This window comes from Lactuca saligna, chromosome 7 (assembly GCF_052625555.1).
Source record: "Lactuca saligna cultivar CGN05327 chromosome 7, ASM5262555v1, whole genome shotgun sequence".
Classification (NCBI taxonomy): Eukaryota; Viridiplantae; Streptophyta; class Magnoliopsida; order Asterales; family Asteraceae; genus Lactuca; species Lactuca saligna.
In genome coordinates this window covers 125,345,136-125,489,314 of record NC_136423.1, presented here as the reverse complement: position 1 = coordinate 125,489,314, position 144,179 = coordinate 125,345,136, and the positions used below count along the sequence as shown (strand labels likewise).

The window sequence follows — 144,179 nt, the reverse complement described above, 5'->3', positions numbered from 1 at the left end:
CTTGAAGGGCAATGGGGATTTCAAGCTTGATGGATATGGAGGTGATTCATGGAGTGGGCTTCTTAATTGCATGAAGGATTGGAAGATTTGAACTTTAAATTACAAGGCGCGTGAGAATTTTCAAGTGTGCGGAGATCGATGATCGGGAGTTTACGGAAGCTTTGAGTGATTTGGAGAGGCAATTTGTGCTCAAATTGATGAAATCTTGAAGAAAATTTGGCTAGAAGTTGATTAGACTCGAACTTAGCCAATGGAATAGCTATGGGGGCCCAAGACTTGAAGAAGCCCAAAACTCCGTCATACTCACGCGTCCCGCGTGGATTCCTGAATGGGCAATTTCGGGATTTTGTTGAGAGCTCTATATTGGGAAGGTTGGTGTGCCTCTTTAGCCTTATTTTGAATATCCGATTTTGACACATTCTCTCTGGAGTTTGGAAGCACTTTGAAGGCCAAGAACCCTCAAGAACTTCATCATTTTCACTTATTGATTCTTGTTAAATGTTGGGTACAATCTTCACTAATTTTGTTTTCTTAAGTTTATTCATGCTTGGCTAGACAATTTGTGGTTGAATTTGTTAGAATCCTTTGACTAATTTTTGAATGTTGAAGACTCCATGAACTTGTGTTTGAATCTTTATGAAATTGTTTTGTGTTTTAACGTCTTACCATTACTTATATGTTTTTATTCGTGAGTTTAAATGTGTTTGTGGTGATTAGTTGGCCAATTTATTGATTAAGTAAAGGATCTTCAAATTAGCATGGAACAAGTGATTTTTGTGTTAGTTTTACTTCACACAATCATAAAAACATTTTCTCCAACATGGTAGTGGAAGCTTTTGACTCCTCTTGGATTTGGTGACTTTTAAATTCTTAATGCTAGTTGACTTTCACTAATTACATGTTTAATGGAATTGATGACTTTGAATAAAGAAATTGTTATGAGCTTCTGTAACCATTTCAACAACTAAGAAAAGTCTAGGTAATATCAAGTTCCTTGGATTACTATAGCCAAATTAAGGATTACAACAAGTATTGCACCATAGGATTCTAATGATATGTTCATCAAAAAAAAAAAGTCAAAGTAAGGAAACCTCAAGTCAACCATCTTTCTCTTATTGATTATACATCAAATTCTTATTTTGTTGAAACTGTTCATTTAAATCTAGTTTTATTACAAGTATTTTGAAAGACCAAAACCCCCCATTTTTATTTTATTGTTATTTTTACAAGTATTTTTACATAGAGTTATAAAATTGAACCAATCTCCGTGGATTCGACCCCTTTACCACTATACACTATTTTCGACTTATAAACTTATTGTAGGAATCCATTCATACTAGAGGTCTATAGATAATAAAATATAGACTTTATGAATGCTGATAGGTTTGATTTACATGAAATGTCTGTGAAAGAATCCATACCGGGCCCATCTATAAATCGTTTGATGTATAATATTTACATATAATTAAGATTAAATAAACTTTCGAATCTAATGGGTCTGCCCTGGTTCCACAACCAAACAAGGAACAGGATCCAAGGCGGAACCACCATTTTTAGGTCGACATGGTCTTAATTATATATATTTGACTTATAAATCAAACAATCATAAATCGGACACCAGTAAATTTAGTCTGAAAACAATCCTTATTACGAACTTTGATGTGATAAAGCAAATAGCGTGTCTATTTCATTGATATAACTTAGTATACAATATTGGGAAAATTTGACCTTATAAGGGTCTATGTTACATCAATGTACATAAATTTTTTTGACCTCCTAACAGATCCCAGAAGTGTAAACACTTAAATCACGGGATTAGACATAACGTACTAGAAAATAGTAGTAATATTTATCCGCAAAACTAGATTAAGCTGAAGCGAGTAGTGCAAGTACTACTTGTGGTGGTTGAAGCTTTGTTGATCACGAAATGAAGACACGAGGTTCCTCATTTCGGCTCTGGATTCAGCCGCCTGGCGTTCGGCGTCTGTCAGACGTCCTTCTAGAGTAACTCAGTGTTCTCGGAGTTCTTGTACTTCAGCTCGTGTCGCGGCCATCTCCCATCGAAGAAGCTCGGTGCGGTATCGAGTTCGATCGTGGTCATCATCCAACCGGCGAATACGAATGGAGTTGAATTGGTTGGTGGCACCAACTTCCATCAGATGTTGGGTGTGTACCCTAGTTTGCTCCTTGTGGCGTACGACACGCTGAACCATGATAGGAAGGCCTCTGTCCGCTGACCCTCCTTGGTTGAGGTCATAAAAACCTCGTTCCATACCATAGGGAGGTCGTTGACCTTGCTATCTGCTCCATCGATGTATAGTTTCGGCCCATTGGGGTGTTGGGTCTTGGAAGTGTTGCGGAGGGATAGGGGCAGGGTGTGGGTTGTAAATCTCGGGTTCTGAGTCGGTTCCATCTGAGTCTTCTTCCTCTTCACCGTTTACAGATTCTTCCTCTTCCATGGGTTCCTCATCCTCCATGGGCTCCTCTTCAGAATCTTCCTCTGGGTCTTCCACAATCCAACCAACATTCCCTTGGTTGGGGAAATAGGGATCACCCGACAAATGAAATCCTGCCATCACGCCTGTACGAGAATATGGATAAGAGGGATATTGCATGGAATTTTGGTATAAGGGATTAGTTATCGTAAATATAATGTGATTATTTGTGATAAAATACTCCTATAGTATATTTATGTGTGATTCTAGTATTTTCTTTGGTAAGTTTTCGACTTGCTGCCCACTACGACCATTCCTCGACATACGTTGCTCACATCCAAGATAAATATAGTTGATCAGGCTATATTTATTCTCGATTTGATTACATACCTTGAGGCCTAGTCGTAGTGCCGCAACTTGCCTTAATACTTTTTATAAAAAATTTCTATGATACGAGACTGATGCATACGTGTACTTATAAAATAAATATATCATTTTAATTTATTAAGAGTATCGTTTATGAAAACGTTTTGTCAGAGAATTTTTGGTTCCTTTGCATTTATAGTTTGTATATCTTATGTGGTTCGATATACTTAGTTCACTATAAACAATGCTCTGATACCAATCTATCACACCCCTAAATCGGAACGACGGAAATGCTCAGGGGCAGAGGACATCATGTTCAGTATCATACCATAGTGAAGAAAGTAAACACCACCATCATAAATATAATTTAAAAGGTTACATCGTTGCAAAATACATGTTTCCAAATAAATTACATATGATGTCAAAATAGTTCAAAAGAAATCTACGCCTTAGCGTCTTGCCTTCAAAAAGTGTTGTGGTTACCTGTATTACTGATTACCTGAGAATACAAGTTGTTTTTGAAAGAGTATCAGCATTAAAGCTGGTGAGTTCATAAGCAATTTATGAATGAAAAATGCATGTTGTTCCTTAAAGTTTGTTACAAGTTCGTTTCTTAGAAAATCCCATATTTTCTAAAAAGTTTATTGTAGTCTTAATTGAACCAAGACTTAGTATATGTAAGTAAATCATCATACTTATATGTGGTTTTGTATTAAAATAAAACTCCTTTTTGTGAAATCCTTAAATTCCCGTGAACGGTGTGTTTGTTAATTTCCCATGTGAGTTGTTATAACCATACTACGACTCGAAGACCTCGTACTTGATGTTCTTCAAGCGTCGGAATGTTATGACACTTGTCACCCCAGACCTAGCTGTTGCAAGCAGCTCAGATGCGGGTTGTCAAACCCAATATAGATCTATATACAACTATCATGCTCTCCCTACAAGAGATTCTGGCTATAACTACACGACTTTTCTGTAGTACTAAAGAGTACTCCGAAGATGAATGTCTCACAAATTTATTCATTAACATGGTCACGTAGTTTGTAATAAAATACTCGCTTTGTAAATCGATAGTATTACCATTTGAGGTGTCCAAACTATACCTATTATAGTTTTATCAAAAAAATTTATGTCGTAAATGAAACCTTGTTATGCATGACCTTGTGTTTCAATAAAATGACATTGAAAATGCTAAATATAAAATCTTACACACCTTGCTCAGCATGTTAGAAGGTGTGAATAACTCTTAAACTTGTTTTAACAATTTAACTCTTAACTGTCATTGTTTTAGATTATTTATAGAAAAATCATCTTAAGTCAAAAACTAAATCCATTAAATCGGAGAGTTTGGAAAAAGAGTCTACTATGTTCACAAATTTTCATATAATTTTTGGTGGTTTCAAACCAGTGTGGAAATGTTCATTTTCACAACCTGGTCCAATTTCGTTGCTGCAGTGATAGGCAGTTTTGTAAAAATCACCAAAAATTGTAGAAAAATCGTATGAAGATGCGCAAGTAGTCATTTTAAAGGTATAAACCTGAAATATTTGCATATTGAACAGTTTTGAAAAATATTAAGTTTAAGTTGGGTAAAACAGTTCGTGAATAGGTCACAACTTTTCAGTTGTAAGCTGTGAAGTTAAGTTTCACATATGTTTTGGTGTTTTAACTTGTATTCCCCCCCCCTATGAAAACTAAAGAAAAATAGAAAATGTAGGGGTATGAACTCACCTTTAGTGATTCTTGGAAGAGTGGAAGGTCAAAGACGAGGAGTATCAAGTCAAGAACACTTGATGAACACGTAAAAGCTTGGATGATCCTAAGAACGATTCTTTGGTCTTAGAATGTGTGTAGATGATTCAAGGATGTTATGAAAACATGGAATAACACTTGATTTTAGAGGAAATACTTACCAAAAAGTGAAATAATAGCTTAAGAACACTTCCAAAAGTGGCTGGAAGTAAGGAGAAAATAAGCTTCCTTGTGTGGTAAGAAAGGTGTAAAAGTGTGGAAATGATCAAAGTGAATCAAGAAATCATCCAGGGATTTCTTTATATAGAGGAGTTGCTGGAGCAAGTTGCAAGATTGATAGGATGTTTGCCTTGGTTTGTGTGATGTGGATAGGGTTGGGTTAATGGGGAAGTGACACAATGAGGCAAGTGGGCACACTTGACCTACTTGTGGGGTAAAATATCCTTCGATAGTTCTATTAATGAAATAATGATTTTAAATTAATAAATCCTTGATAAATAAATAAAATTTGAGTTTTGGGAGTTTAAAATGGTAAAAGTATGAATTTGGTGAAAAAATCCCGTCAAAAACGGGCTTAGGAGGCGAAAGTGGTCGAAAACCGGAAGAAGGAAGCGAACCTGCGAGGGGTTCGGTGCTTCAGGCTAAGGACCGAGAGTGGCACTAGGAGGGACCGAAGGTGGAGGTTCGGTTCGCAGGTTCGGTCCGAGGGGTGGCTTTGCTTCTGATAACTTCACCTCTGACAGCTTCGGTCCTTAAGAGAGATTCGGCCTGAGAGGTTCCCTCTAAGAGGGTTTGGTTCCTAAGAGGGTTTCGGCCCTAATTAGCCGTTTTTCAATATAACTTCTCATTTTGAGTGATTTTTGGCCAAGTTAAGGGTCGGGATGACCCGGTTGACTATAAAAAGTTGAGAGAGATTTTGAGAGAGATTTGGGAGATATTAGGAGAGATTAGAGAGAGATTTACTTTTAGTCATTTCATCGAATAATCTTGTAATGCAAGGTCCGTCGACCCCGTTATCCTTTGTTTATGATTATTTTAAGTCCCCGAAAGGGTCCTTAGTCGTGTTTTGATGCGTGTAACTACCTTCTTAGGATTTCACATTGATAAACACATAGATTTACCTAGACACTCGAATTTTTGACATATAAATGTACGTTTTCATATAATAACTTTTATTCATACAAGTATTATACAAGATTGACCGGTTTGACTTGTTGACTTGACTTTGACTTGAATTTGACGGTTGTTACATTATCCCCCCGATAGAAGGAATTTCGTCCTGAGATTTGCATTTTTTAGAAGGACTTCAAGGGATGGGGAATAGATGTGGGTACTTTTGCTTCATTTGATCCTCACGTTCACATGTAAATTCGGGTCTTCGCTTGGCGTTCCAGCGGACCTTTACGATGGGGATGCGGCTTTGTTTCGTCGATTTGACCTCTCGATCCATGATTTCAACAGGTTCCTCTATGAAGTGGAGGTTCTCATTGATCTCAATTTCTTCCAAAGGAATGACAAGGGTCTCATTAGACAAACATTTCTTTAAGTTTGACACATGGAAGGTAGGGTGCACGTTGTTGAGTTCCAGTGGTAATCGAAGCTTGTATGCCACCGGGCCAATCCTGGCAAGGATTTCGAATGGCCCGATATACCTTGGATTTAACTTCCCACATTTTCCAAAACGTATTAATCCCTTCCAAGGTGATACTTTCAGTAGTACTCGATCTCCAACTTGGAACTCCAAAGGCTTCCATCTTTTATCGGCGTAACTCTTTTGTCGGTCTTGTGAAGCCTTCATCCGTTCTCGAATTTGGAAGATCTTCTCAGTTGTTTCTTTTATGATCTTCGGGCCAGTGAGTGTGCTGTTAGGGATTTGCCCTTTTGCTAGTTGCGTATCGCCTACCTCGGTCCAGCACAGGGGTGATCTGCACTTACGGCCATAGAGGGCTTCGAACGGAGCAACCTTGATGCTAGTGTGATAACTATTATTGTATGAGAATTCGATAAGGGGTAGGTGAGCATCCTACGCTTTACCAAAGTCCATCACACAAGCTATTAGCATGTCATCTAATGTTTGAATGGTCCTTTCACTCCGCCTGTCGGTTTGTGGGTGGTAGGTTGTACTCATGTCTAACCTAGTTCCCATAGCTTTCTGCAGTGACTGCCAGAATTGTGATGTGAACCGACTATCTCTATCGGAGATAATGGATGTTGGTACCCCGTGAAGTCGCACAACTTCTTTAATGTAGATCCTTGTCAGTTTCTCCATTTTGTCGGTTTCCTTTATTGGCAGGAAGTGAGCGGATTTGGTTAATCTGTCGATGATTACCCAGATGGTGTCAAGTCCACCCGTTGTCTTAGGTAACTTGGTAATGAAGTCCATTGTAATTTTCTCCCACTTCCACTCGGGTATTACTGGCTGTTGAAGTAGTCTCGAGGGATTCTGATACTCTACCTTAACCTTTGCGCAAGTCAAACACTTGCCCACAAAGGTAGCTATTTCGGCTTTCATGTTCGGCCACCAATACAACTTCTTGAGGTCTAAATACATCTTGTCTGAGCCGGGATGCACTAAGTAACGAGTTTTGTGAGCTTCATTCATGACAACGTCCCTAAATCCACCAAATTTTGGTGTCCAGATCCGGTTCATGAGACAACGAACTCCGTCATCCCTGACTTCAAGATTTTTGTCCATTCCTCTCAACACTTCACCTGCCACGTTCTCTGGTTTTAAGGCTTCTTCTTGTGCCTCCTTGATTTGTATGGACAGGTGTGAATGGATGGTCATGGTTAGTGCCTTTACTCGGCAGCCAGAGTATTCCTTTCTGCTTAAAGCGTCTGCCACCACGATGGCTTTTCCTAGGTGATAACAAATCTCGCATTCATAATCGTTTAGCAATTCTACCCATCGTCTTTGCCTCATGTTGAGTTCTTTTTGGTTGAGGATATGCTGAAGGCTTTTATGATCAGTGAAGATAGTGCACTTGGTGCCGTAGAGGTAATGCCTCCAGATTTTTAGGGCGAAAAATACCGCTCCTAGTTCAAGATCGTGTGTCGTATAGTTTACCTCGTGTGTCTTCAGCTATCTTGAGGCTTATGCAATGACCTTTCCTCGTTGCATTAACACACATCCCAAACCTTGGTTTGATGCATCACAATAAACCACAAAGTCCTTTGTTCCCTTTGGTAGGGACAAGATCATAGCACTACACACGGCTCGTTTCAACGTTTGGAACGCAACCTCTTGCTTATCCCCTCAGGCGAAGGTCACTCCTTTTTTAGTCAAGGTGGTGAGTGGTTTTGCGATTTTGGAGAAGTTTTGGATGAATCTTCGATAGTAATCGGCGAGTCCTAAAAATTGACGGATTTCTGTGGGTGTTCTTGGCACTACCCAACTTTCGATTGCCTTGATCTTTAAAGGGTCCACATGTATTCCTTCCTTGCTGACTACATGTCCGAGGAAATCCACTTCTCGAATACAGAACTCGCACTTTGAGAATTTTGCGTACAATTTCTCTGCCTTCAATGTCTCCAGGAGTTGACGTAAATGCTGGTTATCCTCACTTCAGGAGTAGACTAGTATATCGTTGATGAAGAAAATCATAAAATTGTCTAAGTAAGGTCGACACACCCTATTCATCAGGTCCATAAACGCCGCGGGTGCATTTGTTAAGACGAAGGGCATCACTACAAACTCGTAGTGACCATAGCGCGTTCTAAAGGCTATCTTTGGAATATCCTCCTCTTGAACTCGTAGTTGATGGTACCCTGATCTAAGATCAATCTTTGAGAATAAACTTGCTCCTTGTAGCTGGTCGAAGAGGTCATCGATTCGAGGAAAAGGGTACCGGTTTTGGGAGAGATTAGAGAGATATTTACTTTTAGCCATTTTCATCGAATAATCTTACAATGCAAGGTCCGTGGACCCTGTTATACTTCGTTTATGATTATTTTAAGTCCCCGAAAGGGTCCTTAGTCATATTTTGATGCGTGTAACTACCTTCTTAGGGTTTCACATTGATAAACACATAGATTTACCTAGACACTCAAATTTTTGACATACAAATGTACCTTTTCATAGAATAACTTTTAATCATACAAGTATCATACAAGATTGACCGGTTTGACTTGTTGACTTGATTTTGACTTTTTGACTTTGACTTTGACTTGAATTTGACAGTTGTTACATTAGAGAATGAAAACCCTCATAAGCACTTGAAGATGTTTCACATTATTTGCACTAGGATGAAAGGGTCAACCGATGGCCAAATCAAGCTTAGGGCATTCCCCTTTTCATTAGCCGATAGAGCAAAAGATTGGCTATTCTATCTTCCCTTGGGGTCAATCAACTCATAAACCGACATGGCAACAACTTTTCTTGACAAGTTTTATCCCGCTTCAAGAGTCTCATGTCTTAGAAATGAGATTTGTGGAATCCGCCAAGGTCAAAATAAGACTTTTCATGATTATTGGGAGAGGTTCAACAACTTGTGCTATAATTGTCCACAACATCAAATTCCGGAATAACTCCTCATCCAACACTTCTATGAATGATTGTTGCCAATGGAGAGAAGATTAGTTGATGCCTCAAGTGGTGGTGATGTTTTTAGTAAAACTCCACACTTTGAGCCCATGCCAAGGCATGAAAAAAGAACACAACACCAATTCAATGAAGTGGGAACTTCAAATCTCAAGTCTCAAATTAAAGATTTAACCTCCGTTGTCCAAAAGTTAGCCATAGGAAAAACTCCACAAGTGATGGTTTGTGGAATATGTGCAACAATGGTTATGGATACATCCCCATTCTTCAAGAAAATGCGGAACATGCAAAATTTCCACAACAAAACCATCCGCTTACCAAAATGCATATAATTCAAGTTGGAAGCCAAATCCCAATATGAGCTACAACCCAAGACCATTTCCTCAAAATGCACTAGTTATACCTTCCTACCCACCACAACAACCTCACTACCAACATCCACAACCACACTATCAACCCAAACCGCACCCTCCACATCATCACCAACAACCTCCTCAATCCCAACCGAGTAGCTTTGAAATGTCCCTTGAAGACATTGTAAAATCCTTAGCCATTACCCAACAATTCCAAAAAGAGACAAGAACTAGTATCTCCAACCTTGAAGCACAAATAGGAGATATAGTTACATCCATACGCAAGTTGGGGTCTCATGGAAAATTGCCTTCTCAAACCGAAAAGAACCCAAATGTCAATGTGGTGACCTTGATAAGTGGCAAACAAACTAGAGAGTAGTTTAAAGAAGAAGTCAAGGGAAGAAGAGGAAGAAATAGAAGTCATTCCCATTGAAGAACCTATAGTCAAGAACAATGCACAAGCTGGAGTTCCAAAGAAGACTATTGATGGTTGTCGAGGCCAACAAAGTTAATAACCCTAAATCTTTCACACTATTTATAGTGTTAAAGGGGTCGAATCCACCGAGATTGGTTCAATTTTATAACTCTATGAAAAATAAAAGGGGGGGTTTTGGTGTTTTGAAATACTTGAAACAAACTAGAATTAAACTAAGATTTAAATAAACAATTTCAGCAAAAGCAAGAGTTTGATATAAAATCAATAAGAGAAAGATGGTGACTTGAGGTTTCCTCACTTTGACTTTTTGATGAACATTAGAATCCAATGGTGCAATAATTGTTTTAAGCTCTTAATTTGGCTATAGTAATCCAAGGAGCTTGAGATTACCTAGACTTTTCTTAGTTGTTGAAATGGTTAGAGAAGCTCATAACAATTTCCTTAGTCAAAGTCACTTATTCCGATAAGCATGAAATTAGTGAAAGTCAACTAGCATTAAGAATTAAAAAGTCATCAAATCCAAAAGGAGTCAAAAGCTTCTACTGCCATGTTGGAGAAAATGTTTTTATGATTGTGTGAAGTAAAACTAACACAAGAATCACTTGTTGCTTGCTAATTCGAAGATCCTTTACTTAATCAAGAAATTAGTCAACTAATCACCACCAACACATTTAAACTCGTGAATAAAAACATACAGGCAATGATAAGATGTTAAACCACAAAACATTTTCATAAAGATTCAAACATAAATTCATGGATTCTTCAATATTTAACAAAAGTTCAAAGGATTCAACAAAAGTCAACCAATATTTGTTTAGCCAATCATGGCTAAACTCAAAGAAACAAAGTTAGTGAAGATTGTACCCAACATTTAACAAGAATCAAGAGGAGAAAATGATGAAGTTCTTGAGGTTTCTTGGCCTTCAAAGTGCACCCAAAACTCCGGAGAGAATGAGTCAAAATCGGATGTCAAAGATAAGGATAAAAAGGCACACCAACCTTCCCAATATAGAGCACCGTCCTCTTACGCGAGCTCCGTTTGAATTTCCAAAAATGCCCCCTGCAGGGATCCACGCGGGCTGTGTGGATATCTTATGCGAGCCGCGTAAAAGGACGGTGTTATGGCATTGTTCAAATCTTAGGCTTTCACAGCTTAGTCCATTTGCCCAGCTTTGGCCCAATCAACATGTTTGTCATTTTTCTTCAAGATTTCTTTATTTTGAGCCCAATTAGCCTCTCCAAATCACTCAAAGCTTCCGCAAACTCCCGATCATCGATCTCTACACGCTTGAAAATTCTCACGCACCTTGTAATTTAAAGTGCAAATCTTCCAAGCCTTCAAGCAATTGACAAACCCACTGCATAAATAATCTCCATAGTCATCAAGCTCGAAATCCTCATTGCCCTTCAAGTCCAATCGCCTCCCAAAAATCCCGCTCCGCTAGTCTCCAAAAAATCTGCAATAATGCTCAAGAAACTAGAAAGTACCCGAAATGGTCATAAAATGACAAAAAGGGAAAAATGCATGGAAATTAACTAAGATGCGAATAAAATGTACTAAAATAAACTATAAAAAGAAGTAAATAAAATGAAGCTATCAAATCACCCCAAACTTAAACTATAAAAAGAAATAAGACAAGACTAAAATAAACTCGGGATGAACTATCCTAAGAAAATAAAAAGAATGGATAGAACCGTAGAACCTGATCACCGTTAGTCAACATGGTCATAACTGATTTTGCTACTATCTCACAAATTTTTTATCTGATGACAATGGAACCATAAACTATAGCCATAACAACTCCTCTAGGTGAGTAAGGAGGGATGGTCAGCCGTAGCCCCAATGGAACATGCATACAATGGAGAACATCTGTAGTAGGGAGAAAGCAAATGGACGGGCTCATATGGAGCTCTTCTTTTTAAGTGTACACTCTAATCATGGAAGTTGCGTGATCTCACGGTTGTTGGCCACTCTCAAGTGTGGTTTGGTTTTATCGCTCGGGCACCGTTGTAGAAATCAGTTCACTTAGTGTTGACCCAAACCTCCCGTAGTATCCGACTCAACAGTCTCTCTGACATCACCAATTTACGCAACTCGATCTATACACAATAAGACAAACCTATATAAATGAATATCAATAACTGAACCGGTCACCTATCTAAGTTTATTTTAGCCATTTTTTTCAATGCACTAACATATTGAATTTTCGCTTTTATCAAGAAAACTATTGACTCAAAATTTGGTTCCCAAAATTATCTAAGTGCAACCGAGGGGGTAAAAATAATAATCCGAATGGTCTAAGTGTGAAAATGACCATGTATGGAGCGTAAATATGCAAACTCCCTTTCAAACTTTTGATTTTTCATAAATAAAGAAAATGGTGGGCTAAAAGACTCAAAAAAATCTAAGTAAATCGCAAAAAGAATATGGTGATGTAAAGAGACCGGATATGAATTCTACTCGGGGACAAGTACCAGTGTTTCATCCTAACGGTTCAAACATGATCAAGTGTGATCCTCTCGATGGTAAGGACCACAAGGCTAAGAACACTCATTTCTATATTATATCCTACAATTGTTAGTATTGCATGCATAATTCTTCATGAAACTACCTGGCCATGATCACTTACCAGCATCAGATAGTATGAAATCCCAAACTGCAGCCAATGGTCCTGGTTCGATGGGTGAGATAGTAACAAGATCCTGGACCAATAATGATACCATAACTGTGAACCTGTTCCATGAGAATAAACACATAACAAAAATGCATGAATGCTAATGCCCTAATGCTTGTCCTCAATGCTTAAGGAAAGGGCGGAAATGACCTAAATCGGAGGGTCGGGCGGCGGAAAGTGTTTGTGGCGATAGTCGTAATCCAACATATCCTAGACCTGGCGGGGGAGTGGGTGCAATGGACTGCTCTAGCTGATCAACACAGGTCACCACATCCTGGATGGCCCGAATGTTCTCCTGTGTCTGAGTATCGATTCGCTGGATAGTGGAGAACATTGTGGCGAATTGGTCGAAGAAGTTAAGAGGGAAGTAAGGAGGGATCTCGTGTCCCCCTACTGTTGTGGCTGATATTGAGGCTGGGCAAAATGTTGTGGAGGCTGAAATTGGTCATTTTCATCATGAGGAGGGTAGTCGGATGGAATGACACATTGTTCGGGGTCGGTTTGATTCGAAACACCCTATATGACTGTCAGGAAGAATGAGGTATGGTTGATTATCAAGGTTCCAAATGTGACCACGGATTGATTCGCGGATGATTTGCATCCGCCAGAGTGCAAGGATGTCAAGGCGAGAGGGTCCGGTCGCCTTTTCAAATGGGAGGGTGGAGAAAAGGAGCTGAAGTGGGGGTCTAGATGTAATGAGTGCGATCAAGCCACCGATAAAAATATCCCCGGTGTCCATAGTGGTGAGATTGTTGCATTTGGTGAAGAAGAAGGTGGCAAAATCTGGGTTGGGTCCGTTTTCGCGAGTCATGCACCATAGAAAGAATAATTTAGCTTTGGAAATTTTACCCACTTCAGAGCGGGAAAAAATGGTGCATGTAAGGACTCGGTGGGCCAGGCATAAACATGGATGAATGATTGAGGAGGCCTTGGAGGAAGATGATAAGTATTGTAGCTCATGAGTGATTTGCTACAAAAAATGGTGTTTGTTAAAGTTGACGGGATAAGGATCCGGTTGGGAATAAGTATCGTCCACTGGGGAACCCATTAAAGCATTGACGACCCGAAATGACAATGACCTACTCTCGCCTACCATTTGTGTAACATCCCCAAAATCACGGCCAGAAAAGACCGGTTTTGTTTATACTTTATTTCAAAATCAGAGTTATCTTTTAATAAAAGGGTTGCGGAATTTGTCCCAAAACAATAATATGATAAAGATTTATCAAAAGCATTTCCATAGAAATGTATTTCATTAAAAGACTTGGGATGTCATGTTCGTACAGATCAAAAGTATAAACAGTACAATATAAGCCTTACTACATTATTTCATATCTACAGGCCTATATCCGTAATCCCTCGTCCAAAACATCACACCTATGCTCATGCGCCACTACCTGTAATGCATAAAACTGAGTGGGTCAGGCTTGGGAGCCTGGTGAGCACATAGGGTTTTCAACCCACAATAAATAAGTTTATTAATTCCATCAATCAATAATAACCCGATTACCCATTCCCGTTATCCTCACATTACGTCCCTAAACACCTATTATAAGGGACCTAGCCTAAGGATCATCATCGGGACGGACACTACTGCTAAGGGGATTCCTCAGCAATAAATGTCCTAATAGGCAACCATGTGGGGGATGGAGTACACCGGTGAACACATTGTTCACAACACCTACAGGTTTTGAGCCTGCTAGTGTTCCACTGGACTGTCTAGAAGAGTCCGTGGTCGTCATCTATACTCCGCTAGATGACTGGATCAACAACAACAACATCGAGGCCTCTCATCATTTTATCACACATCATCTTATTACATCTACCCATGTTTTACCCCAACATTTTTGTAGATATAAATTACATATACAGTTTAAATCATTTAAAACTTGTATAAAAACATTCATCCAGCATAGATAACAAGTATACAGATAATATGCACATATAGCACGTAATATATAAAATACTTCATATCTATGTGTAAGATGAAAGTAACTATGCACTCACTTGAAAAGGTGGTGATTCCGAACTCAGACAGTGCTTCGCTTCTTAAATAGAATTTTCTTCGACGAAACCTAGTATTATTACCACTAGAGTTTAGTCTATTATTCGCCGAGACTAATTAATAGTCTAGCTATTATTATTATTATATAAGCGTTAAAAAAATACTTATATAACCCATAATAATAGCCCAAGTATTTATTATAAGTTCATAATAACAATACTAATTTTAAATATAAGCTATATTAAAATAAGGTAAGCATAACTTACTTACAAGGGGGTTTTAGCTAGGAGTCGGGCTCTGCAGGGGCAGAACTTCGTCGCTGAATCTTTCTAAGAAAGATTCGTGCAGCGCTTCAGCGCTCACCTTACTATACTAAACTACAGAAAGAGAAGTTGAATCACGAGGGACCGAAATGCTCGGGGGATAAGGAGAGAAAGACTCTTGAATCAAGAGAATGGTGCAAGAAATATGAGAGCCCAAGGCTCTTATTTATACTAATTGAATTTTCAATAACTACCCTCCATAATTACTTAATGACCTTTTAGTTATATAAACAACTAAACACCCCTCTATAATACTATTTTAAATGGATTTAATGATATTTGTACTAAACTAATGTCGAAAGAACTCAACATTAGTCTTATAATGACCGCATCGTCGATACCTTTCTAATGATATATACATATGTATATATATGTGTACGTATACATGATTTATACTTTATTTTAATACGTAAATATGCTATTATAATTTGTAACTCATTCATACGAACTCCGTTTTTGACGTTCTTTATATCCACGCGTAGGTGGAGACGTACTCTACAACTTTCGTTTAGACTCCGTCGGCTAATTTTGACTTTATTTTTAAAGTTATATTTTTAACAGGCCGGGACAGGATTGGTCTGTTTAAAATCTCATAACTTCTTCATACGAAGTCAGATTTGGACGTTCTTTTTATCGATGTTCTTAGTTTAACATATTCTACGACTTTTGTTTAGATCGCTAAGGCTAAATCTCGTTCTATCGTAAATTCACTATTCACGTTTCCTGGTATCGTGCCGGTTCTGTCGTGAAACTTCGACGGGTCATAACTTCTTCGTTATAACTTGGATTTCGGCGTTCCTTATATGCACGGAAACCTTGAGACATATTCTAAAACTTTATGTAGAGATATCGGGATTATCTCACACTTTAATTTTGACGCTCATTTTTATTCTTTATTAATTATACATTTATAATTAAATAATAAACACATAAACACACATAATTCACATAATACTAAAATATTTCACCTTTATTACTTCAAAAAGAGTTACAAGAGTTGACCTAGACTATTACATTGACAAAAAGGCTTAGCCCTGAAACCCGGACGTTACAATTCTCTCCCCCTTAGGATGATTCCGTCCCGGAATCATTCATCAACAAACAGATGTGGATAGCAACTCATCATGTCATCCTCTGTTTCCCATGTGAGATTCGGCCCATTCGAATGTTTCCATCGGACTAGCACCAAGTCGACCATCTTGCGTCGTAACTTCTTAGTCTTACGGTCAACAATTGCCTCAGGCTCTTTGATCAGCCTTTTATTTTCATCCATCCTTAACTTTGACATTGGAATTATGTCGGGAACATCTCCCGTGAATTTCCTCAAATAACACACATGGAAGGTGTTTTGAATACCATTGAGTTCTTCGGGCAATTCCAGCTTGTAAGCTTGGTTCCCAATCTTCTGAAGAACTTTGAACGGTCCAATAAACCTTGGACTCAACTTTCCTCGTTTCCCAAATCGTATAAGTCCCTTCCACGGTGAGACTTTAAGCAAAACGGAATCCCCAACTTCGAAAGTTATCGGTCGTCTTTTCTTGTCAGCATAGCTCTTCTGACGATCCTGTGATGCTAACATCCTTTCCCTAATCACCTTCAACTTCTCAGTAGTCTCATGGACTATCTCGGGGCCCATAAACTGCTTCTCTCCGGCTTCAAGCCAACAAGACGGCGTACGACACTTCTACCCATACAAGGCTTGATAAGGAGCCATCTTGATGCTCGAGTGAAAACTATTGTTGTAGGAAAATTCTACCAGAGGTAAGTGTTCGTCCCAATTCCCTTGGAATTCGAGGGTACATGCTCTCAGCATATCTTCCAACATCTGAATCGTTCTTTCGCTCTGACCATCAGTTTGCGGATGGTAAGCAGTACTTAAACACAACTTTGTACCCAACTCCTCTTGTAGACTCCTCCAAAACCGTGATCTGAAATGACTATCACGATCTGATACAATCGTAAGAGGGACACCGTGAAGTCTTACAATTTCCTTCACGTAAGCATTTGCGAGCTTTTTCATAGACCACTTCTCGTTGGCTGCTATGAAGTGTGCACCTTTGGTGAAACGATCCACCACTACCCAAATCATGTCGTGTCCGCTCTTCGTCCTGGGTAGTTTAGTCACAAAATCCATGGTGATGTCTTCCCATTTACCCATGGGTACAGGTAAAGGTTCTAAACTCCCATACGGTTTTTGATGTTGTGCCTTGACTCTCGCACATGTCACACACTCGGCCACATACTTCGCAACATCGAGCTTCATCATTGGCCACCAGTAGTAGGGTTTTAAGTCCTTATACATTTTAGTGCTACCGGGATGAATTGAGTACATGGTCTTATGTGCTTCTTCCATCAGAAGATCTCTTATTCCTCCCGTCGTAGGTACCCAAATTCGATCTTGGAATACCTTCAGTCCTCGACTGTTTGTACAGAACACTAACGTTCTTCCCAAACGTTCTTCCTTTCGGTCATTATTCTCTAAAGCTACTTCTTGAGCTTTCCTGATACTTTCCACAATCGTCGAGACGACTTCAATTCTTAACGCTCTTGGCCTTTTCCTTTCATGATTTACTTTCCGACTGAGAGCATCAGCAACAATATTTGCTTTACCCGGGTGGTAAAGTATCTCACAGTCGTAGTCCTTGAGAAGTTCTAGCCAACGTCGTTGCCTCATGTTCAACTCCTTCAGATTAAAGAGATACTGGAGACTCTTATGATCAGTGAAGAGCTTGCACTTCGTGCCATAGAGGTAATGCCTCCATATCTTTAAGGCGAATACTACCGCTGCCAACTCCAGATCATGAGTGAGGTAGTTCTTTTCGTGCTCTTTCAATTGTCGAGATGCGTATGCTATCACCTTTTCTCTTTGGGTCAGAGCACAACCCAACCCGACTCCAGATGCATCACTATAAACCGCAAAGTCTTCAACTCCATCGGGTAGAGAAAGTATCGGTGCTTCACACAACTTCTTCTTGAGCTTCTCGAATGCCTCATCGTGCTTCTCACTCCACGTATACATAGCTCCTTTATGGGTTAACGCTGTTAATGGAGCAGCTATCGAAGAAAAACCTTGGATAAATCGTCGATAATATCCAGCTAATCCTAGAAAGCTTCGAATCTCCGTGGGACTTTTCGGACGTTCCCACTTCATCATAGCCTCGATCTTTGCGGGGTCAACCATTATTCCTTCTTGGTTAACAACATGACCCAAGAATTGGACTTCCCGTATCCAGAAGTTGCATTTGGAGAACTTTGCAAAAATCTTCTCCTTCTTTAACACCTCCAACACTTCTCGTAGATGCTTGCCATGCTCTTCCTGGCTTTTCGAGTAGATGAGAATGTCGTCGATGAACACTATCACAGATTTATCGAGGAATGGTTTACAAACCCTATTCATCAAATCCATGAATGCTGCGGGAGCATTGGTTAGTCCGAATGACATAACCAAGAACTCGTAGTGTCCATATCTTGTTCTGAATGCAGTCTTCTCAATATCCTGCTCTCTCACCTTCAGCTGATGATATCCTGACCTAAGATCGATCTTTGAGAAGTAGCTCGAACCTTGCAGCTGATCGAATTGATCATCAATCCTCGGCAATGGATATTTGTTCTTCACCGTTGCCTTATTCAGCTCTCGGTAGTCTATGCACATCCTCATGCTTCCATCCTTCTTCTTTACGAATAACACCAGAGCTCCCCAGGGTGATGAACTAGGTCGAATGAAACCGTTGTCCAACAGCTCCTGAAGCTGCGTCATGAGCTCCTTCATCTCCGTCGGTGCTAATCGGTAAGGTGCCTTTGCTATCGGTGTTGTTCCTGGTAACAAGTCTATACGAAACTCTACTTGCCTATCAGGTGGTAATCCGGGAAGATCTTCAGGAAAGACTTCCGGATAATCACACACAACCGGTATATTCTGCACCTCTTTCTTTTCCTTCTTAGCATCGATTACGAATGCCAAGTATGATGCACATCCTTTGGACAAACATTTCCTGGCTTTCATCAGGGAGATGATTCCAGAATTCACACTGCGTTTGTCCCCGTACACCATAAATGATTCCTTTCCGGGTGGGTTTATCCTAACTATCTTCTTTCGGCATAATATCTCGGCATCGTTGGCGCTAAGCCAATCCATACCCAAAACGATGTCGAAACCGTTTAACTCTATGGGTAATAGTTCCTCATGGAATTCGTTTCCGTTTAGGTCAATGACGATGTTCCTAATACGATTACTAACAGGTACGAATTTGCCACTGGCAACTTCTACAATTAGGGCGTTATCAAGTTTTTCTACAGGTAATGCTAATTTCGCACTAAATTTATGCGACACAAAGGAGTAGTTGGCTCCGGAATCAAACAGTATATTTGCAGGCAAACCATTTACAAGAAAGGTACCTGAAGCGACGTCTGCTGCCTCCTTTGCAGCCTCGAGCGTCATCTGGAAGGCTCTCGCCTTCGGCTTCGGTGGTATGTTGGGTCTTCCTGCCTCCTTCTTCTTCGGGCAGTCCTTCAAAATGTGCCCTTCTTCATTACACCCATAACAGGCCTTCTGGTTGAGGGTGCATTCATTGGCATAGTGCCCAGGTTTTCCGCATTTGTAACAAGTGACTCCTCCATTACACTTCCCAAAGTGCTTCTTCTTGCACTTGTCACACCACTTTGCTTCTGATCCTCCTCCTCTCGAACCAGATTTTGAGAATCTACTCTTCTTGTTGGACTTTGAGGATCCATCGAACTTCCGTTTCTCACTGACCTCAGCCCTTTCCAGACCTCTTTCCTTTTGTTGGGTCTCCACGTTCTTAGCCGCTCGAATAGCTGATTTCAAAGTGGTTGCCATCTTGACTGTTGGGCCAAAGTTAGCCGACAGTCCGTTTGCGAATTTCTCAATTTTAGAAAGTTCGGTTGGCACTAGGTATGGAAACAACTTCATCTTTTCCGTAAATGCAGCAGCATAGTCATCGATGCTCATTCTCCCATTCTTCAAATTTTGGAACTCATTGTTTAGATCAATCAGGTCTATCTCTGAACAGTACTGTGCCTTCAGTTGTTCCAAGAACTTATCCCATGACATTTTCAGGGCTTCTCCTCGTGGCATCGTATCTGCCAATAGCTTCCACCAATTCAAGACTCCAGTTTTCAATTGTCTCACAGCGAAGACAGTCTTCTGCTTCTCGTTGCAGTCGCAGCTCTCAAACACCATCTCCATCTCGGAGATCCAGTCCATAATCTCAACAGGCTTTGGGCTTCCTGAGAGACTTGGTGGTTTTGCACCCAAGAAATTTTTGTACATCCGCCCATCCTTGTTGTTTCTCCCTTCTGGGCCATCCCTTTGCTCACCTCGAGTCCCTATTTGACTCACTTGACGGCTATAGTTCCCTTCCTCAGATGGCTCGGGAACTGGTTCCGTCGGTTCAACATGTATGGTAGGTTCGTCCCTATTCTCGCGGAGCATCCGTCTCATTTCTTCTCTTTGTTCATCTAGCATAGCCTGAATCATGGCTTGAACTCCAGCCATGGTAACTGGCTCAGGTGCAACTTCTTCAACAATAGGTATTTGCTGAACCACTGGGGGTTGGTTCCTACCTCCATTCGCGTTCACGTTTCCGCTACGGGTCCTTGCCATCTTGATCTATACACCGAATAAGGTGAATTCAGATCTTTATTTAGGAGAGACGTTTTAAATCGTCCTTATCACTCCGAAACGTTTACACGCTAGTTCTAATATCGTAGTCGTACGTTTAGAATCCTAAACACATAAGGTTTCCAGATCCGGTCGGCAACAGACCATAGATCCGAACAAAATAACAGCATATCATGCATAAAGCATTTAGCACATAAAAGCATTTTAGGCACAATTCCTAAAATAAGCTAGTGCTCACACCTCACAATCATCGCTTAGCATTCTAAGTTTAAGCCTAGAAATCCTACAAATTCCTAGTTCGCTTAAACTAATGCTCTGATACCAACTGTAACATCCCCAAAATCACGGCCAGAAAAGACCGGTTTTGTTTATACTTTATTTCAAAATCAGAGTTATCTTTTAATAAAAGGGTTGCGGAATTTGTCCCAAAAAAATAATATGATAAAGATTTATCAAAAGCATTTCCATAGAAATGTATTTCATTAAAAGACTCGGGATGTCATGTTCGTACAGATCAAAAGTATAAACAGTACAATATAAGTCTTACTACATTATTTCATATCTACATGCCTATATCCATAATCCCTCGTCCAAAACATCACACCTATGCTCATGCGCCACTACCTGTAATGCATAAAACTGAGTGGGTCAGGCTTGGGAGCCTGGTGAGCACATAGGGTTTTCAACCCACAATAAATAAGTTTATTAATTCCATCAATCAATAATAACCCGATTACCCATTCCCGTTATCCTCACATTACGTCCCTAAACACCTATTATAAGGGACCTAGCCTAAGGATCATCATCGGGACGGACACTACTGCTAAGGGGATTCCTCAGCAATAAATGTCCTAATAGGCAACCATGTGGGGGATGGAGTACACCGGTGAACACATTGTTCACAACACCTACAGGTTGCGAGCCTGCTAGTGTTCCACTGGACTGTCTAGAAGAGTCCGTGGTCTTCATCTATACTCCGCTAGATGACTGGATCAACAACAACAACATCGAGGCCTCTCATCATTTTATCACACATCGTCTTATTACATCTACCCATGTTTTACCCCAACATTTTTGTAGATATAAATTACATATACAGTTTAAATCATTTAAAACTTGTATAAAAACATTCATCCAGCATAGATAACAAGTATACAGATAATATGCACATATAGCACGTAATATATAAAATACTTCATATCTATGTGTAAGATGAAAGTAACTATGCACTCACTTGAAAAGGTGGTGATTCCGAACTCAGACAGTGCTTCGCTTCTTAAATAGAATTTTCTTCGACGAAACCTAGTATTATTACCACTAGAGTTTAGTCTATTATTCGCCGAGACTAATTAATAGTCTAGCTATTATTATTATTATATAAGCATTAAAAAAATACTTATATAACCCATAATAATAGCCCAAGTATTTATTATAAGTTCATAATAACAATACTAATTTTAAATATAAGCTATATTAAAATAAGGTAAGCATAACTTACTTACAAGGGGGTTTTAGCTAGGAGTCGGGCTCTGCAGGGGCAGAACTTCGTCGCTGAATCTTTCTAAGAAAGATTCGTGCAGCGCTTCAGCGCTCACCTTACTATACTAAACTACAGAAAGAGAAGTTGAATCACGAGGGACCGAAATGCTCGGGGGATAAGGAGAGAAAGACTCTTGAATCAAGAGAATGGTGCAAGAAATATGAGAGCCCAAGGCTCTTATTTATACTAATTGAATTTTCAATAACTACCCTCCATAATTACTTAATGACCTTTTAGTTATATAAACAACTAAACACCCCTCTATAATACTATTTTAAATGGATTTAATGATATTTGTAGTAAACTAATGTCGAAAGAACTCAACATTAGTCTTATAATGACCGCATCGTCGATACCTTTCTAATGATATATACATATGTATATATATGTGTACGTATACATGATTTATACTTTATTTTAATACGTAATATGCTATTATAATTTGTAACTCATTCATACGAACTCCGTTTTTGACGTTTTTTATATCCACGCGTAGGTGGAGACGTACTCTACAACTTTCGTTTAGACTCCGTCGGCTAATTTTGACTTTATTTTTAAAGTTATATTTTTAACAGGCCGGGACAGGATTGGTTTGTTTAAAATCTCATAACTTCTTCATACGAAGTCAGATTTGGACGTTCTTTTTATCGATGTTCTTAGTTTAACATATTCTACGACTTTTGTTTAGATCGCTAAGGCTAAATATCGCTCTATCGTAAATTCACTATTCACGTTTCCTGGTATCGTGCCGGTTTTGTCGTGAAACTTCGACGGATCATAACTTCTTCGTTATAACTCGGATTTCGGCGTTCCTTATATGCACGGAAACCTTGAGACATATTCTAAAACTTTATGTAGAGATATTGGGATTATCTCACACTTTAATTTTGACGCTCATTTTTATTCTTTATTAATTATACATTTATAATTAAATAATAAACACATAAACACACATAATTCACATAATACTCAAATATTTCACCTTTATTACTTCAAAAAGAGTTACAAGAGTTGACCTAGACTATTACATTGACAAAAATGCTTAGCCCTGAAACCCGGGCGTTACAATTTGGAAGGTGACGGTGTTCGTATCGTCATCAATATGGAATGTGGAGAGGAATTCCAAAGTCGGCTCAATGTAGGTAGCTGCACGATTATGAAGAAACTGACCCCAACCAATGTTGTCAAAAAAGTGCTTGAACTCACTCAAGCACTCCGAGAGTTTCAAAAGACTCTCGATGGAGGAACTTGGTTGATTTGACCTTGTGCTTTTTGGAAACAAGAAAGTCATATGTTTTGCGGTCGTCACGATTCAACAAACCAAATGGGGTCATTGGGTTTGCCTTTCGACCCACACTTAGATGAACTAGGCCCGGTTTTGGCTCGCTTAGACATTGACTCGTGACAAAATTTTGACAACAATAATAATATTCAAATCACACCAAATACCACACGGGTGATGACACAATTCCACCAACAAACAGGTATTTAACAAACAAATAATCATGTTAAAGGAACAAGGATACCCAATTAGCTTAAACTCGGGACGAATGGTGGAAGCGGAATGAGAGCCACCAAAGAGATTCTCCAAAACACACCCCAAACTTATGAGATTGCTCCGTATTTGACGCTTGAATTGCTAAAACAACACCACAAACTAGCTTCAAGATGATTTTCCAGCGCCTAGAGTGGCAACACTTGGAATTGGGCGAAAATTTTTGGTGAGTTTTGGGGGAAAATTGGTATGGTTAGAAATGCCTTGATGAGAGAAGTGCTCGGAATCTTCAATGGTGGCCGGAGTTGGCCGTAAAATGCGGAAAATACGAAAGAAGGTGGTGGTGGGTGGTGGTGGCGCCCGGAATTCTGGCCAGATCGGACTGGATTTTGGGTGGGGTTTGTAGAGTTTGGAAAACGGGAGAGAATGTCGGTGGTTTCACGAGATTCCGACCGGTAGAACTCCGGCAAATTGAATTTTTGTGAGAAGTGGGTTATGTGTTCTTGAGCTTCTAGAGAGAAAATGGTGGAGTGTGGTAGGGTTAGAATGAAGAAGAAGAGTGGCTGCAGTGTTTAATCCTTGGTCAAGAGAGGTCAACACCCGGTCAGTGTTGGTCAAATCATTAAACTCCTGGTCAACAAATGTCGAAACGAGTCAACAAGAAGGGACCCGGTCAACAGCCAACACACGGGTTAGGCGCGGGCACTGCTTGGGTCGTGTGGAGGCCGCGGGATTTGATGCGATTTAGAAAAAAACGCAAGTGTTCGAACCCCCCACGCAGGCTGCGCGGAGGTCACGTCTAGTTACTTTGAAATGCACTGATCCTTCACGCGGGCACTGCTCGGCCCGCGAGCTGGCTGCGCTTGCTGATCGAGAATTGCACCTTTGATCTACGTGAGCAACGGGCTTTTCTTCATATTTCTCGTGCGGGCTGCAGGCCTTTCCTGCGCTTCAAAAATTAGGATTTTCCACAAAACTTGATTTTTAGTTCAAAATGATCCCCGTAAGGCCCGGTTTCAAAATTTTCGACAAAAGTTGGAATAAAACGGGGAATGTAGGGTGAAACCTTTCAAAATTTTATTTTCAAAATCCCGAAAATGATTTTTAAAAGAGTAAATTACTGAAATCGTCCCTGTGGTTTGGTCAAAATTGCACGTTTTGTCCTTAACATTTTTTTTGCACTCGGATCGTCCCTGTGGTTTGATTTTGTTGCGTTTTTCGTCCCTGTGGTTTGATTTTGTTGCATTTTTCGTCCCTTACATACATAAAGTTAGGGACCAAACATGCTTTTTTACCAAACCATAGGGACGAAAAACGCAACAAAATCAAACCACAGGGACGATCCGAGTGCAAAAAAAAATGTTAGGGACCAAACATGCAATTTTGATCAAACCATAGGGACGATTTCAGTAATTTACTCTTTTTAAAATGATTTATTTGGATTTGGAAAAGGTGAAAGCAGAATGCTTTCCAAAAATGTCCTTCTTTAATGTCTTTGGCGAGACGTCTTCCATGCTTACTTCAACACCTCGGGACAACCAAATGGATGATTTCAAGAGCATTAGCATTGAAACCTTCATAGAATGGCTTCAAACGATGCCGATTGACTTTGAAAATCCATACCCTCGCCAAGAAATTCCCGAAAGAACTTTGGTCCTAAATTTTGAGAAATTGGGGTAGATAAGGCCAAAATTGATGTTATTTCAAAGCTTACCTTTCCCGACTTGTGTTTGGGAAGTTTGTTCTTTTTTGGGCCATGCAGGAATCTACCGGCGATTCATCAAAGACTTTTCAAATATAACAAGACCAATGTGCCAACTCTTGCAAAAAGAGGTTTAGTTCGAGTTCAATGAGGCGTGCAAAGAAGCTTTCAACAAGTTGAAGGAATTGCTTACATCCGCCCCATCATACAAACACCAAATTGGGATCTCCTCTTCGAGATCGTGTGTGATGCAAGCAATTATGCTATTGGCGCCGTTTTGGGTCAAAAGAATGGAAGAGCCTCCCATGTGATCTATATTATGCATCGAGAACACTAGACAGTGCTCAAAGCAACTACTCTACCACGGAGAATGAGCTATTGGCCATAGTGTTCACTTTGGAGAAGTTTTGACAATATCTACTTGGCATCAAAGTTATAGTGTATTCGGATTATGCGGCTCTCAAGTACTTGATGATGAAGAAAGATGCAAAGCCAAGACTCATCCGATGGATCTTATTGTTACAAGAATTTAATTTGGAAATCCGGGACAAGAATGGGTGCGAGAACCTTGTTGCCGACCACCTAAGTCTGATCACTTCAAAGGAAACTCCTCTCCCGTTGTGGGATGAGTTTCCAGATGAGCATCTCTTTTCCCTTACTCAATCTATTCCTTGGTATGCCGATATCGTTAACTTTTTAGTCACAAAAAGGTATCCCGACACATTCTAACGTGCTCTAAAAGACAAATTAAAAAGTGATGCAAAATACTATGTATGGAAACATTGTCCCGATCAAATCATTAGGCGATGTGTGCCCCAACAAGAGCTGATACATTTTACAATTTTGTCATGAATTTGCTTGTGGGGGACACTTCGGGCCTAGCCGAACTTTGAAAAAAGTTCTTGAGTGTGGACTATTTTGGCCAACCATGTCCGCGATTGTTATATGTTTTGTAAAAGCTGTGAGTGGTTCCAAAGAACGGGAAACATTTCACAAAAGAACCCAATGCCACAAAATCTCATCCTTGTTTGTGAAGTTTTTGACGTATGGAGTATTGATTTCATGGGCCCATTTCCCGTCTCATTTGGCAATGTTTACATCTTGCTCGTGGTTGACTATGTTTCTAAGTGGGTTGAAGCCAAGGCTACATGATCGGATGATGCCAAAACGGTTATCGAGTTTTTAAAGTCTAATGTTTTTGTGAGATTTGGTATGCGGCGCTGATTAGTGATCGAGGGACGCATTTTTGCAACAAGATGATGGAGATTATTAAAGAAGTACAACGTGACCCATTGTGTTTCAAATGCCTACCACCCTTAAACAAACGTTCAAGCGGAAGTTTCAAATCGTGAGGTGAAGAGTATTCTTGAGAAAACTGTGAATCCGACTACGAAGGATTGGAGTTTGAGGCTTGATGATGCCTTATAGGCCTATCGGGCCGCTTACAAGACATACACTTCTTCAAAAGCTTCATAACCTCCATTGTTTCAGGGTATTTTTTTCTATTTGGACATTCATTGGCATAGTGTCCTTCTTCATTGCAGATCCAACACCTACATTTTTTCTTTCCTTGCGGACAAGAAGTAGTCTTCTTAGGTGTTTCTTTTGAAGGTTTTTTGAAGTATTTTCCTGGTGAATATTTTCTTCTTTTCTTTTTCCAAAAAGATTTGTATTTCTTTTTGTTTTTATACTTTTTATTAGTATTATTTTTCCTTCCAATATCAAAGTTTTTGAAATCAGATAGAATGCTAAAACAATCTTTGCTTTTTGTTTTAAGCTTTTGTTGTTTATATATGTCTTGACAGATTCTATGGTTATTCTTTTGCAATTTTTGTTACATAAGAAAGACTAGTTTGCTGGATTTCTCCAGTAGCTTCTTTTTTCCATCTATCGGTACAGGTTTCTCCAATAATTGGAATTTTCATGAGATAAGCAGATATCCATGGCGCATATTCACTTCTCTGTGGAATATCATACATATATGATTCATATACATATGTGTATTTGTCGAGAAGACTAATAACATGTAATTGGAGTTTTGTCATTGAAACTCTTGCTATGTCAACTTTCTTATTAACGGTGAAGTCTTTATTAGCAATATAATCAAGACCTACGAAAGTAGTGTATATGACATTTATGAGATTATCAAAAAGATCTGAACCATGCAAATCTTCATTCCAATTATTGTTTCTTAAGAATTTTTTGCACAATTCCATCAGTTTTGTGTTCTAAAAATAGTAGAACGTTTTTTGCGTTTTTCAAATTCATCTGGGTTTGTATGTAAGATTAGTGAAATCTCAGTAACCCATTTTCTACAACTCTTTCTCTGAGTTTTAGATCTTGGATACAATCAATATTGAGTACATTGATCGTATTGGGTCCTTGACCACTATTTGGAATACCATCGTGGACATGCATTTTGAACTCATATTTCTTTTTATTGCCTCTTCTTGTGGCTGTATAAGAAGATTCTGCTTCATCATCTTCCATATCCGAATATTTGAACTTAACAGTCTTTGTATTTGTTTTAAAATTATCTTCTTGTTAAGATTCAGTATCAGTTTCATTTATTTTAGTCATTCTAAAATATTGATCAAAAAGTTTGGGTTCTTTTTGATACAATTCTTCACATTCTTCAGTTTCTAAAGATAAAAATGGCTAGAAGAGTCTTTTCAGCATAAATATAAAAAAGAAGAGTCACAAGTGGGGTCTGTAAAAAATAAAGTGTAATTTATCAATCTTCTGGAGGTTTGCGCAAAAATGGTTAATCTCCTCCTCCCTGAAAAGTGGGGTCTGTATGGGACTAGTCTGAGTCATCCGTTGTTGATTCGTATTCATCAGTGTCTGATGAAGATTCCGTCTCAACATGATATATAAAAACATGTTGTGTACCATCATACTCTTCTTCAAGAGCTTCATAGCCCCCATTGTTAGCGGTTTGTAAAACTTTGACTTTGTCAGGGTATATTTTTCTATTTGGACATTCATTGGCGTAGTGTCCTTCTTCATTGCAGATCCAACACCTACATTTTTTCTTTCCTTGCGGACAGGAAGTAGTCTTCTTAGGTGTTTCTTTTGAAGGTTTTTTGAAGTATTTTCCTGGTGAAAATTTTCTTCTTTTCTTTTTCCAAAAAGATTAAAATAATAAACCCAAGGCTCTGATACCAGTTTGGGTGTGTGGATCTTTTGTTTAACAAAGAAGGGAATAAATATAAAAATTGTGAAAGAAGACTCTTATATCAATAAATGTATGATTGTAATGTAGTGAGTGATATACTTACATAGATAGAAACTATTCAAGCCAGCCTGTATCGTTCTTTGGTCTGTGTGGTTGCTTTCCCTTTTGGCATCGTGCCTGTGGTATTGTTAATCATCATCGACCTGACACTCTGTCACTTACAAGTTTCATGACTCTAATTTGTATGAACACTCAAAAATAACAAAACAAAGATTTATTGATAAAAGAGTTCCCAAAAAGGGAAAACTCTTACAATATTTTACATTTTCTCCCTTCTAAGGGAGGAATTACTCACTAGACATTGAACTGAAAATTTAATAGATAGAGAGTGTTTTTTCTTGCACTCGTTATTGCGATGATCTTAAAACCAAAACATAACTCTCAATATATAGATACATTGAGAGGGTCTGATATTTGCCTATTATGTCAGGCATGACGTTTTTTATCCACTAAAGATTACATTATTGTGGACAACTGGAAAGCTTCAAATAATGGAGAAAAGGCATTATTATTTTGAGTGGCGGGGCCATTTGACACGTGAAGCATCTTTCTTTAACATGATGAGGATTTGTCATCTTCAGAGGGGGGTCCCTCCTTTGTCTCTGAATCTTTGCTTTCGCAAAAGTGACAAATATGTTCTTCGAAAAGTTGTTCTGCATGTCGGCAGAAGTGCTGGCGTGTAGCATTGGATACTTCCATGCTATTGTTCATGAATTTTTCTCCAAACTTGGAGGCTTGACGAAGATCTTCTTGGCTGGTGTTGTTGTAACTCTAGCTTGTAATTATACAATGTGAATCGGTATAATTAATCTTCTTTTTTGAACCAGAGATAATTTCAATGATTTTTTCTGATATTCTTCTTAAACCATTGATGCGATTGGGATGAAGAATTTCTGTGAAAGGTAAATCTTTATCTTCCATTGGTTGAGATTGTTCAATCTCTCTATTGGCTTTAGAAAGACCAATTTCCAGAAAATGGTATGGAGAAAGAGTTGATTCTTGAATCCATTCTGGGAGTGAAGAGATGCATCTGATGTAGATCGGATTATCTTTTGCTTTAAGTACTTTCTTTCGAAAGTTCTTAATGGATTCTACCATGCTGCTTGGGAAGAATTTGAGTTCTTGAAGGTTGCAACTTGGGTAGATATTGTCGATTAGTCCAGCTTGAAAGGCTTGGTAGACTAATTTTGCATCTGCTCCTTCGAGAAAGTTGAACAGACTTTTTGTTTTCTTGTCCGTAGTGAAAAACTTTTCATGAAAAAGGTCTTCTGGGCATGCAGCTCTTGCTTTCTTCCAGATTGTTCTGAAATCTTCAAAAGAGATTTCAGGATAGTTAACCATTTGTTGAACGTCGATTGGAACGTCAAACCTTTGTTCTCTGTGGGCTTCTTTGACTTTTTGAATTTTTGGTCGAAGAAGTGGTTGGTTAGTCTTGCTTGTATCGTCTTGATAAGTGGCAAGGCTTAATCTTGCAGATGTTTCATTTCTGAATTTTTTGCAAGTAACTTTATCAACTTTACAGAAGGTTTCTGTAATTCCCCAGTCAGTATGAACACCGGCATGGGGTCCTTTATAGATTACATAAAATCTTTCAGCTTCTTTGTTAAGAGCTTTTTTGTAATCTGGTGTAAACTCCTGCACAGATTTGTTAGTGGGTGACAAAGTTGTCATTTTACTGATTCCTTCAGTACAAGGATTGGGATCAACCAATAAGCTAGTTTTTCCATTAGGAAGAGGAGTAGCTGTCTCCTTTATTATGCTTTTTAGCAAAGCATCAGCTTTCAACGGATTTGTTGATTCTTTACCAAGTGCCGTTTGCATTGGAATAGCCTTTGTTTTTGAGCTTTCGCTTTCCAGTACATTGGTGACCGTTGTTACTTGTTCATACACGTTGATTTTCTGCTCAATTGCAGATAGCTCTATGAGGAGCATTTGTTTCTTCATCCTCAAAATGTTGAGGTCTTCCATTTTTGTAAACTCAATTTTTGTTTACTTTTCTCTCTAATCTCCCCCTCTCTTTTTTGTAGGTGAAGTTTTTGTGAGGAAATATGTCATGAGGATCATATCCTTTTATAGGGCTCGAGAGGAGCGAGTGAGATCATGGATGATGTAAGGCATACCTGAAGTCACGAGTGAGACAGTCTGCCAGTACGTTTTTGTTTCCTGCGAGATGTTCAACAGTGAATGTATATCGTGAGAACCACTCTTGCCATCGTATTAGCCGGCCTAATTTGTTATCTCCTGCAATCTTCGTTCGGAGGAAATAAGTAAACTTTTTATTATCTGTACGAACCAGGAAATTTACTGGTGTTAAATATACAGAGAATTTTGTAATAACTCTTTTTACAGCGAGTAATTCTTTTTCATTGCTATGGTAGTTTTTGTCAGCTGCTTTGAAACTGCCAGAGGTGTACCTGCAAATTTGTTCTTCGTTTTTGGGGTTTTTAGCTTTTAAAACACCTCCCCAAAATTCATCAGAAGCATCAGTTTCAATAATTAAACTGTCTTCAATGTTTGGAAGATAAAGTTTTGGAAAATTGATTAAAACTTTCTTTATCTTTTTGATGTAGTCTGTATCAGCACTTGACCAATTCCAAATGACATCTTTTTTTAATTTTGCCTGTAAAGGTTTTCTCATGGCTGCAAGTTTTTCAATATATGTTTCAGCATAAGTCAAAACACCAAGAAATCTTTGTAGTTGCTTTTTGTCTTCTAAAACATTTGGAAAGTCATGTAAATGTTCAAGAATATGCTTTTGAGGACAATGAGTACCCTCATTTATTTCTAAACCCAAAAAATTGATTTTTGTTTTGAAAAGATGAGCTTTCTTTTTTGAAAGTATTATTCCATATTTTAAAATAGTTCTGAGAACCTGTGTGACATGAACATAGTGTTCTTGTTCATTTTTGCTGAAGATCATGATGTCATCAACGTATACAGTGCAGAAACCTTCAAGGCCTCGAAGAGCGTTCTGCATGTGTCTTTGAAAAATACTAGGAGCTTGTTTAAGCCCAAAGGGTAGTACTTTCCATTGAAAGAGTCCATCAGGACATGTGAAGGCAGTGAGAAGCTGCGATTCTTCATCAAGTAGAACTTGCCAGAAACCTGACTTGCAGTCGAAACTTGAATAAATGTTTTTTCCTCGTAGAAGAGTCAAGAGTTCGTGCATATTGGGAAGATTATGCGAGTCTCCAATAGTTGCATCATTGATTGCTTTGTAGTTGACAACCATGCGCTTCTTTCCTCTTCTTTTCTCTGCTTCTTTATTGACAAGAAAGGCAGGAGACATATGAGGGGATTTTGATTCTATAATTAGTCTCATATCAAGTAATTCCTTGATTTGTTTGGAAAATTCTTCTCTATCTTGTAAAGAGTAAACCATAGGTTTTTCTCTAATAACCGTCTTGGGATTAATAAGCTTAATTGAAGCTTTCATCCATCCTTTGGTTTTATTTGGATCAATAGGATTTTCAGAACAAACTTTTTCAAGAAGATCCTCAATTTGCTTGAACCTGGTAGTTTGAATAGAAATAATCTTTTCTTTATTAATCCCTTCATGGGTTATATTAGTACCTGGAATTTGTTTTTCTTTAGAACCTTTTTCTTGAGTTTCAAGAAAACCTGGTTTTCCTTTGCTATAGGCCTCTGTAACATTTTTTATAATTACCATATCATTATTAAGATGAAAGGCGATTCTATCTATCCATTGTATGAATGGTCCATAAACTTGACAGAAGTTGTTACCAATTATGATATCAATTCCTGAATTTTGTTGGTAAATAGTGGGAACGTTGAAATGTTCTCCTGAGAGTTCGAGATTAATGTTTCTACAAACTTTATTAATTTTTATGGTTTCACCATTTGCAATAGTGGCACTAATTTCTTTGGGAGCGTTTTCCCAAAGTTCATCCGGAATGATGAATTTGCTTGCAAGACATAAAGATGCACCTGTGTCTACAAAACAATGTACTCTAAATTTTTTATATCCCTTAAAGTTAAGGAAGGCAGAAACATAAATAGAGTTTGGATTAGTAAGATTCATGATAAGGGAATCATCAATCTTGTGGAGGTTTGCGCAAAAATGGTTAATCTCCTCCTCCCTGAAAAGTGGGGTCTGTATGGGACTAGTCTGAGTCATCCGTTGTTGATTCGTATTCATCAGTGTCTGATGAAGATTCCGTCTCAACATGATATATAAAAACATGTTGTGTACCATCATACTCTTCTTCAAGAGCTTCATAGCCCCCATTGTTAGCGGTTTGTAAAACTTTGACTTTGTCAGGGTATATTTTTCTATTTGGACATTCATTGGCGTAGTGTCCTTCTTCATTGCAGATCCAACACCTACATTTTTTCTTTCCTTGCGGACAGGAAGTAGTCTTCTTAGGTGTTTCTTTTGAAGGTTTTTTGAAGTATTTTCCTGGTGAAAATTTTCTTCTTTTCTTTTTCCAAAAAGATTTGAATTTCTTTTTGTTTTTATACTTTTTCTTATTATAATTTTTCTTTCCAATATCAAAGTTTTTGAAATCAGAGAGAATGCTACAACAATCTTTGCTTATTGTTTTAAGTTTTTGTTGTTTATATCTGTCTTGACAGATTCTATCAATTTCTTCTTTTGCAATTTTTGTTGCATAAGAAAGACTGGTTTGCTGGATTTCTCCAGTAACTTCTTTTTTCCATCTGTCTGTACAGGTTTCTCCAATAATTGGAATCTTCATGAGGTAAGCAGATATCCATTGCGCATATTCACTTCTTTGTGGAATATCATATAGATATGATTCATACATACATGTGTATTTGTCGAGAAGACTAATATCATGTAATTGGAGTTTTGTCATTGAAACTCTTGCTATGTCAACTTTCTTATTAATGGTGAAGTCTTTATTAGAAATATAATCAAGACCTAAGAAAGTAGTGTATATGACATTTATGATATTATCAAAAAGATCTGAACCATGCATTTCTTCATTCCAATTATTGTTTCTTAGGAATTTTTGCACAATTCCATCAGTTTTGTGTTCTAAAAGTAGTAGAACATTTTTTGCTTTTTCAAATTCATCTGGGTTTGTCTGTAAGATTAGTGAAATCTCAGTAACCCATTTTTCTACAACTCTTTCTCTGAGTTTTAGATCTTGGATACAATCAATATTGAGTACATTGATCGTATTGGATCCTTGACCACTATTTGGAATACCATTGTGGACAGGCATTTTGAACTCATATTTCTTTTTATTGCCTCTTCTTGTAGCTGTATAAGAAGATTCTGCTTCATCATCTTCCATATCTGAATACTCGAACTTAACAGTCTTTGTATTTGTTTTAAAGTTATCTTCTTCTTCTGATTCAGTGTCAGGTTCATTTATTTTAGTCATTCTAAAATATTGATCAAAAAGTTTGGGTTCTTTTTGATACAATTCTTCACATTCTTCAGTTTCTAATGATAAAAGTCGAATAAGTTTTTGGTCAGCTTTATCATAATCTTCAAATTGAAGGTTAAAGAAATATTTCTCGAGTTTCTCAGAGATTGTTTCTTTCATTTTTACTCTTTCCTGAAAATGTCAATTTTCTGGGAATTTTTTGAGCTTCCTAAGTCAGGGTTTCCAACACTAGGATTGGGAGGTGAGTATTTCTTAAGACCTGAATATTTTCCTGGCTTGGATTTTTGTTCTATGATGGAGATATTTTTGATGTGCTCAAGAATGTCTTTATTACAAGGGCAAGAGTCAATCTTTTCAGATAACTCCTTAATAATGTCTGCAATAATTTTTGCAGATGCTACTTCCAACTGGGCAATGGTTTCGTATTTATTGACTATTAAGTCCAAGTTTATAATCAGACCATCTATTTTTTCATTAAGGAGGTTGATTGATCTATTGAGCTCGGGTATCGAGGTGGTTGATCTATTCAGCTCGGGTATCGAGGTCATCGTATTAGTTGTTTTAACTGATCATGTATATTAGTGATCTTAAGGTTGATTTCCTTAAGAGTGCCCTCAATATTTGCCTTTTTGGCGACTTCTTCAACAAATTGGTTGTTTTTTAAAGAGTTTTCTAAAAGAATAGAATGTTTGTCAATAGACTGGGTTAACTTGATAGTTAATTTATTTTGTCTTTCAATAACTTCCAAGAATTTTTCCAAATCTTTTTTATCAAGATTGTTTTTAACCATAAAGGCTAAATCGTTTTTAAATTGGTTAAAAGGTATTTTATTTTTTGAAATATCTTCAGAAATATCTTTTGAAATACCAAGATAATGGCTTATTTTTGAAGTTTTTAAGAGGCATCTTGCAATGATCTGGTTGAGATTATTGCAATGATTTACAATTGTTTGAATACCGGCTTTTCCTGAAGTAGAGAAAACGTATTCTTTCTTTTCAGTATTATCGTCAAGAGTTTTAATTTTGACTGTTTTACCTTTTTTATAGAAATGGGGAAAATCAATTTTATTATTCATTTATAATGTCAGTGATTTGTTTGATATTCTGGCGTAGACTATCAATTTTTAAAGACATGTTTCTTATTAAATTATTATCTTTTCTTTCCGAGCTTTCTCCTATGTGGAGTGAATCCATAGAAATTCTTGGTCTAAGAGTTTCTCCTAGAGCTTTTTTATTTCTAGCTATATTTAAAACCCAAGAGTTTTCTTGAGGATTTATGTCGCAGAATTGTTTATCTTTGACATGGCCTATTTCTGAAAAGACATCATCAAGTTCGATGTACTCGTCTTTCTTATAGTCTATGCTATGGTGACTGTTGGTCAGGGCATATCCTATAAGATATGTTATGGTGAATGGTTTATCACCTGGACTCATAAGGTCACTTCTTTCAAAGTGATGTATAAAAGATAAGGTTTTATCTATATTTGCAGATTTTAAATCCAGAGCAAACTTTGGATAGACTGAAAACATAAACTTTTGGTAAGCAAGGTTTCCCTTTGCAGCACCTAAGATGCAGTCCTGTCTGTCAGTAATTCTGTTGTCAATTAAGGCCATTTTTATGGGAGAATTTATTCCTGCTTGGAATTGGGATTTTAGCAAAATTTTTACAGCTCCGATATGGACCATTCTAATTTTTGATCTAATCTCAACTGGAATACTTTTTAAGTTATTGTTTATTTGTTCCTTAGTTAAAAGGGGTAGAAAGACAGCTCCTATTGTATCTTTTATGTCTACTGACATTTCTTTAGTACTAACAAACTAGAAGATTTCATTTTTCCTTTTAAGAGTGTTGGATATTATTCCTTTTATATATCAGCTCAGATACCAATGGTTGGAAATATAAAAATCTGACCACTACAACAAAAGGCTCGGTTACCAGTTACTGTGTGATAGATATATAAGTTTAAGATATAAGATGTAAATATATATAAAGAATAATAATTGCGGAATAAGTATAAATATAAAAGCTATAAGTGACTGAAAGCTATAATAATATAAATGACTGTATTTAAATGACGTAAAGCTATAAATAATATAAAGGACTGTATTTAAATGACATAAAGCTATAATAAAGTATATAAGTATATAAATATATATCAAGTAGGTTCGTCAATAAATTGACTGAACTGGACTGATGGAACGACTGGTCGATATTTGTTATTTGAATGGACTGGTCGATATTGGGACTCTTGGAGCGACTGGTCGATATTTGTTCAATGATCAATCCGGCATTTGATAAGTAATAAAAAGTTCATTTTCATGTAAATGGGTTGTTTACAAAACAGTGCAAAGTACACGAGTCATGTATTTGTATACGGGTATTGGGTGTTTTGAGGAGATTTGATGAGGTTGGAGTGGTTATTTGGAGGGTGGTAGGAAGTGTAATAATGTTGTAGTTTTGTTGGTGTAAGGTAGCAAAGATGGTGATATTGAAAGAGCTTTGGGTGGTGATGAATGTATATTTTCGTAGTAAATCTCTCTGGATAGCCAATTCTCTCTCGCGTCTCTTTGGGGTTTCCCGTGGTCAAAATCGTCCACGAAAATTTCTAGATGTAGGTAAGGTGCTGAAGAATTGATGGTGAAAATCTCCCTAGTAGTATTTTGGCTGTGTTGTGCTCGGTTTTTTGTTTTCTAACATGAAGATTCTGAAAACAGAAATCTCTCTGGATAGCCAATTCTCTCTCGCGTCTCTTTGGGGTTTCCCGTGGTCAAAATTGTCCACGAAAATTTCTAGATGTAGGTAAGGTCCTGAAGAATTGATGGTGAAAATCTCCCTAGTATTTTTGTGCTTGTACCGAGCCCATCGTTTCTGACTTGAAGATTTTGCTGTCGAAAAACAACAAGTGGTGATGGTTGTGGTTATTTGAAAGGGTTTTTTTGGAGGAGGTTTAAGGATGGTATTTGGAGGGTGTTAGGAGAGTATTTTGAGGTTGTTTGGAGTTTCATATAAGGTGGTGAAGTTTTGGAGGTGTTCTTGGTTGGAAGAGTTTTTTTTTGTATGGTGATGTATGGTCTATGGAGATGTAAGGTATATGGAGAGATATTACAAAATAATCAAATGAAGTATTTTTCTCTCTTAAACATTAGCTCTCACCTAGCTATACATACACACGATCATATGCTCATATACACAAACATTAAATATCTAAAATACACTTGAGTTTAATTATGAAGGAAAATGGGTTATAGGTTTCAGGCTATGTTTGCAAGTGGTATGCTTCCTTTTTTGACTTTTCAACATGGATCGTGTGTTTGTGTTTGTGTTTCTCATTTCCACAGCACTATATGAGAAATCTCATAAATTCATTTAAAATAAATGAATTTCCATAATAGTCCCTTGAGGTTTTCAAAGTCTTGGCAATTTTTAGCGTTAATTTGTTTTGTCTTCAAACGACCAAATAAGCGGCTATTTTCCGTCTTCGTGTATTCCGCCTTTCACGTATTTTTTTATTTTCCATTCGATCATGAATCCACGCAACCTGAAATAACTGATAATAGTTGTCAGATAAAATAAGAATAGTTCGTCTTATTTCAACGATGGTCACATACAAAAACATTTTTCAACAATTTTCCCCTATGTGATCATTGTTGAAATAAGGACAATTATCACTTAATCATGTTGATAGTTTTAATTTTGAAGATTCGGGATAAAATTTTTGTCAATGATAAGATATATATATATATATATATATATATATATATATATATATATATATATATATATATATATATATATATATATATAAAACCATAGTAATTGATTTGAAAGTTTGTGACTTGGTTTATCATATCTTATGTAAAAGATTTTCAGAAATTTGTTTCCGAATCAAAGTCTCGGGTTCGGTTATCAAAGGGTAGCCATATATGTATCTAAAGAAATTTCTTAAGATTTTATAGCATTATTAATGACGACAAGTGGTTTAACAGATCGATTCAGATGAACGCTCATAGGTATAGCTCACACTTCACTTGGGTGTTTGGTTGTTCTGGCAGCAGAACAAGTTAATGATCACTAAAAACGAGTGATATCTCTCTCTGACGACTCACACTCATATTGGAGGTGTTCAACTATGCTTTTCCCGAAAGGTCACTTAGTCTCATTATTTAGATAATCAATCACATAAGACTGGTTTCGGCATTACTCAGCGGGTTTCTTCATTCATGCCATTTAAGTTCGCTCTCTCTCCGTCGGGAAATACATGTAGAGGGGTTTAGCAATTTTCATAGTGCAGTTTGCAACTAAGAATCTTCAGTGATGAAGGCTACAGTATCCCGGGAAATCCATTGTTGTTGCAGCTTTTTCTTTGATGGTATCCTTTTTGTTGATCAATATCCTTTTGTTGTAAAAGGATATTTTGTTTTAGCATCGAGAATTTGCTACATTTGAGAAAATTTGGATTTTTGAGAGTATCTATCTTGCGGGATTTAGATATCCCTTTTTGTGAAAAATGGTTAAAAACAGATCACGAGATCTTTTGATGTTTGCTTTGAAATAACCATTTGGTTGAACTTTGTTTGAAAATACCAAATGTAGAGTTTTTTTTTTTTTGTTTGGTATTTCTTCGGTGAATGATTTGGCTTTCTTGTTGATTCTTCTTTATCTTGTTTCATCTTTTCTTGTTGATGGATCACGGGATCTCAAGACATCATTTTTGGTTGGCTTATATCTAGGTAGGGATTAGTGGCATAAAAGACAGTTTGTCTAGTATGTAAGAAATGAATGTATCGTCCCTGGTCATTTTGATATCTTAGCAAAAATGAGACCGTGACAAGGTATAATCGGATATACCTTATAAGCAATAGTGACACACCTAAGCTCACAAGAAATGAATTCCACAATGATTCAGATTGATGAGGCACAAATTCTCACATGGGTTTTTGTTTTCATCTGAACCTCCTAACCTTATGTCCCTTTTTAAAATCATCAATAATGAAATAAAATTGAAGGAAATAAAGTTATGTACATTATGAAAAGTAGGAGATTTGAACCTTCACTCCAATTGAGAATCAATATGACTTAAAATCTTCATCGAGCATAAGCATCTGAAAATTAAGTCAAAAGACGATTAATCACAAGGTTCTATAAAAGCTTATTACGGCAAGTCTTTTATTATATTTTTAAAGATTTGTTTTTCTGAATGTTTTTGGAAATATTGGTTATTTCAATGTTTTTGGTTTTTTTTTTTTTTTGAAAAGAAAGCAGTTTTCAAATGTTTTTGAATTTTCTTTTTGAGTGAAAGTAAACACACTTTTGTACAAACAAAAAGTAAAAGTTTAAGGATGGATGTTATCTGGATTTAACATTCCTAGACGGCCTAGGAAGTATTGAAACTTCGTTTCATCGAGAGCCTTTGTGAAGACATCGGCAATTTGATCTTCGGAGTTGATGAAGTGTAGTTCGATATGACCCTTTTGAATGTTGTCTTTGATAAAGTGATATCGAATATCGATGTGCTTTGTCATGGAATGGTGAACGAGATTATGAGAAATGGCAATTGCACTGGTTGAGTCACAAAATATGGGAATTTGTGAGATTTTAAAGCCATAGTCACGTAATTGAGTTTGCATCCATATGACTTGTGAACAACAGCTGGCGGCAGCAACGTATTCAGCTTCTGCTGTTGATGTGGATACACAAGTCTGTTTCTTTGAAGTCCAACTCACTAGTCTACCTCCTAGGAATTGACAGCTACCAGATGTACTCTTTCTATCTAGTTTGCATCCTCCGTAGTCTGAGTCGGTGAAAGCGTTCAACTGAAAATCGGATTTAGCTGGATACCAAAGGCCAAGTTTGGGAGTGCCTTTAAGGTATTTGAAGATGCGTTTCACAGCAACTACATGGGATTCCATAGGATTTGCTTGGTATCTGGCACAGACACATGTAGAAAACATGATGTCAGGTCTGCTGGCAATGAGGTACAAGAGTGATCCGATCATTCCACGATATCTTTTCTGGTCAACGGGTTTGCCATTTAAGTCTGCATCGATTTTGTATCCAAAGGCCATTGGGGTTTTTGCGGTATTGGATTTGTCCATTGAAAAGCGAGTGAGTAGGTTTTTGACATAATTCTCTTGGTTGATGAAAATGCCATCAGTTGACTGTTTGATTTGAAGTCCGAGAAAAGTAGTCATCTCCCCAATCATGCTCATTTCAAATTTGCTCTTCATTAGATCTGCAAACTTAACACTTAAAGATTCATCAGTAGAACCGAAAATAATGTCATCAACATATATTTGTACGATTAACAGATGTTTATTAAATATTTTACGAAAGAGGGTTTGATCGATTGAACCTCTTTTAAAACCTGATTCTTCGAGAAAGGTTGACAATGTGGCATACCAAGCTCGAGGTGCTTGTTTCAAGCCGTAGACAGCTTTCTGCAATTTAAAGCTGTGATCTGGAAATTTGGGATCTTCGAAACCTGGTGGTTGTTGGATGTATACTTCACGATCTATCTCTCCATGTAGGAATGCACATTTAACATCCATTTGGAATACTTTGAAATTCTTATGTGCAGCATATGCAAGAAAGATGCGAATTGCTTCAATTCGGGCAACTGGAGCATATGTTTCATCGTAGTCGATTCCCTCTTGTTGTGAATATCCTTTGACTACAAGACGTGCCTTGTTTCGACAAATGATTCCTTGATCGTCAGTCTTGTTTCTGTATACCCATCTTGAACCTATAACAGTAACATCGGGTGGAGTAGGAACAAGATTCCATACGTCGTTTCTTTCAAATTCTGCTAGCTCTTCTTGCATAGCTTTTACCCAATCTGGATCTTTTATAGCAGAATGTATGGTTTTGGGTTCAGTTGTAGATAAGAAGGCTCCAAATAAACATTCATTTGTGGATGCGCCTCTAGTCTGAATGCCTATGTTGGGATCTCCGATGATTTGGTCTGTTGGATGATTTCTGGTCCACTTTATTAAGCGATTCTCTTCCGCTATAATAATTGGAGTTTCAGTATCCCATTGTTCTTCTCCGGGTGTTTCATCTTGGAATAGGTTTGAAGGTTCCCCCATAAATGATGCATCGGGATTGTTTTGGCTATTTGGAGATGGGGTGTTTAAAGGAGGATTTGGTGTTTGTTCCAAAGAGGAAGTATGTGTTGGTGGTTCCCCCTCGAATTGATTTGCATCATTTTGGTTTGTTTGTGGAATTACTTGACTGGGTGTTCCTATAGGGTCAATTAAAGTAGTTAGAAGTTCATAATTGTAAGCGGTTTTTGGTTGTTCAAAAAGCAAATCAAGATCGATTTCAATGTCTATGTCAGGAGAAGGTGTTTGTTGAATTGGATTTTGAAAAATATTTTCAATCATTTTTGAACCAAAATGTTCACGATCCAATTTCCTAACATAAAATTCATCGAAATGAACATCGGTACTTTCTTCAATTACTCTAGTACGTTTATTCAGTACTCGATAAGCAGCTGAAGAAAAAGAGTAACCAAGGAAAATTCCTTCGTCCGACCTTGATTCAAATTTTGAAAGGTGATCTTTATTATTCTTTACGAAGCATCGACAACCGAAAATATGGAAAAATTTGATGTTTGGTTTTCGGTTGTTAATGACTTCATATGGTGTTTTATGAAGATGTTTATGGATTAAGGAACGATTTTGAGTATAGCAAGCTGTGGCTATTGCTTCTGCCCAGAAGTATTGTGGCAGATCAGCGAAGATAAGCATTGATCTTGCAGCTTCACATAGAGTTCGGTTCCTTCTTTCGACAACACCGTTCTGTTGTGGAGTGTATGGGGCTGAGAAGTTGTGTTCAATTCCTTTGTCTTTGAGAAATGAATCTAGAGTATTGTTTTTGAACTCTAAACCATTATCACTTCGGATTCTTCGAACAGGTCGTTTCAGCTTCAGCTCGATTTGTTTGATGAAGTTGATCATCTCTTCAGGTGCTTCTGATTTTAGTCTTAAGAAAAAGACCCAAGTAAAGCGCGAGAAACCATCAACGACAACAAGAATGTACTTCTTCCCTTGTATGGTTTGGGTTTTGGCAGGGCCACAAAGGTCTATGTGCAACAACTCTAGTGGTTCGGATACACTAGATTCTGAGATGCTTTTGTGAGTAGATTTGGAAAGTTTTCCTTTTTCACATGCAGCACAAAGAGTTTCGTTATCAAGCTTCAGAAGTGGTTGCCCTCGAACAAGATCATCGCCGATTAATTTGTTGATGTACCCAAAGTTTAGATGGGAAAGGCGGCGGTGCCATAACCAACTAATATCTGTTGGGGCTTTAGATAGCAGACATATATCGGGTTTACCATAGATAAGATCCATGTCAAGTGGATACATATTTCCGGCATGGTCAGAATCAACTATAACATCTTTGGTTTTGGCGTCCATGATCAAGCTTCGTTGTTTGGTGAAAAGAACTTCAAGATTGTTATCACACAGTTGAGAAACACTGATGAGGTTGTGTTTCAGGTCATCGACGAAGGAAACTTTCTTTATGGTAAAATTACCATTTGTTATGTTTCCATAACCTTTGATTTTTGCTTTCATGTTGTTGCTGAAGGTAACATCTTGATTGGTTTGTATAGGTTTGAAGTCACGTAAGTAGTTCCGGTTTCCTGTCATATGCTTGGAGCAGCCACTATCAATATACCATCTATCATCATTGGGTTCTCCAGCATTAAGTACCTACAATCAGACAGAAACTTTAGGTACCCAAATCTGAATGGGTCCTGGTTTGTCAGTTGTTATTTTGGGTGCTTTTCTTGATGAATTTCTTTTATCATTTGACCTCACATTATTGTAATGGTTTGGTTTGTGACGATGGAATGGTTGAGGTTTGATTTGATCTATCAATTTTACCCAAAATGCGATTTGTTTTTGAAAACCTGTGGGTTGATAAGATCTGTGATTTGGTGAAAGATATCCTAGATGTGAAGGTTTTTTTGAAAAGTTTTCTTCATATCTGGGATGTGATGGGCGATTTTGAAAAGCTTTTTGATGATGATGGTTTGAAACTTTCGGATGTGATGGTTTTTGAAAGTTCCTTGAATGATTAAAAGTAATATCTTGAAAGCGGTTTTCAAAAGGTTTTTGAAAAGATTTTGGTTTTTGTTTGGAAACCTGTTTATGAGGTATGACGTAGGGTTTAACCGGTTTCTTTGGTTGTTTTTCAAAAATGTTTGGCTTGATTAGTGGGGTTTTGTTGAATTGAATGGATTTTTTGCTTGTTTGTTGTTTCCTGGAGTATTTTTGTCCCAGACTAGTTTTTCCAACAATTGATGAAGTCATTGTAGGAAAAGCAGTTGGTATAGAAGTACTACCATCCTCATAAGAGGAATTTTCTCCATTCAAAAAGTTTTTGAGTTTAGTGGTTCCATTGGTATGTTTGATTTGGTGAGTTAAAGAACTTGCAGAGTCTGTTTCAGAATTTACAACTCTTTTGAAAGACTTTTTGGAAACACTGAAAGCAGTATCATCTGGACTACAGTTGATAACTGTTTCGTCATCTGAATCTTCCTCATTAATAGATGTGAAAAGATTAGGTAGAGTAGATTCAGAGTTTTCACAATTCGTCATGTTTTCTTGTTTTTCTTGTTCAATTTCAAAGGATTCTCTTCCAATTCCTGGTCTATAATTCGTATCAATTTTGCCAGTTCCCAAGGTGTTTGCCTTGGTGAAAATATCATCACTTAGCTTTCTGGCAACTTTGATAGAATCCATATTCCATTTCAGTCTTTTATTCTCGGTTTCAAGAGAATTGATTTGTTTTAAAGAATCAGTCAGCTTTTCATTTAAAACATTGTATTTGTCAGTTGATTCTTGAAAGTCTTGTTTCAACTGAAGGATTTCCATTTCTAAAACATCTTTTATTTCAGAAGAAATGACTGACTGATTTTTTAGTTCCAAATCCCTTTTCTGAATTAGGGTCTGATTTAATTGTTCCAAGACGTGATTATAATCTTCTGATATTCTTTCAACGTCTCTTTCCAATTTGCTTTTCGTTCTTGTTGATTCTCCAAATTTGAGTTGCAAGGTTTGTAACTCAGATTTGCAAATATCATAATTGACCATTGTGTCATGATATGTTTTGAGATCAACTTCCAGACTAGTCTCAATTTTGGTTATGTGGGACTCAAAAATTGTTTTGGAAAAACCAAGTTCAGAGATCATAGACCATACCTGTTCTATGACGTTTGGAGCTCTTGAAGGTATTTCAACACCAGCTACGAAGCAGAAGTTTGATTGTGTTGGTTCGTGTTCAGCTTCGTCATCAGAAGTTGGCCAGTATTCCACACTTGGTTCATGGATTGCCATCAATGCTCTTTGCTTTTCTTGGTTTTCCAGTTTCTTCAATTCATCGGCTCTTTGAGCATAGTATGCTGAGTCTTTGATTTTGGTTTTGTTTTTGGCTCGACATTCTCTGGCATAGTGATTTGTTCCTTTGCAGTTGTGACAAATGATCACTTCTTCATCACTATCATCCTTTTGACTTTTAATCGGAAGTCTTTCAGGTGTTTGACTTTGGGTTTGTTGGGAAGGTTGAGAATGGTTTTGTTGGAATCCAAAATTTTGGTTGTTTTGAAAACCATTGTTTTGATTGTTGTAACCTTGATTTTGGAAACCTCTGTTTTGATTTTGAAAACTGTTGTTTGGATTGTGATTATGACCTGAGTTGGGATCGTTTTGAAATCCCTGGTTTTGAAAACCTTGGTTTGAGTTATTTTGGAAAGAAGGTCTTTGAGAATTTTGTCCAAAGTAAGGTCTAGGTTGAAAACCTGAGTTGTTTTGACCAAAAGATGGCCTTGGTTGAAAACTTGAGTTATTTTGTCCAAAAGATGGTCTTGGTTGAAAATTTGGTCTAAAATTTGATTGACCATGATTTGGGATAAATCTCTGGAGATTTGTGTTTGCAACCAACGCACACAGTTGTTGATAATCTGCTTCATCATTCGAATCAGACTGGAAGGCTTGGTTTTGAAAAGATGTAGCCTGATTAAAATGATTAAAGTTTTGATCATTGAAAGGTGTTTGGTTTTGAGAAGTTGTGGACACAAGTGCAAGTGGTCCTCCAAAAGCTGCAGTGGTTGGTGGGTCAATCGAGGATTCATACGATTGAAGTTCTCCATACAAGTTGTACAAAGTTTCAGTATGAATAGCTGGATTTCCCTGAATAATGAGTTTAACCATTTTCCAGCTTTCGAAAAGATTGTTTAAAAACTTGAGATTTATCTCGTGTTGTGTCTTTTTGATACCCAAATTGTTCATTTTAACCATAATCAAATTGAACCTATCATGAGCATCATGGATGGTTTCTGATGAAAGCATTTTGAAATTATCGAATTCATTCAAAACAGATGTTCTTTTGTTTCCGATAATTCTTTTATTTCCACAAAAACGATTTTTCAAATTCTCCCAAATTTGATTTGCGGTTAACAGTATAATGTCATCCATTTGACTTAGAATACTGTGAGGTATTCCAGAAACAAGTTCCTTTTTGGCTTGGAGTTCCAACTTTTTTGTAATTTCAACTTGAGTGGCTTGATTTGTAGCAAGAGTAGCCATATTTTCTGGAGTAACATATGTTCCTTCTACACACTTCCAGACATCTTCATTTATAGCATTAAGATGAAGATTCATACGGCCAACCCACGAATTATACTCTTCAGGAATAAGTATGGGTGCCCGTGAACCAGATCCTAAGCTATTTGCAATGGAGACAGAGTTCATGTTGGAGTAATTTGCCAAAGACATTTTTGAAAGGATTTTGAACAAGTGATATTAAAATGAAGTTTTTAAAGAAAAGCTTATGGAAGGTTTATAAACGCTATAACCAAAAGTTTTCGACAAAAATTTCAAGGTAAATCACACAAGCTCTGATACCAATTGTTGGATATTATTCCTTTTATATATCAGCTCAGATACCGATGGTTGGAAATATAAAAATCTAACCACTACAACAAAAGGCTTGGTTACCAGTTACTGTGTGATAGATATATAAGTTTAAGATATAAGATGTAAATATATATAAAGAATAATAATTGCGGAATAAGTATAAATATAAAAGCTATAAGTGACTGAAAGCTATAATAATATAAATGACTGTATTTAAATGACGTAAAGCTATAAATAATATAAAGGACTGTATTTAAATGACGTAAAACTATAAATAATATAAATGACTATATTTAAATGACATAAATCTATAATAAAGTATATAAGTATATAAATATATATCAAGTAGGTTCGTCAATAAATTGACTGAACTGGACTGATGGAACGACTGGTCGATATTTGTTATTTGAATGGACTGGTCGATATTGGGACTCTTGGAGCGACTGGTCGATATTTGTTCAATGATCAATCCGGCATTTGATAAGTAATAAAAAGTTCATTTTCATGTAAATGGGTTGTTTACAAAACAGTGCAAAGTACACGAGTCATGTATTTGTATACGGGTATTGGGTGTTTTGAGGAGATTTGATGAGGTTGGAGTGGTTATTTGGAGGGTGGTAGGAATTGTAATAATGTTGTAGTTTTGTTGGTGTAAGGTAGCAAAGATGGTGATATTGAAAGAGCTTTGGGTGGTGATGAATGTATATTTTCGTAGTAAATCTCTCTGGATAGCCAATTCTCTCTCGCGTCTCTTTGGGGTTTCCCGTGGTCAAAATCGTCCACGAAAATTTCTAGATGTAGGTAAGGTCCTGAAGAATTGATGGTGAAAATCTCCCTAGTATTTTTGTGCTTGTACCGAGCCCATCGTTTCTGACTTGAAGATTCTGCTGTCGAAAAACAACAAGTGGTGATGGTTGTGGTTATTTGAAAGGGTTTTTTTGGAGGAGGTTTAAGGATGGTATTTGGAGGGTGTTAGGAGAGTATTTTGATGTTGTTTGGAGTTTCATATAAGGTGGTGAAGTTTTGGAGGTGTTCTTGGTTGGAAGAGTTTTTTTTTGTATAGTGATGTATGGTCTATGGAGATGTAAGGTATATGGAGAGATATTACAAAATAATCAAATGAAGTATTTTTCTCTCTTAAACATTGGCTCTCACCTAGCTATACATACACACGATCATATGCTCATATACACAAACATTAAATATCTAAAATACACTTGAGTTTAATTATGAAGGAAAATGGGTTATAGGTTTCAGGCTATGTTTGCAAGTGGTATGCTTCCTTTTTGACTTTTCAACATGGATCGTGTGTTTGTGTTTGTGTTTCTCATTTCCACAGCACTATATGAGAAATCTCATAAATTCATTTAAAATAAATGAATTTCCATAATAGTCCCTTGAGGTTTTCAAAGTCTTGGCAATTTTTAGCGTTAATTTGTTTTGTCTTCAAATGACCAAATAAGCGGCTATTTTCCGTCTTCGTGTATTCCGCCTTTCACGTATTATTTTATTTTCCATTCGATCATGAATCCACGCAACCTGAAATAACTGATAATAGTTGTCAGATAAAATAAGAATAGTTCGTCTTATTTCAACGATGGTCACATACAAAAACATTTTTCAACAAAGAGGATTTAAAATACTAAGTTTAGAAGGAACATTTTTGAAAATGTTTTCTTTCTTTATTTTTAAATGTATTTTCTTAACTCGAGAGAGAAGGTCTTGTTTTATTAAAAGATTTGCATGAAAGCCATCTTCATCTTCAACATAAGTTAAGATTTGTTTTTCTTCTGAATTATTTTCTTCAGTGTTGTTGAAAATTTCTTTATTCATTTTAAGAAAATTTTAATAAGTTAAAATAAATTTTCTGAGTTCTGAAACTAATTTTTTATTTCTATCAAGATGTTCTTGATGAACTTTTTGCTCATGTAGGAGATACTTACGTATACTAACCAAGTTTGGTATATATTCGTGAGTATGTTTATTTTGTGCTTGTAGAATTCTGAAATTTATATGCACTAAATCTTTTTTATTATTGAAAAGTATTTCTTTATGTTGAGAAATTTAAATTTCTTTATTATGAATATCTTCAAAAATTACACTGTAAAGTGTTTTATTATAATGTAATGCCATTTTTATCAAGGCTCTGATACCAGTTGGGTGTGTGGATCTTTTGTTTAACAAAGAAGGGAATAAATATAAAAATTGTGAACGAAGACTCTTATATCAATAAATGTATGATTGTAATGTAGTGAGTGATATACTTACATAGATAGAAACTATTCAAGCCAGCCTGTATCGTTCTTTGGTCTGTGTGGTTGCTTTCCCTTTTGGCATCGTGCCTGTGGTATTGTTAATCATCATCGACCTGACACTCTGTCACTTACAAGTTTCATGACTCTAATTTGTATGAACACTCAAAAATAACAAAACAAAGATTTATTGATAAAAGAGTTCCCAAAAAGGGAAAACTCTTACAATATTTTACATTTTCTCCCTTCTAAGGGAGGAATTACTCACTAGACATTGAACTGAAAATTTAATAGATAGAGAGTGTTTTTTCTTGCACTCGTTATTGCGATGATCTTAAAACCAAAACATAACTCTCAATATATAGATACATTGAGAGGGTCTGATATTTGCCTATTATGTCAGGCATGACGTTTTTTATCCACTAAAGATTACATTATTGTGGACAACTGGAAAGCTTCAAATAATGGAGAAAAGGCATTATTATTTTGAGTGGCGGGGCCATTTGACACGTGAAGCATCTTTCTTTAACATGATGAGGATTTGTCATCTTCAGAGGGGGGTCCCTCCTTTGTCTCTGAATCTTTGCTTTCGCAAAAGTGACAAATATGTTCTTCGAAAAGTTGTTCTGCATGTCGGCAGAAGTGCTGGCGTGTAGCATTGGATACTTCCATGCTATTGTTCATGAATTTTTCTCCAAACTTGGAGGCTTGACGAAGATCTTCTTGGCTGGTGTTGTTGTAACTCTAGCTTGTAATTATACAATGTGAATCGGTATAATTAATCTTCTTTTTTGAACCAGAGATAATTTCAATGATTTTTTCTGATATTCTTCTTAAACCATTGATGCGATTGGGATGAAGAATTTCTGTGAAAGGTAAATCTTTATCTTCCATTGGTTGAGATTGTTCAATCTCTCTATTGGCTTTAGAAAGACCAATTTCCAGAAAATGGTATGGAGAAAGAGTTGATTCTTGAATCCATTCTGGGAGTGAAGAGATGCATCTGATGTAGATCGGATTATCTTTTGCTTTAAGTACTTTCTTTCGAAAGTTCTTAATGGATTCTACCATGCTGCTTGGGAAGAATTTGAGTTCTTGAAGGTTGCAACTTGGGTAGATATTGTCGATTAGTCCAGCTTGAAAGGCTTGGTAGACTAATTTTGCATCTGCTCCTTCGAGAAAGTTGAACAGACTTTTTGTTTTCTTGTCCGTAGTGAAAAACTTTTCATGAAAAAGGTCTTCTGGGCATGCAGCTCTTGCTTTCTTCCAGATTGTTCTGAAATCTTCAAAAGAGATTTCAGGATAGTTAACCATTTGTTGAACGTCGATTGGAACGTCAAACCTTTGTTCTCTGTGGGCTTCTTTGACTTTTTGAATTTTTGGTCGAAGAAGTGGTTGGTTAGTCTTGCTTGTATCGTCTTGATAAGTGGCAAGGCTTAATCTTGCAGATGTTTCATTTCTGAATTTTTTGCAAGTAACTTTATCAACTTTACAGAAGGTTTCTGTAATTCCCCAGTCAGTATGAACACCGGCATGGGGTCCTTTATAGATTACATAAAATCTTTCAGCTTCTTTGTTAAGAGCTTTTTTGTAATCTGGTGTAAACTCCTGCACAGATTTGTTAGTGGGTGACAAAGTTGTCATTTTACTGATTCCTTCAGTACAAGGATTGGGATCAACCAATAAGCTAGTTTTTCCATTAGGAAGAGGAGTAGCTGTCTCCTTTATTATGCTTTTTAGCAAAGCATCAGCTTTCAACGGATTTGTTGATTCTTTACCAAGTGCCGTTTGCATTGGAATAGTCTTTGTTTTTGAGCTTTCGCTTTCCAGTACATTGGTGACCGTTGTTACTTGTTCATACACGTTGATTTTCTGCTCAATTGCAGATAGCTCTATGAGGAGCATTTGTTTCTTCATCCTCAAAATGTTGAGGTCTTCCATTTTTGTAAACTCAATTTTTGTTTACTTTTCTCTCTAATCTCCCCCTCTCTTTTTTGTAGGTGAAGTTTTTGTGAGGAAATATGTCATGAGGATCATATCCTTTTATAGGGCTCGAGAGGAGCGAGTGAGATCATGGATGATGTAAGGCATACCTGAAGTCACGAGTGAGACAGTCTGCCAGTACGTTTTTGTTTCCTGCGAGATGTTCAACAGTGAATGTATATCGTGAGAACCACTCTTGCCATCGTATTAGCCGGCCTAATTTGTTATCTCCTGCAATCTTCGTTCGGAGGAAATAAGTAAACTTTTTATTATCTGTACGAACCAGGAAATTTACTGGTGTTAAATATACAGAGAATTTTGTAATAACTCTTTTTACAGCGAGTAATTCTTTTTCATTGCTATGGTAGTTTTTGTCAGCTGCTTTGAAACTGCCAGAGGTGTACCTGCAAATTTGTTCTTCGTTTTTGGGGTTTTTAGCTTTTAAAACACCTCCCCAAAATTCATCAGAAGCATCAGTTTCAATAATTAAACTGTCTTCAATGTTTGGAAGATAAAGTTTTGGAAAATTGATTAAAACTTTCTTTATCTTTTTGATGTAGTCTGTATCAGCACTTGACCAATTCCAAATGACATCTTTTTTTAATTTTGCCTGTAAAGGTTTTCTCATGGCTGCAAGTTTTTCAATATATGTTTCAGCATAAGTCAAAACACCAAGAAATCTTTGTAGTTGCTTTTTGTCTTCTAAAACATTTGGAAAGTCATGTAAATGTTCAAGAATATGCTTTTGAGGACAATGAGTACCCTCATTTATTTCTAAACCCAAAAAATTGATTTTTGTTTTGAAAAGATGAGCTTTCTTTTTTGAAAGTATTATTCCATATTTTAAAATAGTTCTGAGAACCTGTGTGACATGAACATAGTGTTCTTGTTCATTTTTGCTGAAGATCATGATGTCATCAACGTATACAGTGCAGAAACCTTCAAGGCCTCGAAGAGCGTTCTGCATGTGTCTTTGAAAAATACTAGGAGCTTGTTTAAGCCCAAAGGGTAGTACTTTCCATTGAAAGAGTCCATCAGGACATGTGAAGGCAGTGAGAAGCTGCGATTCTTCATCAAGTAGAACTTGCCAGAAACTTGACTTGCAGTCGAAACTTGAATAAATGTTTTTTCCTCGTAGAAGAGTCAAGAGTTCGTGCATATTGGGAAGATTATGCGAGTCTCCAATAGTTGCATCATTGATTGCTTTGTAGTTGACAACCATGCGCTTCTTTCCTCTTCTTTTCTCTGCTTCTTTATTGACAAGAAAGGCAGGAGACATATGAGGGGATTTTGATTCTATAATTAGTCTCATATCAAGTAATTCCTTGATTTGTTTGGAAAATTCTTCTCTATCTTGTAAAGAGTAAACCATAGGTTTTTCTCTAATAACCGTCTTGGGATTAATAAGCTTAATTAAAGCTTTCATCCATCCTTTGGTTTTATTTGGATCAATAGGATTTTCAGAACAAACTTTTTCAAGAAGATCCTCAATCTGCTTGAACCTGGTAGTTTGAATAGAAATAATCTTTTCTTTATTAATCCCTTCATGGGTTATATTAGTACCTGGAATTTGTTTTTCTTTAGAACCTGTTTCTTGAGTTTCAAGAAAACTTGGTTTTCCTTTGCTATAGGCCTCTGTAACCTTTTTTATAATTACCATATCATTATTAAGATGAAAGGCGATTCTATCTATCCATTGTATGAATGGTCCATAAACTTGACAGAAGTTGTTACCAATTATGATATCAATTCCTGAATTTTGTTGGTAAATAGTGGGAACGTTGAAATGTTCTCCTGAGAGTTCGAGATTAATGTTTCTACAAACTTTATTAATTTTTATGGTTTCACCATTTGCAATAGTGGCACTAATTTCTTTGGAAGCGTTTTCCCAAAGTTCATCCGGAATGATGAATTTGCTTGCAAGACATAAAGATGCACCTGTGTCTACAAAACAATGTACTCTAAATTTTTTATATCCCTTAAAGTTAAGGAAGGCAGAAACATAAATAGAGTTTGGATTAGTAAGATTCATGATAAGGGAATCATCAATCTTGTGGAGGTTTGCGCAAAAATGGTTAATCTCCTCCTCCCTGAAAAGTGGGGTCTGTATGGGACTAGTCTGAGTCATCCGTTGTTGATTCGTATTCATCAGTGTCTGATGAAGATTCCGTCTCAACATGATATATAAAAACATGTTGTGTACCATCATACTCTTCTTCAAGAGCTTCATAGCCCCCATTGTTAGCGGTTTGTAAAACTTTGACTTTGTCAGGGTATATTTTTCTATTTGGACATTCATTGGCGTAGTGTCCTTCATTGTAGATCCAACACCTACATTTTTTCTTTCCTTGCGGACAGGAAGTAGTCTTCTTAGGTGTTTCTTTTGAAGGTTTTTTGAAGTATTTTCCTGGTGAAAATTTTCTTCTTTTCTTTTTCCAAAAAGATTTGAATTTCTTTTTGTTTTTATACTTTTTCTTATTATAATTTTTCTTTCCAATATCAAAGTTTTTGAAATCAGATAGAATGCTACAACAATCTTTGCTTATTGTTTTAAGTTTTTGTTGTTTATATCTGTCTTGACAGATTCTATCAATTTCTTCTTTTGCAATTTTTGTTGCATAAGAAAGACTGGTTTGCTGGATTTCTCCAGTAACTTCTTTTTTCCATCTGTCTGTATAGGTTTCTCCAATAATTGGAATCTTCATGAGGTAAGCAGATATCCATTGCGCATATTCACTTCTTTGTGGAATATCATATAGATATGATTCATACATACATGTGTATTTGTCGAGAAGACTAATATCATGTAATTGGAGTTTTGTCATTGAAACTCTTGCTATGTCAACTTTCTTATTAATGGTGAAGTCTTTATTAGAAATATAATCAAGACCTAAGAAAGTAGTGTATATGACATTTATGATATTATCAAAAAGATCTGAACCATGCATTTCTTCATTCCAATTATTGTTTCTTAGGAATTTTTGCACAATTCCATCAGTTTTGTGTTCTAAAAGTAGTAGAACATTTTTTGCTTTTTCAAATTCATCTGGGTTTGTCTGTAAGATTAGTGAAATCTCAGTAACCCATTTTTCTACAACTCTTTCTCTGAGTTTTAGATCTTGGATACAATCAATATTGAGTACATTGATCGTATTGGATCCTTGACCACTATTTGGAATACCATTGTGGACAGGCATTTTGAACTCATATTTCTTTTTATTGCCCCTTCTTGTAGCTGTATAAGAAGATTCTGCTTCATCATCTTCCATATCTGAATACTCGAACTTAACAGTCTTTGTATTTGTTTTAAAGTTATCTTCTTCTTCTGATTCAATGTCAGGTTCATTTATTTTAGTCATTCTAAAATATTGATCAAAAAGTTTGGGTTTTTTTTGATACAATTCTTCACATTCTTCAGTTTCTAATGATAAAAGTCGAATAAGTTTTTGGTCAGCTTTATCATAATCTTCAAATTGAAGGTTAAAGAAATATTTCTCGAGTTTCTCAGAGATTGTTTCTTTCATTTTTACTCTTTCCTGAAAATGTCAATTTTCTGGGAATTTTTTGAGCTTCCCAAGTCAGGATTTCCAACACTAGGATTGGGAGGTGAGTATTTCTTAAGACCTGAATATTTTCCTGGCTTGGATTTTTGTTCTATGATGGAGATATTTTTGATGTGCTCAAGAATGTCTTTATTACAAGGGCAAGAGTCAATCTTTTCAGATAACTCCTTAATAATGTCTGCAATAATTTTTGCAGATGCTACTTCCAACTGGGCAATGGTTACGTATTTATTGACTATTAAGTCCAAGTTTATAATCAGACCATCTATTTTTTCATTAAGGAGGTTGATTGATCTATTGAGCTCGGGTATCGAGGTGGTTGATCTATTCAGCTCAGGTATCGAGGTCATCCTATTAGTTGCTTTAACTGATCATGTATATTAGTGATTTTAAGGTTGATTTCCTTAAGAGTGCCCTCAATATTTGCCTTTTTGGCGACTTCTTCAACAAATTGGTTGTTTTTTAAAGAGTTTTCTAAAAGAATTGAATGTTTGTCAATAGACTGGGTTAACTTGATAGTTAATTTATTTTGTCTTTCAATAACTTCCAAGAATTTTTCCAAATCTTTAATATCAAGATTGTTTTTAACCATAAAGGCTAAATCGTTTTTAAATTGGTTAAAAGATATTTTATTTTTTGAAATATCTTCAGAAATATCTTTTGAAATACCAAGATAATGGCTTATTTTTGAAGTTTTTAAGAGGCATCTTGCAATGATCTGGTTGAGATTATTGCAATGATTTACAATTGTTTGAATACCAGCTTTTCCTGAAGTAGAGAAAACGTATTCTTTCTTTTCAGTATTATCGTCAAGAGTTTTAATTTTGACTGTTTTACCTTTTTTATAGAAATGGGGAAAATCAATTTTATTATTCATTTATAATGTCAGTGATTTGTTTGATATTCTGGCGTAGACTATCAATTTTTAAAGACATGTTTCTTATTAAATTATTATCTTTTCTTTCCGAGCTTTCTCCTATGTGGAGTGAATCCATAGAAATTCTTGGTCTAAGAGTTTCTCCTAGAGCTTTTTTATTTCTAGCTATATTTAAAACCCAAGAGTTTTCTTGAGGATTTATGTCGCAGAATTGTTTATCTTTGACATGGCCTATTTCTGAAAAGACATCATCAAGTTCGATGTACTCGTCTTTCTTATAGTCTATGCTATGGTGACTGTTGGTCAGGGCATATCCTATAAGATATGTTATGGTGAATGGTTTATCACCTGGACTCATAAGGTCACTTCTTTCAAAGTGATGTATAAAAGATAAGGTTTTATCTATATTTGCAGATTTTAAATCCAGAGCAAACTTTGGATAGACTGAAAACATAAAAGTTTGGTAAGCAAGGTTTCCCTTTGCAGCACCTAAGATGCAGTCCTGTCTGTCAGTAATTCTGTTGTCAATTAAGGCCATTTTTATGGGAGAATTTATTCCTGCTTGGAATTGGGATTTTAGCAAAATTTTTACAGCTCCGATATGGACCATTCTAATTTTTGATCTAATCTCAACTGGAATACTTTTTAAGTTATTGTTTATTTGTTCCTTAGTTAAAAGGGGTAGAAAGACAGCTCCTATTGTATCTTTTATGTCTACTGACATTTCTTTAGTACTAACAAAGTAGAAGATTTCATTTTTCCTTTTAAGAGGATTTAAAATACTAAGTTTAGAAGGAACATTTTTGAAAATGTTTTCTTTCTTTATTTTTAAATCTATTTTCTTAACTCGAGAGAGAAGGTCTTGTTTTATTAAAAGATTTGCATGAAAGCCATCTTCATCTTCAACATAAGCTAAGATTTGTTTTTCTTCTGAATTATTTTCTTCAGTGTTGTTGAAAATTTCTTTATTCATTTTAAGAAAATTTTAATAAGTTAAAATAAATTTTCTGAGTTTTGAAACTAATTTTTTATTTCTATCAAGATGTTCTTGATGAACTTTTTGCTCATGTAGGAGATACTTACGTATACTAACCAAGTTTGGTATATATTCGTGAGTATGTTTATTTTGTGCTTGTAGAATTCTGAAATTTATATGCACTAAATCTTTTTTATTATTGAAAAGTATTTCTTTATGTTGAGAAATTTCAATTTCTTTATTATGAATATCTTCAAAAATTACACTGTAAAGTGTTTTATTATAATGTAATGCCATTTTTATTATAATGTAACCACACAGGTCGATGATGATTAACAGTACCACAGGCACGATGCCAAAAGGGAAAGCAACCACACAGACCAAAGAACGACACAGGCTGGCTTGAATAGTTTCTATCCATGTAAGTATATCACTCACTACATTACAATCATACATTTATTGATATAAGAGTCTTGTTTCACAATTTTTATATTTATTCCCTTCTTTGTTAAACAAAAGATCCACACACCCAAACTGGTATCAGAGCCTTGATAAAAATGGCATTACATTGTAATAAAACACTTTACAGTGTAATTTTTGAAGATATTCATAATAAAGAAATTGAAATTTCTCAACATAAAGAAATACTTTTCAATAATAAAAAAGATTTAGTGCATATAAATTTCAGAATTCTACAAGCACAAAATAAACATACTCACGAATATATACCAAACTTGGTTAGTATACGTAAGTATCTCCTACATGAGCAAAAAGTTCATCAACAACATCTTGATAGAAATAAAAAATTAGTTTCAGAACTCAGAAAAATTATTTTAACTTATTAAAATTTTCTTAAAATGAATAAAGAAATTTTCAACAACACTGAAGAAAATAATTCAGAAGAAAAACAAATCTTAACTTATGTTGAAGATGAAGATGGCTTTCATGCACATCTTTTAATAAAACAAGTCCTTCTCTCTCGAGTAAAGAAAATAGATTTAAAAATAAAGAAATAAAACATTTTCAAAAATGTTCTTTCTAAACTTAGTATTTTAAATCCTCTTAAAAGGAAAAATGAAATCTTCTACTTTGTTAGTACTAAAGAAATGTCAGTAGACATAAAAGATACAATAGGAGCTGTCTTTCTACCCCTTTTAACTAAGGAACAAATAAACAATAACTTAAAAAGTATTCCAGTTGAGATTAGATCAAAAATTAGAATGGTCCATATCGGAGCTGTAAAAATTTTGCTAAAATCCCAATTCCAAGCAGGAGTAAATTCTCCCATAAAAATGGCCTTAATTGACAACAGAATTACTGACAGACAGGACTGCATCTTAGGTGCTGCAAAGGGAAACCTTGCTTACCAAAAGTTTGTGTTTTCAGTCTATCCAAAGTTTGCTCTGGATTTAAAATCTGCAAATATAGATAAAACCTTATCTTTTATACATCACTTTGAAAGAAGTGACCTTATGAGTCCAGGTGATAAACCATTCACCATAACATATCTTATAGGATATGCCCTGACCAACAGTCACCATAGCATAGACTATAAGAAAGACGAGTACATCGAACTTGATGATGTCTTTTCAGAAATAGGTCATGTCAAAGATAAACAATTCTGCAACATAAATCCTCAAGAAAACTCTTGGGTTTTAAATATAGCTAGAAATAAAAAAGCTCTAGGAGAAATTCTTAGACCAAGAATTTCTATGGATTCACTCCACATAGGAGGAAGCTCGGAAAGAAAAGATAATAATTTAATAAGAAACATGTCTTTAAAAATTGATAGTCTACGCCAGAATATCAAACAAATCACTGACATTATAAATGAATAATAAAATTGATTTTCCCCATTTCTATAAAAAAGGTAAAACAGTCAAAATTAAAACTCTTGACGATAATACTGAAAAGAAAGAATACGTTTTCTCTACTTCAGGAAAAGTCGGTATTCAAACAATTGTAAATCATTGCAATAATCTCAACCAGATCATTGCAAGATGCCTCTTAAAAACTTCAAAAATAAGCCATTATCTTGGTATTTCAAAAGATATTTCTGAAGATATTTCAAAAAATAAAATACCTTTTAACCAATTTAAAAACGATTTAGCCTTTATGGTTAAAAACAATCTTGATAAAAAAGATTTGGAAAAATTCTTGGAAGTTATTGAAAGACAAAATAAATTAACTATCAAGTTAACCCAGTCTATTGACAAACATTCTATTCTTTTAGAAAACTCTTTAAAAAACAACCAATTTGTTGAAGAAGTCGCCAAAAAGGCACATATTGAGGGCACTCTTAAGGAAATCAACCTTAAGATCACTAATATACATGATCAGTTAAAACAACTAATAGGATGACCTCGATACCCGAGCTGAATAGATCAACCACCTCGATACCCGAGCTCAATAGATCAATCAACCTCCTTAATGAAAAAATAGATGGTCTGATTATAAACTTGGACTTAATAGTCAATAAATACGTAACCATTGCCCAGTTGGAAGTAGCATCTGCAAAAATTATTGCAGACATTATTAAGGAGTTATCTGAAAAGATTGACTCTTGCCCTTGTAATAAAGACATTCTTGAGCACATCAAAAATATCTCCATCATAGAACAAAAAATCCAAGCCAGGAAAATATTCAGGTCTTAAGAAATACTCACCTCCCAATCCTAGTGTTGGAAACCCTGACTTAGGAAGCTCAAAAAATTCCCAGAAAATTGACATTTTCAGGAAAGAGTAAAAATGAAAGAAACAATCTCTGAGAAACTCGAGAAATATTTCTTTAACCTTCAATTTGAAGATTATGATAAAGCTGACCAAAAACTTATTCGACTTTTATCATTAGAAACTGAAGAATGTGAAGAATTGTATCAAAAAGAACCCAAACTTTTTGATCAATATTTTAGAATGACTAAAATAAATGAACCTGACACTGAATCAGAAGAAGAAGATAACTTTAAAACAAATACAAAGACTGTTAAGTTCGAGTATTCAGATATGGAAGATGATGAAGCAGAATCTTCTTATACAGCTACAAGAAGAGGCAATAAAAAGAAATATGAGTTCAAAATGCCTGTCCACAATGGTATTCCAAATAGTGGTCAAGGATCCAATACGATCAATGTACTCAATATTGATTGTATCCAAGATCTAAAACTCAGAGAAAGAGTTGTAGAAAAATGGGTTACTGAGATTTCACTAATCTTACAGACAAACCCAGATGAATTTGAAAAAGCAAAAAATGTTCTACTACTTTTAGAACACAAAACTGATGGAATTGTGCAAAAATTCCTAAGAAACAATAATTGGAATGAAGAAATGCATGGTTCAGATCTTTTTGATAATATCATAAATGTCATATACACTACTTTCTTAGGTCTTGATTATATTTCTAATAAAGACTTCACCATTAATAAGAAAGTTGACATAGCAAGAGTTTCAATGACAAAACTCCAATTACATGATATTAGTCTTCTCGACAAATACACATGTATGTATGAATCATATCTATATGATATTCCACAAAGAAGTGAATATGCGCAATGGATATCTGCTTACCTCATGAAGATTCCAATTATTGGAGAAACCTGTACAGACAGATGGAAAAAAGAAGTTACTGGAGAAATCCAGCAAACCAGTCTTTCTTATGCAACAAAAATTGCAAAAGAAGAAATTGATAGAATCTGTCAAGACAGATATAAACAACAAAAACTTAAAACAATAAGCAAAGATTGTTGTAGCATTCTATCTGATTTCAAAAACTTTGATATTGGAAAGAAAAATTATAATAAGAAAAAGTATAAAAACAAAAAGAAATTCAAATCTTTTTGGAAAAAGAAAAGAAGAAAATTTTCACCAGGAAAATACTTCAAAAAACCTTCAAAAGAAACACCTAAGAAGACTACTTCCTGTCCGCAAGGAAAGAAAAAATGTAGGTGTTGGATCTGCAATGAAGAAGGACACTACGCCAATGAATGTCCAAATAGAAAAATATACCCTGACAAAGTCAAAGTTTTACAAACCGCTAACAATGGGGGCTATGAAGCTCTTGAAGAAGAGTATGATGGTACACAACATGTTTTTATATATCATGTTGAGACGGAATCTTCATCAGACACTGATGAATACGAATCAACAACGGATGACTCAGACTAGTCCCATACAGACCCCACTTTTCAGGGAGGAGGAGATTAACCATTTTTGCGCAAACCTCCAGAAGATTGATGATTCCCTTATCATGAATCTTACTAATCCAAACTCTATTTATGTTTCTGCCTTCCTTAACTTTAAGGGATATAAAAAATTTAGAGTACATTGTTTTGTAGACACAGGTGCATCTTTATGTCTTGCAAGCAAATTCATAATTCCGGATGAACTTTGCGAAAATGCTCCCAAAGAAATTAGTGCCACTATTGCAAATGATGAAACCATAAAAATTAATAATGTTTGTAGAAACATTAATCTCGAACTCTCAGGAGAACATTTCAACGTTCCCACTATTTACCAACAAAATTCAGGAATTGATATCATAATTGGTAACAACTTCTGTCAAGTTTATGGACCATTCATACAATGGATAGACAGAATCGCCTTTCATCTTAATAATGATATGGTAATTATAAAAAAGGTTACAGAGGCCTATAGCAAAGGAAAACCAAGTTTTCTTGAAACTCAAGAAACAGGTTCTAAAGAAAAACAAATTCCAGGTACTAATATAACCCATGAAGGGATTAATAAAGAAAAGATTATTTCTATTCAAACTACCAGGTTCAAGCAGATTGAGGATCTTCTTGAAAAAGTTTGTTCTGAAAATCCTATTGATCCAAATAAAACCAAAGGATGGATGAAAGCTTCAATTAAGCTTATTAATCCCAAGACGGTTATTAGAGAAAAACCTATGGTTTACTCTTTACAAGATAGAGAAGAATTTTCCAAACAAATCAAGGAATTACTTGATATGAGACTAATTATAGAATCAAAATCCCCTCATATGTCTCCTGCCTTTCTTGTCAATAAAGAAGCAGAGAAAAGAAGAGGAAAGAAGCGCATGGTTGTCAACTACAAAGCAATCAATGATGCAACTATTGGAGACTCGCATAATCTTCCCAATATGCACGAACTCTTGACTCTTCTACGAGGAAAAAACATTTATTCAAGTTTCGACTGCAAGTCAGGTTTCTGGCAAGTTCTACTTGATCAAGAATCGCAGCTTCTCACTGCCTTCACATGTCCTGATGGACTCTTTCAATGGAAAGTACTACCCTTTAGGCTTAAACAAGCTCCTAGTATTTTTCAAAGACACATGCAGAACACTCTTCGAGGCCTTGAAGGTTTCTGCACTGTATACGTTGATGACATCATGATCTTCAGCAAAAATGAACAAGAACACTATGTTCATGTCACACAGGTTCTCAGAACTATTTTAAAATATGGAATAATACTTTCAAAAAAGAAAGCTCATCTTTTCAAAACAAAAATCAATTTTTTGGGTTTAGAAATAAATGAGGGTACTCATTGTCCTCAAAAGCATATTCTTGAACATTTACATGACTTTCCAAATGTTTTAGAAGACAAAAAGCAACTACAAAGATTTCTTGGTGTTTTGACTTATGCTGAAATATATATTGAAAAACTTGCAGCCATGAGAAAACCTTTACAGGCAAAATTAAAAAAAGATATCATTTGGAATTGGTCAAGTGCTAATACAGACTACATCAAAAAGATAAAGAAAGTTTTAATCAATTTTCCAAAACTTTATCTTCCAAACATTGAAGACAGTTTAATTATTGAAACTGATGCTTCTGATGAATTTTGGGGAGGTGTTTTAAAAGCTAAAAACCCCAAAAACGAAGAACAAATTTGCAGGTACACCTCTGGCAGTTTCAAAGCAGCTGAGAAAAACTACCATAGCAATGAAAAAGAATTACTCGCTGTAAAAAGAGTTATTACAAAATTCTCTGTATATTTAACACCAGTAAAGTTCCTGGTTCGTACAGATAATAAAAATTTTACTTATTTCCTCCGAACGAAGATTGCAGGAGATAACAAATTAGGCCGGCTAATACGATGGCAAGAGTGGTTCTCACGATATACATTCACTGTTGAACATCTCGCAGGAAACAAAAACGTACTGGCAGACTGCCTCACTCGTGACTTCAGGTATGCCTTACATCATCCATGATCTCACTCGCTCCTCTCGAGCCCTATAAAAGGATATGATCCTCATGACATACTTCCTCACAAAAACTTCACCTACAAAAAAGAGAGGGGGAGATTAGAGAGAAAAGTAAACAAAAATTGAGTTTACAAAAATGGAAGACCTCAACATTTTGAGGATGAAGAAACAAATGCTCCTCATAGAGCTATCTGCAATTGAGCAGAAAATCAACTTGTATGAACAAGTAACAACGGTCACCAATGTACCGGAAAGCGAAAGCTCAAAAACAAAGGCTATTCCAATGCAAACGGCACTTGGTAAAGAATCAACAAATCCGTTGAAAGCTGATGCTTTGCTAAAAAGCATAATAAAGGAGACAGCTACTCCTCTTCCTAATGGAAAAACTAGCTTATCGGTTGATCCCAATCCTTGTACTGAAGGAATCAGTAAAATGACAACTTTGTCACCCACTAACAAATCTGTGCAGGAGTTTACACCAGATTACAAAAAAGCTCTTAACAAAGAAGCTGAAAGATTTTATGTAATCTATAAAGGACCCCATGCCGGTGTTCATACTGACTGGGGAATTACAGAAACCTTCTGTAAAGTTGATAAAGTTACTTGCAAAAAATTCAGAAATGAAACATCTGCAAGATTAAGCCTTGCCACTTATCAAGACGATACAAGCAAGACTAACCAACCACTTCTTCGACCAAAAATTCAAAAAGTCAAAGAAGCCCACAGAGACCAAAGGTTTGACGTTCCAATCGACGTTCAACAAATGGTTAACTATCCTGAAATCTCTTTTGAAGATTTCAGAACAATCTGGAAGAAAGCAAGAGCTGCATGCCCAGAAGACCTTGTTCATGAAAAGTTTTTCACTACGGACAAGAAAACAAAAAGTCTGTTCAACTTTCTCGAAGGATCAGATGCAAAATTAGTCTACCAAGCCTTTCAAGCTGGACTAATCGACAATATCTACCCAAGTTGCAACCTTCAAGAACTCAAATTCTTCCCAAGCAGCATGGTAGAATCCATTAAGAACTTTCGAAAGAAAGTACTTAAAGCAAAAGATAATCCGATCTACATCAGATGCATCTCTTCACTCCCAGAATGGATTCAAGAATCAACTATTTCTCCATACCATTTTCTGGAAATTGGTCTTTCTAAAGCCAATAGAGAGATTGAACAATCTCAACCAATGGAAGATAAAGATTTACCTTTCACGGAAATTCTTCATCCCAATCGCATCAATGGTTTAAGAAGAATATCAGAAAAAATCATTGAAATTATCTCTGGTTCAAAAAAGAAGATTAATTATACCGATTCACATTGTATAATTACAAGCTGGAGTTATAACAACACCAGCCAAGAAGATCTTCGTCAAGCCTCCAAGTTTGGAGAAAATTTCATGAACAATAGCATGGAAGTATCCAATGCTACACGCCAGCACTTCTGCCGACATGCAGAACAACTTTTCGAAGAACATCTTTGTCACTTTTGCGAAAGCAAAGATTCAGAGACAAAGGAGGGACCCCCCCTGTGAAGATGACAAATCCTCATCATGTTAAAGAAAGATGCTTCACGTGTCAAATGGCCCCGCCACTCAAAATAATAATGCATTTTCTCCATTATTAGAAGCTTTCCAGTTGTCCACAATAATGTAATCTTTAGTGGATAAAAAACGTCATGCCTGACATAATAGGCAAATATCAGACCCTCTCAATGTATCTATAAATTGAGAGTTATGTTTTGGTTTTAAGATCATCGCAATAACGAGTGCAAGAAAAAACACTCTCTATCTATTAAATTTTCAGTTCAATGTCTAGTGAGTAATTCCTCCCTTAGAAGGGAGAAAATGTAAAATAACGTAAGAGTTTTCCCTTTTTGGGAACTCTTTTATCAATAAATCTTTGTTTTGTTATTATTGAGTGTTCATACAAATTAGAGTCATGAAACTTGTAAGTGACAGAGTGTCAGGTCGATGATGATTAACAGTACCACAAGCACGATGCCAAAAGGGAAAGCAACCACACAGACCAAAGAACGGCACAGGCTGGCTTGAATAGTTTTTATCTATGTAAGTATATCACTCACTACATTACAATCATACATTTATTGATATAAGAGTCTTCTTTCACAATTTTTATATTTATTCCCTTCTTTGTTAAACAAAAGATCCACACACCCAAACTGGTATCAAAGCCTTGATAAAAATGGCATTACATTATAATAAAACACTTTACAGTGTAATTTTTATAATGTAATGCCAGTTTGGGTGTGTGGATCTTTTGTTTAACAAAGAAGGGAATAAATATAAAAATTGTGAAAGAAGACTCTTATATCAATAAATGTATGATTGTAATGTAGTGAGTGATATACTTACATAGATAGAAACTATTCAAGCCAGCCTGTGTCGTTCTTTGGTCTGTGTGGTTGCTTTCCCTTTTGGCATCGTGCATGTGGTACTGTTAATCATCATCGACCTGACACTCTGTCACTTACAAGTTTCATGACTCTAATTTGTATGAACACTCAAAAATAACAAAACAAAGATTTATTGATAAAAGAGTTCCCAAAAAGGGAAAACTCTTACAATATTTTACATTTTCTCCCTTCTAAGGGAGGAATTACTCACTAGACATTGAACTGAAATTTTAATAGATAGAGAGTGTTTATTCTTGCACTCGTTATTGCGATGCCCTTAAAACCAAAACATAACTCTTAATTTATAGATACATTGGGAGGGTCTGATATTTGCCTATTATGTCAGGCATGACGTTTTTTTATCCACTAATGATTACATTATTGTGGACAACTGGAAAGCTTCTAATAATGGAGAAAAGGCATTATTATTTTGAGTGGCGGGGCCATTTGACACGTGAAGCATCTTTCTTTAACATGATGAGGATTTGTCATCTTCAGAGGGGGGTCCCTCCTTTGTCTCTGAATCTTTGCTTTCGCAAAAGTGACAAAGATGTTCTTCGAAAAGTCGTTCTGCATGTCGGCAGAAGTGCTGGCGTGTAGCATTGGATACTTCCATGCTATTGTTCATGAATTTTTCTCCAAACTTGGAGGCTTGACGAAGATCTTCTTGGCTGGTGTTGTTGTAACTCCAGCTTGTAATTATACAATGTGAATCGGTATAATTAATCTTCTTTTTTGAACCAGAGATAATTTCAATGATTTTTTCTGATATTCTTCTTAAACCATTGATGCGATTGGGATGAAGAATTTCTGTGAAAGGTAAATCTTTATCTTCCATTGGTTGAGATTGTTCAATCTCTCTATTGGCTTTAGAAAGACCAATTTCCAGAAAATGGTATGGAGAAAGAGTTGATTCTTGAATCCATTCTGGGAGTGAAGAGATGCATCTGATGTAGATCGGATTATCTTTTGCTTTAAGTACTTTCTTTCGAAAGTTCTTAATGGATTCTACCATGCTGCTTGGGAAGAATTTGAGTTCTTGAAGGTTGCAACTTGGGTAGATATTGTCGAATAGTCCAGCTTGAAAGGCTTGGTAGACTAATTTTGCATCTGCTCCTTCGAGAAAGTTGAACAGACTTTTTGTTTTCTTATCGGTAGTGAAAAACTTTTCATGAACAAGGTCTTCTGGGCATGCAGCTCTTGCTTTCTTCCTGATTGTTCTGAAATCTTCAAAAGAGATTTCATGATAGTTAACCATTTGTTGAACGTCGATTGGAACGTCAAACCTTTGGTCTCTGTGGGCTTCTTTGACTTTTTGAATTTTTGGTCGAAGAAGTAGTTGGTTAGTCTTGCTTGTATCGTCTTGATAAGTGGCAAGGCTTAATCTTGCAGATGCTTCATTTCTGAATTTTTTGCAAGTAACTTTATCAACTTTACAGAAGGTTTCTGTAATTCCCCAGTCAGTATGAACACCGACATGGGGTCCTTTATAGATTACATAAAATCTTTCAGCTTCTTTGTTAAGAGCTTTTTTGTAATCTGGTGTAAACTCCTGCATGGATTTGTTAGTGGGTGACAAAGTTGTCATTTTACTGATTCCTTCAGTACAAGGATTGGGATCAACCAATAAGCTAGTTTTTCCATTAGGAAGAGGAGTAGCTGTCTCCTTTATTATGCTTTTTAGCAAAGCATCAGCTTTCAACGGATTTGTTGATTCTTTACCAAGTGTCGTTTGCATTGGAATAGCCTTTGTTTTTGAGCTTTCGCTTTCCGGTACATTGGTGACCGTTGTTACTTGTTCACACAAGTTGATTTTCTGATCAATTGCAGATAGCTCTATGAGGAGCATTTGTTTCTTCATCCTCAAAATGTTGAGGTCTTCCATTTTTGTAAACTTAATTTTTGTTTACTTTTCTCTCTAATCTCCCCCTCTCTTTTTTGTAGGTGAAGTTTTTGTGAGGAAATATGTCATGAGGATCATATCCTTTTATAGGGCTCGAGAGGAGCGAGTGAGATCATGGATGATGTAAGGCATACCTGAAGTCACGAGTGAGGCAGTCTGCCAGTACGTTTTTGTTTCCTGCGAGATGTTCAACAGTGAATGTATATCGTGAGAACCACTCTTGCCATCGTATTAGCCGGCCTAATTTGTTATCTCCTGCAATCTTCGTTCGGAGGAAATAAGTAAAATTTTTATTATCTGTACGAACCAGGAAATTTACTGGTGTTAAATATACAGAGAATTTTGTAATAACTCTTTTTACAGCGAATAATTCTTTTTCATTGCTATGGTAGTTTTTCTCAGCTGCTTTGAAACTGCCAGAGGTGTACCTGCAAATTTGTTCTTCGTTTTTGGGGTTTTTAGCTTTTAAAACACCTCCCCAAAATTCATCAGAAGCATCAGTTTCAATAATTAAACTGTCTTCAATGTTTGGAAGATAAAGTTTTGGAAAATTGATTAAAACTTTCTTTATCTTTTTGATGTAGTCTGTATCAGCACTTGATCAATTCCAAATGATATCTTTTTATAATTTTGCCTGTAAAGGTTTTCTCATGGCTGCAAGTTTTTCAATATATGTTTCAGCATAAGTCAAAACACCAAGAAATCTTTGTAGTTGCTTTTTGTCTTCTAAAACATTTGGAAAGTCATGTAAATGTTCAAGAATATGCTTTTGAGGACAATGAGTACCCTCATTTATTTCTAAACCCAAAAAATTGATTTTTGTTTTGAAAAGATGAGCTTTCTTTTTTGAAAGTATTATTCCATATTTTAAAATAGTTCTGAGAACCTGTGTGACATGAACATAGTGTTCTTGTTCATTTTTGCTGAAGATCATGATGTCATCAACGTATACAGTGCAGAAACCTTCAAGGCCTCGAAGAGCGTTCTGCATGTGTCTTTGAAAAATACTAGGAGCTTGTTTAAGCCCAAAGGGTAGTACTTTCCATTGAAAGAGTCCATCAGGACATGTGAAGGCAGTGAGAAGCTGCGATTCTTCATCAAGTAGAACTTGCCAGAAACCTGACTTGCAGTCGAAACTTGAATAAATGTTTTTTCCTCGTAGAAGAGTCAAGAGTTCGTGCATATTGGGAAGATTATGCGAGTCTCCAATAGTTGCATCATTGATTGCTTTGTAGTTGACAACCATACGCTTCTTTCCTCTTCTTTTCTCTGCTTCTTTATTGACAAGAAAGGCAGGAGACATATGAGGGGATTTTGATTCTATAATTAGTCTCATATCAAGTAATTCCTTGATTTGTTTGGAAAATTCTTCTCTATCATGTAAAGAGTAAACCATAGGTTTTTCTCTAATAACCGTCTTGGGATTAATAAGCTTAATTGAAGCTTTCATCCATCCTTTGGTTTTATTTGGACCAATAGGATTTTCAGAACAAACTTTTTCAAGAAGATCCTCAATCTGCTTGAACCTGCTAGTTTGAATAGAAATAATCTTTTCTTTATTAATCCCTTCATGGGTTATATTAGTACCTGGAATTTGTTTTTCTTTAGAACCTTTTTCTTGAGTTTCAAGAAAACCTGGTTTTCCTTTGCTATAGGCCTCTGTAACCTTTTTTATAATTACCATATCATTATTAAGATGAAAGGCGATTCTATCTATCTATTGTATGAATGGTCCATAAACTTGCCAGAAGTTGTTACCAATTATGATATCAATTCCTGAATCTTGTTGGTAAATAGTGGGAACGTTGAAATGTTCTCCTGAGAGTTCGAGATTAATGTTTCTACAAACTTTATTAATTTTTATGGTTTCATCATTTGCAATAGTGGCACTAATTTCTTTGGGAGCATTTTCCCAAAGTTATCCGGAATTATGAATTTGCTTGCAAGACATAAAGATGCACCTGTGTCTACAAAACAATGTACTCTAAATTTTTTATATCCCTTAAAGTTAAGGAAGGCAGAAACATAAATAGAGTTTGGATTAGTAAGATTCATGATAAGGGAATCATCAATCTTCTGGAGGTTTGCGCAAAAATGGTTAATCTCCTCCTCCCTGAAAAGTGGGGTCTGTATGGGACTAGTCTGAGTCATCCGTTGTTGATTCGTATTCATCAGTGTCTGATGAAGATTCCGTCTCAACATGATATATAAAAACATGTTGTGTACCATCATACTCTTCTTCAAGAGCTTCATAGCCCCCATTGTTAGTGGTTTGTAAAACTTTGACTTTGTCAGGGTATATTTTTCTATTTGGACATTCATTGGCGTAGTGTCCTTCTTCATTGCAGATCCAACACCTACATTTTTTCTTTCCTTGCGGACAGGAAGCAGTCTTCTTAGGTGTTTCTTTTGAAGGTTTTTTGAAGTATTTTCCTGGTGAAAATTTTCTTCTTTTCTTTTTCCAAAAAGATTTGAATTTCTTTTTGTTTTTATACTTTTTCTTATTATAATTTTTCTTTCCAATATCAAAGTTTTTGAAATCAGAGAGAATGCTACAACAATCTTTGCTTATTGTTTTAAGTTTTTGTTGTTTATATCTGTCTTGACATATTCTATCAATTTCTTCTTTTGCAATTTTTGTTGCATAAGAAAGACTGGTTTGCTGGATTTCTCCAGTAACTTCTTTTTTCCATCTGTCTGTACAGGTTTCTCCAATAATTGGAATCTTCATGAGGTAAGCAGATATCCATTGCGCATATTCACTTCTTTGTGGAATATCATATAGATATGATTCATACATACATGTGTATTTGTCGAGAAGACTAATATCATGTAATTGGAGTTTTGTCATTGAAACTCTTGCTATGTCAACTTTCTTATTAATGGTGAAGTCTTTATTAGAAATATAATCAAGACCTAAGAAAGTAGTGTATATGACATTTATGATATTATCAAAAAGATCTGAACCATGCATTTCTTCATTCCAATTATTGTTTCTTAGGAATTTTTGCACAATTCCATCAGTTTTGTGTTCTAAAAGTAGTAGAACATTTTTTGTTTTTTCAAATTCATCTGGGTTTGTCTGTAAGATTAGTGAAATCTCAGTAACCCATTTTTCTACAACTCTTTCTCTGAGTTTTAGATCTTGGATACAATCAATATTGAGTACATTGATCGTATTGGATCCTTGACCACTATTTGGAATACCATTGTGGACAGGCATTTTGAACTCATATTTCTTTTTATTGCCTCTTCTTGTAGCTGTATAAGAAGATTCTGCTTCATCATCTTCCATATCTGAATACTCGAACTTAACAGTCTTTGTATTTGTTTTAAAGTTATCTTCTTCTTCTGATTCAGTGTCAGGTTCATTTATTTTAGTCATTCTAAAATATTGATCAAAAAGTTTGGGTTCTTTTTGATACAATTCTTCACATTCTTCAGTTTCTAATGATAAAGTCGAATAAGTTTTTGGTTAGCTTTATCATAATCTTCAAATTAAAGGTTAAAGAAATATTTCTCGAGTTTCTCAGAGATTGTTTCTTTCATTTTTACTCTTTCCTGAAAATGTCAATTTTCTGGGAATTTTTTGAGCTTCCTAAGTCAGGGTTTCCAACACTAGGATTGGGAGGTGAGTATTTCTTAAGACCTGAATATTTTCCTGGCTTGGATTTTTGTTTTATGATGGAGATATTTTTGATGTGCTCAAGAATGTCTTTATTACAAGGGCAAGAGTCAATCTTTTCAGATAACTCCTTAATAATGTCTGCAATAATTTTTGCAGATGCTACTTCCAACTGGGCAATGGTTACGTATTTATTGACTATTAAGTCCAAGTTTATAATCAGACCATCTATTTTTTCATTAAGGAGGTTGATTGATCTATTGAGCTCGGGTATCGAGGTGGTTGATCTATTCAGCTCGGGTATCGAGGTCATCCTATTAGTTGTTTTAACTGATCATGTATATTAGTGATCTTAAGGTTGATTTCCTTAAGAGTGCCCTCAATATTTGCCTTTTTGGCGACTTCTTCAACAAATTGGTTGTTTTTTAAAGAGTTTTCTAAAAGAATTGAATGTTTGTCAATAGACTGGGTTAACTTGATAGTTAATTTATTTTGTCTTTCAATAACTTCCAAGAATTTTTCCAAATCTTTTTTATCAAGATTGTTTTTAACCATAAAGGCTAAATCGTTTTTAAATTGGTTAAAAGATATTTTATTTTTTGAAATATCTTCAGAAATATCTTTTGAAATACCAAGATAATGGCTTATTTTTGAAGTTTTTAAGAGGCATCTTGCAATGATCTGGTTGAGATTATTGCAATGATTTACAATTGTTTGAATACCGGCTTTTCCTGAAGTAGAGAAAACGTATTCTTTCTTTTCAGTATTATCGTCAAGAGTTTTAATTTTGACTGTTTTACCTTTTTTATAGAAATGGGGAAAATCAATTTTATTATTCATTTATAATGTCAGTGATTTGTTTGATATTCTGGCGTAGACTATCAATTTTTAAAGACATGTTTCTTATTAAATTATTATCTTTTCTTTCCGAGCTTTCTCCTATGTGGAGTGAATCCATAGAAATTCTTGGTCTAAGAGTTTCTCCTAGAGCTTTTTTATTTCTAGCTATATTTAAAACCCAAGAGTTTTCTTGAGGATTTATGTCGCAGAATTGTTTATCTTTGACATGGCCTATTTCTGAAAAGACATCATCAAGTTCGATGTACTCGTCTTTCTTATAGTCTATGCTATGGTGACTGTTGGTCAGGGCATATCCTATAAGATATGTTATGGTGAATGGTTTATCACCTGGACTCATAAGGTCACTTCTTTCAAAGTGATGTATAAAATATAAGGTTTTATCTATATTTGCAGATTTTAAATCCAGAGCAAACTTTGGATAGACTGAAAACATAAACTTTTGGTAAGCAAGGTTTCCCTTTGCAGCACCTAAGATGCAGTCCTGTCTGTCAATAATTCTGTTGTCAATTAAGGCCATTTTTATGGGAGAATTTATTCCTGCTTGGAATTGGGATTTTAGCAAAATTTTTACAGCTCCGATATGGACCATTCTAATTTTTGATCTAATCTCAACTGGAATACTTTTTAAGTTATTGTTTATTTGTTCCTTAGTTAAAAGGGGTAGAAAGACAGCTCCTATTGTATCTTTTATGTCTACTGACATTTCTTTAGTACTAACAAAGTAGAAGATTTCATTTTTTCTTTTAAGAGGATTTAAAATACTAAGTTTAGAAGGAACATTTTTGAAAATGTTTTCTTTCTTTATTTTTAAATATATTTTCTTAACTCGAGAGAGAAGGTCTTGTTTTATTAAAAGATTTGCATGAAAACCATCTTCATCTTCAACATAAGTTAAGATTTGTTTTTCTTCTGAATTATTTTCTTCAGTGTTGTTGAAAATTTCTTTATTCATTTTAAGAAAATTTTAATAAGTTAAAATAAATTTTCTGAGTTCTGAAACTAATTTTTTATTTCTATCAAGATGTTCTTGATGAACTTTTTGCTCATGTAGGAGATACTTACGTATACTAACCAAGTTTGGTATATATTCGTGAGTATGTTTATTTTGTGCTTGTAGAATTCTGAAATTTATATGCACTAAATCTTTTTTATTATTGAAAAGTATTTCTTTATGTTGAGAAATTTCAATTTCTTTATTATGAATATCTTCAAAAATTACACTGTAAAGTGTTTTATTATAATGTAATGCCATTTTTATCAAGGCTCTGATACCAGTTGGGTGTGTGGATCTTTTGTTTAACAAAGAAGGGAATAAATATAAAAATTGTGAACGAAGACTCTTATATCAATAAATGTATGATTGTAATGTAGTGAGTGATATACTTACATAGATAGAAACTATTCAAGCCAGCCTGTATCGTTCTTTGGTCTGTGTGGTTGCTTTCCCTTTTGGCATCGTGCCTGTGGTACTGTTAATCATCATCGACCTGACACTCTGTCACTTACAAGTTTCATGACTCTAATTTGTATGAACACTCAAAAATAACAAAACAAAGATTTATTGATAAAAGAGTTCCCCAAAAGGGAAAACTCTTACAATATTTTACATTTTCTCCCTTCTAAGGGAGGAATTACTCACTAGACATTGAACTGAAAATTTAATAGATAGAGAGTGTTTTTTCTTGCACTCGTTATTGCGATGATCTTAAAACCAAAACATAACTCTCAATTTATAGATACATTGAGAGGGTCTGATATTTGCCTATTATGTCAGGCATGACGTTTTTTATCCACTAAAGATTACATTATTGTGGACAACTGGAAAGCTTCTAATAATGGAGAAAAGGCATTATTATTTTGAGTGGCGGGGCCATTTGACACGTGAAGCATCTTTCTTTAACATGATGAGGATTTGTCATCTTCAGAGGGGGGTCCCTCCTTTGTCTCTGAATCTTTGCTTTCGCAAAAGTGACAAAGATGTTCTTCGAAAAGTCGTTTTGCATGTCGGCAGAAGTGCTGGCGTGTAGCATTGGATACTTCCATGCTATTGTTCATGAATTTTTCTCCAAACTTGGAGGCTTGACGAAGATCTTCTTGGCTGGTGTTGTTGTAACTCCAGCTTGTAATTATACAATGTGAATCGGTATAATTAATCTTCTTTTTTGAACCAGAGATAATTTCAATGATTTTTTCTGATATTCTTCTTAAACCATTGATGCGATTGGGATGAAGAATTTCTGTGAAAGGTAAATCTTTAACTTCCATTGGTTGAGATTGTTCAATCTCTCTATTGGCTTTAGAAAGACCAATTTCCAGAAAATGGTATGGAGAAAGAGTTGATTCTTGAATCCATTCTGGGAGTGAAGATATGCATCTGATGTAGATCGGATTATCTTTTGCTTTAAGTACTTTCTTTCGAAAGTTCTTAATGGATTCTACCATGCTGCTTGGGAAGAATTTGAGTTCTTGAAGGTTGCAACTTGGGTAGATATTGTCGATTAGTCCAACTTGAAAGGCTTGGTAGACTAATTTTGCATCTGCTCCTTCGAGAAAGTTGAACAGACTTTTTGTTTTCTTGTCCGTAGTGAAAAACTTTTCATGAACAAGCTCTTCTGGGCATGCAGCTCTTGCTTTCTTCCAGATTGTTCTGAAATCTTCAAAAGAGATTTCAGGATAGTTAACCATTTGTTGAACGACGATTGGAACGTCAAACCTTTGGTCTCTGTGGGCTTCTTTGACTTTTTGGTCGAAGAAGTGGTTGGTTAGTCTTGCTTGTATCGTCTTGATAAGTGGCAAGGCTTAATCTTGCAGATGTTTCATTTCTGAATTTTTTGCAAATAACTTTATCAACTTTACAGAAGGTTTCTGTAATTCCCCAGTCAGTATGAACACCAGCATGGGGTCCTTTATAGATTACATAAAATCTTTCAGCTTCTTTGTTAAGAGCTTTTTTGTAATCTGGTGTAAACTCTTGCACAGATTTGTTAGTGGGTGACAAATTTCTCATTTTACTGATTCCTTCAGTACAAGGATTGGGATCAACCAATAAGCTAGTTTTTCCATTAGGAAGAGGAGTAGCTGTCTCCTTTATTATGCTTTTTAGCAAAGCATCAGCTTTCAACGGATTTGTTGATTCTTTACCAAGTGCCGTTTGCATTGGAATAGCCTTTGTTTTTGAGCTTTCGCTTTCCGGTACATTGGTGACCGTTGTTACTTGTTCATACAAGTTGATTTTCTGCTCAATTGCAGATAGCTCTATGAGGAGCATTTGTTTCTTCATCCTCAAAATGTTGAGGTCTTCCATTTTTGTAAACTCAATTTTCGTTTACTTTTCTCTCTAATTCCCCCTCTCTTTTTTGTAGGTGAAGTTTTTGTGAGGAAATATGTCATGAGGATCATATCCTTTTATAGGGCTCGAGAGGAGCGAGTGAGATCATGGATGATGTAAGGCATACCTGAAGTCACGAGTGAGGCAGTCTGCCAGTACGTTTTTGTTTCCTGCGAGATGTTCAACAGTGAATGTATATCGTGAGAACCACTCTTGCCATCGTATTAGCCGGCCTAATTTGTTATCTCCTGCAATCTTTGTTCGGAGGAAATAAGTAAAATTTTTATTATCTGTACGAACCAGGAAATTTACTGGTGTTAAATATACAGAGAATTTTGTAATAACTCTTTTTACAGCGAGTAATTCTTTTTCATTGCTATGGCAGTTTTTCTCAGCTGCTTCGAAACTGCAAGAGGTGTACCTGCAAATTTGTTCTTCGTTTTTGGGGTTTTTAGCTTTTAAAACACCTCCCCAAAATTCATCAGAAGCATCAGTTTCAATAATTAAACTGTCTTCAATGTTTGGAAGATAAAGTTTTGGAAAATTGATTAAAACTTTCTTTATCTTTTTGAGGTAGTCTGTATCAGCACTTGACCAATTCCAAATGACATCTTTTTTTAATTTTGCCTGTAAAGGTTTTCTCATGGCTGCAAGTTTTTCAATATATGTTTCAGCATAAGTCAAAACACCAAGAAATCTTTGTAGTTGCTTTTTGTCTTCTAAAACATTTGGAAAGTCATGTAAATGTTCAAGAATATGCTTTTGAGGACAATGAGTACCCTCATTTATTTCTAAACCCAAAAAATTGATTTTTGTTTTGGAAAGATGAGCTTTCTTTTTTGAAAGTATTATTCCATATTTTAAAATAGTTCTGAGAACCTGTGTGACATGAACATAGTGTTCTTGTTCATTTTTGCTGAAGATCATGATGTCATCAACGTATATAGTGCAGAAACCTTCAAGGCCTCGAAGAGCGTTCTGCATGTGTCTTTGAAAAATACTAGGAGCTTGTTTAAGCCCAAAGGGTAGTACTTTCCATTGAAAGAGTCCATCAGGACATGTGAAGGCAGTGAGAAGCTGCGATTCTTCATCAAGTAGAACTTGCCAGAAACCTGACTTGCAGTCGAAACTTGAATAAATGTTTTTTCCTCGTAGAAGAGTCAAGAGTTCGTGCATATTGGGAAGATTATGCGAGTCTCCAATAGTTGCATCATTGATTGCTTTGTAGTTGACAACCATGCGCTTCTTTCCTCTTCTTTTCTCTGCTTCTTTATTGACAAGAAAGGCAGGAGACATATGAGGGGATTTTGATTCTATAATTAGTCTCATATCAAGTAATTCCTTGATTTGTTTGGAAAATTCTTCTCTATCTTGTAAAGAGTAAACCATAGGTTTTTCTCTAATAACCGTCTTGGGATTAATAAGCTTAATTGAAGCTTTCATCCATCCTTTGGTTTTATTTGGATCAATAGGATTTTCAGAACAAACTTTTTCAAGAAGATCCTTAATCTGCTTGAACCTGGTAGTTTGAATAGAAATAATCTTTTCTTTATTAATCCCTTCATGGGTTATATTAGTACCTGGAATTTGTTTTTCTTTAGAACCTTTTTATTGAGTTTCAAGAAAACCTGGTTTTCCTTTGCTATAGGCCTCTGGAACCTTTTTTATAATTACCATATCATTATTAAGATGAAAGGCGATTCTATCTATCCATTGTATGAATGGTCCATAAACTTGACAGAAGTTGTTACCAATTATGATATCAATTCCTGAATCTTGTTGGTAAATAGTGGGAACGTTGAAATGTTCTCCTGAGAGTTCGAGATTAATGTTTCTACAAACTTTATTAATTTTTATGGTTTCACCATTTGCAATAGTGGCACTAATTTCTTTGGGAGCGTTTTCCCAAAGTTCATCCGGAATGATGAATTTGCTTGCAAGACATAAAGATGCACCTGTGTCTACAAAACAATGTACTCTAAATTTTTTATATCCCTTAAAGTTAAGGAAGGAAGAAACATAAATAGAGTTTGGATTAGTAAGATTCATGATAAGGGAATCATCAATCTTCTGGAGATTTGCGCAAAAATGGTTAATCTCCTCCTCCCTGAAAAGTGGGGTCTGTATGGGACTAGTCTGAGTCATCCGTTGTAGATTCGTATTCATCAGTGTCTGATGAAGATTCCGTCTCAACATGATATATAAAAACATGTTGTGTACCATCATACTCTTCTTCAAGAGCTTCAAAGCCCCCATTGTTAGCGGTTTGTAAAACTTTGACTTTGTCAGGGTATATTTTTCTATTTGGACATTCATTGGCGTAGTGTCCTTCTTCATTGCAGATCCAACACGTACATTTTTTCTTTCCTTGCAGACAGGAAGTAGTCTTCTTAGGTGTTTCTTTTGAAGGTTTTTTGAAGTATTTTCCTGGTTAAAATTTTCTTCTTTTCTTTTTCCAAAAAGATTTGAATTTCTTTTTGTTTTTATACTTTTTCTTATAATTTTTCTTTCCAATATCAAAGTTTTTGAAATCATAGAGAATGCTACAACAATCTTTGCTTATTGTTTTAAGTTTTTTTTGTTTATATCTGTCTTGACAGATTCTATCAATTTCTTCTTTTGCAATTTTTGTTGCATAAGAAAGACTGGTTTGCTGGATTTCTCCAGTAACTTCTTTTTTCCATCTATCTGTAGAGGTTTCTCCAATAATTGGAATCTTCATGAGGTAAGCAGATATCCATTGCGCATATTCACTTCTTTGTGGAATATCATATAGATATGATTCATACATACATGTGTATTTGTCGAGAAGACTAATATCATGTAATTGGAGTTTTGTCATTGAAACTCTTGCTATGTCAACTTTCTTATTAATGGTGAAGTCTTTATTAGAAATATAATCAAGACCTAAGAAAGTAGTGTATATGACATTTATGATATTATCAAAAAGATCTGAACCATGCATTTCTTCATTCCAATTATTGTTTCTTAGGAATTTTTGCACAATTCCATCAGTTTTGTGTTCTAAAAGTAGTAGAACATTTTTTGCTTTTTCAAATTCATCTGGGTTTGTCTGTAAGATTAGTGAAATCTCAGTAACCCATTTTTCTACAACTCTTTCTCTGAGTTTTAGATCTTGGATACAATCAATATTGAGTACATTGATCGTATTGGATCCTTGACCACTATTTGGAATACCATTGTGGACAGGCATTTTGAACTCATATTTCTTTTTATTGCCTCTTCTTGTAGCTGTATAAGAAGATTCTGCTTCATCATCTTCCATATCTGAATACTCGAACTTAACAGTCTTTGTATTTGTTTTAAAGTTATCTTCTTCTTCTGATTCAGTGTCAGGTTCATTTATTTTAGTCATTCTAAAATATTGATCAAAAAGTTTGGGTTCTTTTTGATACAATTCTTCACATTCTTCAGTTTCTAATGATAAAAGTCGAATAAGTTTTTGGTCAGCTTTATCATAATCTTCAAATTGAAGGTTAAAGAAATATTTCTCGAGTTTCTCAGAGATTGTTTCTTTCATTTTTACTCTTTCCTGAAAATGTCAATTTTCTGGGAATTTTTTGAGCTTCCTAAGTCAGGGTTTCCCACACTAGGATTGGGAGGTGAGTATTTCTTAAGACCTGAATATTTTCCTGGCTTGGATTTTTGTTCTATGATGGAGATATTTTTGATGTGCTCAAGAATGTCTTTATTACAAGGGCAAGAGTCAATCTTTTCAGATAACTCCTTAATAATGTCTGCAATAATTTTTGCAGATGCTACTTCCAACTGGGCAATGGTTACGTATTTATTGACTATTAAGTCCAAGTTTATAATCAGACCATCTATTTTTTCATTAAGGAGGTTGATTGATCTATTGAGCTCGGGTATCGAGGTGGTTGATCTATTCAGCTCGGGTATCGAGGTCATCCTATTAGTTGTTTTAACTGATCATGTATATTAGTGATCTTAAGGTTGATTTCCTTAAGAGTGCCCTCAATATTTGCCTTTTTGGCGACTTCTTCAACAAATTGGTTGTTTTTTAAAGAGTTTTCTAAAAGAATAGAATGTTTGTCAATAGACTGGGTTAACTTGATAGTTAATTTATTTTGTCTTTCAATAACTTCCAAGAATTTTTCCAAATCTTTTTTATCAAGATTGTTTTTAACCATAAAGGCTAAATCGTTTTTAAATTGGTTAAAAGGTATTTTATTTTTTGAAATATCTTCAGAAATATCTGGTTGAGATTATTGCAATGATTTACAATTGTTTGAATACCAGCTTTTCCAGAAGTAGAGAAAATGTATTCTTTCTTTTCAGTATTATCGTCAAGAGTTTTAATTTTAACTGTTTTACCTTTTTTATAGAAATGATGAAAATCAATTTTATTATTCATTTATAATGTCAGTGATTTGTTTGATATTCTGGCGTAGACTATCAATTTTTAAAGACATGTTTCTTATTAAGTGATTATCTTTTCTTTCCGAGCTTTCTCCTATGTGGAGTGAATCCATAGAAATTCTTGGTCTAAGAGTTACTCCTAGAGCTTTTTTTTTCTAGTTATATTTAAAACCCAAGAGTTTTCTTGAGGATCTATGTCGCAAAATTGTTTATCTTTGACATGGCCTATTTCTGAAAAGACATCATCAAGTTCGATGTACTCGTCTTTCTTATAGTCTATGCTATGGTGACTGTTGGTCAGGGCATATCCTATGAGATATGTTATGGTGAATGGTTTATCACCTAGGCTCATAAGGTTACTTCTTTCAAAGTGATGTATAAAAGATAAGGTTTTATCTATATTTGCAGATTTTAAATCTAGAGCAAACTTTAGATAGACTGAAAACATAAACTTTTGGTAAGCAAGGTTTTCCTTTGCAGCACCTAAGATGCAGTCCTGTCTGTCAGTAATTCTGTTGTCAATTAAGGCCATTTTTATGGGAGAATTTAATCTCAACTGGAATACTTTTTAAGTTATTGTTTATTTGTTCCTTAGTTAAAAGGGGTAGAAAGACAGCACCTATTGTATCTTTTATGTCTACAGACATTTCTTTAGTACTAACAAAGTAGAAGATTTCATTTTTCCTTTTAAGAGGATTTAGAATACTATCTTTTATGTCTAGTTTTATTAAAAGATTTGCATGAAAGCCATCTTCATCTTCAACATAAGTTAAGATTTGTTTTTCTTCTGAATTATTTTTTTCAGAGTTGTTAAAAATTTCTTTATTCATTTTAAGAATTGTTAACAAGTTAAAATCCTTTTTCTGAGTTCTGAAACTAAGTTTTTATTTCTATCAAGATGTTCTTGATGAACTTTTTGCTTATGCAAGAGATACTTACGTATACTGTCCATGTTTGATATATATTTATGAGTATGTTTATTTTGTGCTTGTAGAATTCTGAAATTTATATGCACGAAGTCTTTTTTATTATTGAAAAGTATTTCTTTATGTTGAGAAATTTCAATCTCTTTATTATGAATTCTTTCAAAAATTACACTGTAAAGTGTTTTATTATAATGTAATGTCATATTTATCAAGGCTCTGATACCAGTTTTGGTGTGTGGATGTGTACGGAATTTTTATTTAACTAAGAAGGGAATAAATATAAAAATTGTGAAAAGAAGACTCTGGTATCAATAAATAAGTGATTGTAATGTAGTGAGTGTTAACTTATATAGATAGAAACTATTCAAGCCAGCCTGTGTCGTTCTTTGGTTTGTGTGGTTAATTTCCCTATTGGCATCGTGCCTGCGGTACTGTTAATCATTGTCGACCTGACGCTCTGTCACTTACAAGTTTCATGACTCTAATTTGTATGAATACTCAAAAATAACAAAACAAAGATTTATTGATAAGAGTTCCCAAAAAGGGAAAACTCTTACAATATTTTACATTTTCTCCCTGGAATTACTCAGTACACATTGAACTGAAAATTTACTAGATATAAGTGTTTTTTCTTGCACTCGTTTATTGTGATGTCCCTAAAACAAAACATAACTCTCAATTTATAGATACATTGAGAGGGTCTGATCTTTGCCTATTATGTCAGACATGACATTTTTATCCACTAAAGATTACATTATTGTGGACATTATTGTGGACAGCTAGGAAGCTTTTAATAATGAAGAAAGGCATTATTATTTTGAGTGGTGGGGGCCATTTGACGCGTGAAGCATATTTCTTTAAGATGATTAGATTTGTCATCTTCAGAGGAGGGCCCCTCCTTTGTCTCCGAATCTTTGCTTTCGCAAAAGTGACAAAGATGTTCTTCGAAAAGTTGTTCTGCATGTCGGTAGAAGTGTTGGATACTTCCATGCTATTGTTCATGAATTTTTCGCCAAACTTGGAGGCTTGACGAAGATCTTCTTGGCTGGTGTTATTATAACTCCAGCTTGTAATTATACAATGCGAGTCGATATAATTAATCTTCTTTTTTGAACCAGAGATAATCTCAATAATTTTTTTTTGAGATTCTTCTTAAACCATTGATGCGATTGGGATTAAGAATTTCTGTGAAAGGTAGATCTTTATCTTCCATTGGTTGAGATTGCTTAATTTCTCTATTGGCTTTAGAAAGACCAATTTTCAGAAAGTGGTATGGAGAAAGAGTTGATTCTTGAATTCATTCTGGGAGTGAAGAGATGCATCTGATGTAGATCGAATTATCTTTTGCTTTAAGTACTTTCTTTCGAAAGTTCTTAATAGATTCTACCATGTTGCTTGGGAAGAATTTGAGTTCTTGAAGGTTGCAACTTGGGTAGATATTGTCGATTAGTCCAGCTTGAAAGGCTTGGTAGACTAATTTTGCATCTGCTCCTTCGAGGAAGTTGAACAGACTTTTTGTTTTCTTATCTATAGTGAAAAACTTTTCATGAACAAGGTCTTATGGGCATGCAGCTCTTGCTTTCTTCTAGATTGTTCTGAAATCTTCAAAAGAGATTTCAGGATAGTTAACCATTTGTTGAACGTCATTTGAAACGTCAAACCTTTGGTCTCTGTGGGCTTCTTTGACTTTTTGACTTTTTGGTCGAAGAAGTGGTTAGTAAGTCTTGCTTGTATCGTCTTGATAAGTAGCAAGGCTTACTCTTGCAGATGCTTCATTTCTGAATTTTTTGCAAGTAACTTTATCAACTTTACAGAAGGTTTCTGTAATTCCCCAATCAGTATGAACACCGGCATGTAGATTAATAGAATCTTTCAGCTTCTTTGTTAAGAGCTTTTTTGTAATCTGGTGTAAGGATTGCACAGATTTGTTAGTGGGTGACAAAGTTGTCATTTTACTGATTCCTTCGGTACAAGGATTGGGATTAACCAATAAGCTAGTTTTTTCATTAGGAAGAGGAGTAGTTGTCTCCTTTATTATGCTGTTTAGCAAAGCATCAGCTTTCAACGGATTTGTTGATTCTTTACCAGGTGTCGTTTACACTGGAATAGCCTGTTTTTGAGCTTTCGCTTTCCGGTACATTGGTGACCGTTGTTACTTGTTCATACAAGTTGATTTTCTGCTCAATTGCAGATAGCTCTATGAGGAGCATTTGTTTCTTTATCCTCAAAGTGTTGTGGTCTTCCATTTTTGTAAACTCAGTTTTTGTTTACTAAGAATCAACAAATCCATTGAAAGCTGATGTTTTGCTAAAAAGTATAATAAAGGAGACAGGTACTCCTCTTCCTAATGGAAAAACTAGCTTATGGGTTAATCCCAATCCTTGTACTGAAGGAATCAGTAAAATGACAACTTTGTCACCCACTAACAAATCTGTGCAGGAGTTTACACCAGATTACAAAAAAAGCTCTCAACAAAGAAGCTGAAAGATTCTATGTAATCTACAAAGGACCCCATGTCGGTGTTCATACTGACTGGGGAATTACAGAAACCTTCTGTAAAGTTGATAAAGTTACTTGCAAAAAATTCAGAAATGAAGCATCTGCAAGATTAAGCCTTGCCACTTATCAAGACGATACAAGCAAGACTAACCAACCACTTCTTCGACCAAAAATTCAAAAAGTCAAAGAAGCCCACAGAGACCAAAGGTTTGACGTTTCAAATGACGTTCAACAAATGGTTAACTATCTTGAAATCTCTTTTGAAGATTTCAGAACAATCTGGAAGAAAGCAAGAGCTATATGCCCATAAGACCTTGTTCATGAAAAGTTTTTCACTACAGATAAGAAAACAAAAAGTCTGTTCAACTTCCTCGAAGGAGCAGATGCAAAATTAGTCTACCAAGCCTTTCAAGCTGGACTAATCGACAATATCTACCCAAGTTGCAACCTTCAAGAACTCAAATTCTTCCCAAGCAGCATGGTAGAATCTATTAAGAACTTTCGAAAGAAAGTACTTAAAGCAAAAGATAATTCGATCTACATCAGATGCATCTCTTCACTCCCAGAATGAATTCAAGAATCAACTCTTTCTCCATACCACTTTCTCGAAATTGGTCTTTCTAAAGCCAATAGAGAAATTAAGCAATCTCAACCAATGGAAGATAAAGATCTACCTTTCACAGAAATTCTTAATCCCAATCGCATCAATGGTTTAAGAAGAATCTCAAAAAAAAATCATTGAGATTATCTCTGGTTCAAAAAAGAAGATTAATTATATCGACTCGCATTGTATAATTATAAGTTGGAGTTATAATAACACCAGCCAAGAAGATCTTCGTCAAGCCTCCAAGTTTGGCGAAAAATTCAAGAACAATAGCATGGAAGTATCCAAGGCTACACGCCAACACTTCTACCGACATGCAGAACAACTTTTCGAAGAACATCTTTGTCACTTTTGCGAAAGCAAAGATTCGGAGATAAAGGAGGGGCCCCCCTCTGAAGATGACAAATCCTCATCATCTTAAAGAAAGATGTTTCATGCGTCAAATCGTTCCAACGCTACACGCCAACACTTCTACCGACATGCAGAACAACTTTTCGAAGAACATCTTTGTCACTTTTGCGAAAGCAAAGATTCGGAGATAAAGGAGGGGCCCCCCTCTGAAGATGACAAATCCTCATCATCTTAAAGAAAGATGTTTCGTGCGTCAAATGGCCCCCACCACTCAAAATAATAATGCCTTTCTTCATTATTAAAAGCTTCCCAGCTGTCCACAATAATGTAATCTTTAGTGGATAAAAACTCATGCCTAATATAATATGCAAAGATCAGACCCTCTCAATGTATCTATAAATTGAGAGTTATGTTTTGTTTTAGGGACATCACAATAACGAGTGCAAGAAAAAACACTCTCTATCTAGTAAATTTTCAGTTCAATGTCTACTGAGTAATTCCTCCCTTAGAAGGGAGAAAATGTAAAATATTGTAAGAGTTTTTCCTTTTTGGGAACTCTTTTATCAATAAATCTTTATTTTGTTATTTTTGAGTATTCATACAAATTAGAGTCATGAAACTTGTAAGTGACAGAGCGTCAGGTCGACGATGATTAACAGTACCGCAGGCACGATGCCAACAGGGAAATTAACCACACAAACCAAAGAACGACACAGGCTGGCTTGAATAGTTTCTATCTATATAAGTTAACACTCACTACATTACAATCACTTATTTATTGATACCAGAGTCTTCTTTTCACAATTTTTATATTTATTCTCTTCTTTGTTAAGTAAAAACTCCGTACACATCCACACACCAAAACTGGTATCAGAGCCTTGATAAATATGGCATTACATTATAATAAAACACTTTACAGTGTAATTTCTGAAATACTTTTCAATAATAAAAAAGACTTCATGCATATAAATTTCAGAATTCTACAAGCACAAAATAAACATACTCATGAATATATATACTACACATGGATAGTATACGTAAGTATCTCCTGCATAAGCAAAAAGTTCATCAAGAACATCTTGATAGAAATAAAAACTTAGTTTCAGAACTCAGAAAAAGGATTTTAACTTGTTAACAATTCTTAAAATGAATAAAGAAATTTTTAACAACTCTGAAGAAAATAATTCAGATGAAAAACAAATCTTAACTTATGTTGAAGATGAAGATGGCTTTCATGCAAATCTTTTAATAAAACAAGACCTTCTCTCTCGAGTTAAGAAAACATTTTCAAAAATGTTCCTTCTAAACTTAGTATTCTAAATCCTCTTAACAGGAAAAATGAAATCTTCTACTTTGTTAGTACTAAAGAAATGTCCGTAGACATAAAAGATACAATAGGTGTTGTCTTTCTACCCCTTTTAACTAAGGAACAAATAAACAATAACTTAAAAAGTATTCCAGTTGAGATTAGATCAAAAATTAGAATGGTCCGTATCGGAGCTGTAAAATTTTTGATAAAAGCCCAATTCCAAGCAGGAATAAATTCTCCCATAAAAATTGCTTTAATTGACAACAAAATTACTGACAAACAGGACTGCATCTTAGCTGCTACAAAGGGAAACCTTGCTTACCAAAAGTTTATGTTTTCAGTCTATCTAAAGTTTGCTCTGGATTTAAAATCTGCAAATATAGATAAAACCTTATCTTTTATCCATCACTTTGAAAGAAGTAACCTTATGAGCCCATGTGATAAACCATTCACCATAACATATCTCATAGGATATGCCCTGACCAACAGTCACCATAGCATAGACTATAAGAAAGACGAGTACATCGAACTTGATGATGTCTTTTCAGAAATAGGCCATGTCAAAAATAAACAATTTTGCGACATAAATCCTCAAGAAAACTCTTGGGTTTTAAATATAACTAGAAAAAAAAACTCTAGGAGTAACTCTTAGACCAAGAATTTCTATGGATTCACTCCACATAGGAGAAAGCTCGGAAAGAAAAGATAATCACTTAATAAGAAACATGTCTTTAAAAATTGATAGTCTACGCCAGAATATCAAACAAATCACTGACATTATAAATGAATAATAAAATTGATTTTCCTCATTAAAACTCTTGACGATAATACTGAAAAGAAAAAATACATTTTCTCTACTTCTGGAAAAGCTGGTATTCAAACAATTGTAAATCATTGCAATAATCTCAACCAGATCATTGCAAGATGTCTCTTAAAAACTTCAAAAATAAGCCATTATCTTGGTATTTCAAAAGATATTTCTAAAGATATTTCAAAAAATAAAAAACCTTTTAACCAATTTAAAAACGATTTAGCCTTTATGGTTAAAAACAATCTTGATAAAAATGATTTTGAAAAATTCTTCGAAGTTATTGAAAGACAAAATAAATTAACTATCAAGTTAACCCAGTCTATTGACAAACATTCTATTCTTTTAGAAAACTCTTTAAAAAACAACCAATTTGTTGAAGAAGTCGCCAAAAAGGCAAATATTGAGGGCACTCTTAAGGAAATCAACCTTAAGATCACTAATATACATGATCAGTTAAAACAACTAATAGGATGACCTCGATACCCGAGCTGAATAGATCAACCACCTCGATACCCGAGCTCAATAGATCAATCAACCTCCTTAATAAAAAAATAGATGGTCTGATTATAAACTTGGACTTAATAGTCAATAAATACGTAACCATTGCCCAGTTGGAAGTAGCATCTGCAAAAATTATTGCAGACATTATTAAGGAGTTATCTGAAAAGATTGACTCTTGCCATTGTAATAAAGACATTCTTGAGCACATCAAAAATATCTCCATCATAGAACAAAAATCCAAGCCAGGAAAATATTCAGGTCTTAAGAAATACTCACCTCCCAATCCTAGTGTTGGAAACCCTAACTTAGGAAGCTCAAAAAATTCTCAGAAAATTGACATTTTCAGGAAAGAGTAAAAATGAAAGAAACAATCTCTGAGAAACTCGAGAAATATTTCTTTAACCTTCAATATGAAGATTATGATAAAGCTGACCAAAACTTATTCGGTTTTTATCTTTAGAAACTGAAGAATGTGAAGAATTATATCAAAAAGAACCCAAACTTTTTGATCAATATTTTAGAATGACTAAAATAAATGAACCTGATATTGAATCAGAACAAGAAGATCATTTTAAAACAAATACAAAGACTGTTAAGTTCAAATATTTGGATATGGAAGATGATGAAGCAGAATCTTCTTATACAGCCACAAGAAGAGATAATAAAAAAAATGAGTTCAAAATGCATGTCCACGATGGTATTCCAAATAGTGGTCAAGGACCCAATACGATCAATGTACTCAATATTGATTGTATCCAAGATCTAAAACTCAGAGAAAGAGTTGTAGAAAATGGGTTACTGAGATTTCACTAATATTACATACCAACCCAGATGAATTTGAAAAACGCAAAAAACGTTCTACTACTTTTAGAACACAAAACTGATGGAATTGTGCAAAAATTCCTAAGAAACAATAATTGGAATGAAGATTTGCATGGTTCAGATCTTTTTGATAATCTCATAAATGTCATATACACTACTTTCGTAGGTCTTGATTATATTTCTAATAAAGACTTCACCATTAATAAGAAACTTAACATAGCAAGAGTTTCAATGACAAAACTCCAATTACATGATATTAGTCTTCTCGACAAATACACATGTGTATATGAATCATATATGTATGATATTCCACAGAGAAGTGACTATGTGCAATGGATATCTGCTTATCTCATGAAAATTCCAATTATTGAAGAAACCTGTACCGACAGATGGAAAAAAGAAGCTACTGGAGAAATCCAGCAAACTAGTCTTTCTTATTCATCAAAAATTGCAAAAGAAGAACCATAGAATCTCTCAAGACATATAAACAACAAAAGCTTAAAACAATAAGCAAAGATTGTTGTAGCATTCTATCTGATTTCAAAAACTTTGATATTGGAAGGAAAAATAATACTAATAAAAAGTATAAAAACAAAAAGAAATACAAATCTTTTTGGAAAAAGAAAAGAAGAAAATTTTCACCAGGAAAATACTTCAAAAAACCTTCAAAAGAAACACCTAAGAAGACTATTTCCTATCCGCAAGGAAAGAAAAAATGTAGGTGTTGGATCTGCAATGAAGAAGGACATTATGCCAATGAATGTGCAAATAGAAAAAAAAATACCCTGACAAAGTCAAGGTTTTACAAACCGCTAACAATGGAGGTTATGAAGCTCTTGAAGAAGAGTATGATGGTATACATCATGTTTTTACATATCATGTTGAGACTGAATCTTCATCAGACACTGACGCTTCTGATGATTTTGGGAGGTGTTTTAAAAGCTAAAAACCCCAAAAACGAAGAACAAATTTGCAGGTACACCTATGGTAGTTTCAAAGCAGCTAAGAAAAACTACCATAGCAATGAAAAAGAATTACTAGCTGTAAAAAGAGTTATTACAAAATTCTTTGTATATATTTAACACGAGACCCTGATAGGAATGTCCCCATTTAAGTTGGTTTTCGAAAAGCCATGTCATATACGTGTCGAATTAGAGCACCGTGCATTTTGGGCAGTCAAGCAATGCAATTACAATATCGATGAGGCGGGAAGACATAGGAAGCTTCAACTCCAAGAGCTAGAAGAATTGAGAAATGACTCCTATGAAAACTCGAGGATTTATAAGGAGAAAATGAAGCTCTTCCACGACAAGTCCATCACCCGGAAGCATTTTGAACCGGGGCATAAGGTCTTACTTTACCATTCACGATTGAAGTTATTTCCAGGCAAGCTAAGGTCAAGATGGATTGGACCATTTGTCGTGATAAAGACAAACCATGGAGCGGTGGAAATTCAAAGCGAAAAAACGAGACATATTTTCAAGGTCAATGGGCATCGTTTGAAGCCATTCTATGAAGGTTTCAATGCTAATGCTCTTGAAATCATCCATTTGGATGTCCCGAGGTGTTGAAGCAAGCAAGGAAGACATCTTGCCAAAGACGTTAAACAAGGGCATTTTTTGGAAAGCATTGTGCTTTCACCTTTTTCAAATCCAAATAAATCATTTTAAAAAGCGTTTTCGGAATTTTGAAAAATAAATTTTTGTCAAAATTTTAAAACCGAGCCTTACGGGATAATTTTGAACTAAAAAATCAAGTCTTTTGGAATTCTCATTTTTCTGAAGTGCAGGAAGGGGCCGCAGGCCCGCCTGAGAAATATGAAGAAAAGATTGCGGCCCGCACCTAGCCCACTTGTGTTTTATTTTGTTGTCGTTCCAGCACTCGCGGCCTCTATGCGAACCGAGCTACACCCGCGTAAAAGATCAGAAGCTTTCAAGTGAACTAGACGCGGCCCACACTTAACTCACGTGTTGGTCGTTGACTGGGTTATTTTAAGTTGTTGACTTGTTTTGACTTTCGTTAACCAAAAGTTTAATGAGTTGACCAACATTGGTCGTGTTTGACCTCTCTTGACCAAGGATTAAAACACTCCAACCCTCTTCATTCAAACCCTACTCAAACTCACCATTTCTCTCTCTAGAGCTCAAGAACACCAAAACTCACTTCTCACAAAAATCCAATTTCCTAGAGTTCTACCGGTCGGAATCTCGTGAAACCACCACCATTCTCTCCCATTTTTCAAGCTCTACAAACCCCACCCAAAATCTGGTCCGATCTGTGTCTGGAAATTCGGGTGTCACCACCACCACCCATAGTCGCATTGTTTCGCATTTTCCAGCCGACTCCGACCACCATTGGAAATTCTGAGCACGAGGTTTTGTTTCTCTTCTCGAGGACTTTCTAACCATACCAATTTTTCCCCAAAAACTCACCAAAAATTTTCGTCCAATTCCGGGTGCCGCCACTCTAGTCGTCGGAAAATCACGTTGAAGCTCGTTTGTAGGTCATTCCATAAATTCAAGGGTGAATCACGGAGCAATCTCATAAGCTTGGGGTGTGCCTTGAAGATTCTCTTTGGTGGTTCTAATTCCGCTTCCACAATCTGTCCCGAGTTTAAGCAAATTGGGTACATTAGTTTAAATAACTTGATTATTTATTTGTTAAATACCTGTTTGTTGGTGGAATTGTGTCATCACCCGTGTGGTATTTGGTGTGATTTGAATATTATTATTGTTGTCAAAATTTTGTCCCGAGTCAATGTCTAAGCGAGCCAAAACCGGGCCTAGTTCATCTAAGGGTGGGTCGAAAGCCAAACCCAATGACCCCATTTGGTTTGTTGAATCGTGACGACCGCAAAACATGACTTTCGTGTTTCCAAAAAGCGCAAGGTCAAATCAACCAAGTTCCTCCATCGAGAGTCTTTTGAAACTCTCGGAGTGCTTGAGGGAGTTCAAGCACTTTTTTGACAACATTGGTTGGGGTCAGTTTCTTCATAATCGTGCAGCTACCTACGTTGAGCCGACTTTGGAATTCCTCTCCACATTCCATATTGATGACGATACGAACACCATCACCTTCCAAATGGTAGGCGAGAGTAGGTCATTGCCATTTCGGGTTCCCTAGTGGACCACACTTACTCCCAACAGGATCCTTGTCCCGTCAACTTTAACGAACACCATTTTTGGTACCAAATCACTCGCGAGCCTCCTCATCTTCCTCCATGTTTACGCCTGGCCCACCGAGTCCTTACATGCACCATTTTTGCCCGCTCCGAAGTCGCTCAAATTTCCAAAGCTGAATTATTCATTCTATGGAGCATGACTCACGAAAATGGACCCAACCCGGATTTTGCCACCTTCTTCTTCACCAAATGCTACAATCTCACCACTATGGACACCAGGGATATTTTTATCGGCGGCTTGATCGCACTCATTGCATCTAGACCCCCACTTCAACTCCTTCTCTCCACCCTCCCATTTGAAAAGGCGACCGGACCCTCTCGCCTTGACATCCTTGCACTCTGGTGGATGCAAATCATCCGCGAATCAGTCGATGGTCACATTTGGAACCTTGATAATCAACCATACATCATTCTTCCTGACGACTATATAGGGTGTTTCGAACCAACCGACCCCGAACAATGTGTCATTCCATCCGACTACCCTCCTCCTGTGGATGATGAAGATGACCAGTTTCAGCGTCCACAACAATTTGCCCAGCCTCAATATCAGCCACAACAGTAGGGGGACACGAGATCCCTCCTTACTTCCCTCTTAACTTCTTCGACCAGTTCGCCACAATGTTCTCCACTATCCAGCGAATCGATACTCAGACACAGGAGAACACTTGGGCCATCCAGGATGTGGTGACCCGTGTTGATCAGCTGGAGCAGTCCATCGAGCCCACTCCCCACCAGGTCCAGGATATGTGGATTTACCACTATCACCGCAAACACTTTTCATCGCCCGACCCTCCGATTTAGGTCATTTCCGTCCTTTCCTTAAGCATTGAGGTTGTCTTGTTCTTAAGCTTGAGGTGGATCATTTCCTTTTACTTTTACTTTTTCATGCATTTTCTTAGTTGGGTTGCATTTCATTTTAGTTTTAAGCTAATTTGCGTTCATTTTTTTTTAAATTCCAAAAAGATTTTATTTTCTTCTTTTCTACTTTCTTTTTTTGCATAACACTTAGCTTAAGGCATTAGCATTCATACATTTTTGTTATCTATTTATTCTCACCCCCTTGGATAACATGGAACAAGTTCATAGTTATTATATCATTATTGGTCCAGGATCTTGTTGCTATCTCACCCATCGAACCGGGACCACTAGCTACAGCTTGGGACTTTATACTTGGGATCAGATGCTAGAAGCTTAAAGGGAGTGATCATGGTCAAGTAGTTTCACGAAGAATTATGCATGCAATATTAACAATTGTAGGATATACTATAGCAATGAATGTTCTTAGCCTTGCGGTCCATACCACCGAGAGGATCACACTTGATCATGTTTAAATCGTTAGGATGAATCACTGGTGCTTGTCCCCGAGTAGAATCCATATTCGGTCTCTTGTCACCATATTCTTTTTGCAATTTACTTAGGATTCTAGAGAGTCTTTTAGCCTACATTTGGGCATTTTTTTATTTTTGAAAATCACAAGTTTGAAAAAGAAGCTTGCATATTTACACTCCACACATGGTCATTTTCACACTTAGACCATTCAGATTATTATTGTTACTCCCTCGGTTCCACTTACATAATTTTGGGAACCAAATTTTGAGTCAAAAAGTTTTCTTGATAAAAAGCAAAAACAAATTCAATTTGTTAGTGCATTACCTTAAAGTTTACTAGATATGTACATAACTATTGAACAAATTTTCCTTCAAACCTCCCGTAGTATCCGACATTTGATATTCATTTATATAGGTTTGTCTTATTGTATATAGATCGAGTTATTTCTTTTTCTCAAATTGGTGATGTTAAAGAGACTGTTGAGTCGGATACTACGGGAGGTTTGGGTCAATACTAAGTGAACTGATTCCTACAATGGTGCTCGAGCGATAAAACCCAATCACACTTGAGAGTGGCTGACAAACGTGAGATCACGCAACTTTCGTGATAAGAATGTGCACTTAAAAAGAAGAGCTACATACGAGCCCGTCCATTTGCTTTCTCCCTACTACAGATGTTCTTCATTCTTTGCATGTTCCATTGGGGCTGCGACTGACCATCCCTCCTTACTCACCTAGAGGAGTTGTCCTAGCTGTAGTTTATGGTCCCATTGTCATCGGATGAAAAACTAATGAAATAATAGCAAAGATCAATTATGACCATGTTGACTAACGGTGATCAAGTTTCGCGGTTCTATCTATTCTTTTAATTTTTCCTAGGATAGTTCATCCTGAGTTCATTTTAGTGTTGTCTTTAAGCTTGGAGTGATTTGATAGCTTCATTTTATTTACTTCTTTTTATAGTTTATTTTAGCACATTTCATTCGCATTTTAGTTAATTTTCATGCATATTTTCCTTTTTGTTATTTTATGACCATTTCGGGTACTTTCTAGTTTCTTGAGCATTATTGCAGATTTTTTGGAGACCATCGGAGCGGGATTTTTGGGAGGCGATTGGACTTGAAGGACAATGAGGTTTTCGAGCTTGATGGAGATGATTCATGGAGTGGGTTTGTCAATTGCTTGAAGGTTTGGAGGATTTGAACTTTAAATTACAAGGCGCGGGAGAATTTTCAAGTGTGTAGAGATCGATGATCAAGAGTTTGCGGAAGCTTTGAGTGATTTGGAGAGGCAATTTGGGCTCAAATTGATGAAATCTTGAAGAAAAATTGACTAGAAGTTGATTAGACTCGAACTGGGCCAATGGAATAGTTATGGGGGCCCAAAGACTTGAAGAAGCCCAAAACTTCGTCATACTCACGCGGACTCACGCGTCCCACATAAGGTTTCCATGCAGCCCGCGTGGATTCCTGAAGGGACAATTTCGGGATTTTATTGAGAGCTCTATATTGGAAAGGTTGGTGAGCCTCTTTAGGATCTTGGATATCTGATTTTGACACATTCTCTCTGAAGTTTGGAAGCACTTTGAAGGCCAAGAACCCTCAAGAACTTCATCATCTTCACTAATTTTGTTTTCTTAATTTTAGCCATGCTTGGCTAAACAATTTGTGGTTGACTTAATCCTTTGACTAATTGTTGAATGTTGAAGACTCCATGAGCTTGTGTTTGAATCTTTATGAAAATGTTTTGTGTTTTAACATCTTACCGTTACTTATATGTTTAAATGTGTTTGTGGTGAGTAGTTGGCTAATTTCTTGATTAAGTAAAGGATCTTTAAAATTAGCAAGCAACAAGTGATTTTTGTGGTAGTGGAAGCTTTTGACTACTATTGAATTTGGTGACTTTTAAATTCTTAATGCTAGTTAACTTTCAACAACTAAGGAAATTGTTATGAGCTTCTCTTACCATTTCAACAACTAAGAAAAAGTCTAGGTAATCTCAAGCTCCTTGGATTAAGGATTACAACAAGTATTGCACCATTGGATTCTAATGATATGTTCATCAAAAAAAATCAAAGTGACGAAACCTCAAGTGATTACAACAAGTATTGCACCATTGGATTCTAATGATATGTTCATCAAAAAAAATCAAAGTGAGGAAACCTCAAGTCGACTTTCTCTTATTAATTATACATCAAATTCTTATTTTGTTGAAATATTAGTTTAAATCTAGTTTTATTACAAGTATTTTAAAAGACCAAAACCCTCATTTTCTTGAAATACATTGAGATTTTGCATAGATTTTGCATAAAGTTATAAAATCTTCGTGGATTCGACCCTATACGCTATTTTAATGTAGAAGATTTAGGGTTATTAATCTTGTCCAATAAGAGTGAAACGGTTGAAATTATCAAGAGATTTATTGTGCTCATTGAAAATCAGACCAACAAGAAGGTGAACGGGATTCAAGAGCGCTGCCCTGGATCACTTTTGTGTTGAAAAAATAATGCGTCAGTACAATGCTGCTCAGACACCTCAACAAAATGGCATAGCGAAGCTGAAGCCATTAACACGGTGTGCTATGTTCATAATCGTGTTCTGAAAATGATTCATTTCAAAGACTATTTTTTTTTGTTTAAATTTCCCTATGCACAAATTTAGGGGGAAAATAAAAAAATTATAAAATACAAAACAAAAAAAAAATCCAATAATATGTCTTCTTTCGTAAGTGTTCTTGGGAAGTGATATGAAGTTTAGTGTTAAAGGGCAATATGAAATACGTGTAATGCACTAAAGCTGAATTGGTTAGACTCTACATTTAATGTGCTGGTAGGCACGAAATATTTAAAATGAAAGGACTAGACACTATTGACAATGAAAAGACTTAACAGTGGCTCAACACTCGGATACATTAAAGTTACTTATCATCTAGAACTGTGGCTCAACACTTCTTCGACGTACGGACAATTCCTTTTAGATCTTTGGTTTGGGCCTCTAATTTTTCTTTCACGGGTTTTTGGGCCTAATTAATAAATCATGTTGATCGCGATAGCGTTTAATTGTATCACTATAGGCTTGAGTATAGAAAGTTTCACCAACCTCTTTTGTGTCAGGTGTGGTGGAGACCATGGAGGCGAATTGCAACTCCATCATCTCTTCTTCAGCTTCCTCCACCTCTAAACTCTCACTGATATGCGCCAAAAATTTTCTATTTCATGTCTTTGACAGATTCAGCGCCTGCATTTGATTCTCCTAATCGAATCTTTGTGCCACCATCGTCAGGTTAGCTGTTTCATTGTTGGCTGCAGCTCCTCTGTTGTTCCCTGCAGGCACACGAGTAAAATGACCTGGTGCGTGACAGTTGAAGCACCAGTGTTGTTCTTGGTGCATTCACAAGTAAAATGACCTGGCGCGTGACAGTTGAAGCACCGGAGCTTGCTCTTATTGAACCCTTGTGCACTGAGTAAACTTCTTTGCCCTGAACACAACCATAGCTATTTGCCACATGATGTCCATCTCTTACACGTCCTCAAGATGAATCTGATCCAGATCTAAATCTCCTACCAAAAGAGCATTGTAGCAATTCATGAACCCCAACCATTAGAGCCATCTTTTTTTGGAATTGATGTTGATGAGGTACAATAGGATGAACAGAATGTACATATGTTGACCTGAGAAGGCACTATTTGTAGATATTCCTAGATAGGAATTCACATGGTTGATTTCACGCTGCTTATCATCCATTTCACATGCCTTGACACTTCTGCAAGGGAAAGCTTGCTCAGATCCCTAGTCTTCTTAATCACTGACACAACTACGTGGAAGCCCAGCCGTACTCTACCTCATGTCCTCATTTCCCTCATAAACCTCAATCAAAGCCTCCCCTCAGCGGAAAAGACCCGTGGCAGTCCCCATAATGGAATTCAACTCTTGATGCATTGAACTGTTATACCGAGATTCCATTTTAATTAACAAAACCGAGAACACCAAAAAAATTAATTGATCGAAAACAAGGAAAGTCAACAGGCGAGTTGACCGAGAACTGATGATTTCGGACGAAAATGAAAACCGAAAACCGCTTAAGATTTCGGTTAAAATGTTGACCGAAAACCTTCAACTTTGACCAAGACCTATTGAGAAAACCCTTAAGATTTTAGAAACGAAAATAAAGATCAGCGAAGAGCACGATGAATACAAAGAAACCCAAGAATAGTTAATCGATGAACAGCAAAAAATTTATCAATTTAAATTGAAACTTATTCAAAGCTCTGATACATTCAAAGCTCTGATACCAGCACCTTAAACGCAGAAAAAAAAATTGGTAATTTCTCCCCCTAAATTTTTTTCAAAAACTTGATGTGCACAAAAGTACCAACTAATTTTAATATTTACAACCTAACTAACTTAACTAACTAATTTCTCCCCCTAAATTTTTATCTGATTTTACAAGTGTTAACTAATTGATTTTACAAGTGTTAACTAATTTATCTGATGGGATTTTATCTGATTTTACAAGTCCATATCAACTTAAGTCACAGAATTCAATCAAGTAATTATTTTGTTTAGTTCGAATCCACTTCCTCTTTATGGTTAGCTAGCTATTATGGATTATCAAGTTGGTCACCAATTATTATATTATTAGCAATTTAAGTCTAAATTTACTAATCTTTTAACCAATACATGAGCAAAACACAAAACTAGTTATTAGTTATTTCCTGATTGCTTAGGTTTCACAACGTGGCGACCCATTTCACGTTGTGAATTCATTGGATTTTCAGTTTACGTTTTTGTGCGACACCACGACGTGGCAATCCTTATCACGTCGTGATTCTATGATTTTATAAACATGAAGTCCTTTGGGGCGTTGTACCTTATGGCGTACCACGTTTCTTTTTGGATCATTATTTAGTATTATAGCTCATTTCCTATACCATACAATGTGGCGTTTGCTTTCCCACATTCTCTCTTATGGAAGATTGAAGTTTCAATTAGTTGCTTGTTGGCTCATTCACATATTTCGCGAGTTCAAGGTCCGAGTTCTTGTTCAAAAGAGGTTCCTTTTCGAGATGCGCATTTTGTCAACACTTATGGAGTTCGATCACGCCACTATCTCAGGAGAGTTTGTTCCTTTTCTCACTTTTATGACTTTTAATTTAGTTTATGCATACAATGAGGGCATTGTAGGGGGTCGAAAAAGTAAAAAAAGTACATTGCTAGAAATCTTAGGAAATTTAAAATTTTCATAGGTTTGAAATAATAATCTAATATTAGTTCTAGTAGTAATAATAATTTGAACTTAAGTTGCTAGTGTTGCATTGGGATGATCTGATGAAAGCTCAAATGTTTAGTAAACACATTATAGTGCATTTGTGACCTTCTTTATTATAGTGAAATCATGGAACAAAAACACAACCTCGCTAGTTTGAGGAATGTAATATGTTTAGCAGCATGTACTTGAAATGTATCCAGGAAAACTAATATCCTAGAAAAAGAAGCTATGAAAAAACCAACTGCCCAAAAAATTGCTACTTCCCTCGTTTCATACACCGTGTCCATTCTTTAATGGGTTTCTACCCAGTAGCCAAGCGCCCAGGCCCCAAAGCAGCTTTTCTAGCCGATTCATGGATTTATCGATACCAATCTACTTAGAAGGAACCAATCTTTACTGCATCAGTGAACATTCGACATTCGACATTATCTCTTATTATTGTGGTCCAAGAAGGACTGTTTTCGAACATTCGACATTATCTCTTATTACGGCTTTGTATGCTTCATTGTATCCGGCTTCTGCTTCGGTTTTTGTTTTGTAGCTTTTATGAATGACATTTTTTCCAAGAATATACGAATTGGCGATTCCCGAATCATCGTAGACTCCTTGTTTTCTCCGTTGAATATCACATACCATTTCTTTATATTTTTATGATCTGTAGTGCCACATACTCCTCCTGGTTTGGCGTTATGGTTTGTTTTTCTGTTTCGAGTGCTATTTGTGGTTGACTTTCATCGGATGATATTTCTTGAATTTCTTCTTTTGGTTGCTTCGTTGTTGAGCTGCTGGCTTCTTCTTCTTTAGATGCTGAATAAGATGATAGAATTTGTATTGTTTGTTGTAGTTGTTGATCACGCCACTATCTCAGGGGAGTTTGTTACTTTTTCTCCCTGTTATTGCTTTTAATTTAGTTTATATGCATACAATGAGGGCATTGTTCATTGTAGGGGGTCGAAAAAGTAAATTGCTAGAAATCTTAGGAAATTTAAAATTTTTCATAGGTTTGAAATTATAATCTAATATTAGTTCTAGTAGTAAATTTGAACTTAAGTTGCTAGTGTTTGGGATGATCTGATGAAAGCTCAAATGTTTAGTTTAACCCAAAACACGTTATAGTGCATTTGTGGCCTCCTTTATTATAGTGAAATTATGGAACAAAAACACAACCTCGCTAGTTTGAGGAATGCAATATGTTTAGCAGCATGTACTTAAAATGTATAGCATGTAGGTTTTTGAGTGTTATAAAAGGTGAGTACATGTAAAAAAAAAAAAAGAGAAATTACCAAAAAGTGAAAATTGAAGAATTTTTGAAGCATTAAAGTATCAAAGTATTCGATCAAAGATCGAAAATTCTTATGTTTCAAAAGTTAAAGATATCAAAATTACACAAAAAGTTGGTGAATTCAAAGAGATCAAAGATCAAATATCGAAAATTCGAGAGCTCCATATGTATGCTTGGGTGGCTTTACAAAAATACCTTGAGGTTACGGAGTTTTCTAAGGATGGATTCGGAGGGTTGCATAAAATGAGCATTGTTCAAAAGAAATGGGTGGGTGTTTATGAGGATTGTGAGTATTTAAAATTGAGGGGGGTTACTTAGGAAAAACTTTAGACACAAATGCATGCGTTGAGGTCTTGGCATAATGATTGAGTTTGAGTTGGATTGTTCTATGTAATGATGGTGATCAAGGTTTGAATTAAGAGTAAATTACTGAAATCGTCCCTATGGTTTGGTTAAAATTGCATGTTTGGTCAAAATTGCATGTTTGGTCCCTAACTTTATGTATGTAAGGGACAAAAAACGCAACAAAATCAAAACCACGGGGACAAAAAATGCAATAAAATCAAATCACAAGGACGATCCGAGTGCAAAAGAAAAGTTAGGGACGATTTCAGCAATTTTAAACAAACCATAGGGATGATTTCAGCAATTTTAAACAAGCAAAGCACACGTGTAGGGTATACATATTTTTAGGCAATATTTACTTTCAATTTTATTAACATTTTGGTTATTTGCATAGAATTATGGTACTTATAAGGATAAATTGTTATTTGCAGCCAAAGTGAAGCATTTTCGAAGAAAAGAACCAAAACTGACAATACTTGGAACATTGGAGACTTGGAGTACAAAAGATGAAGAAATTCACGGATTCAACCTCATCCACGACGTGAACAGTCAGCCCACGACGTGGCATGAATCTTCCATAAGAAAAATACGTGCGAAGAAAGATTTCGTGCCCGATAAGGATCTTAAACCACGACTTTCGTGTTTATTATAAATACCCTTGTCCATTACAACTTTAGAGACTTTTGGCTAGAAAAAAGGGTTCCAGAAGACGAATTTTAGTAGAAGATAAGCTCTGGAAAAAGGTTTTCAACACCAAAGGAGTAAAGGTTCATAATTAGTTTATTTGTTTGATACTTGAACATGTCTTATACTTTGATTTGTGTTTGTTTATTTGCTATACTATGAGTAGTTGAATCTAGCAACTCTTGTTTAGCTAGATGAAGCTTCTAACAAAATCTTGGATAGTAAAGTAAATAAATTTAGTTGTGCTAGAGAACATAAATTATGACCATAATTGTGTTTGCATAATAAATCTTACATAGCATACATATAACTAATAACTAGTTTTGTGTTTTGCTTATGTATGACCATACAAGGTAACCATAAAGAGGATGGATTCGAACTTAAGTGGATTCGAACTAACAAGAGTGTTTTTAATTGGTGATCGACACTCGACTTATCCAACTATTCTATAATTCGACTAGGTACACTACCTAGGTGCATTTTAGTTAGTTAAGTTAGTTATGTTATAAATATTAAAATTAGTGGGTACTTTTGTGCACGTCAATTGGTATTTCATTAAACGTATAGTCTAACCAATATTTTTGATTTCTCCACCTAAAACCCGCTTATTAGTTGAAATCGTCCGGTACACCAATATCTTCTTAACAGCCGAAAACAATAATGTAAAGCCTCGTTTATTTATTAAATCAATAAATAAAATAATGAGCGAATAATAGCCCTAAAATAAATAATTGAAAGCTTAGGGGGTTAAAGATATGATTTCCGAATTTATTATAAAGAATATTTTTGAAGTTAGGGACTCCATGATAATTATTTGGACTTAAATTGCAGAGGAGGTGAAGGGGCAGGGTTTAAATGGTAATTTATAGACTGCCAATGAAAGGATTTTATGGAGGAGGGGCCGAAACTATCATTATGGAAAAGATATGTGAGGTACCGGGTATATAACTCTTCTAACGGGCAAACCCTAACCTAAAACCCTCCCTTATGTTTCAGCCGCCATCGTCGGGGTTCTCTAGCCGTCACCCTCCCCATCTTCACTTCCGGTAGCCGCACCTCCCTCCGATTCATGTTTCCGATCAGCGACGATGCCAAGGACCGCTATTATCCACCTCCTCGTTCGACTGTCGCCATCTTTCCAAAACCCTCTCAAGAAGCTGGAAGTCGCTGCCGTCGTCGCTTGGTTCTTCCTCAACGACTCCCGGCGGCAGATCTCCTCTCCTCTCCATTCTGTGTTGTTGCCGACGCCGCGTCAGTCAATGACGGAGGAGCAATTCGTCTCCGTCGCTACTGCTTCACTCCACCCTTCTTCCCCATCAGTTCGTTGAAGTACCCTCGCCCCCCCCCTTCTTCTCTTACTCTGCCTGCCTTCGCTGCTTTATCTCGTCACCACCAGCCGCTATGGGTGGTGGCTGTGAGTTCATGAGGATATGTGATGTTGCTTCAAGACTCGTGTGGCTGCTAGCTTGCTGCCTACCGTCGTTAACCGTTAGCCGTCGTGTCGGGTGGCGGTGTGCCTTGTCTCGATTGTGTTGATTCGTTTGGAGGGCTTGAAACCCTAATGGGCCCAATAAGACTTAATGAGCTTAATAAAACCTTAATGTCCGCCTAATAAAACCCTAATGGGCTTAATGATATTCTAGTGGGCTTAATAGGCCCAATAAAGCTCTAATTGATCTAAAAGCCCAACAAATTAATTAATGGACTAGTATTGGGTTGGAAAACCCTAATGCCATGAAACCCAAACTTGAGATATTAAATAATAATCATTGGTAAAGATTAATCTAAACGATATTAGACTTAATCCATTAAGTCCTTAATGGGTTAAGTAATTATCATTTTATGTGAAACCCTAATTTCACTTGGATTATAATGGGCCATCCAAGATCAAGCAAATGGACTAGAAAAATTGGGCCATATATGGGCAATAGTTTGGGCCATATATCGGGCCATTAGAATGTTGAATGTTGGACTGGACTAAATGGTTGTGCCTTATGGTAAGACCTTGTAAGGGGTTTGGGCCCAATTTAGAAAAATGGGCCATATGTTGGGCTTTGTTTCCTAGTTGGCTTTGGGCTTATGGATTGGGCCTTGTTGGGCTTAAATAAGCCAAGCCTAGGGTAATGTAATAATTATCCAAGTATGTGTATTATGGTTATGTGTTGGAACCCAATTATTAATTGGGTGTTATTTTGGTGTTGACAGTTCGGGAATCTGTCAACCAATAGTTGGGGTTCAGCCTGCGGGACTTCAGCAGTGCGAGGTGAGTTACCTTCTAGTAGCGGTGGGTCTACGGCCACAATATCGACCCACCAGTAGGAGTTGTTGTTAGATGATTGTCTTTGTGATAATTGTCTATGTTTGCTACTACCTGTTATGTTTATGTGATAGCATGATATGATCTTATGTGATAGTGCCGGTAACCGGTCGATAGGGCCGAAGGGGTAGATTAGTACCCCAACTATGCTAGACAGATTATGATATATGTGATATGATATTATGTGGTAGTAGTAGGGGGTGAAATAGTCCCCACTTACGGGTCGATAGGACCGATAGCATGATATGATCTTATGTGATATGATATTACGGGTCGATAGCATGATATGATCTTATGTGATAGTGCCGGTAACCGGTCGATAGGGAGTACCCCAACTATGCTAGACAGATTATGATATATGTGATATGATATTATGTGGTAGTAGTAGGGGGTGAAATAGTCCCCACTTACGGGTCGATAGGACCGAAGGGGTAGGCCAGCACACAGATATGCTAGGCAATATATGACTTATGTGTTTATGCTATGATTTTATGTGGTAGTGTTAGGGGGTGAAATAGTCCCCGGTTACCGGTCGAGAGGACCGAAGGGGAGGCTAGCACCCAGATATGCTAGGCAGTATCCGGTCGAGAGGACCGAAGGGGTAGGTCGGGCACCCAGATATGCCTGACAGTATATGTATGTTATATGATTGTATGGTATGTGGTATGATGGGGGAACTCACTAAGCTTCGTGCTTACGGTTTTCAGTTTTGGTTTCAGGTACTTCGTGTTTAAAGGAAAGGAGCCGGCTTGATCGCAGCGCATCACACTATGGTTTTCCGCACATGAGATCTTTGGGATTACACTCTGATATTGTTTTATGATAACATGTTTGATTATTTCTACTTTGGTTTTGACATGACATGATATTACAATGTTTTATTACACTGTTGGTTTTATAATGACGTATTTAAAAATGAAATTTTTAGCCTGTATTTTTGGGATGTTACAAATAAGGATCAACAACTAGAACTCCTAAAACGACCGAAAAGCTCACCTTTGCAACAGCTTCACCTTTGCAACAGCTTCAAACATCTGATCCTTTTTCAAAAGACGAATCTGATCCTTTTTTATCTTGATTACGAAAGTCGTTGTAGCCTCATCATATACCTAATATAGTAAGTCTTGTTGGTGTGTGCATCAATAACACCTTTGGGGTCATTTGTTGGATTATGAAACGGTGCGTGAACCAGCTCTGCAAGATGTCCAATGTTTCCGCTCTTTTGCTTTACAATCCACATAGTTCTGTCTTCTGGCTCCGTCACAGCTGAAGAAAGAAGGGAGAAGTAGAGAAAAGTTGATAAGCTGAGGAAAGACAAAATGTTTCTAATGAAAAACTCTGATCAGAATGCACATGGTAAAGATGTTATTAAAGAAATTGGAAAGAGAAAATTTGTTGATAGATCGTTCTGGAATTCTTATGTGGGGTTATGAAGCTGATAAGAAGATGTGGATTGTAAAGCAGGAGCGGAAACATTGAGTACTATGCGAAGACTTTGTGTCTTGGACAAAAGTTGATCTTGCAGAGCTGGTCCACACACTGTTCCACAATGTCATCGTTCATTAAAAAGGTCAAGGGTGTTATTGATCCACGCACCAACAATATGGTGAATGTTTTGTGGCCACCTGTAAATAAAGTGAAAAGGATCCCTATCACTCAACGTGTACTGATGGCTCTTTGAATTGACTTACTATATTGGGTATATGATGAGGCTACAACGATTGTGGTAATCAAGGTGAAAAGGGATCAGATTCGTCTTGTTGATCCTAAGGATTTGCTGAAATTTAGCGAGCATGACATTCATACTTTATCCAAGCATCAGCTTATGGTGGAAATGAAATGTTTGAAGCTGTTGCAAAGGCTTTCACCGGCATGATAGCGACAATCACATAGTTATTGTTGGGTCATATTTAAATGGATTCTTGTTTATTATTGTACTTGGGTTTAGTTATGTTTATTGGCTTATGGTGTTTTCGTTTATGGGGACCGAAATCACATAGTGATTCGGGCAGTTTGGGCTTGGGCTTGTTAAGGGTTGCATCACTATCTGATTTATATTTCGCATTCTTTAGATAGTTTGATTGATATCGTATTGATCTAAGTGTTTTGGGACTTACAAGTCTCACATCCTAGTGTGCATGTATGCAACAAGTAGGATGGCAAAAACTCTCTTTGATTTAATGGATTAATGTATAAAAAACTTAGTGTCCTTGATCGTCATGATTTTATATTTAGTTTTCCTGAATTGCTATTATTTTCTCCAAATCACATTTATATTGAAAATTATGAGTAACTGAGTATATTTTTATGCTTATATATTGAGTTACTCGCTATTAAATGTGTAAATATCATACAAATTTCATATGCAGGTTATTTTTGTTTCCCCGTTATGTATGTACATATTAATTGTTAGAAATTAATTTTACTATTTGAACTTAGTTTAAAATTATGTGCAATTTAAGTTACTAATCATGTTATTTTTTAGTTTTTTAATGTGAAAATATACAATTTAAATTTATAACGGTTGTTTATCAATTTTAAACATGAGGATAAAATAGTCATATATTTAGATTCAGACATTCAAAAAAGAAACAGTATATCAGCAACACTATATCTATACAAATATCGTTATACATAACTATATCTATACAAATATCGTTATACATAACTTATAGATTTTGTTACATATAATTTTCCCAATTTCCAATCAAATTAATCTAAATTCAAATTATATTCTTGGTAGTAGATAACTTATAGATTTTGTTAGATATAATTTCCCCATTTTTCAATAAATTTAATCTAAATTCAAATTATATTGATCTTGAAGGTAGGACTTACGGGCGTCTTGGAAATGAAAGCAACAAGATACACAAAAGCCGAAGAGATGAAAGAAGAAACCTATGGACCACTAGTAGCAACCAACAGAATAGGAAACAACCGTGATCACTTCATAACATATTATCTCGACCTTGACATCCATGGTGATGAAAACTCTTTTGTAAAAGCAAACTTAGAAGTCAAAAAAGTCAACACATCTCCAAGGAAAAGTTACTGGAATGTGGTTAAGGAGACTGCGAAAACCGAAAACGAAGCAAGAATTAGGCTCGGGTTGAAGGCATCCGAGCTTTTAGTGGTGAACACAAATAAGAAGACCAAATTGGGAAATGATGTTGGGTATCGGTTGATGACAGGGCAGCCAGCTGTCTCTTTATTATTGGATGATGATTATCCACAAATTAGAGCTTCTTACACTAAGTATCAAGTGTGGGTGACTAGTTATAACGAAGGTTCTTTTCGTTTTTGAAAAATTTTGTATTTTTTTTTTAATTAAAGTAAAGTTTCTTGAATTAAAGATTGTGTTTTGGTGTAGCAGGAATAGATCGATTATAAACAAAGATATAGTTTTGTGGTACACAGTGGGATTTCATCACAACCCCTGTCAAGAAGATTTCCCAGTGATGTCAACATTATCTAATGGATTCGAGTTAAAGCCTTCAAACTTTTTTGAAAGAAATCCATTGATCAAGACTTGAAAAGAAGCTCAAGAAATGCTTTGTCTCTTTCATCAGGTTTCTATGGTGTAACAGCTAGAAAGTAAGAACACGGTTGAAGATTTCAGTAATTTATTGGACTTTCCTTGTTCTTTATTAATCACGAGGCAATCCAAGATCAACTAACCAAGAATCAGTATTTTAAATAGGAATTATGTGTCTTGACATTTTGTTGAAATTTCTATTTTGTGTCTATTGATAACTAATGTATAGTATTTCGCTAGGCTCTGATTACGCTTTCACCGTTGCCTTCAAACAAAATTTTGATTCTTACAACATCAAGTCGCAAAGAACAAACAAAAAGGAAAAAAAAAAAAAAAAGCACAGGTTATTATGATAATTCGAACAGCCATAGGTCAAATTCGCAACCCTGGGAGTTTCATCAAGATAAACTACTAGAAACCCTAAATTAGATAGAGTAATCAAATAGGCAAACAGACTAACCTGAAACCCTCGTATCCGTATCTTGCTGCGAGATTCGAGATATAGACGCAGACGATTGACCGCAGTTTTCTTCTGTATCTCATTTCAATTTGGCCCCACCGCCGACTGAATCGTCCAATTTCTGCGGCGTGTTACAGCAGTACCGCCTCTACCTCCGACTTTAGCAAGGCGAGGTATGGCGGATTCGAAGAAAAGTTGGCTCTATATCCGATGCTTGGCTTTTTGTGACCGTTGAACGGTCAAAAACTCAAAATACTTTGAAAATATATACTAACCTTTTATCATTACAAAAAAAAATAATAATAAATAAAATAAAATAAACCCATTCCCAGCTTATTCAATTCTCTAGGAGTGTTTGGTACAGGAAAATAAGAGAAGATATTCTTTTTGTTTGTTTTGCACTAAAATATAGAGAAAGGAGAAAAAATTGAATTACATTTCCATTCTATCAATTCTTTTTTTTTTATAAAGAAATGGGAAGAATAGCCTATTAGATTAAAAAAAAAAAAAAAAAGATTGAGGAATTGATTCCCAGCTTCAAGTCATGACTTCGAACCTTACTAGGACGTGCTACTTATTTTGCTAATGCATTGAAGAGATAATACTGCATACGAATTGGTATTAAATACTAACTAATAATTCGAATTGCTTAGATAATTGCTAGAAGTTTTGTTTCTAAATTCTAAGGTCAATATTTTTTGTTTATATTAAATAATATCTAGAGCGTTAATTGACAAATGTAAACAATAATTAATAATAAGTCATTAGGAAAATAAAATAATACAAATATAAAATTGTAATGTGATAAATTAATATACAAATTTTCAAAAATATTTTTCTAGTGGATTCTTAGTTCTACCGAATAGTGTAATCAATTTTCTTTCTCTAGCTTAATTTTTTTTCTCTGCATTTCCATTATTTGCTGCAATTCTGTTTCTCTATACCAAACGCACCCTAAATGGATTCTCTCCTGAAACACAAAACTTAGAATCCAAAAAGTACAGCGACAAACCCGGTCCCATTCAAAACGAACAAACAAGTAACATTCTTAAATTCGTTGCCGAAACCGAATGGGATTATACAAAAAAAAGAAGAAGAAGAAGAAGAAGAAGAAGAAGAGGTGATCTTGGATGCTCAATTTCATCCCGGATTCGGCCAAGACCTAAGACAACGGAAATGATAGAAAACGACATCGGCATCCTCAAAACCATCGGAAATAGTCGATCTCATCAACAAAATCGCCACCAACCACACTATGCGGATGCTTAAGAAAGAAAAAAATATCGAGATGAAAAATTACGCATCATGTGACAAACGGAACATTTGAAAATTAAACTCTTTGAGCGTGAAATAGAGAAGCAAGATATTCAGTTTTTTTCTCAGGAAAAAACTACAATAAAGTCCCTACATATTGGCATAAAGTCCCTACATATTGGCCTCATAACCGATTTAGCCCTTATATTTTTTTTTATCCAATTAAGTTTCAAATACCGGTAATCGTATTCAATTTAACCCTTTGACCGGGTCAACAAGTCATCCAACTTTCAAAATTACATTTTCGGCCCAGATTTCAAAATGTATTACAAATTTCGTCCAAAATTTACATTTTTGGCCCAGATTTTAAATTTTTTTACAAATTTGGTCCAAAAAACACACTTTTTGCCTAAATTTTAGAATTTTATTATGAATTCATCCTAACTTTAGTCTTTTTTACAACTTTTTTTCTCAAAAGTTTGTTTCTAATATGTTTTTTCTTTAAAACTCATACTTATACAAAAAAAAACATATTTTCACATAAAAATCTTATTTTTTATATATAAAAAAAATTTTAAAAACTTTTTTGTATATGAAATATCTAATTATAAAAATTGGTTTGGATTATTTGTGTGATTTCTCTTAAATAATCAATTAAGAAATTAAAAGTAACCCTAAATTATACTATTAAATTATAGTTTGTCAAAAACTAGTTACACTAGTTACCCTAAATTAAAAGTAACCCTAGATTATACTATTAATATAGAGATTTTAATATGTGTTCTATTTAGTGTGTATTCTTTTTTCTATGAGATTTTAATATAGTTGTTTATATATATTTTTCAATCTGTTGCATCTTCGTAAATTAAATCATACCTTCGATCACATATATATGACAAAAGGTATGTAAAGTTGTTCTAATCTCATATATGACAATCCATATTTATTTCAATAGGAGTTGTAACTATCAACGTTTTTAATACTTTTTTACATTTGTTAAATGTCATTTTCTGCCAAAAACCTCCTTATCGACAAATGAAAATTGCTCCATTCTAGATAGTTATTTTTTGTTATTACAACAAACAAAATTGACAAATGAATCCGATTTTACAAAGAAGTTTTAATAAAAAAAATCCAAAGTGATAATGAACTATATGTATAAACATGTATTTAGCGAGAAACAAAAAATATAAAGTTTTCAATACGTAGCATCTTCTATTATTTAAACTTTTCCTATAAATGTGATTAAAGAACAAATAAATAATATTAAAATTAGTGTAACTAGTTTTTGACAAACTATAATTTAATAGTATAATTTAGGGTTACTTTTAATTTCTTAATTGATTTTTAAGAGAAATCACACAAATAATCTGTCACACCCCAAAACCAGGAACGGCGGAAACGTTCTGGGGCGGAGGACGTCATGTATAATATCAACAACAATGTAAAATAGTAAACAAGCAACAACATCATCCATTGCATTAATAATATAATTATTATACAAATGTGTTCTGTCAAATTTTGATAAACACTAAAGCGTAAATCAAAATGAAAGGTAAGTATTGAACAAGCTCCATCTTCCTTTCTCCTTGCATCGGTACCTGTCTATGATGACCTGAGGATACAAGTAATTTTGAAAGCGAGTATCAGCTTTGAAGCTGGTGAGATCATAAGTATTAATGTGTCTTAATTTGTAAAACTTATAATTTTTAAGACTTGACATTGTTTTGAAAGAAAGCTCGTATAAGTATGAAAATGTTTGTAGAACAACTGTAAATGTTTGAAAAACCCTTGAAATCCCTATGATTCCTATTAGTAACAAAAGGAGTCTTCTACCAAGACTTGACTGTTCTCAATGAAATCTTCTATCAAGACCTAACTGTTCTGAATGTAGTCTTCTACCCAGACCTAACTGTTCTGATTGTAGTCTTCTACCAAGACCTAACTGTGTTACTATTATTATCATTATAAGAAATTGTATCCTTTGGTACTAGGATACTTAAATATAATTCACCTCATTGGTTATGTGAATGAGTCACAAAATAAAGGCAATAATACAACTAACTTGAATATTACCCTTTGGTACTAGGGTAACTAACATTGTTAACTTTAAGACATCCGTAGACGTACTTTTACCTATGTTGCTAACAGCTGGGTATAGGAATAGTTAGTCCCTTAAAGTATACCTATAATGGTACCAACCATTGACATCCGTGGATGTGCTTTTACCTCTGTAGCTAACAGAGATTCTAGGAATGGTCAATCCCGCAACGTATCCTTTGGTACTAGGATATTAAATCCAATCTATCTCGTCGATTATGTGATTGAGTCACAAAGTAAAGATAAGAATGAGGATTTTGATAACAGAGTCGATACATATAAAATGTAATAGGACTCCTCCTGATATATCTATGTAACAGTGCTCCTATAAGTATGATCATGTAAAAGTAATCATGTATATGTACTTATGTAAATGTACTCATGTAATTGTAATCATGTAACATTAATCATGTATATGTACTTATATTAATGTACTCATGTAAGTGTAATCATGTAAAAGTAATCATGTATATGTACCTATGTAAAAGTGCTAGCTGTAATGTGTGTTCTCTCTATCTAGCAAGTATAGTAATGTACTGTAATGTTCTAGAAGGTATTGACTCATGAATGAACTGACTCATTTGTATGATATCGCGTTCTAGTAATTGTTCTAGTATCTTCCTAAACTACCCATATGGTAGTTTACTAGTAATCTATCTGGTAAGTATGGACATGGATGTATACCCTTGCTACCCAAGGGCATATGTTGAACTGGAAGGACCTTTTATGACTATATATGTACACATGATATATAACTAATATTTAAACGACTTTCGGACAAATACCCGATATCCCACCAGACCACATCTCAAGGCGCGAAAAGGAAATAGGGTGGATAGCCTTCCTAAGTCTTTTAAACATTTCTTATATAACTATACATATAGTGGCATGCAATTTATAATATAAAAGCAAAAATAAGTTTTGTAAGACATTTGAAACATAAATATTATTTTAAGAAAAGATCGACTTGGTGTCAATCTATAAAACAATTTGAAGGCATAAGTTTAATAAAACAGTTTAAGTATAAGGAAACATTTGTTTGAAACACAGTTGTAAATAAGTTTGAAAGGAAATGTACGGAGTAAGCTGTACAGTGTAAAAAGGAGTTTAAAACATATAAAATGTTTATAAAAAGTCATTTGTAGGAAACTGTTTGGTAAAACGGCTAATGAGTAGCCAAATCATTTGAATGTTGTATATTAATCACATGTGATTGATGTAATAAGTAATATAGTCCTACTTACTAATCACATGTGATTGACATAATAAGTAGCATGATTCTACTTGTATCCCCCCCCCCCATAAAACATTTAAAACAGTTTAAAACATTTAAAACTGGAATTGAACGGACTGTTATCGTACGGAAGGATCGGACAAGTGCTTGGTGTCAAATGGAGACTTAGACACACACAATGATCCTAATTACATATGAAAACATATGTATATAAATAATTAGTGATTATAACACTAATTATACAAGTAATAGCATTTAAGCGCGAGGAAAACACTTTTGGTCAAGTGCTAGGAGGCTAAAGGGTTGCAACAAAGGAGTGCAATGCCCCTAATGTGAGTTTAAGGTCTAATGACCATAATCATTGGAGTTTACGGCCCAGGGGAGTAAGTTCCTTGCCGTAAACTCTCAAATAAGAGTCTAAATGAAGTCTATCAATTATACAACTCTAGTGGGGAATTGTTTCAAGGCTAAATCAAGTCTTAGGGTGCCATATCAACTCCTTTAAGGAGTTTACGGCCATGGGACCATAATCCCTTGGATTTTACGGCCGTAAACTCCCTTGGGAGGGTTCTTATGGTGCTTTCAAGTCTCCAACATTTCTAGGAACAAATCTAGGCTTTAGTACATGGCTTTAGAAGAGTTTATGGCACATTTAGCACCATTTTATGGAGTTTACGGCCATGGAACCTTTTGGGCCGTAAACTCCCTCCCCATTTGTGTTCTAAGTATTTTAACTAGTCCAAAACTCATCTAGGTACTTGTCCAAATAGTCTCTTGGCTTAAGGAAAGATTTAGGGTGTCCTTTGACCCCTTTAAAGGAGTTTACGGCCCAAGAATTACTCTTGGCCGTAAACTCTTCAACACTTGTGCTTTCCTTATGTTTTCTAGGTCCTAAATACTTTAGGGTATTTATCTAACATAAAGTCCAAGCCTTAGGTGTCTTAAAAACACCATTTGAGCATGTTTCAAGGGAGTTTACGGCCTAAGCTTTTCTTGGGCTGTGAACTCCTAACTCTGGGTGTTTCTTGGTTGATTTCATGCACCCAAAACACTTCTATACATGTCCAAGGTAACGGGGGACAATCTAGGCTCGGTTTCGGGAGTTTACCGCTCAAGAACACCTTGGGAAGTAAACTCCTAAATCGGATGATTTAGCTATGTAATCTAGGTTATGAACACATTTAAAGCTTTCTAACACTACTAGAAAGAGTTACTCACAATTTGGGATAAAAACCCGAAGATCCGTGAGAGAGAATTTGGCTTTTCTCTAATTGGAATTCAACTAATGAACCAATTTGGTTCAGAATTCTATTTATAGTCCTGAAATATTTTTGGCAGAAAATATTTGTATTCCTGGAACGAACTCTAATGTCCTAGAGTAATGGAATAACAGTGTTGCACAAAACCCTAGTGCAGCCACTCTCCTAATATCTTCTTAAGTGTAAAATCCTGAAAACTGCCAAACTTAAACTCGAAAACTGAGTTTTCACTTTAACTGTTCTACTTTTATTGGCTTCAAATGGTTTGTTCAGAATGGAAATTTCGGGTTGTCACATAATCCAAACCTATTTTTATAATTAGATATTTCATATACAAAAAGGTTTTTTTTTAAAAAAATTATATAGAAAGAATAAGATTTTTATGTGAAAATATGTTTTTTTTTGTATAAATATGAGTTTTAAAGAAAAAACATATTAGAAACAAACTTTTGAGAAAAAGATTGTAAAGAAAACTAAAGTTAAGATGAATTCATAATAAAAATCCTAAAATTTGGGCAAAAATGGTAAATTTTGGACCAAATTTATAAAAAAAAAAAAAAAAATTAAAATCTGGCACAAAAGTGTAAATTTTGGACCAAATTTGTAATAAATTTTGAAATCTTGGCCAAAAATGTAATTTTTGAAAGTTGGATGACCTGTTGACCGGGTCAAAGGGTTAAATTGAATACGATTACCGGTATTTAGGACTTAATTGGATAAAAAATATATAAGAGCTAAATCGATTATGAGGCCAATATGTAGGAACTTTATTACAGTTTTCCCTTTTTCTCAATCCATATGAACATCTTACCCAAGGTTTGCTGTGAACGGTGCTTGAGAAAAAGCAATAAATTACGGCAAAATATGATTGGGAGTTTTAGGATTTCATTTTAGGAATTTAGTAATCGTTTTAGGATTTTTAATTATTGTGTCTGAATTTAGTTGTTGTTTTGTCTTTTTTTTATTTGTACTGGTTTATGTTTTAATAAAAAAAAATTTAATTTTTTGGTTTTAAGTTTAGTTTGAAGCATAAAACAAATTTGATTAGGTTATAATGGATGAGAAATATAGGTTTTCATATGTTGTGGAATGGAAGGGATAAAAGTGAGAGAAGATAAATTAGTTGGGATTTAGTAGGGATGGAAAAGATGGAGTCCCTCTACCCAAAGTGTGGGAGTGGGTTGGTCTCCGTCTTCATATCAGTACCTACATCTTCTTTTCTCTTTTTCTTTAACCAATTTACTTTGTATGCAAACCACCCACAAACCTATTCAAAAATGATAGGAACCTTCATAACTTTCTAATTTTAACCAATGTCATTCTAAAATTCTTTACTCCATTCCAACCTTACATATTCCATATTCAATGCATTCTAGTTGTGGTAAAACCAAAAATACGGGTTCAAACCGAAGAAAAAGCAATGAGAATCCCCCTCAACCCAAAAAACACAAAAAACATACCAAACAAATACATACATAGCCTTTTTGGAAGCTCAATGTTCATCATAATCTCGCAAAAGCAACTATAGATTTTAGATTGGGGGGTGTTTGGCTTGTCCTTTCGAGAAAAGTTTTTTTTGGAAAAGTTACAAAAAATCAAATTTTCCTAACTTCTCCAAAAAATCAGTTTTCCTTCCATCTAAAATCCAAAAGGAACTTCTAAAATGTTTCTACCACCCCCTAAGAATTGTGCATGACAAAAGAAAAGTGATTAGATAAGAGCTTTTTTCTTCGGCCGAATGACCATTTGACATGATCATTGTTGAATATGATGCTCGCTCACACGTAAGAACTAGCAAGGCTTTATGGTTACGAGTTTTAGAATTTCTCATTTTATTTTAATTATCATTTTATGATCTTATTTGTCGTTTTAAGATTTGAATTATCGTTTTTTAGGATTTCAATTATTGTTTTTAGGATTTTAGTTAGTTTGTACTAGGAGCGTTCAAATGGATGAACTTGCACCACCCTTACTTTGGATGTTTAAATTGGTGACTTTTCATTTCGGGTAATTTGCTTATTGTATTTTATGTTAGGCTATGTTTGGCAGGTGACAACTAACTTATTTATTTGACATTTTTAGGTGATCATGTTTAGCAAACCAAAAATAGCTTATAATCTTTTTTTAAAAAATTTGACGTTTTAAATAATATTAAACTCCATAAATAAAAATAAACAACCAATATGATTCAGAATTTGGCAAAAGATTAATTTTTACAACTATATCATAGTTACCTTCTCTTGCAAACAAAACTGTGAAATAAAAGAAACTAATGACAAGTAAATAATTTGAAGCTCCAGTTTCAAAACCACATCACAAGAAAAATCTTCTTCTGCTTGTGTCCATTTCAGGCTGTAATACACAACAAAAGGCACAAGTTACATACTTTTAATTTATTGTGTGTGTGTGTGTATTTAATTTTTACTTTTATTCATTTCAACATTTAATACAAGGGTATTTTAGTCATTTGATGAAAAAGAACAGAATTAAACTCCTTCCACCCTCCCACTGGAATGACATCCATCAAAAACAAAAATTAAAGGATTCCAAGGGAATTGAATTCTGTCAATGGAATGGAATCTCGAATTCCAATTCCATTCCATGGAATGCAAAAAATTTAGTGAAATTAGTTAATAATACCTTGTGAACCCACTCATACTCCCCTCCTTTTGTATCAAATGTTCCATGTTGTAAACTTGTTAATTTTAGTGTGAAACGGGGCCCACATTCCTGCACAATATTAAAAGCAAGCTCAATGGTAAATGCCCTTTGTTTTTTTAAGGTTACAAGCAACAAATAGAAATGTACTTTCATTTATTTGTTTATTACAGAATTTTCATTTCATATCTTTCTATTACAATACTTTTAATTTCTTTTTTATTAAAGGCAATACGTTCAGAAATCTGCCCAATTATACCAATGTTATTTCAAATTTTCTCTTTAAAAATTGAAACTAAATGAAAGTATAATGCTATAACACATTGCAATGGAATGGAAAGAAAGAAAATACCTGCAGCCGAGCAATAATTTTCCCTTTTAGCTGCTTCTTCCCATCTTCAGTATCCTTGCTTTTGTCATTTGCATCAATTTGTTTGTTTTCTTTAGTTTCAAAAACATACCTACAAATCAACACAAGTTCCTTTTACCTTTAAGAAGAAAACCTCCTTCCAAAATAACAGGTAACAAATCATGATATGATGCTAATCTTGCTATCACTACTTGTATAAGTTATATATACCAAATGGCTTACCTATGATGACGAAAGAATATAAAATCTCTCTGATTGTGAAAAGTGACAACTCTTCTTCCATGAAATTCAGGATCTTGTGGAAAAAGTGACTGAATTAACCTTCCAACACGATGACCTAAGCGTGTAGTGAAGTTATTTAGAACTAACTCTGGTTTATGACTGGTTGGGTTTCCATGATTCTGCAATAACATATAAAAAAATGTGTTAAGAGTTATGACAAAAATGGTTATATTAAAGTCTATGTTATAGTTAATGTTCACCACCTTGAGATCTTTGTGTAAGACAAGATTTGAGAGCTTGAAATGGGCTGTAGGTCCATTGGGCAATCCAATTATCAAGAGAGCATCTATAAATAGCAAACAAGGTTTGTAAGAGTAAGAAAAGAAAAGGTAAAAAAGATGATAAGTCAAAACTAAAAGATTTAGGGAATGAATGAAAGATGGATGATAAATAACCTGGTTCTCTACGGCTGGTGTGGACAACAATGATAGATGTAAATTCTTTGTTGTTTGCATATTCGACAATCTGGAAATTGGGGATAAACATCTTAGAAAAGTATATGTTTAAGAAAAATGATTGAGGAAAGATAAAATGAGTGTGTAGTTGTTACATTCTTCAAATCATAGGTTCCTCTCTTGTAGTACTCTGCATTGGGGATTATAGTGAGTAAATCCTTGATCAATGCGGGTCCCCTCTGGAGTTAAGACATGATTAGTAAGATAACATTAGCATGTTTATAAATAAACTCTGCAAACCCTATCAGATACCCTTCAAAGTCAAAACATATTTCAAACTAACAAGAGCAACTTCTTATACAGATGATAAATAATACAAGTGAACATGGGAACCTACTGTTGAATTGAAACGACAGGTTGTCATCAGTACTTTTGGGGCTCGTTCACTGGTTAAAATTGAGCTGAATTCATCAGCATCATTACCTGCAAAAAGCTGCAATAACATATGTAATGTATCAAAAGTCAGATGCGAATAACAAAACTACCAATGGAAAACAGTTTTTTAAGTATTATGCTATGTAAAGATAGGGAAGAGTTTGAAGGAATAGGAGACCTCTTCATCATCAGGCTTGCATACAGTTTCATCAGCCTCTCTGGTATTCTCAATTGTACGGGGAATCTTCTTTGGTGGAAGCTGAAACGTTAATGATAATGTTAATTACAATCGCATCATTATCAAATTCAAGAAGATATGGTAGAATGTGTAAAACAGCTAGATTAGGGATTAAATGAACCTCCTCTCCAAGCTCAAGAGCTCTGTTCTCTAAAGCTTCACGAGCCTTAGCATTCTTTCGCTTCTCTACTTTCTTTTCATGCTTTATCTTGGCGTATACAGCCGACCTTTTGTCTTTGTTTTTTATCATTGATGGTAGCAACTGCGGCTTTACAACCAGTTTATCACTATCCGTTCTCTTAGTACGCGATTTTGATGAATCATCATCGTCAGATTGAGCTTCACGTTCCTTCCGTTTTTTCCCCATTACCTAGTCAACGAAACAAGAAGATGTTAATCTAAATAATACGTTTGTCAAGGTACGAATCAAAATAACAATTATTATTCACAGGTATCGGAAAATCCAAAATTTAAGAGAAACAAACTCCGAATAACAAATCTCAAGTAAATTCAGTTGTTGCCTCAATCACGAAAAAATATATACGTAAAGCGGATTCAATGGCGGAAGATGACAACAAATAACGTTGCAGCTACTTTTGCTGCGTTTGGGTGTGGGTGTGGGTGTGGGTGTGGGTGTGTGTGTGTGTGATTGACTGAGAGAAAACAGAAAGAAGGTAACTAACCTCTGATGATCTTGTACTTTGGAGACGACGGATGCACAATCTACGGTGGTTCCGGCGGCAACGACAGGGGTATGAAGAGAAAGAGAGAGTGATGGCAAAGCGGCTCGGAAAGGGTTTAATTAGGGCTTTGTTTCCACTCCTCTAACAAAAAAAACCCGACCCAGCTGATGGAATGAAACCGGCAAATGTCAAGTGAAAAACTACCCCATGAATTATGTTCAAATTTCTCTACAGTCCTTCTTGTTAAAAGATTTACAGTTTGACACCTCTTGCTTCAATTCTCCTTGGTTAGCTCGAATGTAAGGCTATGTTGTGTTCACATAGTGTCATTGGCGTGGTGTTTATGTGGCGTTGACTAGGACATATGAACACCCTCATGGTGTGTTGGAGCTTGGTGTGGAGGGATGTGGCCTTAGCCATGACAAACCAAATGAAGGATGTGACGTTATTTGTTTTTACGATGGTTTTCGCATTAAAAAATAAAAAATTTATAAATGTCAAATCTTCTAAAACTTGAACGTGACATCTTAAAATCCTAGATAAGCCAGAAAAACTTGGAAATATGATATTATCATATGTTAAATTAGTTAAATTACAAAAAGTTGTCAATGGGAAAAAAAAAATTAACCATTCTTAAATACCGTCTTCAAAATTATTTTTCTAATTTCTATTAACATAAAAAAAATACCGTCTATAACTAAAAAATTGTTATTATGGTCAAATCTGAAAAAGGTGTTAAAGTTCACTGGCTTAAGTAAGAAGAAAATGGCATATGTGACGTTATTTAGATGATATGGGTGTTCACTTTGTGTTTTGGAGCCAAAGGGTATTTTGGTAATATATCAGCCCGGGCTTTTATGGGAATTGGATGTTTGTTCGGGAAATTGTAAGACAAGTATGAGTTGATTAACGCGTAGAATTTCTTGTTACATTTTCATAGATATAAGGGTCATCGAAATAGAATTTATAATGAGAAAGTTATGGCATTTAGAATATATTGGGGTTTAAGGAGAAACCTAGTATGCGGGGCGTACCTAGGGTGTACGCATGACGTACTGATGCGAAGGGGTAGTACGTTGAGCATAATGTGGAGTATGCTTAGCGTACTACAAGGATGGGATCAGGGTGCAAGTCCTCGTACGCCTAAAAACCCTGTAAAAGCTTTATGTTAGCCTCTTTTGTTCATTTCTAAGTCAGTCCCCATACCCTAAAAACCCTAAATCGACCTTGTTGCCTCCGCGGTGGTGTTTTTGAGCTCATTATGTGCATCTTGGTGTTTTTGGTCCATTTTCAAGAAGAAAGAGTATGATACAAGGTTGTGGATCAGAGAAAGAGCTTATGGATCTTGATTATGTGCTTCATTTCCAGCTTGTTTGATGTAAAAAACTATGAACTTGTTCATTAATGGCTTTGATATATTATATATGAGTTTTGATCCCTTTTTGGCCCGAATAATGAGATCTAGTGGTTTGATACCACTCCAGGAGCTAATGGTTGCCATTCTTGGTGTTTATGAGGTTCTAGTTGCATAAAGTTGTCACCTTTAGGGTTTAGATTCATCCATGTAAGAGTTTATGCCCATTTGTTGATAGTAGAGTGTTATATTTTGAAGTTGGGTCTTTATGGGGCATGCAAAGTCACTAAGTCAATGATTTTATGGTTGTAAACACTTATTAGGACTCAGATCTATGATTTGGACTTTTTGGACTTAAGCATTAAAGGCTTAATGGTGGGTTTGACTTAATGGAAGAGTACGTTGGGCGTACAAGACTGTACGGGCAGCATACAAGCCAAATAGCGTGTACGCTTAGCGTGCAACTGAGTACGCCCTACGTACTCAGTCAAGTGGGTTTTTGCATGTTGGCCTTTAGTTTGTGCCACCTTTTGGGCATAGTTGTCTTAGGCCTTGTTAGGCCATCAAGTTTTGGACTAATAATTATTTTGAGAAGGGTTGCATTGGGTTTAGGCCCAATTTGGAACATTAGGCCTTGGTCGGTTTTTGGTATATGTGCCTTATGGATTATGAGGTTTGGGCCTAAGTCTTGGTCCAAACTAGGTGAGAGGTGAAGTGGTCATTTACCCTAGTAATGGATTTATGGATATGGATTGAGACTCAACTGTTGATTAGTTGTTGTTTTGATCTTGATAGTTCGGGGATCTATCAGTCAGCAGCCATGGATTTTCGGTATGATTCGGCAGTGCGATGTGAGTTTTCCTCACTGTATTTTCGGGTCGAAGGAACCAAGGCCGGCCCATTGGTAGATATGTCTGAATATGGGATATATATATATATATATATATATATATATGCATGCTAGTTCTGATGTGCTAGTTGGTAGATATGTAGGGCTACCTGTGATTATGTCTGAATGATTATCTATATGTGTTGTTATCTGTCGGCATATTGTGTTGGGTTGAGGTTGTACTACTTCGTGATGTAGCCAACAAACTCGACAACATTCCAGATATGAGTTGAGGTTCGGGTTGGGCATGCCAAATTCATACTGAGGGCTCATGTACATTTCAGATACGAGCTGAGGGTCGAGTAAGGCATGCCAGATTCATATTGAGGGCCCAGGTGCTTTCCAGATACAAGTTGAGGACCCAATGGTATGCCAGACTCGCACTGAGGACTTGAGGGTATTGAAGCATTCAAAATATGAGTTGAGGGCCAGGTAGGGCATGTCTGACACATACTGAGGGCTCAATAGCACTCACGATACGAGCTGGGGACCGGATGGTACGCCAGACTCGTACTGAGAGCTGAACATTGGTATTCCAGTCTGATGACTGATTAGGTTGGGGAGCAAGCAGACATAATTTGTGGGTTGAGGGCAATCCAAACTTATGTTGTGGGCTCAAGGGCAGGCCATATATGAGTTGTGGGTCTGATAGGAAAGCAAGACTTATATTGTGGGCTTAGGGATAATCCAATCTTTTAGTTGTGGACCTATTACATGTTGTTATTTGTATATGCTATCTGTTTGAGTGTTGGTACTTTGGAGGAACTCACTAAGCTTCGTGCTTAAAGTTTTGTTTATGATTTCAGGTTCGTCAGTCGATTCGTGGCAAGACAAAGGTGTGACTGTACATAACCTTGGTTTTACATGAAACATCCCAAAAATACGGTCCAAAGATTTCGTTTTAAATCATTATAAAATCTTAGCAATTCAATCATCACATAAAAACTTAAGTAAATCCTATATCCAAATCATATGTCAAATCATCAAAGTAAATCCTCTCAGGCTAAAACGTTGTGGTGTGTGTAATGCAATCATCCCAATCTCTTCCCTTTGCTACCGGAAGTACCTGAAACCAAAACTGAAAACTGTAAGCACGAAGCTTAGTGAGTCTCCCCAAACTACCACATACCATACACATAGCATATAACATAAAGCTAGGAGATACGAGCCCCGCACACACTTAAGGAGATATGGGCCCTCGGCCACACTCGGCTAACTATGAGTTACAGGCCTCACCCACACTCAGCTATCTCAGAGAGACGATGTCACACCCTCGAACCAGACGGCGGAAACGTCTGAGGGATCGTATGACTATAAATTGAAATATCATCACAATGAATATACATGAAACATAACACAATCATCACCAAACATTACATAATACAATTGGTATTGTTCACATCAAGTATATTGTCTCACATTAAATATCCACAAATATTAATTGTATGATGATTGACATTACACAAAATAAATCCCTACACTTGAAAGTTTCTCATGCTTAACGGTTACATGAGAATACAAGTTATTTTGAAAACGGTCAACATATATAATGTTGGTGAGTTCATAAGCATATTTGATTGAAAGATTTCGTATTATTCGTGTAACCCAAAAAATCCGATATTTTCTGAAAATTCTAAGAAAATGATTTAATGATCAAGTATAAATGTATGTGTGATTTCCATTGTAAAAACATGTATAAGTAAGCAATCCAAAAATTTCCTTGTATTGTATTTGTTGTAAGTAAAAGGTAATAAATAATAGTATTTCCCCAGAAAATCCGATATTTTCCGATTTATAAAAACGTTGTGGTCCTTGCATTATCATATGATTTGTTTTGTATCAATATGATCTACGAGTTTTGATTTCCGTAATGTTGTGATGGTAATGGATCTCTATGTGAGTCGTTATAACCATGCATGATAGTGACTAATTCGCCTGTCTTGACATTTTTCCAAACGCCGGTTTTGATCAAGGTTTTGTCACCCTAGACTAGCCTAGTCTAACTGTAGCGAACATCTCAAATGTAGGGGAGTTACCCTCGTATAGATCTATACACAAACTCTCGCTCTCCCTCCAGGAGACTCTGATTATAACTACAGGTTACGACCATACACTCAATGGTGTCAACCGACAAGTCTCATTAGATCCCAATTATTGCCACATGAATATGTATAACGTTATATGTATTTAGAATTACGAACACCAGATGATACATGAATGTGAAAGGATAAGGCCCAACAAACATAAAAAAAAAAAAAATATACAATTGTGGCCCATTAGACATGTAAGTTATTTCCAGGCTTATTAAGTATACAAATGGACACGTTAAAGCCCATTAAGCATATGATGAATTATTTCAGGCTAAATTAGCATGTAAATGGGCCAATAAGGCCTAATAACATGTAAAGGCTAATTTAGGCCCATTAATCATGTAATTTGATCGTGAATGCTCAATAGACATGAAATGATTATATTGGGCCCAATAAACATGCAAATGGATCATGAAGGCCCAATAAGCATGTATAGTGAGTACTAGGCACAATAGACATGAAATGATTATATTGGCCCCAATAAACATGCAAATGGATCACGAAGGCCCAATAAGCATGTATAACCATTTTATTCTTTGTAGTATGATGACTATAGTATTTTAGTTTATGAATCTCATCCGTTTTGGTTAAAGTTTTCGAGATTTATCAAGTTTTATCACAAAATCACAACATAAACCAAGAAAATCACACGTAACATTCATAAATACATATATCTACACATAAACACTTGTATTCTCCCCCAAAAACATGTAAAAACCAAAAACAATGGGGTTTTGATCGATTTTGATGAAGAGATGAAGGAGATTTGAAGGTGTTTTCGGCCTTGGTTGCTTCCTTGAAGAAGTTTTTGAACTTGAATGTTTTTAGGAAATATGATCATGAAATGAAGCTTTGTAAGTATGAAATTTTAGCATATGAATGGAGGATAACAAGTAATGCATGATGATAACTTACCAAGAAGGATGATCTATATGAGAACCTCTTGAAGACACACACTAAATCTTGAAAATTTTGAGAGAATGAGGAGAGTTCTTCAGAGATTTCTTGTAAGAGTTTGAGGAAAATGAAGATGGTGGTGGTGTGTTTGTGTTTCTCGACCAAATTTAGAGGAGAAGAGAGAGAGAGAATCAAAAGGTTAATACATGATGGTTAAGAGTTTTTAGCCTAGATTACCATTAAATAAAATTTAGGTGGCAAGCCTACATTAATCTTGTTTTCTTCATTTTTTTGTTTTTGTTGTTGGGTCGAGAAGGAGAAAGAATAGGAGAAAGGAGGAGTGGTTCGAGCCTTTAGTGCTTGATTTCGATATTATGGGCCCAAATGGAAGGTTCTCGGCCCATTAGAATAAAAAGGAATAGAGTTTGTAACGCCCGGGTTTCGGAGCTAAGCATTTTTAGATGATGTAATAGTCTAGGTCAACTATTGTAACTCTTTTTGATGTAATAAAGATGAAAAATTCTAATTCTATGTGAATTATGTGTATTTGTGTGCTTATTACTTTATTATAAATATATATTTAATAAAGAATAAAAATAAGCGTCAAAATTAAAGTGTGAAATAATCCCGATATCTCTACATAAAGTTGTAGAATATGTCTCAAGGTTTCCGTGCATATAAGGAACGCCGAAATCCGAGTTATAACGAAGAAGTTATGACTCGTCGAAGTTTCACGACAGAACCGGCACGATACCGGGAAGCGTGAATAGTGAATTTACGATAAAGCGAGATTTAGCCTTAGCGATCTAAACAAAAGTCGTAGAATATGTTAAACTAAGAACATCGATAAAAAGAACGCCCAAATCTGACTTCGTATGAAGAAGTTATGAGATTTTAAACAGACAAATCGTGTCCCGACCTGTTAAAAATATAACTTTAAAAATAAAGTCAAAATTAGCCGACGGAGTCTAAACGAAAATTGTAGAGTACGTCTCCACCTATGCGTGGATATAAAGAACGTCAAAAACGGAGTTCGTATGAACGAGTTACAAATTATAATAGCATATTTACGTATTAAAATAAAGTATAAATCATGTATACATACACATATATATACATATGCATATATCATTAGAAAGGTATCGACGATGCGGTCATTATAAGACTAATGTTGAGTTCTTTCGACATTAGTTTAGTACAAATATCATTAAATCCATTTAAAATAGTATTATAGAGGGGTGTTTAGTTGTTTATATAACTAAAAGGTCATTAAGTAATTATGGAGGGTAGTTTTTGAAAATTCAATTAGTATAAATAAGAGCCTTGGGCTCTCATATTTCTTGCACCATTCTCTTGATTCAAGAGTCTTTCTCTCTTTATCCCCCAACAATTTCGGTCCCTCGTGATTCGACTTCTCTTTCTGTAGTTTAGTATAGTAAGGTGAGCGCTGAAGCGCTGCACGAATCTTTCTTAGAAAGATTCAGCGACGAAGTTCTGCCCCTACAGAGCCCGACTCCTAGCTAAAACCCCCTTGTAAGTAAGTTATGCTTACCTTATTTTAATATAGCTTATATTTAAAATTAGTATTGTTATTATGAACTTATAATAAATACTTGGGCTATTATTATGGGTTATATAAGTATTTTTTTAACGCTTATATAATAATAATAATAGCTAGACTATTAATTAGTCTCAGCGAATAATAGACTAAACTCTAGTGGTAATAATACTAGGTTTTGTCGAAGGAAATTCTATTTAAGAAGCGAAACGCTGTCTGAGTTCGGAATCACCACCTTTTCAAGTGAGTGCATAGTTACTTTCATCTTACACATAGATATGAAGTATTTTATATATTACGTGCTATGTGTGCATATTATCTGTATACTTGCTATCGATGTTGGATGAATGTTTTTATACAAGTTTTAAATGATTTAAACTGTATATGTATTTTATATCTACAAAAATGTTAGGGTAAAACATGGGTAGATGTAATAAGACGATGTGTGATAAAATGATGAGAGGCCTCAATGTTGTTGTTGTTGATCCAGTCATCTAGCGGAGTATAAATGACGACCATAGACTCTTCTAGACAGTCCAGTGGAACACTAGCAGGCTCGCAACCTGTAGGTGTTTGTGAACGATGTGTTCACCGGTGTACTCCATCCCCCACATGGTTGCCTTTAGGACATTTATTACTGAGGAACCCCCTTAGCAGTAGTGTCCGTCCCAATGATGATCCTTAGGTTAGGTCCCTTATGATAGGTGTTTAGGGACGTAAAGTGAGGATAACGGGAACGGGTAATCGGGTTATTGTTGATCGATGAAGTTAATAAACTTATTTATTGTGGGTTGAAAACCCTATGTGCTCACCAGGCTCCCAAGCCTGACCTACTCAGTTTCTTGTATTACAGGTAGTGGCGCATGAGCATAGGTGTGATGTTTTGGACGAGGGATTATGGATATAGGCATGTAGATATGAAATAATGTAGTAAGGCTTATATTGTGCTGTTTATGCTTTTGATCTGTACGAACATGACATCCCAAGTCTTTTAATGAAATACATTTCTATGGAAATGCTTTTGATAAATCTTTATCATATTTTGTTTTGGGACAAATTCCGCAACACTTTCATTTAAAATGTAACTCTGATTTTTAAACAAAGCATAAACAAACCGGTCTTTTCTGGCCGTGATTTTGGGGATGTCACAGAGTTTATGACCCATTAGGGCAAATTAATTCATTTATGGCCCAATAAGGCCCAATATGATTAGAATGAATCATTCTAGGCCCAAATGGTCCAAAATGTTGTAGATTTATGAATTGGGTCCATTTAGAATCCAAATAGGGTTTATAAACCCAAAATAGTCGAATTGAATGCTTATTGGTCCATTAGGCCCAATAAAAAATCATAGTCCATAAAGAACTTAAACCAAGATTTTTAGGGTTTTCAACTCCCAATTGACTTTCTGAAATGTTTTGCATAGAGTTTTGAACTACAATTGTGGATCTTGACTAAGTTTGTTGTCATAGAATGAACATAATGCATGATATCAAGTTAGAGTTACTAATATTATCATAGATGACGTTTACATGATCATAAAATTTCCTGGCTAATATGTTAGTTGTGACATATGGGCCTCGCCTACACTCTGCTAACTATGAGATACGGGCCTCGCCCACACTCTGGTATCTGGAGGATACGGGCCCCCACCCACACCCCGCTACCTAAACATACATACAAGTATCACACAGACAACAAGTATACCAAAATTTACCAAATCATAAACATACTCACATGATACTAAGATACAGACCCTGCCCACACTTAGCTACTAATCATAAACAATTCTAAGATATGGGCCCAGTCCACACTTAAATGATTTTTAACGAAAAATAATAATAATAAAAAAAACAAAATAAATGATAAAGAAAATGAAAACTCATTTATGCCCTTGACAAAATGATTGGTGGAGAATAATCATCACCGTTCCTACCAATTTGTGTGTTCATACCGGATCTGGACCTTATATATATATATATATATATATATATATATATATATATATATATATATATATATATATATAATTTGGATCGGCCCACCATATTTTTGAACCGACTTTCTACATACATAGAGATTAATCGGTTAGATGCGGCTAGGATGACCAACATAGAAAAAAAATGACAAAAGTATTAATACGAGACTAATCAAATATAACGTAAAAGACAAAAAAGTTATGATAGTTTATAAACAAATTTATTTTTTATTATCAAAATTTTAATTTAAATATTGTTACACCAATTAATAAAAAGTAAAATGTGTAAAATAGTTGTTAGAAACTAAAATTATATATTATAAACATTGATATAAAATTAATTAGTTTAAACAAAAGAATGTAAATAAAACTACTTAAAAAGTAATATAAGAGCATATCTAATAGTGGCTTATTTATAACTTATTAGTATTGATCTTTATTTTTTTTATAGCTTATTACCATTTATTACCATTGAAACGTAAAGTTTATTTGTTTTTTTTTTTTTTATTGAACACTCAATATATATTTAGTTGTCAATATAATTCTACACTTTGTCATTTAACACCCTTATACTTTAGCTATATTTCATTTTACCTTCCTAAATATATTTTAGTTTTAAATATATTTTTTTATCTATTTACTAATTTATTATTTATATTAAATATCTAATGACATTTCTTATATGGAATATAAAATTATAATGATTATATATTTTTTTTCAATGTTTTTTTATCACTATTCCGTAATACTTTTTTCGTGTTAATTTTTCCGAACGATATTTTGTAATATACTTATTTTGAAACAACTTATTATAATATTTTTAATATAATTAAAATACGTGTGTGTAAGTGAAGAATAATTAAATAAGAGGGTTTTATAGAACATTTTAGATAGATATGAGTAAATTAGTTAAACCTATAGAAAAAAACTATTTGAGGAGGTTAACCATTGGAGTGGTTATTTAATTATAGATTAATTTATTATAATGATGATGTGGCAACAACTTTAAATCATAATATAACTTAACCATTAAAAATGCTCTAAACGGGAGTCACACTGACTTCATGTTAAAGCTATCATTGTTTTATTATTTAACATGATTATCATAGTTTTTTAATATTTTTTCTATTTGACTTTACTAATAGTGGCTTTGACCTTTTAAATGGCATTCAACCATGGTATAGATAAAATCCCATATTTACATAATCAAGTCAAGTCAAGTCCTTAAGTTTAATCATATTTCTATTGCAATTTAATGTAATTTAGTTGTTTAATAACTAATCGAGTCAATTGGAGACGACCTCAACTCAAAATTATTTTATCGAGTTCGAGTTCAAGCTCATGCTTGAAAATCAAGGCTCATTCGAATCCTTGCATAACACAAGTCTAGTTGCATAAAACTCTTAAGAATCAAACAAATGAATACATCAAATAGGTCTAGAAACCAATACAATTTCTTATTCACTACAAAGATGTATAATGATGGTAAGACTACAAATGTTAAACCTAAATCTAGGCACCACGTGACATCTTAATTTTAGGCATTGCTTTCTTAAGTTGTCGTGCACGTTCTTTTGCTTCTTTCCTCCGAAGAGCTTCCGCATTAAGTTTTGACTCGGCTTCTTCCAGCATCTTCCTCCTCTCTGCCTTCTTTTTCTGCAGAGCTTCTTGCCTTGCATTCTGAAGTTCCTTGTACACCTCCTGTGCAACTTTTGTTCTTGCTGCTTCAGTTTTCGATCGCGCCTGTTTCAAAACAACTTAATGTAAGAAATAGCAACCTACTTTCATTTTTCTTTTTGGTGAAGGAAAAACTGAGTCACCTGTGAACTGAGTTTATAACGCCCGATTAACTCGATGTAATAGGGCACTAGAGCCACTAGGCGTGTCATGTCAGCCATATTGTTAACATCAGGGATTGCAAACCTAAATACCAACATCTTCCTGTGTGAACTCTGATGTTGATCTGAGAAGTGCATTGATATGAACCACTTTCCAAATTTCTCAAATGATTTTTCACCAAATACCTATAAAGATGGAATGGAATTTACAATGTTTAATCTATTGCAAATATGTATTTGACACTTTTATAATTATCAATCTATACAACAACTAATAAACCAAATTAGTCAAAAGAAGCATAGTTACTAACCTGATCGAGAACAGCTTCAGTGATCAGATCTCCAGCCACTTCCTTCGACTCAGTGATAACTGACAGTTCGTCTGCAACCCACTTCCTACCATTTGGCCCAGACGCCAAGACATTAGCAAACCTCTGAAGATCCCTCACTTCCTTCTGCATAGTTTTTGCAGTCTTCTTCTTAGCCAAAGCAAATACCACATGATCCATGGCGTCTTCATTCATATAAACCTCAAAGGTAATCTCATCTTTACATGGCACAATCATATTATACAATCTCGCTATCAGATCATGTCGACTCTTGAGTTCAATTGTAGCCAACAACCCTTGGCAATACCTACGTCCGCTAGCGTAAAACTTAAACACGTTTTGACCTTCTTTCAAGAGCAATGGCGAGTCATCGCCATCGCCAACGCCTAACAAGCTGAAGTTCTTCTCAAAAATTGTGTCCCTGGTGGCGAATTTCGCCGCCCAAGCTAGGGCTAGGGTTTCATTCTCCTTTTTCCCGGTGAAATAGTTTATTGTAAATAGTATCAAGAATGATACACATAGAATCTCGATTATATACGATCTAATCCTCTTTGTCAACGAAACGGGTTCCGAAATCTTCAGAGCATCATCCGGTTCGGATGATACAGAATCAGCCGGAGTGGTAGGTGCGGCATCTTTGGCGACTTCTGGTGGTGTTAGTTCAGTAGGGAAGCCTTCGAACTCGTCTTCATCCCAGTAATCAAATGATGATGGTGTCGTGGAGGGTTTACCGGAAAGATCGGGATCAGATGGCATGGACGAGTCGTCGGAGGGATCAGGGGGACCATGATGGGATTCAGGATCAGAGGAGGTAGATAGGGTGGTGGAAGGAGGAGGGGAACGACGGGGGAGATCGGATAACGATGATTGGCTGAGAAATGGATCATCTTCAACTTCGTCATCGGCGTCGAAGCCTTCGAAGTGCGAGTCGGCGGATGCGGAGATTGAAAGGTGGTGGAGGAGGAGGGAGAAGATAGAGAGAAATGCGATGAGGTAGAGGAGAGTGTCGCCTCTTGGTGAGAAGAAAGAAGAGAAAAAGAGAGACGAAGGTCGTCGATTCGCCATTAATGAAGGTATGGATAGCTTCGATCTGAATCAAGAAACGAGAGTGACGAATGGCACGATACTTTACTTGAGCTTTCGTTGGGATTTTCGCCCAAACAGTTAATTAAATAACTAATTATTCTAATATTTGATCGATGATCTGACCAATATATGAGAACCGGTTTTCGGATATGGTACTGGTCATTTTGGCTATGACATCGGTTGTGAGGTCGTACACACCACTTTGTTGTTTTGTGGTCGGGCGTGTTCATGATGGCTCGTGTTTGGAATAACGAATGCAAACGATGAATAATACCATCTGTTATGGTCGTCACGATCACCACCGTCTTCCACCTCCACGTCACCACCACAACTCTTCCTCAACCTAGCCGGGATGGTGCTCAACATGTGATGCCTCATGATCTGCAAGAGAGAAGAAGACACGGAGAGAGAATAAGAGAGACCTGATTAATCGACCTCCTCTGTCGTCCCCGACACAAATCGCCACGATCACGAGCCATGACGAGGCACCAGGATGGTGTGCGGTGTGCACGATCGTGGTTTGTGGCTAGCTAGACCATGAAGACCTTCGTCTTGGGTATATCGGACGGCCTAAGATCACAACCCACTTTTTGACCAAATGTTTATAGTCGTTCAACGGTTAGTTTATTTATAAAAAAAATAATAATAATAATAACAAAAATTTAACCAATTTATTTACCTATAAATACCACACTTTTATCCCTTATTTCTTACGTCATTATTTTCTTTCTCTATACACAAAATACACACTACATCTTCACAACCAAAAACCATGGACCCCAACCAAAATACCCCTCCAAACTATAAAAATTGCAAACCCGATAACGCTTTTGCATTAGATACAACCCCTTGCCAATTCCCGACTATGAAATCACCTCAATGCGGTTTTGTCAATTTGTTTCAAACCAATTCTCCTATCCAACAAACACCACTTTTCCAACAATGATATCAACCTTTTCCAACAACAACAAATCCAACAACAATACCAACAATTCCAACAACTACAACAACAAGCGTCACAACCACAATAACCACCAATTTCACAACCACCACTTTCGCCGAATTTTGTTTCGGAAACGTAACTTTCACTACCACCTCAACCAAAAAAAAAAAAGGAAAAAATCGGGCTGACCCACCACCACCCAAGAAAGGGTTCAATGGATAAAAGACGAAGAAGAAAAGTTAGCGGAGGCATGGGTGTCGACTTCCCAAGACCCAATTGTAGGAGATAGTCAACCTTACGGAAGTTTTTGGAAGAAAGTTCGAGCCATTTTTTACGAGTTAATGGAAAGTGAAACTCGAAATGCATATCAAATTACATCGAATTAGCACGGTATGAGGTTAAATGCACCGAATTTGGAGGAATCTACAACAACCTCCTAAACATACGCAAAAGCGGGCCAAACGATTTTGATGTCTTCAAGGCGGCCATGGATCAATTTGAAAAAACAACTCCAACACGCAAAACTTTTCCGTATATGAAATCGTGGCTAAAATTGAAAGATGCTCCAAAATGGAAAGAGCAAACGGAAGGAACTTCGCAATCTTCCAGTTCGTTCGAGAAAACCTGATGGAACTTCCCAACAATCGGACGGCCGAACACACATCGACATCAACGATGATACGCTAGATCTTGAAAATGAGCAACCTCTTCGTCGACCCGTTGGAAGAAATAAAGCAAAAAAAGCGGCTTCAACATCTTCAAGCTCTAGTGTTATGAATCTTTTTGGCGATAAATTTGATCGATATGTGCAAGTTCAAAAAACTAAGGTCGAGGTGATGACTCAAATGGAACAAAAAATGATTGAAGTACAAACATCATTTCAAAAGACACAAGCGACGATCCAAACAAAAACCGATATGAAAATCTTGAAAATGAAAGCGGACGACCTCGACGGCGAAGACTTGGAGCCTTTTCTCGCGATGAAAGAGTCGGTCCGAACCTGACGTAGGCATAGGGGTAGTTTATTTGATTCATTCTTGGTATTTTTTATGTTTTTTTTTATTTGAAGTAATATAATTTTTATTTTTAATGTTATTTTTTTTTTAATTTCAATTAATGTAGTTTTTATTTAATGTAATTTGATATGTTAATTTAATGGAAAACTAGTATTGAAAAAATGATTTTATTGTATTTTTGAACTAAAAAAATAAGGTGGAGTGATGTGTTAGTGATAGGTATCCCATGTTAGTGGTGGGGGAATGTGGTGTTGATGCAACACCCATCACATATATGGTATCCGGTGGGTATAACGGATGATCTAATAGAAATTTGTTAGCATCTTAGCTTTGGAATCAGTTTGGTGTTCGGAATCGGAAATAACTGAAAATCAGGGTTATTACAATATTATAAAAAAATCAGATTTTATAGTCCATGTTTAAGGTCATGTAACCCAATCAATATATAACCAAATAAGGTGTTCTCAGAATTTAAATTTTAACCAAAATAGTGGGTAAAAAAATTGGTTGATTAGACTTGTAACGAAGTAGTTATGTTAGTTTAACGGGCAAATATCATATTAGCCATCAAACTTATCGTGTTTGTTTTCAAATGTCACTAAACTATTTTTTTTTGCACATTAAGGAAACTAACTCTCATATGACCGTTTAATTACGTCATTTTACCGATTGCAAAAGGTTTAAAGGATATTTTGGTGACGTGATCTCCACAGTGGACTAGTACTGTTCCTATCTTGGTCCTCAAGTTTGCCAAGTCATCCTCGATGCTCCTCTTTATAAATTGAAGGGTATCCTAAATTTGTGCTCCCCACCCACTTTGTTATCCTAATCTGTAACCTTTGCTTAATACAACCAATTTTGATCTTTCCCCCTTATAAATCAAGAAAATGGCCTCAGAACAAAGCTTCTCATATGGTGGTTTCAGAGTATCGAACCTAGACGTACCAACTGACAACGAGCTTCACACCATGGAAACCCAAGTACAGATTGAGAAAATGAGAGATGACTTGCGACAACAGCTGTGCGAGTTTAGGAAGGAAATACGGTACTTGATGTAACGCCCCAAAAATCATGACATAATTTTTTTTTAGATTAATAAATCGATAACTCACGTCTTTCCCATAAAAACCAGTGTAATTTGATTTTTAACAAACCATTGATAAATCAGAGTATTTCACAGAAAATGAAAACATGCAGTGTGTGCTCTGCAATCATCCCAGCCCTTCCATCAGAAAACCAGAGTACCTGAAACATAAACTGAAAAACGTAAGCACAAAGTTTAGTGAGTTCCCCAAAAATACCACATAACATATAACCACAAAATATCATCCACAATATATAATGAAACATACATATAGTTGCCATAGGCTCTGATATATGTTTGGTCTTAGATAGCCCAATTAAAAATGGATTACTTGCCAAGGAGGTGGACTTTACCAATTTAGGCTTTGGAGTGTGATTGATTTCGTGGATTTGGGCTTGAAATGGGGTGGGTCGATTTGTTTTTGGCTACATGGAAGTTGTGACCATGTTTTTTTGGACTTGTTGGTGATCATGGAAGAAATTTGAACCATTTCCTAGTCTTGTGTGTAGCATGGACAAAAATTGAAGAGTTCTCAGGAGTTTCTAGTAGTTATAATGAACTAGTTAAATAAAAGCTCTTAATGATGAGCCTTTTCACTTTTGTAACTCATGGTTCCTATCAACTATATATAGGCCGATTTTCCATGAATAAAAAATGACTTGAAACTTGTTGCACTTTGCTCTCTTATTCACATAAGATAGGTCTCTTATTGTGTTTTTGTTGTGTGTCAATAGGTCTTGGCATTTAACCTAGTTCTTGCTTCAATAGGTCTTGAGGTAAGAACTAATACTATCCTCTTCCCTACCCTCATAATCTCGTGTTCTACCCCTCTCTCCCCCTTCTATCCGAAAAGAGTCCCCATACACGCATCAAGCTCCCCTATGTTCTTTACTAGGAATGTCATGGGCTCCCCCATGGTCTTATATCCAAATGCCAGGGGCACCCCCATGGTCTTATATCCAAATGTCATGGGCTCCCCCATGGTCTTGTATCCAAATGTCATGTCCCCATGGTCTTTCATATAAGTATCACAGAGACAACTAGCATTCCACATAACAAGTAATGGGCTGACATTGGTGCCTTCGACCCATGGACATAGTGAGAAGACTTAACTCACACTTCTGAATCTCACATACGAACCCTGGCTACTGGCTAATAGCTCTCCAAACTATCAATAATAAAACAACACCCAATTAACAATTGGGTGTTAATAAGACCACGAGCACCCCCATGGTCTTATATCCAAATGTCATGGGCTCCCCCATGGTCTTGTATCCAAATGTCATGTCCCCATGGTCTTTCATATCACAGAGACAACTAGCATTCCACATAACCAGTAATGGGCTGACATTAGTGCCTTCGACCCATGGACATAGTGAGAAGACTTAACTCACACTTCTAAATCTCACATACGAACCCTGGCTACTAGCTAACAACTCTCCAAACTATCAATAATAAAACAACACCCAATTAACAATTGGGTTCCAATACATAACCATAAGTCCAGACTTGGGGTAAAGAAACCATTTTACCCCTAACCCAGCTTGGTCCAAGACCAAGGCCCAAACTTACACCCAGAAGGCCCAAAAGACAAATATTCAACCAAGGCCCAATTTTCCAAATTCGACAACGATGGCCACAGACATGCTCCACCTTCGTTGACATCAATGGTGGCGGCCTCGACTTGATTCCCGATATCCCGACTGAGACGATGTCCAAATTGTAGTGGTGTTGATTATGATGGCATGTGCGGAATTAGAAAGATCTAGTGAATCATCATGTAAAATCAAGAACACAAGGAGTAAATAAATCTTTGTAAGCTCATATTAGATCTAGAAAGGATATACAAATGGGTTTGTACAAAAATTCTCTCTCTAGTCTAACACTTCAAATGGTTCCTTACATAATGGGAGTCACTCACTTCCTATTTATAGGAAAAGACTCAACCCATTTATACATACAAAGAGGAAAGCCTAACACAATACATCCAAGCATGACTTTGCACCCTAACACAAACGCTGGTATTTGTTACATTATTCCTATTTCCTAGTGATTATTACATAGTATCCGAATTATCGCACATGTCTTAACATATATATGTTCCATATGAACAGAAATGATAATAGTAAAACTTCCCCTGTTCGAGTATCATTCCAGCTTATCAAGTTCCTGAAAATACATGTATTTTGAAAATACATCAACATAAAGTTGGTGAGTCCATAGGTTTTGACTATGAGTAACAATAGTACTTTTTCCAAGTTTGAAAAGTATAAAAACATAGTATGAAAGTATCTTTCTGAATCATACTTATTTCCGACATATTGTATATATCCTAGGTATACTGGTTGACCTACTGAATAAGTGATATGCCTATAAATTCCCTATACTATGAGTATAAGTATTTGTAATCCTGTATCAAGGAAGATTTCTACGTATAAATCTTATTTCAATTCTATATGAGTATGTATAATAGGTATAATTGTTTACTTAATGAATAAGTAGAATACCTACATGCTCCTTGTACTTATAGTATAAGTGTTTGGGAAACTTACACTTAACATTAATACCTGTATATCGACAAAGTATAGTGTTCTTAGAGTAAAGTTGTGCTACCATGAGTCCATAACCGTAACTATATTACTAGTTTCAAACCTCTGATTGATTTTACGAGTGTCGAACCTTGTGATAGATTCCGCACACTTCATCGATGTCAGAATAGAACAAAATTGGGCAAGTTCGTCACCCACTAAATGTTTGGTTGTAGGTAGAAACCACGGGTAGGGGTGTCAACCCGTATAGATTTATACACAACTTCCTTGGTCTCACGCGATTAGCGGTTACAGGTCAGAGGATTTCCCCTAAGATTTCCAGTCTTTGTTGATGAATAAAATAGCTCATGTAGACTTTTCGAGTTCCGTTAGTTCTAATAGTGAAAGCATATTCGTGTCTAAAACCCTAAGTTACTACTAGACTATGCTTTTAAACATTACTCCTAATTTTTATAATACTTAGGCAGTAAAACAACTATAACTTGATGTAAAAACTGGGTTTTACCTAACATAAAACCAATAAGAGCGACATACTTAACAAGTCAATATAAAAATGTTGAGTACAATTTCGGGGCTATAACATAACATATTATATAGAACTCCCGAGTATAACTTGGGGCAAAATTAGTAAAATCTATGACAATAACATGCTAACAAGTTTAAGATAGTTGTATGATTTCAAAATATCAGATATTATATATATATATATATATATGTATGTATGTATATATATATATATATATATATATATATATATATATATATATATATATATATATATATATATATGATACAAAACAACTATATCCTGGTTAATATAACTATTTATGTTAATACGAACATACTATCATATTAACTTATATATAATATTTAGCATGCCTTTCCCCCCGAAAACATTAAAAAGTGGGGCCGTGAAACTCAACCTAGTAGTGTGATTTGATAAAATCTAACTAGAAACGGTCATCGGTTCATGATTGTTGGGCTCGTGACAAGGAATGCCTTCAACAAACGAGAGAGAGAAAAGAAATTTTTGTGTAAGGAGGGTTAGGGTCAGAATTTCTATTTATAGGATGTCCAAGACAAGTTCAGGTCTTGAACTTGCATGTTCACGTCGTGAAGCATAGCTGCATCACCTCGTAGACTTGCCATTTGGGTTCTAGCTTCGGAAGGTGTCTGGATAACTCTTTCACGTCGTGAACCTTTATGTTCACGTCATGAAGTCTAAACACATCACTCCCGTAGACTTGCCATCTGCATTCTAGCCTTGAGAAGTGTCCTGGATCACTTTCACGTCGTGAACCTTTATGTTCACGTTGTGAAGCATGGATGATTAGGGTTTCTGCCACGTGTCATGTTCTTAGGCTGCTATATCTTCGGAAGATCATATCTTTTGCATATGAGCTTCGTTTTTTATGTTCTCTATATCCACGCGTAGGTATTTCCGACTACTACAACTTTATTTTAGATTCTAATAGCTAATTCTCACTATTTTATAATTTATTCTTATTATAGAGATTTCTAGTGTTAGAGTTTTATCATAACTTCTTCATGCGAAGTTAGATTGATATTTGTTAAAATCTTTTGGAATTGTCTGGACGTGTACTTTGATTTATACCATAAGGTATGTACGAAAGTTCATATTTGTATTAGAATTTTCCATGAACTACAAGGTAAGTTTATTATATTACTTGTTTGACATGATCATATGTGACTATTGTTGACTTATTTTGACTGGTGTTACAGATTGGTCCTCTTAAATACACATAACTCAGCAATAGGCAATAAAAATCATAACTTTAACATGATAGGTTTTGATCAATCAAACACAATTAATAACTTATATGAATTTGGAAGGCGCTTCAAATTACGACTTTAGAGACGATGGATTGCAACCAATTCCAACAACCATTAGTGGCAAAATTCAAATATATGATTGTTTTGATATAAAAAGATGCGACTGGTGGTTGGATGCGAACGAGTACAATTGGGTGCGAATGCTCACAAGGCATTGCATTCACAGTTGGACTATTGCAAACAATGGATCGCATCGGGTTTGGTTGGTGATTGTCATTCTGAATGGGATTCAAGGCAATGTGATTGCAACTAGTTGCGATTAGTTCCGACCCATCAGAACGATTTGGAGTTCCATGTTGTTAGTTGCAATTCTTGGAGGCTCCTTACTTGAGATTCTTAGTTGTGATTCCTAATACATCTTTCATTCCGATGAATTTGGTTTCTGTAGATATTTTCATTTTGATTGGGCTTAGTTGTGATGAAGAGCATTCCGATGGGCTGCTTGTTACATGTTGTTGGTTCCGATGGACTACTCTATTCTAATGGGATATTTGGATGTGATGGGTTGCTTGGTTGCAACTTGTTTTGGGATGTGAATGCAATTCTTGGAATGTTATCTAGTCAAGTGGTATTGAATGCGAATGGGGAAGCTTCGAAAAAGGTTGATGAGTGCGAAAGTAGTGTTGGATGCGAAAAGAGATTGTGATGGGTTGCAAAGGGTGCTTATTGCCTGTGATGATAGTTGGGATTTTCAGGAAGCCTCGGAAGTCTCCAGGCCGCCTTTTCCATTTCCCAAGACATTTGTAATGACCCAATTTTTTTACGTCCAAAAATTTCGCTTTTTTAAAACATTACTTAGAAAACATTAATAATTGAAACATTGTTTAATTAAACCATTTCACATCGAAAATCCAAATTTGAATTCCACAACATGTAAACAACTAAAATATCAGAATATCGGTCCCGGAATAAACTCATAACTGCGGAAACAAGAGTGTGTGTGAGATGCTGCTACCACGTCGGCTCCTTTCCCTTAGCTGAAGAGGTACCTGAAACCAAAACTGAAAACTGTAAGCACGAAGCTTAGCGAGTTCCCCCACTGTACCACATACCATATAACCACATAACATACATATATTGTCAGGCATATCCGGGTGCTCGACCTACCCCTTCGGTCCTTTCGACCGGACGTTGCCTAGCATACCTGGGTGCTGGCCTCCCCTTCGATCCTCTCGACCGGGTACTGCCTAACATATATGGGTGCTGGCCTCCCCTTCGGTCCTCTCGACCGGGTACTGCCTAGCATATCTGGGTGTTGGCCTCCCCTCCGGTCCTCTCGACCGGATACTGGGGAACTATTTCTCCCCTCTACCACTACCACATAACATGTATCACAATATCAGAATCTATCTAGCATGGCTGGGTATGACTACCCCTTCGGCCCTACCGACCGAATATCTTGGGGACTATTCCCCCCTATTGTCACAAGCATATAGCATCATATCATACTGGTACATAAACATAACACAGGTGGTAGCAAACCAAGATGAATATCACAGAGAAAATCATCTATCATACATCTCTTACTGGTGGGCCGACATTGTGGCCTTAGACCCACCACTACTGGAAGGTAACTCACCTCAACGTAGCTGCTGATCTGATTGGGAACTGACTATCTACTGCTGCTGCTGCTGCTCCGGACATCCTCCGGTTATAAATCCCACAAAACGATTAGTCAAATACTACTAGATGTTCTTAGGGTAAAATGACCCTTTTACCCTTGACCAAGTCGAAATCCAAGTCAAAGTCAACTTCTAGTTGACTGGACTCGCCGAGTCCACGAGCAACTCGCCGAGTTCCTCGAGAGGATCCCCTACTCACTTCCAATCCACACCAGAACACCCCATACGAGGGTTTGGGGGGTTTTAGGGACTTTGCCACACGGTTAATTCCACGTGCTGGTACGAAGGGTTGACCCTTCAACGCTTAAACCCCTCTTGCTCTGCGAAAGTTCATATGACTCGCCGAGTTTGAAGAACAACTCGATGAGCTCCAGGCAATCTTCATAGGACTAGCCGGGTTGTTCATCCAACTCGCCGAGTCTAAGACCATCTTCATAGAACTCGTCGAGTTCCACTTTGGGACTCGCCGAGTCCCTCGACCTATTTCCCGAGTAGGCTAGATCTGAGACATGCAATGCTTCAAAACCATAGATCTATGGTCCTAGGGCATGTTTACCACGTAAAGTTGCAAACTTTACGTGCATGCACGACCCTATGAGCTCAAACATGCAATTCCAAGCTCTTTAAGAGGTCCTACACTCAATAGGGACCTCAATCACCTCAACCACAGAGACTTTATGCTACTAGGATGTCCTAAAGGTCCAAATCCGAAGTCCTTGCAGAACATTAACCATAAACACATAGAGATTTAGGCTCTTAGGGCTTAAAACCTCTTTTTAGGGACAATAAGGGGGGTTCAATGAACTAAAGATCAAGGTAGGAACTTTTCTACCTGAATAGAAACCCCTCACAGAGTAGATTCCAGATCTTCTTCTCTTCTTGCACTCCTCAACCTTCTCCTTCTTCTCCCAAGCTCCAAACCACCTTCACAATGCTAAAAATCACCCACAAGGACACAAAGGGCTAGGGTTTCGTTCTACAGATCTCTGGGAGTGCTAAGGGAAATGGAGGCTGGGTTAGATCGTTTAAATAGGGTGCAAACACCCGGGTTGGGGTTTTAGTCCAGACAGGGTCTACTCGCCGAGTCCCACGAGCCTACTCGCCGAGTAGACATAGATGATCCCGTGTCTAGTCCTGCTTCTACTCGGTGAGTTAGTCCTTCAACTCGCCGAGTCCAAGATTAAAATGCAATACATAAGGAGAGTTAATAATCAAGAATACATACCAGGAACCATGTGCTACAACATTATTTTCCAAGACTAACTTCCAACATTTATTTATTCCTTTAAATTTAGCATTCAATAGAACCACTAATTGGCATTGTTATTAGGTGACTTTTGATTTATTTAACCGATAATTTGTAAGACTATATAAATATAATTTGTGAGAAGTGTTATGTTGAAACTATAAAGTTGAGCTGTTGTTCATTAGAGCTGTTGCGTACAATTCAAAATTGGTCTTTGTTGGGACGTGTTTCATGATTCTGATCTTGAACTCAAGTTAATAGGTCTTAACTTGTTTTCACCGAAATTAATTCAATAGGTCTTGATTTGTTTTCACCGAAGTTTCAAGCTCTAAGTCTAGTTTGATCTTCATACTATCCTTTTATTGTTCTTCTCATTTGTTCTTGTTCTTGTCTTTTGTTCTTGTTTATTGGGTTATTCCACTGCAAATTCGATTCCAAGATCCAGTTTTTAAGTCAATAGTGGTTTTGGGAATCCAAGTCATGTTCTGGACTCTTGGAGCGTTCCAAGTACGTATCAATAACCAAACAAATAAAATCCAAAATCCTTAAAATCAACACATAAAATCGAGTTTCATCTACTCCAAACGAAAGCAACATGTTTTAACACCAAAATTAAGAAAGTAAAAACACAAATAGAAACAACTAGAATTCTAATCATGGTCAGAATATCAAACCGAATAATTCTTGTCATGAATCAGATCTCGAATGCTTCAGATCTTCGCTCCATATCATCTTAACGACCAACCGCCTTCTAGACCCTCAAAACGGATTCTTTGGGGTTTATTTTTGTATGGGACGAATTAGGGTTGAAGATATGTAATTAGGGTTAATTTTCGTCTCTATTTATGGGTGTCAGCGTCGTCACGACTTGGAAAAAGATTTTCCATGCCGTGGGAGATGGTTTCTTCGCATCCACGAAATTTCATGATGTCATCATGTCGTGGGAATGGCTTTGCTACGATGTAGGTATTGTGAATCATAATTTGGCATAAACAAGAAAGTCGTCCAAAATTCGGTCTAGTTTCCAACACATCTTGAATCTCATCAATCGGAGTTACAAGTCATGAGATATGGTCAAAACACTGACCATGGGTTAAGCTGTCCAACAACATCATTTTTGCGTCTTTTTAGGTCCTTTCTCTTCCTTTTGCATTCCAAGCTTCCATTTTAAATGTAATTGAACATTTCAAAGTATATTAAGTATCATATATCTTAAAATATAACATTTTTACTCAAATATAATAAGATATTGACCTAAATTATATAGCTAAATATTGTCATACCAAAATACCTTACACTATTCTTTTGCTTGTCCCCAAGCAAAACTTGATTCGTTATTATTTCATTTCAATACCACACATCAAAACCTTGATCACCAACACCACACACAATAACCCCATCTGAATTCGCCAATTATGTTTCAACTAAATGCATATATTTGTGTCTAAAGCCTAATTACTTCCCAAATCCTAAATATTCACATACCTCATAAATGTTCCTCACTTATTTTGAACAACATTCATTTTTGCATCATTCTGAATACATCCTCAGAAAACTTTCTTAACCTCAAGGTATTTTTGATAAGTTCCCAAGCATACATACGATAAAATAACCTAGAAACAAAAATTGCAACTTTGACTACTAATCCCTTGGCTTTTGGCAATTCGCCTTATTTCTTCACTTTCTTCAAGATCTTCATACTTTTATTCACTCAAAACTTTTACAACTTTATTTTCTTTAATTTCTATTTTTTTCACAACTCTCTTTTTCATTTTTTTTATAACTTACTTTTTTCTCAAACTAAAACCTAAAAGAAAAACATAGGGTTAAGAAAGAGAACTTAACCTCAACCTTTATTGGTTAAAGGTAGTAGTCTAAAGTGTAATGACTACATAAAATTTTCTGGAATAATTTCAGGTACACAATGCAAAATATATTATGTCACTCAAACTACACAAGTTCACGTTTTTGTCTCATGATTCATTATAACTAAGAAGCCACAAATATATTATAACATATTAGTTCAACTAAAACTTAGAATTCACATCAAATTATCTCACATAACACTAATAAACTTAGTCCTAACGCAATAATATCAAAACAAAATTCTAAAAATTAACAAGATTTTTTATGCTATACCATTTTTCAAGTCTTTATTTTTCAATATTTTTCTAGCATATATATTTTAAAATCTAGCATGTTTGTTGTCCTTTTTCCAATCTCCATACTCCACACTTAAATCATACAATCCTCTCATTGTATATAATAAAAATTAAAGCATATAAAATAAAATAGGGAGAAAATGAAAAAACTCACCTTGGGTATGTAGTCGCGAGAACGAAATCGATTGTAGTGAGTTGCTTCGAAATGTTAGTTGGAATGATGATGCTTCAGATTTTGGTGGAAACTGGAAACTAGAATTGCTTTATTTTTCGGCTCATGTTGGAACCTGGTGCGCAAAACGATCAAAAAAAGGTTTTGGTACTCAAACCCTAGCAACACCCTTCAAGATTTTTTCTCACTAGTTAGAAAGCAATTCGTCAAAATAAGTGAAGCTACAAAAGAAAATGACCGTAATAATCTAATATAATTAAATTAAACAATATAACTTATAGATAATTCTCCTAACCCATTAGAAAGGAGCCTGTAACTTGGATTTCTTATTTTATTTTGGAGACAAAGTAATCAGAATAAGACTTCGTAATTGAGATCGAAGGTTCGAGAGAGAAAATGTCGATTCTTCCAAGGAGAATCTGGGAAAATGATTCATGAGGGTAACTAACTATTGCGTTTGTTTTCATTTGATCCATTTCCTTTTTTTGTACTCAATATACCATCAAACTTGTTGTTTGTGTTCACCATAACCCTTTTTTTGACCGACTTTTGACATGTGATAGTCGATCAAAGGGTTATGGTGAACACAAACAAGTTCGATGGTATATTGAGTACAAAAAAAGGAAAGGGACCAAATGAGAACAAACTAAATAGTTGGTTACACTCCTGAGTTGTTTGCCCCGAAAAGTTAAATGAAATTAAATTTGCAAAATTATCAAAGACTGCAACCTTCTTTGGCCATAACGTATATGAAGAGCATTTTGGAGGGGTAACTTCGTTAAAACATGGTCTATGCTATGCTTACCGTGGTTAGATGACAACACCTCTATGTCGAAGGATGTAACCGTGTATGAGAGGTATATTTATCAACATAAACATTTACCTCAAGGTATGTTGATATGTCTGCAAATGCCACATGATATTGTACATATTGATGTTGTATCTTATCCCATGAATTCGATCTTAAAGTTACGTAAACTAAAAAAATCACAGAACTTGTGATTCCACTTGTTTGTAGACTTGTCTAGAATCCATGATATGATAAATCATTTAAATGTAGTCATGAAATGTACTTGCTTAGTCAAGATTTCCCTAATAAATACTCAAGTGCATTACAAAGTTGTACATGGATGAATAATGTTCTTTCGTGGGTTATGTTTTGAAGAGAAACAAGAATGAATCTCATAAATTCATTAATATCAGCAGGAGATGATATGAGACTTGCTGTAAATGAGTAAACGGAAAATGAATCAGGAGGGTAACCAACGGTTGCATTAGTTCTCATTTGGTCTCTTTCCTTTTTTTGTACTCATTATACCATCGAATTTGTTGTTTGTGTTCACCATAACCCTTTGACCGGCTCACCACAAACAAAAGACCATTTAGTGGCACATAAAAAATGCCACTAAATACCAAAAAAAGTGCCACTAAATATCTCAAAGAGAATCAACGGCATAAATAAAAAATGTCCCTAGAAGTGCTCCCACTAAAACTCTTTAGTGACACTTTTCGGTTTTGATGTTGCAATAATAGACACTTTTAGTGTTTTAGTGGCATTTTTTTATTTGCCATAATAGACAAAAACTATTTTGTGGCACATAATTTTTGCCGCTAAAAACTCATGTAGTTATAAAATTGATCTTGCCTTTAGTGACATTTTTGTATTTGCACAATACAATAAAATATTTTGTGAGATATATTTTTAATTGCTAATTATACATGATTGTAGATTTCCTACTACTTATAGCAACACATTTTTTTCGCTATCATATTAAATAAAAATCTATTTTAATTGTACAAAATAATAATAATTTCATTGTTTTTCATCAATATTTTGAATTCTTTTAAACTAAAGTCCAAGTAAATATCAAATAAGTCTAAAGTTGTACATGAAGCATCATTACTAACTCTAACTGATCCAACCTAAAACCATAAGGTAGCGCAATCAATAAAGGCAAATCCATATGTAGTTGAATCATCATCAAAACTTCTTATATCCTGTACACAAATGTAATGATTAATGAATATGGTTATATTTAAATAATAGTAATGTATTGAAAATGACAATAAAGTTATATAGTTGAAAAGAATATACCTCCTTTATAGCAAGAAGATGAACAACTTCGGCCCAATGTAGCCATTCACCAATGTTGATGGTTTAAAAACACTTAATAATTTTCTTTGAACTACCTTTGAACATTTAGAGACATAATATTTAAATAAATAATGATATGTTATCTACAAATGAAAAAGCATGGCACTTATGCACAAATAGAAATACATTTAAGTCATAAACTTACATCATAGACCATAATTTTGCTTGCTCTAATGTTTCCAATTGTTCCACTCACCTAACTTTATACCTTCAAATCTTACATAAAATTCATCAATAGTTATTTAATGATAATCTAAGAACTTGTAACAATTTAACAAATGACAAGATTTTGAGCATTTTAGTAACTTACCCACGGGCCAATAGCTTTTCCATGGCATCATCAATTGCATTCTTGGTGATACAAACCTAAAAAAATGCAAAAAATAGATGTTAATTTACTAAAACAACTTCAAAAAATAGTTAAGATATTCTAAGTATACTATATATATTTATCACTACAAAATACATGTCGATTCCTACAAAATGATTGATATCTCCAAAAAAAATAATGAACAAAATAGACATAAATTGATTTTTGATGTGAATGCCACATGAAGTCATTTGAATGCCACATAAGGTATAATCACTTATCAAGGGTACAAACCATAAATGATTTCTAGCAAAAATATTATTACAACTGTAAATAACAAAAAGCTATGTGGATTTCAATCCAACGGTCAACAATGTAAAAAGAGTTAAACATCTAAACTTCTCATACCAAAACAAACAATAAACTCTTAATCCTAAGCAGCCATAGGGGTAGGGGTAAGGGTAATGGTAGGGGAAAAATCGTCTTTCCCACATTTCAAATCACTTAAAATATTCAAAACCTCTACATGGTTCCTAATAAATCTTGGACATTTCGCAAGAAAATCTTGAGCTTCGCTACCTCTTCCAACCTTAAAATAAGCTTTAAAAACACAAAAATAAACAGCAAAAGAAGGTACCTTTTTCACAGTCATTGCTTTCAAGAACATCAATGTGTCATCAATACTCCATGTTTTAGCAAAATACGTCACAAATGGATCCAAATAAATGTAGTCTGTCCTGATGATTAGTGAAGCAAGTAAAGTCTGACATTGAATTCGAAAGCTTGAAATCTTTTGAAATTTGACTTGTGATAAGTGAAATTATTGATTAAACTTTTTGAACCATTTGTAATATAATCGATTAATGAAAGATTTTTAACAAAATAAATGCTCAAAGGCACTCAACAGTTAAAATATTAACAAGAGTACATAATAGAAAGTGATAACCTAGTATAGTATCAGATGCTAACAAAAAGTAATAGGGATCATAATGAAAGTATAAACAATGAACCAAATGAAAAGGAAGTGAACTGTATTGAACTCACATTTCTTGAAGTCTAATGTTTTTGTCACACCCCAAAACCGATAACGGCGGAATACGTTTCGGGGTGGATGACGTAGTGTACAGTATCATCACAATTGTATAATAGTAAAAGCAAGAAACATACAACCATTTCATTTATATAGTGAGTGTATTTACAAGTGTGTTTTGTAATGTTTGACAAACACCAAAAGTAAACAAAAATAAGAGATGGGTCTTGTATCCTCCATCTTCTCCAAAAATTGCTGCTGCACCTGTATATCTTTGACCTGATGATACAAGTTATTTTGAAAAGAATATCAGCATAAAGCTGGTGAGTTCATAAGAGTTTTTAGTGTGAGTACTTGTATAAAAGTATTAGAGTCATTAGTATGAAAGCTGAAGTTGAAATCATAAATAGTGATAAAACCTAGAAAATCCCATATTTTCCAGAACTGTATAGTAAGTGAAAACCTTTAAGAAATATGTTGTTTCTATCTTTGAATGTCATTTATCATAGACGTGTAATAGTGACTCATCATTATGTAATGTAGTATAGTGAGTTATTCTTAGAGTATATAATAGTGGTGCAGCATCCTTTAGTATTAGATACTTATTTACTTTGGGATATTACTTCATCTTTCTTTTAGTATTTTAGTGCGGTTATAGTGTCTTTCTTAGTATATTCCCAATAGTGTGAGTAATAGCGAATCCCCATGACCTTCCCAGTCATGCA

At 35.5% G+C, this 144,179-nt stretch overlaps 3 protein-coding genes across 13 annotated transcripts; all 3 read right to left on the bottom strand.

Moving 5' to 3' along the window:
- Positions 1-46,188: 46,188 nt before the first annotated feature.
- Positions 46,189-104,641, bottom strand: LOC145004377 (uncharacterized). 11 transcript variants are annotated; one of them, XR_013662365.1, is made up of 3 exons: positions 104,385-104,641; positions 48,072-48,179; positions 46,189-47,351 (listed from the first exon to the last, which is right to left on the bottom strand). XR_013662365.1 is itself a non-coding variant. In XM_078963275.1 (2 exons), the coding sequence occupies exon 2, from the start codon at positions 73,734-73,736 to the stop codon at positions 73,140-73,142; it is 597 nt and encodes a 198-aa protein (XP_078819401.1). In that variant the 5' UTR covers positions 73,737-74,015; positions 104,385-104,641; the 3' UTR covers positions 72,064-73,139. The 11 variants fall into 11 exon arrangements, 1 of the variants encoding a protein (XP_078819401.1); XR_013662368.1 differs by having other exon boundaries at positions 46,189-47,342; XR_013662366.1 differs by lacking the exon at positions 48,072-48,179.
- A 7,755-nt stretch (positions 104,642-112,396) lies between these two features.
- MEE49 (Ribosomal RNA processing Brix domain protein) lies at positions 112,397-115,446 on the bottom strand. Its single transcript, XM_078965647.1, has 11 exons — positions 115,293-115,446; positions 114,731-114,979; positions 114,550-114,630; positions 114,334-114,429; positions 114,092-114,175; positions 113,937-114,006; positions 113,745-113,827; positions 113,482-113,660; positions 113,242-113,350; positions 112,872-112,961; positions 112,397-112,583 (listed from the first exon to the last, which is right to left on the bottom strand). The coding sequence occupies exons 2-11, from the start codon at positions 114,974-114,976 to the stop codon at positions 112,545-112,547; spliced, it is 1,077 nt and encodes a 358-aa protein (XP_078821773.1). The 5' UTR covers positions 114,977-114,979; positions 115,293-115,446; the 3' UTR covers positions 112,397-112,544.
- Positions 115,447-125,417: 9,971 nt separating this feature from the next.
- LOC145005540 (uncharacterized protein At5g49945) lies at positions 125,418-127,398 on the bottom strand. The gene is made up of 3 exons (XM_078964626.1): positions 126,208-127,398; positions 125,879-126,082; positions 125,418-125,801 (listed from the first exon to the last, which is right to left on the bottom strand). Exons 1-3 carry the CDS (start codon positions 127,288-127,290, stop codon positions 125,571-125,573), a joined length of 1,518 nt encoding a protein of 505 aa, XP_078820752.1. The 5' UTR covers positions 127,291-127,398; the 3' UTR covers positions 125,418-125,570.
- Positions 127,399-144,179: the final 16,781 nt, after the last annotated feature.

Excerpts from the sequence above, each read along its gene's own strand:
- LOC145004377 (XM_078963275.1), bottom strand. The coding sequence starts at position 73,736 with ATGGAAGACCTCAACATTTTGAGGATGAAGAAACAAATGCTCCTCATA.
- MEE49 (XM_078965647.1), bottom strand. The coding sequence starts at position 114,976 with ATGGGGAAAAAACGGAAGGAACGTGAAGCTCAATCTGACGATGATGAT. Across the intron at positions 114,430-114,549 it reads GCAAGCCTGATGATGAAGAG|CTTTTTGCAGGTAATGATGC; the intron begins GTCTCCTATTCC and ends ATGTTATTGCAG. Across the intron at positions 113,661-113,744 it reads TCTTACACAAAGATCTCAAG|AATCATGGAAACCCAACCAG; the intron begins GTGGTGAACATT and ends ATGTTATTGCAG.
- LOC145005540 (XM_078964626.1), bottom strand. The coding sequence starts at position 127,290 with ATGGCGAATCGACGACCTTCGTCTCTCTTTTTCTCTTCTTTCTTCTCA. Across the intron at positions 126,083-126,207 it reads CTGAAGCTGTTCTCGATCAG|GTATTTGGTGAAAAATCATT; the intron begins GTTAGTAACTAT and ends CCATCTTTATAG. Across the intron at positions 125,802-125,878 it reads GTTATAAACTCAGTTCACAG|GCGCGATCGAAAACTGAAGC; the intron begins GTGACTCAGTTT and ends GTTTTGAAACAG.